At 45.2% G+C, this 121,896-nt stretch overlaps 2 protein-coding genes across 16 annotated transcripts; one reads left to right on the forward strand and one right to left on the reverse strand.

The window, feature by feature from the left end:
* Positions 1–15,404: 15,404 nt before the first annotated feature.
* On the forward strand, positions 15,405–16,786 carry LOC101526072 (olfactory receptor 5B12-like). The gene has a single exon (XM_004585510.2). The coding sequence runs from the start codon at positions 15,649–15,651 to the stop codon at positions 16,606–16,608; it is 960 nt and encodes a 319-aa protein (XP_004585567.2). The 5' UTR covers positions 15,405–15,648; the 3' UTR covers positions 16,609–16,786.
* Positions 16,787–50,585: 33,799 nt separating this feature from the next.
* Positions 50,586–119,504, reverse strand: CTNND1 (catenin delta 1). 15 transcript variants are annotated; one of them, XM_058663000.1, is made up of 20 exons: positions 119,328–119,504; positions 81,247–81,363; positions 79,161–79,449; positions 74,677–74,829; positions 73,737–74,272; positions 69,423–69,886; positions 67,968–68,151; positions 66,674–66,791; positions 65,797–65,950; positions 65,360–65,377; positions 64,876–64,944; positions 64,027–64,154; positions 63,774–63,924; positions 62,715–62,907; positions 62,255–62,369; positions 61,405–61,492; positions 53,914–53,976; positions 53,483–53,586; positions 53,012–53,098; positions 50,586–52,720 (listed from the first exon to the last, which is right to left on the reverse strand). In XM_058663000.1, exons 3-20 carry the CDS (start codon positions 79,353–79,355, stop codon positions 52,712–52,714), a joined length of 2,829 nt encoding a protein of 942 aa, XP_058518983.1. In that variant the 5' UTR covers positions 79,356–79,449; positions 81,247–81,363; positions 119,328–119,504; the 3' UTR covers positions 50,586–52,711. The 15 variants fall into 15 exon arrangements, with proteins under 15 accessions (XP_058518983.1, XP_058518980.1, XP_058518981.1 ...); XM_058662997.1 differs by having other exon boundaries at positions 50,586–52,723; XM_058662998.1 differs by lacking the exon at positions 119,328–119,504 and adding an exon at positions 94,145–94,258 and having other exon boundaries at positions 50,586–52,723.
* Between the last annotated feature and the right edge of the window lie 2,392 nt (positions 119,505–121,896).

Here is a 121,896-nt window from a genome sequence, read left to right on the forward strand (position 1 = left end):
GGTCAGGCCTGGTGGGGGTTATGAGGAGTCACCCCAACTAGGCTCTAGCTCCCACTGGTTTGCATGAGGGCCAAGTATGAAGTGGGCAGGATCAGGCTGGACTGCAACACCCACTGGTTCATGTGGAAGACAGGGCTGGAAACAGAACGGACCCAGCAATTGCAACGACCAGCATGTGCATAAGCTGACTGGGGCGACGGACTGTGCCAGACCCTGTACTGGCAAGCAAACACAAGAATCAGGTCTGGGATCACCTCAAAGTTTCTCTGGGGATCCCTCCAACTGAACTGCTGATCTCAGAACCCCAACCATGAAGAGACTATGTCGGGCCCAGCAGCCTGGCCTAGCGGCTAAAGTCCTCGCCTTGAAAGCCCCGGGATCCCATATGCACGCTGGTTCTAATCCCGGCAGCTCCACTTCCCATCCAGCTCCCTGCTTGTGGCCTGGGAAAGCAGTCAAGGACGGCCCAATGCATTGGGACACTGCACCCACGTGGGAGACCCGGAAGAGGTTCCAGGTTCCCAGCATCGGATTGGCACGTACCGGCCGTTGCGGCTCACTTGGGGAGTGAAACATCGAACGGAAGATCTTCCTCTCTGTATATCTGACTGTGTAGTAAAATAAATAAATCTTAAAAAAAAGAGAGAGAGACTATGTCAGCCAGTGGATTCTGAATAGATTTCATTGTGCTTGGAACAGCGAGATTGGCAACAATTCAGAACAGCTGAACTATCAAAACTGTTTGAGCAGGACCCTCGGAGCATACCCCACATTGGGGACCAGGGATGGGTGGGAGTCTGGGTGGGGCTTCTCCCTTTGTTTCTCCCCTTACCCCAGATACAGGGAATAAAATGATAATATTAGTGTGGAAACAATGGTCTTACCCACTTTCCCATAGCCCTTGACCCTTTGTACCCTAACCAACTATGTAAGATTATAAAAAATAAAATAAAATAAAATAAAAACAAGAAACCTGAACTGCGGCTGCCAGTGTCTGATGAGAAAATTAATCAATCTGAGGTGGGCATTTGACATAATAGTTAAGAGGCTACTTAGGACACACCCATTCCGTAACACAGTGCCTGGGTTTGTGCCCCAACTCCACCACAAGTTACAACTTCTCTACTATAATGTGTATCCTGGAGGGCAGAAGGTCCGCCACCCACCCGGGAAGCCCAGCGTGAGTCCTGGGATCCTGACTTCTGTCTGACCCAGCCCTGACTATTACTGGCACTTAGTGAGTCAACCAGCCACTAATGCCTCTCTCTGTCTCTTTCTCTCTCTCTCTCTCTCTCTCTCCCACTCTCTCTATTCCTCTATTTCTCTCTTCCTCTCTCTCTCCTACTCTCAACCCCCCTCTCTCTCCCTCCCTCTATCCCTCTCTATCTGGGTGGTGTGGGTGGGGGATAGTATCTGCCTTTTCTCCCCTCACTCTCTTTGAAATAAAAAAATGAATAGCAAAACATTATTTTTTTTAAATTATTTACTCCATTAAGTACACCAGGAATAACAACACGTTCCACTTCCACAGCACTTTGACTTCACACTGCACTTCCTCCATAATGGCTACTTCAGAATGCTGTGGCAGAAATCAAGTAAAGGAGTGGCTACAACGTTCCCCAATGTGCGCAATGTTCATTACTTTCCTAAGAGGTGACTCCTTTGGCAGAGAAGCAATTACTAGTTTTATACACTTTCATAAAACCAAAGAACATTCGTGTAGCTTCATACATTTGTGTATTCAGCAAATAAAGGTTCTGCTGAGTACCACATGCTGGACTAGGTGCGGGAGAGAGTGTGAAGCAAAGGAAAGTCCCTGTCCCCGGGAAGGGACAGCAGCCTTGGGCTAAAATCCCTGTTGAAGTGTGTGTGTCCCAAGCTGAAGTGTACCCAGGCTCTCAGTAGCCCTACCCATACCCATCAGCCTCCTGAGTGAGGGTCTCTCTTCCTGTCCGGTTTGCTTGGCACCATTGAGGCCAAGAGCCTTGGAGGGCTGTTTTAGCAGGAACTAAATGATCAAAGATAGTTGTCTGAAGTTTAATTTTAATGCTCTGTGAATACTCTTCCCTCTGAGTGGGTGAAGAGGAAGAAAGAAAGGAAAAACTAAAAATGACAAAGAAAAAAGGTAATACCATGCTTCCTAAAGAAATAAGTGAGAAGAGATAGCTGGGGGTTGGAGTGGGTGTATGCAAATGGCTGCAGATGAGCCATCCATAGCTGTCCCAACCATCACGGCCCTTTGATTTTACATGTCTGAGGCTGAGTTATTGGGAATATTCCCCTGGAATCTACTGTGCAAAACTGTTTGCCACTAATCCCACACATGTTCACTACTTGATCATGAATGAAACATTTTCCCACTCTGTGGGAAGCATAATCTTCAAGACTTCTTCCAGTTTTTAGATGCATTATTACAAAGAACTGTTCTCGTCCTCAATATTTCCAAGGAACGCCAGGATTTGAAGTCTCCTAGATAGCTCAAAGCATAGAGCAAAAATAAAAGGGAGAGCAGAGGAGAACAAATTTTGGGTAAAAATCAGTGGATTCAAGTGTTCCCCTTCTGTCACAAAAGAACAGAAGCAAATAGAAGCTATGTGTGCGTATCTGGCAGAGGGCTCCAGGGAGTAACCTGTGGTTTCCTCGCATTCATGCACATACAGAGCTGCCAGTCACCTGTGCCTTCCCACAAGACGCACCTAACAGTGTGAGGGACAGATCAGGGATAAGATATTTTAAATTCCTGAACTGAAAACTTTTCATTGAGTTTAAATTCTCCAAACTCTAGTGAAGTGCCCAATGCTCTAAGCAGAGGTTCGATGCTTATCTTGGGAGAGTTTTGAAAAAGCTGGACTACACATCAACCTTTCAGACCTTTAATATCTCTTTCAAATTCATGATTCTATATTTTAATGTATACTTATATATGATATCTACTGGAAGCACAGGTAGTTTATTCCCCTAATGGTCACCATGGCTGGAGCTAAGCTAATCCAAAGCCAGGAGCCTGGAATTTTTTCTGAGTCTCCCGAGTAGGTACAGGGTCCTAAGGCCTTACGCTGTCCTCTACTGCTTTCCCAAGCCATAAGCAGGGAACTGGATGAGAAGTGGGGCAGCCAGGACATGAAATAGCACCGATATGGGATGCTGGTGTTTGCAAGATGAAGGATTAGCCGATTGAGCCATTGCACTTGCCCCTAAATTAGCATTTAAATATAGGAAAGATAAAGGTTACCCAGAAGTAAGGACACAGTAAGATTGAGGAACAAAGGGCCCAGCACCAAGGCACAGTGTGCTAAGATTCCACCTGTGGTGTTAGCATTACATTTGGGCACCGATTCTAATCCCAGTTGCTCCTCTTCTGATCCAGATCTCTGTTTATGGACTGGGGAAGCAACAGCGGATGGCGCAAGTCCTCTTGGGCCCCTGGAAGAAGCTCCTAACTCCTAACTGCCGCTTTCAGCTCAACTCAGCTCCAGTCACTGCAGCCATTTGGAGAGCGAACCAGTAGATTGAAGAGTTCTCTTTCTGCCTCTCCTTCTCTCTGTGTAAATCTCCCTTTCAGACAAAAATAAAATTGACCTTTAAAATAAAACAGATTGAGGAGCAAGAAGGCAGGAACCAGAGCAAGACATGACATGCTCGGTCTGGCAGGGTGGCGCACATGGCCACCACATGTGGAGATGATGCTGAAGGATTTTGTATACGAGGCAGCTTTCATCCTTCTTCTAAAAACTGCAACAAGAGTGAAGAAGAGGACGCAGAGTTGAGATAAAGTCTGTAAAAAGAGGAGACATGGACCAATGGTGTGGCACAGCAGGTTAGATTGCCATGTGAAGCACTGGTATCTCCTATTAGAGTACCAGTTTGAGTACCTGCTGTACTGCTTCCACTCCTGGCTGCTACACTTCTATTCAACTCCACGCTAACATGCCTTGGAAAGCTGTGGATGATGGCTGAAGTACTTAGGCCCACGCCACCCACATGGGAGAACTGGGTAGAGTTTCTGACTCCTGACTTCAACCTGGCCTGATCAATAGCATTGCGGCCACCAGCAGATGGAAAATGTACGTGTGTGTGTGTGTCTTCCTCTCTGTCACTATGCCTCTCAAGTAAAGAAATAAATAAAAAGAGACGTATAAGCAAAATTACTTGTAACTTGAGTCTGTGCTTCTTCATCCTTTCAGCTCCCCGTAACTGGACAGCACCCCAAAACTAGACAGCACCCTGTAACTAGACAGCACCCCGTAACTGGACAGCACTTCCTCAGCTGGCTCCCCCTTAGTCCATAGAGTCTCTCTCTTTTTTTTAAGATTTTTTTTTTTTCTTGAAAAGGCAGATTTACAGAGAGAAAGAGAGACAGAGAGAAAGATACTGGTTCATTCCCCAAGTGCCCACATGGCCGGAGCTTAGCCAGGAGCTCCCTCCAGGTATCCCATGTGAGTTCAGGGTCTTGAAGATTTGGGCTGTCCTCCACTGCTTTCCCAGGCCACCAACAGGGAGCAAGAAGGTAAGTGGAGCAGGCAGGACATGAACCAGCACCCACATGGGATCCCAGTTCGTGCAAGGCAAGGATTAAGCACTAGGCCATCACGCCAGGCCTCCATGGGACCTATGATTCCAGTTCTGTCTCAGATGGCTTCGTCTTCTTCACAATGGCCATCGCTACAACCATTTATCAGTCCTCAGCAGACTGCTCAAATAGGTCAGTCTCACCATCTTGGAGATGTGGACTTTTATTAACCCAAGGAATGTCTATTCTAGGTTAGAGTCAAAAAAAGTTACTTTTTAAATCTTTGGTTCCAAACTGTTTTTAGAAATTTCTGTGAATCGGGCCCGCCGGCGTGGCCTAGCAGCTTAAGTCCTCGCCTTGAACGCCCCGGGATCCCATATGCGCGCTGGTTCTAATCCCAGCAGCTCCACTTCCCATCCAGCTCCCTGCTTGTGGTCTGGGAAAGCAGTCGAGGACAGCCCAAAGATTTGGGACCCTGCACCCACGTGGGAGACCCGGAAGAGGTTCCTGGTTCCCGGCATCAGATCGGTGCGCACCGGCCCGTTGCGGCTCACTTGGGGAGTGAAACATCGGACGGAAGATCTTCCTCTCTGTCTCTCCTCCTCTCTGTATATCTGACTTTGTAATAAAATAAATAAATTTTTTTAAAAAAAAAAAGAAAGAAAGAAAGGAATTTCTGTGAATCTAAATCACAACTCACAGTCCATGTAAGTTATTCACTGGGCATTACTACATAGCAGGCATTGTGCTAATCTGTTTACTATATACAATACATATTGTTTAGCTCTCTTAACATCCCTTCCGAGGTAGGGGTTTCTGAACCCATTTTGCAAGTGAGAAACCTGAGCTCACAGACGTTATGTAATTGATCTGACGCTGCACAACCATAAACATCAGAACCAAGATTTACAACTTTTCAAATGATTTCCAAGTCAACATTAGTGTGACTAAAAGAAAGTTAAGTGAAATGGAAGTTAAAATTTTTATTTTAATACTTATATATTTTTAAATATTCATTGAAAATACAATAGTCACAGTAAGTCCATAGATCTATAGATTTTTTTTCTTAATGTGAAAACATTGTCTCAAGTGGGTTGTGATTTTTTTTCTATTATGTGACTATTACAAGTAATGTACACATTTGGCAAAAATCGTAACTAGCTTTTGGAAGACACTCCACCAGGCTAGACTTTCCATATTATTCAGTAGTATTTCCAAGAAGCTACCAATCCTCAGTCTTACTGCTGCCAAGTAATAACTGCATGTAATTTCCCTCTGAAATGCCCTGCGGCAAAACCACATCGAATGAAAATGCTAAGGGCTTAGTTCAATTCACTCACCAAAAGTGGTTCATTCCAGACACCAGGAGGCTTCCAAGTGCTCTAGATTCGTAACTCTGCAACTCTGCAAGTCTTTGGCGGATCTTCAAGGTCACCAAACTGTGCATGCTAACTTGGTGACTTGGTGGAATCCTCTGTCCTCAACTCTTTGTAGGTTCCCATTCCTGCTTCTTTTATATCAATATTTCCAAAACTAGCATTTTGGGATTGCTGGAAACCCATGAAAGTTGTAAGAAGTTTGTTTCAGAACTAGCATTAACACTTCCAAAAGCTGATGAACGTGATATTATGATCATGCAAATGAGTCAATTAAAATACCACATGTTGTTTTTTGTGGTTGGGATATTATAAACACTATGTAGCAACCTAATTTTGTACAGCTAATGAGGGAATCTCAACTGAACTTGAGCTGTGGTTATGCAACAAGGTGGAGGAATCCACCATGGAGGGAGGGTTTGGGGAGGGGTGGGGAGAACCCAAGTACCTATGAAACTGTGTCACATAATACAATGTAATTAAAGAATTAAAAATAATAAATAATAAAAAAAGTTAAAAAAAAATGAGAACTGGAAGTGGCATTATGACATACCAGGTTAAGCCACTGCGTGACTCCAGCACACCTTAGGAGACCCAGTCCAAGTTACAGCTGTTGCGCTTTCAATTCAGTTACCTGCTAATGCGCCAGGGAAGGTAATGGAGGATTGTCCAAGTGCTCGAGCCCCTGTTATCCGTGTGGGAGACACAAATGGGATTCCAGCATCCTGGCTTTGACCTGGCACAGCCCAGATCATGTGGGGAGTGAACCAGTGGATGGAAGATCTCTCTCTGATGCTGCCTTTCACATAAATAAATCCTTTAAAATGGGAACTGCAATAAATTAGTAGCTGTGTTTTGGGGGCTGGTGGTAATATTTCAATATATGGAACTCATAGGAATGGGGGTGTGCTTTGTGGTGAAAAACAGAGAACAAGTCTTGTAATGATAGCAGGTGTGTTTACATCTTTACTAATGCCTTGCTCCAAGCAGGTAAAGCAGAAGGGCGCTGCAGACAGCACACTCTTGCAGGTGCTAAAGCGTCAGGCTTCTGGACCCCAGTGTCTGCTTGCCCTCTGGGAAGCTGTCTGCAATGGTACCTTCATGAGTGTCTTTCTTACTAAGGATAAATTGCATCTTAGTTTATTCCAGTGTACCTATCTCTGTGTCTCTCTGCAGCGTGTCCTCCTTTGCCTAGCCATGGTTCTGCTCCCTCATTGATTCTGCTCACACATGGTTCTGATGGCCATAGTGCAATTTCCCTGATTCAAATGCACTTCTTACTTTAGCTCCCACAACCAAGTAAGTTCCCCAGATTCCTTGGGAAAACCATTGTGAAGACAACCATTCCTGATCAGTAGGCTCTAGCCAGAGAGACAGACCATTATGGTACGGACGTGGAGCCATCTCTCAAACTAAAATCAAAGAGCAGTTTCCAGAGAAAGGGAATAGCCCAGGTGTCCCAACACAAATCCATGACACATTTGAACCTGCAAAACATATCAAATACTCTCAGAAACAATTACTTTATAAATCTGAAATCATAGTAATATGAAAATTGTTACAGGTGACAGGCTGGGTTCCTGTCACCCACATAGGAAACTCGGATGCAGTTCCTCACCCTGCTTCAGCCTGGCCCAACCACACGTATCGTAGACATTTGGGAAGTAAGTTCCCACATGGACTATATGGTTGACTTCCGTGTGTGTTTATCTTTCAACTGTTAGTAAAGGGGCCAGAGGAGGTGGTGTTGTGGATTAATCCTCTACTGTCATTGCTAGCATCCCATATGAGTACCAGTTGGCATCTTTGCTACTCCACTTCTGATCCAGTTCCCTGCTTATGGCCTTGGAAAGCAGCAGCGAATGGTTCAAGTCCTTGGGCCCCTGTACCCACGTGGGAAGCCTGGCAGAAGCTCCTGGTCTCCGGCTCCTGGCTTTATATCAGCATAGCTCTGGCCATTGTAGCCATTTGGAGAGTGAATCAGTATAAGGAAAATTTCTCTGCCTGTTTCTCTTCTCTCTGTAAAATCTGCCTTTCAAAAAAATAAAGAAATTAACAAATAAACAAATAAATTCTCAACTGTAAGCTAAATAAGTTATTAAGAATATAACACTCTGACTTTTATTTAAAACAGTAAGAATTAATATATTTAAAAGCACTCTGAGGTTTCTGTTCCTTATAGCTGGACAAATGGAAATAAATCCAAATAAAAAACAATTCCATTTAATTAACTATGTCTTGATAACTTAACAGGTGTTTGTCTAGTTATGATGCAAATTCCTATCTTGTACTAAAGATAGTCCCATATTGAGCCTGGAACAATAGCCTCGCAGCTAAAGTCCTTGCCTTGCACATGCCAGGATCCCATATGGGTGCCGGTTCTAATCTCAGCAGCCCCGCTTCCCATCCAGCTCCCTGCTTGTGGCCTGGGAAAGCAGTCGAAAACAGCCCACTGCCTTGGGAGCCTGCACCTGCATGGGAGACCCAGAAAAAGCTTCTAGCTCCTGGCTCCGGATCAGCACAGCTCCAGCCATTGCAGGCACTTGGAGAGTGAATCATTGGATGGAAGATCTTCTCTGTCTCTTCTCCTCCCTGTATATCTGACTTTGCAATAACAATAATAAATGAATCTTTAAAAATAAATAAATAAATAAGTTTTTGAAAAAGATAGCCTCATGTTGCCCCCATGGGAGAAAAACTGCTGGACAACCAACCTAGCAAACTTACTCTAAATTTCCTATAACTATCCCTCACCTTGGATACTTTCCTTAAATGCCAACAACTGCTGGATCTAAGCCAGGAGCCTAGAACTCAATCTACCACATGGATGACAGACTCAAGCATTTGAACCTGCTGCTTCCCAAATTGTGCATTAGCAGGAAGCTGGATTTAGAGCTGAACTGGAACTCAAACCCAAGGGCGCCAACACGGGACACAAGCATCTCACACGATATCCTACCGGCCCCTGCTCCGAACACCCACCCTAGCCAATGCTCTCCGAATCAATCTCACTGTTTTCTTATTTTACTCCCCGATAAATTGAACAAACATTTTAATACACACTTCTTTTTTATACTTGCATGAGTCAAAGTTTTCTTAAAAATCTGTTTCCACGGACTGAAAGATAAAAACCAAATTTATCAGCATGATTGTTTCATGGCAAGAAGTATGAGACGGCAGTAGAATGTATGAAAATTTCAGTGACCTAGTATGTATTGTTTCTCTTATTTGATATCTATGAAACATAAACAACAGTGTTTACATTTATTAAGTCAGAGTGGCAGACATCTGGCATCTATTATATTAATCTTTGTGGCTTACATTTGTCTTAATTTTTTCTTCTTGAAAAGTGAAACAACCAAACACAGAACCCTCTGTGTTGTGACAAGGTAGAGGTTTCCTGCATTTATTTATCCCAAATTATTGACCATTCACCATCTGAAGGGATTGTGTAAAGATTTGTAGACTAGATGTAGGAGACATGAGTAAATTTTGAGCATAAAACTAATTATCTACATGACTCCAGGCAAATCGGTTCTCTTTGAACATCAGTTTTACTTCCTGTGAGATAAACCCTGATATATTAGGACGCATGCCACTCTGCTTAGGAATTTTCTTGAGCCAATACTGAACAGAAAAACTTAAGTATAAGGAGCTGCAACAAAGATTTTATTTTTCTGTGATGCTGCAATGCTTTTTAAAATTATTATTGGAGTATTCAAATAGATTCAAAAGCAGTATGATCAATTCACTCCCAAATACCTATCACCTAACCGCACAGTTATCAACTTATAGCAATTCTTGTTGTGTCTCACCTTTCCTCTCAGATTAATCTTTTTTAAAGATATACTTATTTTTATTTTAAAGGCAAGATTTTACAGAGAGAAAGGACCTTCCATCCATTCATTCACTCCCCAAATGGCTGCAATGGACAGAGCTGATCTGATCCGAAGCCAGGAACCAGCAGCTTCTTCTGGATTTCCCATGTGGGTGCAGGGACCCAAGGATTTGGGCCATCCTTCACTGCTTTCCCAGGCCAATAGCAGAGAGCTCGATTGGAAGTGGAGCAGCTGGGACATGAACTGGCACTCCTCCGGGATGCACAGCACCACAGGATGAAGTATTAGCCTGCTGTGCCACCATACCGGCTTCCAGCTGGCTTGCTTGCTTGCTTGCTTGATTGATTGATTGATTGATTTTTGATAGGTAGCAAACAGAGACATACAGATGTGGAGACATCTCCCATCTGCTGGCTTACTCCCCCAACATCACAACAGCTGGGGCTGGCTCAGACAAATCCAGAAGCTAAAAACTCGGTATGGGGACTCCCAGGTGAGTGGCAGGGATTCAGACACTTGAACTTCTGCCTTCCAGAGGGTGCACTAGCAGAAAGCTGGAATCAAGGAAGTTAGGACTCAAGCCCAAGACTCGACATCGAACGTGGGCATCCCAAGCAGAGTCTTCACTGCTGCACGAAGCACCTGCCCTCTCAAGTCCCAACATCTTATCCTTCCCTGATGCCTTTCCTTGAGCATCCAAATGCATTTGTTTATTTATTTGTGTGCTAGTAATGTTCACGTGTCTTGTTTGCTGCCCTAAGCATGTTCCTGGTCTCCCCATCAGGCAGCCCCTTCCTGACTCAATGTCTCTGCTTCACCACTCCCCTCAGCTGAAAGCCTAGTCACTGGAATAGCTGTGCTCTCATTCACCCTTGCTCCAGGAGCCTCAGCTGAGCCTAGCAGGGGTAGACTCAGGCGAGCGGTGCCAGGTGACAAATGGGTAGGGAAGAGTCCATACCACCCCCGCCTTACCCCAGCAAAGCCCAGAGAGGCAGCAAGAAGTCAGGGAGTGACACCCAGCAATGAACAGCATACATTGTACTCCCAGTACCAAATCCCCTGCCTCTTCCTTGTGCCCACTGACATTCACTGTGCTTAGGTCTATTTCTGAAAGCATCATTTTGAATTGCTAAAACAAACAAACTACCAATTCTGCTAACAAGGCCCCCAGTGCTTCTTCAGTTGATTCCCTAGCGGCCAAAGCCAAGAACGCTTCCTGGAGGGTCAGGCCCCAGAGTCCCTGCCCTGGGATTGCTCCAGTCCCCCTCCATGCGCCACAAGGGCTGGAACATGGCCTTTGACCACAAAAATGCTGCGGAACAACGATGATGAGAAGAGGGACTTGGCCCTCGGCCTAGCTCTAGCCCACACTCGGCTCGCCTCTCACTCCGAACCCGCTTTTTGTTGCTGTTGTTGTTGTTGCTGTTTTTATCAGCCCTCAGTGTCCATCAGAGAGGCCTCAGGGGTCATTTAGTTGAATAACTAAGTAAACTGCACTCCTCCCAGGTCCCTGCAAACCCCCAAAGGGCAAACCAATTTCCTTTCATCCAGAATTTACGATCCAAAGAGGATGTGGGAAGACTCCAATCTGTTCCTTTTGACAAGAAGGGAGCCATAGCTTCAGCTCCTCAAGGAGCTGCTCACCACCCCATCGACCTCAAGGTCCTCATCCACAGAGACTCACCTCTTCCTCCCTGCAGTCTGAACCCCAGGAGAAGTCACGGAGAGAGGTGTGTTCCACGAACCTCCCCAGAGGTCTAGTCATCCAAAGCCATGGGAGATCGTGAGAGGATGGACTTGGCTTTATAAACTCCGAGCAGAACCAGAACGTGTCCACTGCTTCCGCCCATCTGAACTGTATGTATTGTCATCAGGTCTGCATGTGTGGACAACCTGGAAGCAACTCTAGTGGGGAGAACCTGAAAGACACAGGCTCGAATGAAAGGGAGCTCCCCAGCCACCCAAGATGGCCAGGCTGAGAGGACACTGAGCTCCCCTGGAGGTGAAACAGCCGAGGAGGCCCATCAGCTAAGGTTGGTGTTGTCTGTTGGAAATTCTGCTGGGTTCTCCAAGAGCTGATTCAGAAAGCCAAGGTTGCCTGTTCTCTCCTCGTTCTGTTCCTCCAAAATCCACACCCAACCCACCCACCCCCGCTCTGCCAGCCTCTGATCTGATACCATTCAGGGGTCCTTGGCAACTTCTTCCAGTCCCTCTTCACTGTGAGTTCATAAGCTGCTTTGTGGTGGGATGGAAGCTAATGTATCTCGAGTGCCTGTTATGTTTCTGGAAGTGCAGTAAGTTAGCTTTCAGTCATCACAAACACAGAACAAGTTGAGGTTCTGAGAGGTTGCGGAACTGCACCAAGCTTCCTAGCACATTCCAACCCACATTTTGCTTAGTTGATGTTTACCACCCACTTTCAGCCGTTAGACTTCCCCACATCCTCCGCCTCATTCTGAGAACTCCAGCCCTGCTCACCCCGAAGCCTGCCCACATCACTCCCAGCCTCAGCCACCCTTATGGAAGCAAGCTGGTCCTCCAACAAAATTTTGAGGTCTTAAATGGCCACAGCCACATCTTATGCTATTTTTAACAAGAGTTGCTGAAATATTTTGAGCAACAGTAATTGTTGAAATACTTTTGAACAACTGCAATTATTTCAAGAGTCTTTATTCAACTGTCTTGATTCAAACATCTTTGAACAAATATTTTTCCACAGTGGCAGTTGTTCAAATGTGTATTGGTTGCCTGATATAAAAGTTAATATAGCCTCTACTCTCAGAAAATATGATGTAATATGGAAGCCAATTGGCCCTGTGGGGGAAAGAAAGACTTGGAAATATTGATAAAGTTCTGTTAGCTTCTACATCTGCATGAATGAAAACCAACTGCAAGATTACAAAGCACACAAATAAGAATCCAGTTGAGTAAGGCAAGTCTGCCTGGAAAGGCTAAGCAAGATTTTTACAGGATTATTTGCAGAGGCTTAGAGCAGCTTTTCAATAGCCTCTGTAAGACCATTGGTCAAGGTCACCTCAATTACGGATTGCCAATAGATAAGTCTCTGAAGAAATCAAAAAGAAATCTGGAAGTTTGAGTGCGAACAGGAGAAGACTAGGATAGCACACAGTCCTGCGCCATGGGAAGATGGTGGTAAGGGGATTAACCGGAGCAAGGAACTTCATTTGCTGAAGAGTAAAATCAGGCACTCAGCCTAAATAAAAAATGTGGAGCATGGCTTTAGGTATGCATGCCTCTAAAGGATCAGGTTGCACCCTAATAGAGAAACCTGCACGTAATAATATTCATTGCAGCTCAGAGATCGTGAACACTTGGATTTGTACAGAACTAGACCCCTTAGAAAGTTAAAAAGAAAGAGTAAACAAATGGTACCGCTGGGTGGAGATATTCAAGCCCAGGGCCAAACACTGGCCTTACCAGATTAAACCTCAGGATGGGATCATGAGGTTATTTGATTCTGCCACCCCATCCGAACCCTGCCTTTTGGAGTTGTATGTTCTGACTTTCACAACAAACTCAAGATTAGCCCCATAAAGGGCATGGGTTGTCTAGAGTATTCTCCTACCATCCCATGTTCATAGCCCCAGCTCCAGAAGGTGAAGAAGCACCCAGGGAAGAAGGAGGGTCCTGGCAGTTTCAGAAACTGACTGCTTTCTTCTAAGTCCATGGTCTTCAGTGGGTTGTGTACCCTCACAGGAAGTAAAGATTCTTCAGAGGGTTCATAGCAAAGCAAGTTGAAGGGAATTGATGTCCTCAACCTTAGTGTTTATATTGACTCTTTCCTAAAATTGACATCCTGAGGACATGTCTGCTGGCAATGCGGAGCCTTTTTCTTATCTTCCCCTTCATAATTGCCCTTCTTTCACTTTTGAAAAGAAACGCATGCTTCTATGGAGGAGATGGAGGAAAACAGCAGATACCAGGCACACAAATACAGTTATGTAGGGGAATAAGTGTTCTGTAGTATAGCAGAGTGAATGTAGTTTACAGCAGTTTCTTACATATTTTGCAAAAAACTAGGAGAGACAATACAAATAATGACAAATGTATAAGGAGATAGAAATGCTAATTACCTTGATTTGGTGATTACACATTGAATACATTGTATTATCACATGTACCCTATAAATCTGTACAATTAAAAAAAAGATATATGTATTCTTCTACTCAAACCTGAGTCTTACTGGAAGGCATTACAGCAACATACAAAAACTTCCAGGCTATCATGCAACGATATAATTTGATAAATAAGTGTTGAAAAATAAGAGACTTTAATAACTGCTTCTAACATCTCTTTAAATTCAAATAAAAAAATTTTACCAAATAGGAGGATCTTTTCAAATGAACAGATGTCAAAGCGTTAAAAATAGTTTTTGATGACACACCACTGTGTGATTTTTGGCATAACTAGGAACTTGCTCAAGGAACTGAAAGATATTACCATAAAAAACTACTTGTGTCTGCATGTATTCATTTATGTTAACAGGATTTCTCAAATACTTTGTGTTATTTCATGTAAAATATATTCACCAAAGATCACTGCAATGAGTGGCCAAGGCACTTCAACTGATGCTTGTGAACTGTACAGCCTTCCTAAAACAGTCCATTATAATCAGATATAGATGATTGTCTTTTTAAGGATTTATTCTTTCACCTATTTGGAAGTTACGGCTACAGGGGAGAAAGAGAGACAGGTCCTCCACTTACTGGCTCATTCCCCAAAGGGCTACAACAGGTGTAGCTGGTCAGGTCAAAGACTGAATTTCATTCAGTCTCCCACATCAGTGCAGGAGCCCAACACCAGTTGAGCCATCCTCTGTTGCTTTATTCTGAATGTTAGCAGGGAGTTGAATTGAAAGTGGGGGAGCTAATAAGAGAAAGGGATCTGTAATACTATTTACAACAGCACAATCTACAATACCAAAGGTATGGAAACAATTCAGATGCCCGTCTGCTCCATGGACTATTACTCAGCCACTAAAAAGAATGAAATTATACATTTGCAACTATATGGTCCCAAATAGAGACCATTACGCTCAATGAAATAAATCAGTCCCAAAGGGACAAATACCATATGTTCTCTCTAATATAAGGAAACCATCATGAAAAGAAAGAAAGGAAGGAAGGAAGGAAGGAAGCTAGCTAGAACATGAGCCAGCACCCATATGAAATGCCCGCATTATAGGCAATAGCTTAACTCACTATGCCACAATGCCAGCCCCGAGATTATTCCCTTTTCTAAGCAAGTTCACATAGATTCTTCCTGTGCTCCCTGAGACATACCTGCACCAAGATTTGTCTCCAGGGCCTGGTACAATAGCCTAGTGGCTAAATCCTCGCCTTGTATACACCAGAATTTCATGTGTGTGCCAGTTCGTATCCCGGCTGCTCCATTTCCCATCCAATTCCTTCCTTGTGGCCTGAGAAAGCAGCAGAGGGTAGCTCAAAGCTTTGGGACCCTGCATGGGAAGTCCAGAAGAAGCTCTTGGCTCCTGAATTCAGACCAGCTCAGCTGTGACTGTTGTGGCTACTTGGGGAGTGAACCAGTGGATGGAATTTTTCTATCTCTCCTTCTCTCTGTAAATCTGTCTTTCCAATTAAAAAAAAAATAAAAATAAACTATATATTTTAAAAAAAGATTTGTCTCCAGACAGGAAGCTCAGGAAAGATGCATTCATGGTCAGACTACTAGATTGTGATGTCAAAGATCTTCAATACCAAACCCTGACTGGGCTGCTGAGTCAGAGGCCCACAGAGAATAGAACTGCCCAACGTAACAGTGAACAGGAAGCACATTAGAGCCCTGTCTAGGGAGCTTACGATGTTCTCTCATTGTACAGAGCACAATGATGTATAGGCTTAAGTCATGCTGATTGAGCAATCATCAACTGTCACCCCTGCAGATGACTCTAGGAAAGCTAACCCTTGCCGCCGGCAACCACACCCTAGTCACAACGTTCATCCTGCTGGGATTCTCTGATCACCCGGACATCCAGGAGCTTCTCTTTGGAATATTCCTGTTCATCTACATCCTGACACTGGTGGGCAACCTGGGCATGATCTCACTCATCTTTACAGACTCCCGGCTCCACAGCCCCATGTATTTTTTCCTCAGTATTCTCTCTTTTCTCGATATTTGCTATTCTTCTGTGGTCACACCCAAGCTCTTAGTCAACTTTCTGGCCTCTGACAAGTCCATCTCTTTCAAGGGTTGTGTGGCCCAGCTGACATTCTTTGTAGTGCATGTGACAGCTGAAAGCTTCCTGCTGGCCTCCATGGCCTATGACCGCTTTGTGGCCATCTGCCGCCCCCTCCATTACAGTTCTACCATGACCAAGAGGGTCTGTCTCCAGCTGGTGGCTGCTTGCTATGCATTTGGAGGAGCCAACTCTGCTATCCAAACTGGAAATGTCTTTGCCCTGCCTTTCTGCGGGCCCAACCAGGTGATGCACTACTTCTGTGACATCCCACCCCTTCTCCGCCTGGCCTGTACCAACACAGCCACAGCAGAGATGGTCCTCTACATGTTCTCTGCTCTCGTCACCCTTCTGCCTGCCATAGTCATCCTTATCTCCTACAGCTTTGTACTGGTGGCGATTGGGAAGATGCGCTCAGCAGCTGGGAGGAAGAAGGCCTTCTCTACATGTGCCTCCCACTTTCTGGCCATTGCCATCTTCTATGGCACTGTGGTGTTTACCTATGTCCAGCCCCATGGATCCACTGATGACAGTAATAGCCAAGTAGTGTCTGTCTTCTACACCATCATAATCCCCATGCTCAATCCCTTCATCTACAGCCTCCGCAACAAGGAGGTGAAGGCTGCCCTACAGAGAAAGCTCCAAGTCAGCATCTTTCCCTGCTGAACCTTGTAAGACTGCCGATTAAAATGAATAAGGCAGAACTGACACAGCAGCTTAGTAAGCTAATCTTTTTCCTGCAGTGCCAGCATCCCATATGAGCACTGGTTTGAATCCTGGCTACCCCACTTTCAATGCAGTTTCCTGTCTAAGGCCTAGGAAAGCAGTAGAGGATGGTTCAAATCCTTAGGCCCCTGCACCCACATGGGAGATCCAGAGCTCATTACTTCTGCTTCAGATCGGCTCAGCTCTGGCCATTGTGGCCATTCGGGGAGTTAACCAGTAGGTCAAAGATCGATCTCTGCCTGCCTTTCCTTCTCTCTCTGCACACCTGCCTCCCAGGTGAAAATAAACTTTTTTTTTTAAAGATTTATTTTACTTTTATTACAAAGTCAGATATACTGAGAGGAGGAGAGACAGAGAGGAAGTGGAGCTGCCGGGATTAGAACCAGCAGCCATATGGGATCAAGGCAAGGACCTTAGCCACTAGGCCACGCTGCCGAGCCCGAAAATAAACTTTTAAACTGAGGATGGCAAAGCTTCTTCCAAATTAAGTTGCTTTGCCCTGTGTCAGGTTTATTTGCATCAGCAGCACAAGAGGCCACTAACCTCATGCAGACAGCAGCCCAGGGGTCACTAGAGTCCTTCCATCCTGGGTTGGCACTCAGAGGCTGTCCTACAGAGTATCTATGGAGAGCTGGACAATGGTGGGAAGAACTTGAACCAGAACTGGAGCTGCAGGTGCAGTACAGCCTGGACCTGGATCTTATTCTAGGGTGTGGTTTGGACTTGGGTCTTGAGCTTGAATTGAGCGTTGGTCTTTCCCTTGAGTTGAGTCTCATTCTTGGCCTGGGCCTTTGCCTTGTCTCTGGGCAGGAATAGCTTAAGATGTTTAGCAACACAGACACACTTGCCAAGCTTCATCAGGCAAGCTGATGAACCTTGAAGCTGGCACCATTTTTGGATTGGGAGCATAAATTCCTTAAGCTTCACAGGCTTTGGTGGCCTTAGCACATGAGCTCACAGCCTTGGCTTTGTTGGCCTGTGTCTTCTTCAGGCCCTTCTTATTGTGCTTCCTGGTCCTGAGGAACTGCAGGCTCACCCCGCAAAGAGATTCTTATCTTTGTGATTGGAGTTGCTTGATGCCATTTCTGTGCCATTTGGGGGACCAGTTGTGCATAGTTTAATTCTCGGCTTGGCCATATCCACACTTAACTTGAGGGTTCCTGGGACTGGAAAAAGAGCCAAGTAACATAATGAATGGACCTAACTAGGAGTAACCTTGGTTTTGAAGGAAGGAGAAGTACGGGGAAAGAACAAATGCAGTACTTCGCATGCATTACAGTTAATAAAGCATGCTGTTATTCATTATCAGACTGAACCCCCACCATCACAGTGTGAGGCAACATCGGTACAGTGATCTCACCTTACAAAGGAGACACACAGTTCAGTAGAAGCTAATAACAAGTCGGTCTTCAACAGCAGGGCGCCCACATCCAGAGTGAGGACATTTCAATCACAGCACAGCCACAACACACTGACTTCTGTTTTGCTACTGATTTAGTGAAGTGTGAGTAGGCAGCAAGTGACTCAATTCTCTGTTCCTGCTCCAAAGAAGAAAGCCACCCAGTGTACAGACATCCTAAATTTTTTTTTTATCACAACTGCCTTTTGTAATCTGTTTCATGCAAGCCTTGGATTCAAGAAAGACTTTTGCTGAAGATCTGTTTTCCAGCAAGATGCATGTGCATGTCCCCCGACTGTCAAGGAGAGCACTGTGCACAGGGCCTGCCAGCATGACAGAGCACATGACTGTGTGCACACACACAGGTGTATGCATGTGCGATGTTCAGGCAAGACAGTGGTCTTCAAAATATTTTTAGATTTGACTTGAGTATCTTTCTTTTAACTTATCTTGAAAAGCAGAAAGACACAGACAGACGAATCAGCAGAGACCTCCATCTACAGATTCACTCTCTAAATATCCACAACAATTGGTGCTGGGTAAAACCAAAGCCAGAAGCCAGAAATTCAGCCACAATCTCTCATTTAGGTGGGTGGAAGAGATGCAGTCGTTCGAGCCATCGCTTGCTGCCTCCCAGTGTGTACCAGCAGGAACCCTGAATAGGAGCAGTTCCAGGATTTGAACTTAGGCACATCAATACATGTGTCCCAAGAAGTATTTTTTTAATTAAATTTATTAATTACATTGTGTTGTAATTACATAGAATCTGGGATTCTCCCCCCACCCTCCCCCCATGGTGGGTTCCTCCACCTTGTTGCATAACCATAGTTCAAGTCCCAAGAAGTATTATCACCATTACACCAAAGGCCCAGCCCTGACCTAAGTATTTTTAAATATGCATGCAGAATAGTAAGTGTGCATGGTCTGGAGACTCATACAAATGAAGAAACTGAACATAAAGACATAATTTATGATTAAACACTAGCTTGAAAAGCATGCTTTTAAATTAACACAAAATCAATCTGAACTGAATTGGCTTTAGCCTTATATGTTGGAGTATTTTTTAAATTTTCTAAGATATATCTTAATGACATTATTATAAATACAGAACATCTTGCTGAACAAACAGATCAGAAGCCTGGATTGTGATGCAAAAGGTAAAGCCGCTGCTTAGAAGGCCACATTCCATATTGGAGTGCCAGTTCAAGCTCTAGCTGCTCCACTTCCAATCCAACTTCTTGCTAATCATCCTATGAGGCAACAGATGATGACTCAAATGCTTGAACCTCTGGCACTTGTTTGAGATGGATTTCTGGACTTATGGCTTTGGAAATAAAACAAGCTAAGCAGGATGAACAAGTCTAGAGTTCTAACGCAAAGCATGGGATATAGGTGATAATGGTGCACTGCATTCATGATCATTTATTTGGTTATTTGAAAGGCACAGTGACAGAGAGAAAAAAAGACAAAGACAAAAAATAGATATTACATCTGCTTGCTCACTCCCCCAAAGCTCACAGTAGCCAACTCTGGGCCAGGTCAAAGCCAGGAGCTTAGAACTTCAGCTGGGTCTCCCATTTGGGTGGCAGGGACAATACTTAGACCATCACCTACTGCCTTCCATATGCTCTGGCCATTGTGGCCATTAGAGTGAGACAGCAGATAGAGGATATTTCTCTCTGTAAATCTGCTTAAAAATAAAATAAATCAGGCCCAGCGGCGTGGCCTAGTGGCTAAAATCCTCACCTTGAATGGGCTAGGATCCCATATGGGCGCCAGTTCTAATCCCGGCAGCCCTGCTTCCCATCCAGCTCCCTGCTTGTGGCCTGGGAAAGCAGTTGAGGATGGCTCAAGACCTTGAGTACAACCCAAGACCTTAGGACCCTGCACCCATGTGGGAGACCCAGATGAAGCAGAGGATGATTGTAGTCCTCAGGCCCCTAAACTCACATGGGACAACCACTCCCACTGAAGAGCATGAGTTGGGATGCAGCAGAGCAGACCAGGCAGGGCTACAACACCTGTGGGCCTCATGTGAGCTAGATCAGGGAAAAGCCAGGTTGGGCTGACTGTTCCAACTGGTGCAAGCAAAAATCAGAGTGGGTGAGGGTGGTTGAGCTTTGCCACAGCATCAGCTGGCAGAGGATGGCACTGGGAGCTAAATCTGTCAAGTTAAACTCCAGAACCACCTGGAGAGTGCATAATCTGGGAGTGAGAGTGGTTTAGGAGGAAGAGTGGGCACCTCCCTCGGGGTTACCACTCCCACTGGACAGCATGAAAACCAGGATGGGGTAGGCATGACTAGACAGAAAGGCACCTGCCAGTATGTCTGTGGGATGGATAGCAGGGCTGGTTGGGTTGAACGAGGCTTCAATGCCCATTGACATGTATGAGAGCTAAGTGGGATGTGGGACACACTGGACAAGTCTACGGTATATACTGGCAAGCATGGGAACCAGGGCAGGGTCAGGCCTGGTGGGGGTTATGAGGAGTCACCCCAGCTAGGCTGTAGCTTCCACTGGTTTGCGTGAGGGCCAAGTATGAAGTGGGCAGGATCAGGCTGGACTGCAACACCCACTGGTTCATGTGGAAGACAGGGCTGGAAACAGAACGGACCCAACAATTGCAATGACCAGTATGTGCATAAGCTGACTGGGGCAACAGACTGCTGGACCCTGTACTGGCAAGCAAACACAAGAATCAGGTCTGGGATCACCTCAGATGAAGTTTCTCTGGGATCCCTCCAACTGAACTGCTGATCTCAGAACACCAACCATGAAGAGACTATGTCAGCCAGTGGATTCTGAATAGATTTCGTCGTGCTTGGAACAGCGAGATTGGCAGCAATTCAAAACTGTTGAACTATCAAAACTGTTTGAGCAGGACCCTCGGAGCATACCCCACATCGGGGACCAGGGATGGGTGGGAGGCTGGGTGGGGCTTCTCCCTTTGTTTCTCCCCTTAACCCAGACACAGGGAATAAAATGATGATATTAGTGTGGAAACAATGGTCTTACCCACTTTCCTGTAGCTCTTGACGCTTTGTACCCTAATCAACTAAGTAAGATTATAAATTTAAAAAAAATAAGAAAATAAAAAAAAGAATATCCAGGTGAAGCAGCCATGTGACATGAATCTGCTGTGCTGTGTTAATAGACTATCAGCTGCTCTCCACCTCACCACACAGATGTCCATAAAGTTTATGAAGTTTTCATCAGAGCAATGGCAAATCACTGTCATGCTGCATTAGCCGTTGTATTTCCCGTGTCCAGAACAGTGCCTGGTGCTCAGTAGGCTCTCAGTTCTGTCCAAACACTGGTGAATGGCTATCTGCATGCTTGTTTTCTCTAACCTCCAAGGACCCACCCCAGACCTACTGAATCAGATCTGCCTTTTCACACGCTTCCCTGGTGATCTGTGTGTAGGTTTATGTGTGACACAGACTGGCCCATATGACTCATCAAGTTCTATGGTAAACAAAGTTCACAATACGTCTCTTCCCAGAACTCACCATGTGGTCTTGGAGTGGTCTTAGCAGATGGGAAAGGATGACAAAGACCAAGAAGTGAGTACACGTGTTTCAGCAATGTACGTATTCCACAGCAAAAAGGGCACTAGCTACTGAAATTTGAAATTTGTTGGAACAAAAGTTAAAGTTAGCTTAACAGGACAGGCATTTGGCACAGACAGTACTTACAATGTCAGCATCCCATATCTGAATGCCTGGTTAGACCCCTGGCTCTTTCACTTCCAAGCCAACTTCCTACTAATGCAGTAGGACATGTAAATCCTGGCTCAAGTATATGGCTCCCTGTGATCCACATGGGGACCTGTACTGAATTCTGGGTTGTTAACTTCAGCCTGGACAAGCCTGAGCTATTGCAGGGATTTAGAGGGTAAGCCAATGGATGGTTGATTCTCTCTGTCTTTCAATTAAAGTGAAAATAAATTAATAAATATATACTATTAAATTATGTTAGAGGATAGTGTTATGGCACAGCATATTAACTGCAGTACCAGTATCCTATATGGAAATGCTGGTTTAAATTCTAGCTTCTCCCCTTGGAATGCAACTCCCTGCTAGTGCCTCTGAGAAGACAGCAAAGGATGGTCCAAGTACACAAACACCCATTGTCTGAATGGAGGTCCTGGCTCCTGGTTTAGCCTGGCCCCGCCTCAACTGTTTCAGTCATGTGAAAAGTAAGCCAGTAGATGGAAAATCTCTCTCACACTCTCCCACTTTTTACCTTGCCTGGGGTGACCTCAGACTTAACTCTTCTGTATGCCTGCCAGTACAGGGTCAGGTTCGGTCTGTCACCTGTACTAGACCAATGCACATACTGCTAGATGCAACCACCTGATCACTTCCATTCCTAGTCCTCATCTCTCACACAGACTGACAGGTGCTGTGGCCTAGCCCATCCCAGTTCACTACAGGTCTGGTCTTCACCCACCAGCAGATGCCACATCCTAGCTGGGACAACCCTCAATAAATCCACCAGGCCCGGTAGTGCATGTGCCAGCATACACTGCAGCCTAGCCCAATCCATTCCACATCCCATCTGGCTCTCATGCACACCCATGGGTGTGCAGCTTAACTCAGCCCCCAAATCCAACCCACACCTATACCAACAGGTGCTGCCACCCTGACCAGCGTGGCCTGCCCCCATCCCTTATGCTCATGCTCACCAATAGGAGCTACAGCCCAGCAGGACAATACCCACAGTTCCCCTAACAGGCTAGCTCTCAGTCCTAATCTTGTGCCCAACAGGGAGCACTATAGTCCAGCCTGACGTGACTTGCATCCTATAGTCCTTGCCAGCAGACATTGCAGCACAGCCTGGCCAGCCTACACGTATTCTGGATCTGCCACGGGCCAGCATGTATGGCACCCTATCCAAGGCTGCCAACTCCCAGGCCCAGCAAACATGCTGCCTGACAGGTGCTGGAGCACTGCACAGGCCTCCTGCCTACCCCCAGGCCCAGCTCTCATGCTCACCAGTGGAAGCAGTGGCCCTGAAACAGAGTCCAAGATGACCACCCAAAGTCTCGGCACTCACCAGCAGGTGTTACCACCTGGCTCAACCTAGCCAACCCCCATTCCCAGCTCTCACCAGTGGGTAGAGCAGCCTAGCCCAGTGTGGCACACTCCCAGCCCTTATATAAACTGGGCCGTGTTGCAGTTCAACCTGGCCTGGCCTGGCCTGCACCCTGTCCTGACTTTCACTTAGGCCAGTTTATAGTGGACCAGTCCAGCTCAGCCCACCCCAAGACCCAGACCACATATATGCCAACAAGTGCTACTGCCCAGCTTGGTCTTGCCCTCTTCAGCCCCAGCTACTATGCTCTCCAGTAAGAGTTGCAGCCTAGCATGGGAGTTTCCCAAATACCCCTACAAGGTCATAGTCCCAGCCCTGGATCTTTCATGTGCTGGCAAGTGCTGTGGCCTAGTCTGACATGGCCAGCCCCCAGTCCTGGCACTCAACAGCAAACACTGTGACCTAGCCAGACTAGCCAGCACTCATTCCAGCAGGTGCCACAGCCTAGACCAGTGTGTCCCATACCTATTCTGGCTCTCACAAGCTCTAGCAGGTAACAGAGCATAGCCCAGTCTGGCCGACCCCTAGACACAGTCCAAATACATGCTGATGGGTGCTACAGCCTTGTCCAGCCTGGTTCTCCCACAGCCCTGGGTCTTACACTCACCAGTGGGAGCTGCAATGTTGCAAGGAGTCCCAAAAGTTCCCCTACCAGGTCAACTCCCAACCCTGGATATTTCACATGGTGGCAGGGGCTCCAGCCCAGCCTGGCATGGCCCACCTGCAGACTTAGTTCGCTGATGAGTCCTACAGCCTGGCCCAGTCCAGTCACCTCCCAGCCTTGGCTCCCACAAGCATCAGGTGAGTTCTGTGGTCCAGTCTGGATCAGCCCAATACCACTCCCAGCCCTTGAGCAAACCAGAAGGTGCTACAGTCCCACAGAGGCAAGCCCACAAGTCTCCTACAGAATCTGCCCCAGTTCCAATTCTCCCATGTCCTGGTGGATGCCGTGGCCCAGTCTGACATGGCCCAAACCTTACCCTGACATTCACAGTTGGATACTACAGCCTAGCCCAGCCAGACATAGCTTTTGCATGCACTGGTAGGCAGCAGGTGATTTTACTTAGCACAGCCCAGATCTCCCACATGAGGAGGTACCTTGGCCTGACCCAGACAGACCCTATGGCTTGCCCCTCTAAACCACCTGGTCTCATTTACTTTGCTACCTGAAGGTGCAGTGGCCCAGTCTGGGGAGCCCCAGAAGTCATTCCTTCCCTATCAAACACACCCTCAGCCACTCCCATTCCAATATGTCCCCAGAGCCCTTGCCTGGGCAATCTGCAGCCCTCCAACCTGGGGGCCTGGGTGGCATGTCCCAGCCCAGCATTCCTCCACCTTCCTCACTATCTACTGGGGAAAAAAATGGAATGGAATAGGCAACTATGCTGGAACACTGGTATATTAACACAAATTTGGCATTAGCCAGGCCCAGAATGCCTGCTAGCTACTGGCTTTTTTTCTCCCAGCAGTGTAACATTTGCCTAAGTACGAGGCAACCTAGACCATTGCCTATAGCTGGGTTGGGTAACGTTTCTGGAGAGGGAGCTGTGGCTAGTTAGATACATGGAGGTGTCCAGAAGGCTGTGTGCAAGCATGTAAGCTCCTGCCCCATCTGACTGGCATCTCTATCCTTTGTATCCCACACCCTGCCTGAATCCCAAATGCACAAAAGGCTGTACAGAGCTCACTCTTGCTAACACTTCCACTCACCTGCCTCCCTCTTCTCCCTGCACAGCCAGTAAAGACTTTCCATTTCTTTGAATTCCCTGACTCAAGTTTGCCCGAGGCCTCAAGAGCTCCAAAGGAGCTCTTCCTTTGCCTGAAACACCGCCCTCCTAAAGTATGCTTTAGGTTTCAACTGAAATAATACTTCCCCGGGTAGCAACTGGACGAGCTTTCTATCCCAGAGGAACCATGAGGAAGCACCTCACAGGGTCTGAAACTGCCTGAAACAAACAGACCTTTCTCGATTGTTCATAAGTAACATGCCACCCTCCTCAGGGATAAGGAAGACATGTAACATCTGAAAAGTCCCATTCGGGGTGGGCCTTTGGTGCATAGGTTAAGTCACCACTTGATATGTCTGGGTCCCAGCTACTACACATACAGTCCAGCTTGCTGCTGACGCAGACCCTGGGAGGCAGCGGGTGATAACTGTGCCTTGGTTCCAGGCACACATGTGGGAGACTTGGATGGAGATCCTGGCTCCTATCTTCAGCCTCGCCCAGCCATGGCTATTGCAGACATCTGAGGAGTGGCCTAGGAGATAGACAATCTCTCTCTCTCTGCCACTTCCTCCCTTTCAAACAAAAGGAAAATAAATAGATACATATTTTTAAAGTTCATGAAAATGTATATTATGAAGAAACTGTTCATGGATTCTGATTTTTTTTCATTCATCAAGATAAACTTATTTTTAGTTCCTTTTCTTATGAACTTCTTAAAAATGTTATTCATACAGTTATATTTTATTTGAAAGGCACGGAGATGAAGAAAATGATATCTTTCATCCACTGGTTCCCCTCCCCAAATGTTCACAATAATCAGTTCTCAACCAGGCTGAGGCCAGAAGACAGAAATTCCATCTGAGTTTACCACATGGATGGCAAGGACCAAGTTGTTTCGGCCACCAATGGTTCACTCCCCAAGTGACTGCAACGGTCCATGCTGCGCTGATCTGAAGCTGGGAACCAGGAACTTCCTCCAGGTCTCCCACACGGGTGCAGGGTCCCAAGGCTTTGGGCCATCCTCGACTGCTTTCCCAGACCACAAGCAGGGAGCTGGATGGGAAGCGGGGCTGCCGGGATTAGAACCGGCTCCCATATGGGATCCCAGCTTGTTGAAGGCGAGGACTTTAACCACTAGGCCGCCGCGCTGGGCCCAAGTAATTGGGTTTCTTGCCACCCACATGGGAGACCTGAATTGAATTCCTAGCTCCCACTTCAGACCAGCCTAGCCTCAATGTCAGTTTTGGCTATGTCTCGATACATAGATAGATAGATAGATAGATAGATAGATAGATAGATACATAGATAGATAGACAGATAGATAGATAGATAGATATAGACCCAAATAAGTAAATAAAACTTCTTAATAAATCAAAATACAGATGATTATTAACTTTTGTGTGACTGGTATCTTCATATATTACACATCAACACTTCTAAACTTCCTTTCTTTACCAAATTTTTACTGCCCTATTTCAATGGATATATAACCTATGTCTAGTCACCTTATGACACTGCTCTCTGCCAGCTAAATTTCATTTGAACAATGCTGCCATCTAAATACAGCAATGTTTGCATAATTCCCTGATAATTTTACTTCATCTTTGCGCTTATTTATAAAACTGTAATAAAAAATGGAAAAAATAAAAAGCTAATATTAATGATTGTACAATTGAGATCAAGGAATATATCATTTAGTATGCCAAAAAACAGTGAATTTGATGCTTATTGAATTTAATAAGCAAGTCTAACAAGTGTGTTCAATTATAAAGGAAAACAGCAAAACCTAAAACACATGTACAAAATGTCACATCTGCGCCACCAAAGTTTGCAACTAAACAGTCAGGTGCTGTGATGAATAAAACACATGGATTTTCAAGATTAGGTGAACACTGTTTTTATATGGTGGCTTTTCTTTCTGATTAGAAAATACTTTTACCCAGGGTCCTTCCCCTTCAAATTTGACCTCTTGGCAGCTTTGCCCTGAGGTAAGGTTGTTACAGCATAGTGCAAATACCAGAAGAGTCAATCCCTGGCCTTTGAGGTTTGAAATACGTTGTGGAAATTCAAGGCAGCGATAAAGCTTTTGTGATTAAAAAGCTTTTGAACTTCAAAAGCTAGAACCATCAATAACCCAGGACATAAACCCTTGCCTTAACCACAGGCATATAAGAATATGTGATCATTCAGAGCCAATTTTTCCAGTGTCTACCTTTCAAGACTAAATTCCCTAGGCTTAAACAGTGAAGAACGTCAGAGAAATGAGCTTCAGGTCTGGGGAATCCCTGGGGAGGAATCCTGTAACCCACCTGCTAGAGCTTCTGCCCTCTCCCAGTGTGGGAAGCCAAGGCTGTGTGGCAGCCCCAGGAAGACAGGGCCTGTGGCAGCACAGACGGGTGTGGAGGAGGGGATGAAGGTTCCCGAGGCGCCTGGGAGGAAAAGCAGAGCAGCGAAGAATCTAAGGGATTTTCACTTGAGGACTATGATGGCGATCCAGCAAGAGTAGCGCAAATGGGAACGAAGATGTTACAGCAGATGGCAGCACAGCTCATGACACAGGACCAGGCAGCGTCCCCCTCGGCACCACCTCGATTCCTTGGCATTCTGTTAGCCCTGAGAAAAGGAAGAAGAGTGTGTGTGTGTGTGTGTGTGTGTGTGTGTGTGTGTACGCATGCTGTAAAGCAAGGAGACTACTGGGCTCAGCACAGTAGCCTAGTGGCTAACTCCTCACCTTGCTTGCGCCGGGATCCCACATGGGCACCAGTTCAAGTCCTGACTGCTTCACATCCCATCCAGCTCCCACTTGTGGCCTGGGGAAGTATAGAAGACGGCCCAAACCTTGGGACCCTGCACCCACACGGGAGGCTCAGAAGAAGTTCAGGTCAGCTCCAGCCAGTGCAACCACTTGGGGAGGGAACCAGTGGATGGAAGATTTTTCTCTCTGTTTTTCCTTTTCTCTGTGTATCTGCCTTTCCAATAAAAATAAATCTTTAAAAAAAGAACAAGCAGCTTATTTTAAAAATAAAGAAGAAAAGACTGCTCAGAATCCACAGGCAAAATGTGTTTGCGTTTCACTGACAAAGAGCTAAAAAGAGAACATGTCAACGCAAAAAAAAAAAAGTCATTTCTCTTGTCCAGGTGAGTTTTATTTAAACAGGCAAGCCATTCTGAACTGGCTGAGAGTCAGAGTCAGCCAATCCTTGGAACAAGGAAGTTGGCTGTCCACCAACCTACAGTGATTTAGCTTCAGACAGACCCTTATCAAGCAAGAGAAACAATGTTTCCATGTTTCCTCTACAAATTTTCAAGAGCATAGGAGAGAAGTTTGCACAGTTACACAATTTCCTACTCTACCACTTACATAGTTACTCTTAGCAGATCTTGCTATCCAATATCAAAATTAGAATTTTCTCTACCAAACATTATTTCAAGTAAACCGAATGAGCAAGGATGTTAGGTGACATTGTTATACCAGAAAAGTATTTTATAAATATTTGCAGTATAATCTGTGTTTAAGCATTTAAAATCCCTTCAACTCTACCCAGGGAGTTGGACCCTTGGCTACCCTCACACCCACAGTGAAGAGCAACCAGAACGATTGAAATGAAGACCACGGACTGCATCCAGCACCTCACATTAAGCAGAAAGCTGGAGGTGCTGACCATGGGGTGCTTAGAAGCAGCAGGGCCTGAATCTTCATGCCCAGCGCTGGTTACAGGAGCAGCAATAAAGCAGGCACGCTGCCCAGGGCTTTTCGGAAGTACTCAGTCCTCGTGTCAACAAATGGCAGGCGCCGTGGGTGAGCAACACGTCTTACTGCACGCAAGTTGCTCTCCACGCTTCTTCCTGGGACCACAAAGACCACTAAGCCATCTTGGAAAGACCAGCCCTGTTAGCCACCAGAGCCAGCAACCCCAGCACCAAGCTGCGCAGTGAAGAAAAATGAAGAGACAGCTCAGGGGCATGTTTTGCTTGTGTTTAAATAAAACCTTGAAAATTGAGAAAAAATAAAGTTTAAAATTTTCATGGGATTCTTAATTAAAAAAAAAAAAATCGGGCCCGGCATGGTAGCCCAGCAACTAAAGTCCTCGTCTTGAACAAGCTGGGATCCCATATGGGCGCCGGTTCTAATCCCGGCGGCCCAGCTTCCCATCCAACTCCCTGCTTTTGGCCTGGGAAAGCAGTCGAGGACGGCCCAAAGCTTTGGGACCCTGCACCCGCATGGGAGACCTGGAAGAGGTTCCAGGTTCCCGGCATTGGATTGGGCGGCACCGGCCCATTGCGGCTCACTTGGGGAGTGAAACATCGGATGCAAGATCTTCCTCTCTGTCTCTCCTCCTCTCTGCATATCCGGATTTCCAATAATAATAAAAAATAATAATTAAAAAAAAAAAGCACCAGTGGTCCAAACACTACCGCGCAGAAACCAACGTCACAACCAGAAGCCCTGAGCGGTTCGCAGAAACAGAAGAACAATAAACGTCCTTCGGGACCAGGGAGGAGAGCTTTCTTTAGTCCGAGCCTGGCTCCACCTCTGGACCCCCACCCTCCCTCGCAATGACCATCGGGATCGCTCCGAAAACCCCTCATAGCAAACAAACAATCATACAAACTAAAAAAAAACTAAAATAAATAGACCAACAACAAAAAGTAGAGCTTGGAACCTGACAGGAAAGAGCTGGCATGGATTGGCTCATGCCTCGCTGGGTGGGACACAAAGATTAGTCACGCCTCACCATGGTGTTGGGGATTTCCCTGCACACCCCCCCCAAAAAAAAAATGTTCTGCACCTTAAATGCCAACAAATGTCTTGTTAGAGTTACAAGCCAGTCTAGATTATCCTAAAATCTGCCAAGATCAGCAAAATTATACTTCAACACAACAAATGGCTAAATACTAAAATGAAATAGACACGAGACAGCTGAATGGTACCTTATAGCCATTTTAAGGTATATAGCAGCGTCCTGTATATAAACTAGAATTGAAATGTCAATGAGCTAATCATAGGTTGTGGTTAAGAACTTGCTTTTTTTTTTTTTTAACATACTAGCTACTCAAAATCATGTCAATTCCATAATGTTGCAAATTGCTGCTGATGTTATATTGGGACTCTTAGTTGACTGTGATGATATTCTACCAGCTCTAACTTCGGACCAGAAATGGTCTCCCCAAGAAACTGTTCAACCCATCTGGACAATAAGTAGCTGGACTCTATGCTTGGTATACGTTTGCAAGGAAAGAATCTTGATTGAATTTGAACTGTAATACTGCATCAAGGTGGAGGAATCCACCAGGGGGGAGGGGCGTGGGGAGGGGTGGGGGTGATTCCCAGAGCCTATGAAACTGTCACATAATGCAAAATAATTAATAATAAAAAAAAAGCACCAGTGGTTACAGCTAGAGAGGCTTTTCGTTCAAGCATCAAGTCAGACAGGTAGGACGAAGCTGAGTGCATACAAGGATTTATTTTATTTATTTGAAAGGCAGAGTTAACAGAGAGAGGGAGAAAGAGAAATCTTTCACCTGCTGGTTCAGTCCGCAAATGGCCGCGATAGCCGGGGGTAGGGGTAGGACCGGATCGAAAGCAGGAGCTTCTTCCGAGTCTCCGTGTGGGTGCAGGGGTTCAAGCACTTGGGGCATCTTCTGCTGCTTTCTCAGATGTATTAGCAGGGAGCCAGATTCGAACTGGAGTATCTGGGACTCGAACCAGCATCAGTATGGGATGCTACAGTTAGAGGATTTACCTGCTACATCACAACACCAGCTCTGTGAATGGTTTATTTCTATCAGACACAGGTGCGTGCATGTGTGTGTGTTTGTGTGTGTCCATATGCTTTAAAGATACAGAAGTCAGTGAGAAATTAGCTCCCACAGAGATTAGTTGGGGAAAAATGAGTTCTCTGACACCTAAACAAATTCTAAGGCTTTGAAGGAAAGAAAACAACTGGTTTCACTGTGGAGACAGTGAAGTCTGCAGGTTAAGGTGGATGACATGACGGTGCACAGTGACAACAGCCACGGGAGCCGCTCCGGTGGAAGTGAGATGTATGAACATAAAAACTAGGATCTTCTCCTACCTCCAGCTCCATCAGTCATGGTGCACAGGGAGCCACCTCTCCGTCTACCTCCTGCATTATCAGTCAGGGTGTTCAGTGAATCACTTCTGTTTTGTTTTTTGTTGTTTTTTTTTTTTTTTAAGATTTAACTATTTTTATTGGAAAGGCAGATATACAAAGAGGAGGAGAGACAGAGAGAGGAAGAGCTTCCAGCTGATGGTTCACTCCCCAAGTGATCACAAGGGCCGGAACAGAGCCAATCTGAAACTGGGAGCCAAGAGCTTCCAGGTCTCTCACACACGGGTGCAGGGTCCCAAGGCTTTAGGCCATCCTCGACTGCTTTCCCAGATCACAAGCAGGGAGATGGATGGGAAGTGGGGCTGCTGGGATTAGAACCGGCGCCCATGTGAGACCCCAGCACATTCAAGGCTAGGACTTCAGCCACGTACACCATCAGATCGGGCCCCAGGGAACCATTTCTTAACCTACCTCCCTGTCCATCGGTCACAGTGTTCAGGAGACAACGTTTTCCCGTACCTCCCGGCACCATCAGTTGTGGGGAGCCACCGATCCCACGCGTGAGGGGCCGCAAGATGGCGGCTGGCCGAGGGCCAGGAGGCGGGATTTGGCCTGCCCAGTAGGCAGGCAGGAAGTCACAAGGATAGGCTAACGTTCCCTCGCTGCGATTGCTGGCCTATCAGATAGTGCCCCGTGGAACCACGGGAAGAAGTGATTGGTGAACAGTATATAAGCAGCCCGCTTTGGGCAATAAACTTTCCGCTGGGCTCATTCCCTTGCCTCCCTTCTTTTTTGGTTCGCCTGCCCCTTTTTGCTCGCCTTCTTTTTGGTTCGGCTTTTCGTTCGTTTGTTTGTGTGTGTGTTTGTTCGTGTGTGTGTGTGTGCCGGTCGTGGTGGTGGTTCCTGTTTTTTCCAGGCCCTTGAAATTCCTCATCATTTTAGTGTCGCTGCAGGGCGGCGACAATCAGTCACGGTGCACAGGGAACCACGGTCGAGACTCTGATTATGAGATCCGAAACTGCAGCAAGCAGTCAGGGATTCTCCTTGTTCTCTGCCAAGCGTGGTACAGGAGAGGAGGGTGTGCTGGTGGGCCAGCCTGCTCTCTGGTGAGTATTCTGAGGACACTGGCTTATGCTTGTGAGGAGTGAGCACACTTCCACACCAATTCTGTGTGCTCCCCAGGATAGTAGGAGGGTAATACAAAAGCTGTAAAGTTTTTGCTTCCCCCAAATCTTCACTGGATAAATCTTTTCAAAAACAAATATCCCAGGACCTGGCGCAATGGCTTCGTGGCTAAACCCTCCCCTTGCATGCACTGGGAACCCTAATGGGCATCGGTTTGTATCCTGGCTGCTCCACTTCCCATTCAGCTCCCTGCTTGTGGCCTGGGAAAGCAGTCGAGGACGGCCCAAAGCCTTGGGACCCTGCACCCACGTGGGAGACCCAGAAGAGGCCATTGTGATCGCTTGGGGAGTGAATCGTCAGATGGAAGATCTTCCTCTCTGTTTCTCCTCTTCTCTGTGTATCTGTCTTTCCAATAAAAATAAATAATAAATCTTTTTTTTAATCCCATATATATACGATGTTGCAATAGCCTCCCAGCTGCTTTTTGCCATTGATCCAACATTGCGTGCTGCAGCTCAGGTGACAGTCTTCCAAATGTTGAACTATTCCCTCAGTGACTGCAGAGAAATTCCTTTAGAGCTCCAGAATCCTGTTTCTAAATGAAATTTTACATAAAGCCCAATGTAATGAAAGTAGAAGCAAGGCCTATGGCATTAAAATGCAGAGGTGACCTGGAGGGGCCTCTGTTCAGCCCTTCCCCCCATTCGTGGTTGCCCAGAGCCGCTCCACAGAACCCAAGCTCTCTCTGGCCGTGTAAACCCATCTCCATGCAGGTGACTTCTGCCGCTGCCTTCCTTTCTAGCACCACTTCCTGATGCTTACTATGTGGCTGTGTGTCTCAGCCACGTGGAGCTCTGAGTACCCAAACTTTCACTAGAAATTTTATTTTATTACAGGACATTTCAAATACATAAGGAAAATCAAATACAGTGCTATCAAATAAGCCTCCATACACCCATAATCCAGTTTCAGTAATTAGCAATTCCCAGCCAAACATGTCATGTGCATCCCTATCCACTCTTCCTCTACTTTACCACACAGAAACAAATTCCTGATCCTACTATCTCACCCATTAACATTTTAGGATGTTGCTCAAATCAACAAGGAGGTAATCACAACCTGCAAGAATATCATCACACTAAAAATAGTAATGATCACTTAGTAACAACCATTTTGAGACACCCAGCACACTCATATGGGATCCTGGCACATGCAAGGAGAGGACCTAGCCACTGGGCCATTGAAAACGGGTTGTTTTGTAATTCTTCTCCCCTCCCATTTTTCTAGTGAACACCCATATGGAATAGTTTGGCATATCTCCCATCCTCTGTATTTTCAGTTTAAATATAGTTGATTATAGAAGCTTGTTCATAGGTGGCATCTGTCTCCTCTTGTGATTTTAGTAACTGTTGATAACTCAATGACTAAGGTCCATTTGTTGGTTGCTTGGTCACTGTTGATGCAGTATTTCAAGTACTCCTTCACTGGAGCCAACACAAGGGCTCAATTTGCTAATTCTCCACCTGCCAGCATCAGCATCCCATGTGGGCACCAGTTTCTGTTCCAGCTGATCCATTTCTGATCCAGCTCTCTGCTTACAGCCTGGGAAAGCAGCAGAGGATGGCCCAAAACCTTGGGACCCTATATCCACGTGCAAGTCCCAGGAGAGGCTCCTGGCTCCTGGCTTTGTATCAGCTCAGCTCTGGTTGTTGTGACAATTTGGGGAATGAAACAGCAGTTGGACGAACTCTCTGTGTGTCTGTACCTCCTTCTCTGTAACATCTGTAACATCTGCCTTTCCAGTAAAAATAAATAAATCTTAAAAAAAAATAAGTACTCCTTCATTTAGTAGGTAAACGGTTTCTATAAAAAGACACTTCCTGGAACAGCAATCTCCATTGGCACACACAAGATCTGTGGTTGGAAATAGGCCTGGTTGTGTAGCTTAAGGGACACCCTGGCTGGCACGGGGTTCCCACTAATGAGCACAAGAGCTGGTATGGGGGCATTGGACTGGGATGGACATTGTTGCAGTATCCCTTGGCATAGATATGGACTGGGTCTTGGAAACACCTGACTGAGCTATACTCCAGCACCCACTGGTACTTGTGAGAGCCAGGGTGGGTGTAGAATGGGCAGAGCTAGATCTCAGTACCCACTGAACCACAGGAGAGCTGTGTCTGGGCATGGGTCATGTGTGTCTGGGCTGCAATACGCAACAGTAAGAACAAGATTGAGTACGGGCCAGTTGAGCAAAGCTGCTGTTCCTGCCAGGACAAGAGGTAGGTAGTCACCTGGGCCAAGAACCCACTGTTGTGTGCAAGACCTACCAATGGGAGGAGACTGGATAGAGGAGCTTGGAGAACTCCTTTGTCAGGACACAGTCCCTGCAGCTGAGCACAAGAACAAAGGCAAGAATCAGCCCAGATAACACCGGGTTACAGGAGCCACTGGCATACATGCGGGTCAGGTCTGGGGTAGGCCAGGCTGGCTAGGCCATAACATCTACTGGCAGATCTGAAAACCAGGATTTGGTGCAGGAGGGGCCAGATCAGGCTACAACACCAACCAGTTCACACTGAGACTGAGACTGGGGCCTGCCTAGGCCAAATTAGGCTGTGGCATCCACCAGCAGGAGCTAGAACTAGGGGCAGGTTGGACTGAGCCATGCAGAAGTACCCATTGGTGGATACCAAGGTGAGGTGAACCATACCAGTCTTGTGGGTTCCAAGTCTGTGAGCCCTGGAGGTTGGAGGTCCAGTGGGGCCCAGATCGCCTGGCCAGTCCTCAAACCTATGTGCATGGTAGGTGCTGGGTTCATAAGGCCCTGGGGAAGGTGGCCCTATATAGCCCATCTCAACCAGCCCAGGTCCTTAGGCCCTCCTGCATGATGGGTGACAGGTCCATGATCTGCTGGGATGAGGTGTCCAGTGGGGCCTGCTTGCGTAGTGGATACCAGGTCCATGAGTCGCTGGGGGTGGCTGGGCCCTGGTCACCTGGCCTGAGTCCTTGGGTCCATCTGTGTGGATGGGTGCCGGGTCCTGTGAGCCCCAGGTGCAGGGGGGCCAGCAAGGCCCCGGTCACCTAGCCTGGGTCCTTGGGCCCATTGGCATGGTGGTTGCCAGGTCTGTGAACTTGGGGGTCCATTAGCCCAGGGTGCCAGAGGTCCCACAGAGTCTGTGTCGCCTAGCCCAGGACCTTGTGCCTGCCTGTTCACTGGGTGCCAAGTCCATGAGCCCCCAGGGTCAGGGAGGCCTAGGGGGCCCCAGTCACTTGGTCTGGTTCGCTTGGTCCTTGGACCCACCCATGAGAACTGGTCCTCCTCAGTGGAAAAGACAGAGCAGTAGATGGCTGGTCCAGATGTACGTAGAGGTATGGCAACCCATTGAGGCCTGCAGAGGACATCATTACCATAAAAATGGAAGGAGAACTTAACAAATTGGACAACTACCCCAAGCCAAAAGATGTCAGCAAGTATCTGGGAGAACGAGACTCTAAGGTCAACTGTGTCAACCAATTGACATTGCAAGGGTTTCCTCATCTATGGATCAGCGAAATCAACAACATCTCAGAACCATCACAACCACCTGGACAGAGCCCTTGGGGCATGTGCCACATCAGGTCTATGGGTTGATATAGGGTGGCTGTTCCTCTCCCCCCAAGTATTTGGGCAGGTGGGAGGCTAGGTATGGCTTCTCCCTTTATCTCCCCTCTCCCCCCAGAAACAGGAAGAATCGAAAATTCAGAAACAAAGATCACACCCACTTTTCCCTAACCCCAGATCCTTCCCACCCTGATCAACCTGTAAACATCATCTAAAATAAAGTAAATTATTAAAAAAAATAATAATAAGAGATGCTTCTTCTTGCCTATTTAGGTACCTAGGGAGTCTTATTCTTTTCACTTCCTACTTTAGCATATTAGTCCGTCTGACTTGAAAAACCTCAGCTGCTCCAACTGACATAATCCTAATTTTCCCTTCTAACTAACTTAGATATCACTTCCAAAAAAAACTTGCCCAAGCTTTCACCCCCTTTTGAAAATTAAAAAGATACCACATTCACTTCATGAATTCACTAATTTAAATCACCTCATGAATTCACTAATTTACTGTCTCCCTTCCTGGAATGGGAGCTCCTCAAAAACAGGAATAGCTTTAGGTCCTAGCATGTGTCTGAAGTAGTCATTGAACAATTACCTTCAGGATGAATGAATGAATTGCTAAGACGCTGAAGTTTCATTTAAGGAAAAGTGGTTTCATATTAGTGGCACTATGTTGAACGCAGATTGCAGAACAAGTGGCAATGAGGTAACTATCACTAAAATACCAGTTGGCAGAAGTCAAGACATGGACTAAAAGGTGGGACCAGAGTTGAGTTACCGAGTGTCCACAACCAGACTTTCACTCAGGTCCAGAGAGCACAGCATGGAACCTGACTTCTCAAACATAGAGAAGACATGATTGAAAACAGTTTGAGCCAGGCTCCTTCCTAGGAATTCCATCAGAAACAAGTTAGAAGCAGGCTGTAGCCTTCCAACAGCTGGTTAATACCCACCCCCTTTTCTCTATATACTTGTTTCCTGAAGTACCAGGGCTGTGATGGTTGGCAGATCAACCCCGATCATCAAATGAAATCTGGGTTAGAAAAGGCAGAGATGTCCTGTGGTGTGGTTCAGAGAAAAAGGAAGGACAAGGTGTACACCATCTGTCCCTGTGAGCACACAGCAGCACAAAGCTCATTCCCACCTCTTCTGGAGAGGAGGGGCAAGGAGCAGGGCACGCTGAGCCATCCAGGGATGGGTGTACACAGTGGCCACATTGTCTGCTGCCCCTCATCTCAGCACCAGGAGCTGTGGAGTGAGGCTCCCACTGGGAGGGCTCCTGAGCAAGTAGGTTATGTGGCCTTCATCACAGAAATGTAACTCAGAGGCTTGCAGAGACCAGGTGTAACTAAAACTACAGCGCAGACTAAAACTGGTTAAGTAAGCTATGATGACGAGAGGAAGACGAATCTATGTGCCAAAGCAAAAAGATGTCCCTGATCGATTTCATAGGAAAAGGTCAGTTACAGATTATGAATAGTAGGCATCAACTCAACCCATTAGAAATTAAGTCTATATTGTATAAGCACACAAAGATATCTGAAAGGATATCTACTAGTTAACAGTAGTTACCTCTGGGAAGTGACATCAATAGGCACAATTTTAATCTCTCTCTCTCACAACCATTTTAAACCAGCGTTTTTTTTTTAACTGATGATTCAGCAAGGTACGTAGGGTGTGTTCTGAGGGTGCTGATACTGTTGCTGGGGGTGGGAACACCTGGCTGCCGATGGGCTTTGCCAGCAGAGAGCACCTATGCGTCATCACCAACACCCACTGTGCCCGTGCTTGGCGTTTTATTGGATGGAAAGCTAATCTAGGAGGACCAGCTCCCAACGTTTCACTGGTGCCTCCTATTAGACTCCTAAAATCCTGAGCTGATGTGGTAATAGGACTGTTGGTATTGGGATCCACGGAGCACGGACAGGAGTAAAAGGATATGTCAGGACTGTCGATCCTTCCAGCGTTCCGAGACCCCTAACCCGAGCGGTCAGGACTCTCTGCTTTGCTTGGAGGACTCCTCTCGGGGCAAACTTGCATCGTGTGGTCTCCTTCTGCTTGCCACAGGTTGCAATGTGGTTCTGTGCTACTGGCTCACCGCACTTTGGGCAACCATCCTCTGAACAGAGAGCCACAAAGCCAGATTTGTGACTTGTTTTGTTTTTAACATTCTTTAAAATATGTATTTCTTTTTAAAATATATATATATTTTTTTTTATTGGAAAGTCAGATACACAGAGAGCAGGAGAGGCAGAGAGGAAGATCTTCCTTCTGCTGACTCACTCTCCAAGTGACTGCAACAAGACCCAAAGCCAATCTGAAGCCAGGAGCCAGGAACTTCTTCTAGGACTCCCACGCAGGTACGGGGCCCAAGGCATTGGGCCATCCTTGGCTGCCTTTCCAGGCCACAAGCAGGGAGCCAGATAGGCAGCAGGGTTGCTGGGACACAAACCAGCACCCATATGGGATCCCAGTGCATGCAAGGCGAGGACTTTAGCTGTTAGGCTACTGTACCAGGCCCTGTTTTAACATTTTTAAATACTTTTTTTTAGAAATCCATTTGAAAGACAGAATGACAGAAAAGAAATATCTTCCATCTACTGGTTTACTCCACAATGACCCCAAAAACTAGGGCTGAGCCAAGCCAAAACCAGGAGCCAAGAACTCCATCCTAGTCACCCACAATGGGTGACAAGGACCCAAGTAGTTGGGCTACCTCCCACCACCTCCCCAGGTGCATTATCAGGAAGCTAGATCAGAAGCAGAATAGCCAGGACTTGGACCAGCACTCAAAACTGGGATGCCAGCATCACAAGTGGAAATTTACCCCACTGTGCCACAACACGAGCCCCCCTCCAGATTTGCAACTTACGATAGGCTTCCAGGTTGCACAGTATGGAGTTCTGGGTGTGTAGTGGCAAGAGATGTGCTGGAGCAGAAATGAAGAAGAAAGCAAAGAGAAGGGTCAAGGAGGAAGCAAGAGGGAAGTCGAACAACTGGGATGATACAGGACAGTCACGCAGACCCAGAAGTAGGAGCTGAGCTGCTATCCCTTTTGCCCGATTGCTAAGGTGGTCTTTCAGGATGTTGAAGCTTAGTGTTATACCAGAGGGAAAGAAAGTTTAAGAGAAGATTCAATCCATGTCCCTTGGGCCTCAGATCAAGGTCCAAATATTGTAGGAAGATTGGTAAGAAAATCAGCATATCATGCAAAGGTTAAACAGCAAACATCAAAGCAACCCCTTCTGTTCTGCTGTCAGCGACTTCTCTTTAAACAGAGAAAAAATTGCAAGTTTATTTTAAAAATAAAATAAAACAAAAACTTCTAAACCAGGCCATTTAGTTTCTCAGGACCTCCTTTCCCTGTGTAAATTACTTGTGTGCCACTCGGGTTCAAATCTAAATCTTTGCACTGTCACGCTTACACAGCCTAGGCTATACACTCCTGACCGAAAGCACTATTTATAGGTTGACTATCAGTTCTGTGTCTAGAATCCAGGCCTCTCTTGAGTTCCAGGGCCACACAGCCAAAAATGTTCAATGGGTCTGTCACTCAGACACGTCAAAACACTTTACTTAGAATTAAACCCCTTTTTTCTCCACCCACTCTTCTGTCTCAGTCACTGGCTGACAGCAAATAAACCTGAAAACATCTTTATTTCTTTACCCAACCTTCACCTGACAGTCTGAAGAGTCCACCTTTTAGATTTGAGAAGCAACCTAGGTAAGCGGCTAGATCTGACCAGTTTGGCCATTGCCCGAGTGTGACCTAAGGCAAGACACTTAACTGTTTTCAGATTTCATTTCTTCAATCATAAGATGTGGTAAATGCACACAGAACTGTGGTAAATAGGAAAAAAAGCATGCACGTGAAGCCTTTAGCCCAGAGCTAGCCCACAGATATTTGCTATTATAAGTCCATGTAATTCTTCTCTATATATGATGAATATGAACATTAAACATCAGTGTTCAAAGTACACAGAATGTCTTACAAAGGCAAGCTCTATAATCAACTGTTAACTATCATTACTGGACAGGCCTGGAATTAAACTTTTCTCTCTCATTATGCCCTATGTTCTAACACCTTGCTCCCTCCCTAAAACTCTCTGTAGCTAGGGACGTAGCAAATTCATTACTTAAAGCTCTTTGCCCTCACTGTGAAACGATTTGTCCTTGAAGTTAGGGACTGAAGTGCTCAATGTCTCTCTCATCAGTGAAGGGCCTAGTGTACAGCAAAGTAAGCAGTAAAGATATTTAGCTTTTACTCACTCTTTTCTTCAGCTAAACCCCTTCATATCTTTCAATGGCTCCCCATGAATATTATTTTGCTGTCTCCCAAAGACCCATTCGCACACATCGTCCATTCATCCACTCATGCCTTGGTATCTTGTGAGGAAGACTTTTGCTATTCTGGTTCAAAGAAGTCCATGTAATATCCCAAGCACTTCCAGACTTAATGGAAACTTGTCCAAAATCACATGCCTTAGTAGCAGAGTAAGAACTCTAAATTCGGTTCCAGAGCCTAAGCTTAGACCAGAGTGGTTTTATGCACAGCATTCTGAATCGGTGAGCTCAATAATCTATGAGCTAGATTTTAGAGACACTAACTCCAAAAGAAACCTGAAGGATTAAAACGAACGGTACCTGAATAAGACATTAATAACAGAACTTGGTGCTAAATAAAAATCTAGGCCCTGCATCACTCATATAGAAGCTCACTAAGCACATCATGCAGGAGAGATGTCTGCACATGGTGTGTCTTTTTTGGTGACGTTCCTACAATCCAAACTTGGAATCATTATTCCTGAAAAATCCCTTCCCAGAGCCTAGGCAACGATTTATGACTCAGAACAGCTCTTTGGTCTCTCCTTTAGTGACTTCAGAAAGGTCCATCTCCCTCATGTCAAAGGGAAGCCTCCAGGCCTGGCACTGTGAGGCTCCTCAGACAACTGATAGTTTGTGCCAAGGGTCAACAACTTGGTCAGCGGGAAATCAAGGCTTTCTGTGCATACCTGTCTTTAAGCCAGCCTGACCAACCCACAGACCAGGCTGCCAGGTTTCATTTAGATAATTTTGCTCTTATGGAAATTATCTCAGACCTGTTCTCCCATGTCCCCACCCTTCCTCCTCACTGTTTTCTGCACATACCTTCAGCACTTGCACCCTGTGGACTGCAGCATCGTAGATTGAGGTAGGCCCTGCACACCTGATGACTTGCCTGCAAGCTGAGCTTGTTCCAGTTCTAACTCTCCTATCATCTGCCTTCCCCCCTTCTACTATGTGTAAGTCCTATGCTTTATCTATTCTACAGTGGTTGTTTTAACAAATACATATTGTTCCACAAGTCTTAATCAGTACATTCGAAAACTGGTATTTAGTTATTCCTCAACTTACAAGCTACCGTTATCCAGTATGGTAGTTCTTGTTTACATTCCAGTCCTATAAAATACATGTTCCTTCTTGAATCTGACTTTCCATCTGTGATCAATTTTCCTTAACCTCAATGACTTTTTATGGCTGGAAACCATGCTAGATTTAATAAGCCTTTTCCTAAAAGCCAGTTTCACTGAATGTAACCTTCTATGTGATTTTTTTTTTCTCTTACCAAGATGAAGATATGATTTCAATGTTTTGCTTTTCGTTGTTGATGTTAAAAGAGTCACCCACCTGGGCTGTGTTCTTACATACTCTTTACTTTCCTCCAGCTGCCCAAAGCCTTTCCTTTGGTTTTTTGCTTCTTACCTTCATGTCTGTGAGTTATTTCATCTCGGTTGGGATTGATTGGATTTCCTAAATCTGAGTTTTAGTGCCTTTCATCAAGTCTGAAACATCCCCCAATCATTATCTCTGAATATTGCCTCTTGCTATGACCTCCTGTCAAGGCTCCAAATCTTCCCACTCCATTGCCTGTACCTCATCCTCTCTCCTGTTTTACATTCTTCCTCCTCTTTCTTCAGGGAAAAGTGAGGTGGAGTAGAAACATTATCCAGGTATTTTACTGAAAATTAGTTTCTAACTCACTAACTCCCTCAGTTCATCAAATCTAGTTCATCTATCCATTGAATTTCCATTTCAAATGCGTTATTTTTCATTTCTAATTCAAAAAGTTCCCCCCACCCCCACCAAAAGCTGCAGGCCTTTTCATCTTAGTTTTTATTGATCAACTCAATCATGTGACAGTGTCAATATCTTTAGCTCGACTTCTGCACGTTTTTCCTATTTTTACCCATGCTGCTTTCTTTTTTCATTTTGTAAGTTTTGAGTGAGACTGCTCATTTTCTTTGGAACTTTACTTATGGGAATTGTTTTTGAGGCTTTCGAAAAATTGTATTTGCTTTTGGAAATCACCCTGACGCATCAACAACTGAGCATCACTTTACATTCCTCACATAGAGAGCCTAAATTTAGATTTCAACACCACAGAGGGCCACTTGCAGTTACAGTGTCTCGGGAAAGACACTGAATGGGTTCCTCCTTGCACCTAGCTCCAAGGCTCAGACAAGCTGAACCCTTCCTGGCTGCCCCTTCCATGGAATCCAATTCTTCACCTAACACTGAGGGTTATCCATATTTACACAGGATCTGCTAGAATCTTCATTTTCTGCTTCCCATGCTCTGTGCAGTCAATAAAGTAGAAGCTTCGGGTCTGTTGAGTTCGGCAACAATGCTAAGTAAAAGCCAGCTCCAGCAGTTACTTCCCAGAACTGCAGCTTTTATTTCATTCTGAGGATCTATGGATTCTTTCATGACTACTCAGCAATATGCTTAACAGCATTTTTTTTCTTAACCTATTTACCCAGCATCTCAGTTGCTGCTGGTAGAAGGACTTTTCAAAATATCTAATTCACCATACACAAATCTGAATTCATTCCAAATAGGCATACTGTACTATCTTAGCCCCAATTCCCACAAGAGTTGTACAATTAAAACCATCTTAAAGGTGAAGGGAAAAATGGATATGAGATGAAGATGAATAATGGATTAGAAATGACTCAAGCTTTATCACAGATATCATACAATCCATTTTTTTCCCCCAAAATACAAATGTTTTATGGCCTACCTCTAGTGTCCATTTGCATTAGAGATATTAAGGTAATAATTTCTTTGTGTTTTCAATGAAAGTAGATGCCTAGCCTATTCAACAACAAAGACAGAAATGAACATGAAAAGGAATGTAGCACTTTACAAGATATTTTTAAAATACAGGCAGCCAGAGAACCCTTACAATTACGGAGATAAAAGTTCTTGACTCAATCCACTGAGAAAGCTGTCTTTAATCACACAGACTCAGATTATGAGGAAGAGAGAGCATTATTTTCATTTTTCATAGCTCACTCCCTACAATTTCCTTTCCATCCATGTTCCTAGGTGGAACAACTAATGAACTAATGTTTTAAGAGATATAGTCAAATTCCAGAAGCATTACATGAGGGGAGAATCAAGATGGCTAACTAGGGTAAGGATACATTTAAACAGATGGAGAAACATTAGCCAGTTTGAAGCAGAGAGGGCACATTCTAGGAAATAGGAGAGGATAAAATGACAGTAGAGGAGCACCTGGAAACTGATAGACACAGGAAAGCAGCAGACACAACAATGTGGTGTAGCAGTGACTGATACCCCACCAACATTCAGCAAGCAACGATCTGAACTGCACAGGCAGCCAGAACTTCACCATCAACAAGGTGGGAAGGGGCATTCACCGGGAGCTCAGGAGGTGAACCCAGACAAAGAACTGCCCTTCCTGCTGGTCTGTTTGATTTGACCAGGAGCAGGGATGGAATGGCATGTCACAAACAGGCGGTATAGAAACAAGGTAGGTTTCACAGCCCAGTCCACACTCTAAAGCTGAATCAGGTGCCATTTTGTATAGAGAGGCAAAGGCTATGGACAAGAGTGCGCATGCACTAAGCTGGGAGTGAACTCATTTCTGGCTCAGTGAACTACAACGTGGCATCCTACAGGTTCCACCCAAGATAGGCCCAAGTAGTCCTCAGACCTGACAGCCAGCAGATCAAGAAATCTAGTAGTGGCTCATTAGATGCCATTTTGTACAGTGTGGAAAAACTTTAAGACTGCAGGGAAAATAATAAGCTGCACATGTACTGCACCCACACAGAAAACAATACCAACTTTGGCGTCATTCAGGTCAAAATAGGTTCTGGCAAGATCAGCACCACCAAAAATCTAGTTATATAGGCCACCTGGTGTCTCCCTAATCCCGGGAACTGCTTTAAAAAGTAGTAGGAGAAAGGTTGTGTTGACAAGGGTGCAGCCTGAGCATGGTATCACAGGAGGCAGACAATGGTGATCCAGGAGCTGGGGCTCCAGAGACCATGGATGAAATCTAACACAAGAACCCAGACCTGGAACTTGCTGGAGGGAGTAGCACAAGTGACTGTAAACAAAGAGCCATATACCAATTACAATAAGTAAAATCGAACAGTAGACCTGTGGGTAACACAGCTTAGAAATCTGCCCCAAGGAGAAGAATCTAATAAGTAGAAGTACAATGACCAAGAGCAAAAGAGGAGACAAAGACACAGTGAATATTACTGAAGGCTCCCCTGCAAAGAATCAAAAGCTTTTGCCAACCTGAGAGTTAACTGAGGAAGATATCAAGAAAATGGGGGTATACAGAATTCAGAACACTTGTCATAAAGCTTCTTATCAACAATGGAAAGCATGTAATACAGTAATTCAAGAGATTTAAGAAACTTGTCATACAGGAAATGTATCAAATTAAAGCTGATATATCAGAAATTAAGAATACAGTGGAGAGTCTCCAAAATAGAATGAAGAGGCAGAAGAAAGACTCTCAGAATTTGAAGATATTTCCTGTCACCAGGAGCAAATAAATAAAAAGCTGGAAGCAGAGCTGGGTCAAGCTAAAAAAATATTGAAGAACTGAAAGATGCTATTAAAGACACGGGGGAGGTGGCCATTATGGCCATGGCTCCGAGAACCCTCATTCCTGCATAATGCTCCTCAGCACACACTTGATCGTGTAGGCAAAGGCCGCAAACCCGACGATGACAAACAAGTTCCCCAGGGCACCTCCCGGGCGTCCTGGTGCCGGTGGGCCTGCTGCATCCCTGCCAGGTGGGGGCTGGTCACCAGAGCATGCCCGTTGAGGAATGGCACCCGGTTCTGGCTGAGGTGCAAGTTCCCATCTGGAAATACGTTCAGTAGGGGTAGGCTCTGGGTCCTGCTCAGGCAGTCCTGTGCTTTCTGCTTCATTTCCTCCACAACATCGGGGAAAAACTCACAGAAGACTTTATTTTTCAAGTAAAATGCTAAGCTCTGCACGGCCAGCTGTCTGTTCATGAGTCTGAGGTCTCCACACTGCCCAACGTGGGGCCCCTCACCATGAAGCTCGGGAGCCCGGTCAGGATGGTGGGAGTTATGGGAGTCCCAGAAGGTGCAGAAAGAGAAGCTGGGATTAAAGCTGCATTCAATGAAATAATAAGGAAAATTTCCCTAATCTGGAGAAAGAATTGGGAAACAACATCCAGGAGAGGCACACAACTCCCAACAGGGTTGATTAAAGGTGATCTTCACCATGACACATGATAATCAAGTTCTCTTCAATCGAACATAAGGAAAAGATCCTTAAATGTGCAAATAAACAAAAAAAATCAACTGACAATGCCGCTTAAACTCACAGGAGATCTCTCACAGGAAACTCTACAGGCAAGAGAATGGAGTGACATATTCCAGATTCTAAAAGAAAATTGTCAGCCCAGGATAACGTACCCAGCAAAGCTTTCCTTTGTCTTTGAAAAAGAAATAAAATTCCACAGCAAAGAAAAGTTCAAAGAATAGGCCTCTTCCAAACCTGCCCTACAAATGATACTTAGATGTTCTCGACAGAGGAATATCAACCACAAAAGGCAAATGTGAAGAACATCCCAGCAAAGTAACAGAAGACTAAATCAATGAGCAACCCATTACCAAAATGACAGGACCAAATTACCACCCATTCATATTAACCCCAAATGTAAATGGCTTAAACTCATCAATCTAATGTCAAAGATTAGTAGACTGCATTAAAAAACAAAACCCATCTATTTGTTGCCTGCAGGAGACATCTTACCAACAAAGATCAGTAGAAACTGTATCTCATGGATTTTGATTTTAGTTTCATCTCTTCAAAACATTTTCCTCATTAAATTCTTCAGTGACTCATAGATCATATAGTAGCATCATTTTCTTCAAGAAGGTTCATGATTTTCATTTCTTCAGTGACACATTAGTCATTCAGTAGCTTGTAATTTAACTTAATGCATTTTTAATTTCTTTTCTTCCTGTTGCCGAGTTTTTGTGGCTTTCCATATAAGGAGATGTACAGTAGTTGTGTAATGGAGACTATCATACCCAGTAGCATGCTATTTAACTTCACGACGTTGTAAATTTCTATTTTTCTTCCTGTTGTTGATTTTGTTTTGTGACTTTTATTTAAGGGGATGTATAGTAATTGTAATGGAGATTATCATATCCAGATGTGAAGATACAATGCAGTATGCATCTCTACTTTCAGACTAAAGATGAACTCCCAATGAAGCTGTTTACAATATGACAATAGGATGGACTCTCTGCCATTGTCCTTGCCCGCAATGATGGACATGTGATTGTGCATGAAGAACTGTACTAATGATATAGGGGAGCCCAGTGTGTGGGGGGGTGAGGTTTGGGGAGGGGGTAAGAGAAATCTCAGAGCCTATGGAACTGTATCATAAAATTATAATAATAATTAAATAAAGACAAAAAAGAGAGAATTACTGGGGGGAAAATCTTGCTTCTCACAACCTATTTTTCCTTCTGTGCCTTGTTGAGGTAGGTTCTCTCTCTGGAGAGACGTGGGATTCCCAGACATCCAGATACAGTTTTCTTGGCTTTGACTCATGGGACTACTAACTTGAAGAACTCTATGTAGCTAGAAATGATTTCAGCCCAAGTCAGTAACTCTGGGATTATCTGCGTTATAGAGAGCCCCAGCTAAACAAAACACACATATGTATATATCCATACATGTATGTATGTATGTAGTTGAAAGGTCAAATGAGAGAAGTTTTCCATCTACTGGATCACCTCAAAATAACCACAGCCAGGATAGGCCAAGAGTTGAGATATCTTGTGCTCCTTTCCCAGTCACGGTAGCAGGAAATTGGATCATAAGAGTAGCTAGCAGTATGACATGGGATGCCAACCATGTAAGCAGCAGTTTAACCTACTGCACAATGCAGGGCTCAGAGTTAAGGGCTAACTCTCCCTCTCAACAGCCTAGGCATTCATTCACAGGAAATGATTTTCAACACACACCTTTTTCTTACCACTGTCCCAATACTTCTGTCTTAAGCAATGAATGAATTCCTTTGAGGCAAGCATTTTTTGCTCTATGAATTCTCCCTTAACATAGTTGTCACAGGTCATTAGGGAAAGACGTCAGCAGCCAGAGGAATGACAGACCGGTACCAGGCAGGTGTCTGAAAACGAAAGCTACATTAACAAGGTGCACAGCTGACAAGTCTAGAGCCTCAAGCAGCACACATCTCTAAGATAATGAGTTCAAGGAAATTATCTAATTAGCCACTTGTTCTGCTCTCCTCCTCCCTCCATGCAGATGATGATCCACTGGAAGACCTCCTGGCTGGGACAGTGACTAGCTAGCAAAAAGAATGACCCACTGGTGAGTCAAGTCAACATGAAGCATGACTCCCCAAAACGAATAGAAGCTGCTGGGACATGCATTGAATTGTTCTGCCTGATGAGGAACAGTCCTTTTCTCTCGCAGGGAAAGAACTCAATTTCAAACACCTGTTAGTGTTTGTTTTTTCTCATTGTGTTTCCAACCTTTTCAAGGTTGGTCTAATCACGCTGGATACAGCAACAGTTATCACCCAGAATTTAGTGTGAGGGCAATCTTTCTATGTCTACTTCGAGTTCAGGGAACTCAGCCAGTATGCCAAGTTGCAATGAACTAACTTCATGTATCAAAATAACCTGAGTGACCTACTGAGACTTCTCAGACTATTGAATCCAATTTTAGAAATGAAAACATGCCAAAGGCAGGCGTCATGGCTTGGCACGCCTCTGCACTGGCATCCCATATGGGTGCCGTTTCAACTCCCAGCTGCTCCATTTCCAATCCAGCTCCCTGCTAACGGTCTGGGAAAGCAGCAGAGGATGGTTCAAGTCCTCGGGCCCTTGCACACATGATGGAGACCTGGAATAGGCTCCTGGCTCCCAAACAATCCAACTCTGACAATCGTAGTCATTTGGGGAATGAGCCAGCAGATGGGAGATCTGTTTCTCCCGTTTTCAAGTAAAATAAACAGATTTTTTTTTTAAAAAAAAAAAAAAGAAAAGAAATGAAAGCTCAGCACAGTGGACTAGCAGCTAAAGTCCTCACCTTGAATGCCCCAGGATCACATATGGTCACTGGTTTGTGTCCCAGTGGCACCACTTCCCAACCAGCTCCCTGCTTGTGGCCTGGGAAAGCAATCAAGGATGGCCCAAAGCCTTGGGACCCTGCACCTGCATGGGAGACCAAGAGGCTCTGGGCACTTGACTTCAGTTCAGCTCAGTTCCAGCTGCTTGGGGATTGAATCATCAGTCGGAAGTTCTTCCTGTCTTTCCTCCTCTATGTATAGCTGACTTTTCAATAAAATTAAAAATGAATCTTACCAAAAAAAGAGAGGACCTGGCACAGTGGTGTAGTGGCCAAAGCCCTTGCCTTGAACATGCCAGGATCCTGTATGGGTGCCAATTCAAATCCCGGCAGCCCTGCTTGTGGCCTAGAAAAGCAGTCGAGGATGGCCCAAAGCCTTGGGACCCTGTACCCATGTGTGGGAGACCTGGAGGAAGTTCCTGGCTCCTGGCTTCAGATCCGCTCCAGCCGTTGTGGTCACTTGGGGATTGAATCATTGCACGAAAGATCTTCCTCTCTGAATATCTGACTTTGCAATAAAGATTTTAAAAAAAATTTTTTTTAAAGATATAGGGCCCCTACAGAACTTTAGCATCTCATTTTAGATAAGGACATAAAGAGGTTTCTAAAAGATCATAATCTTATATGTATAGGATTGTGTGTGTCACAATCTCTGTGGAAGGGACCCATCTGTCTCTTTCTCTAACTTCAACCTCTACAACAATGCCTTATATAGTATATATAAGGTGCTTGGCAAATATTTATTGAATGAGAAAACAAACAGACCACTGAAGGCTTTGTATGTAGCTCAATGCCAGTAAAAAACTGATCAGGAAAATAAAGGATTATGTTGACCGGCTGCTACATTTTTCTAACTAGACATCCCAGGGCTAGTGCTGTGGCATAGCAGGCACAGCCACTACCTGTAGCACTGACTTTCCATATGGGTGCCAGTTCCAGCTGCTCCACTTCCATTCCAGCTGCCTGCTAATACGCCTGAGAAAGCAGTGATGGAATGACCCAAACACCCACATAGGAGACTCAGGGAAAGTAGCTGCCTCCTGGCTTTGGACCATTTCAGATTGGGTCATTGTAGCCATTTCGGGAGAGAACCAGCAGATGGACGAAGGCTCTGTCTCTGTAGCAATACCAAGTGTAACTACCTTTAACTGCTGTGGAAAACAAACTCTGAATGGTTTTTAGGCTTTATGGTTCATCTTTCCAGTGATACCATGATTGGTGAGCACAAATCAAGCCTTTAAAGCTACTGCTGGTGTCAGTGCTGTGGTATTGCAGGTAAAGCAGGTGTATTTCATACAGGCACTAGTTTGAGTCCCGGTTGCTCCACTTTTGATGCAGCTCCCTGCTAATGTGCCTAGGAAGCAGCAGAGGACAGCACAAATGATTGGGCCCCCATCACTCATGTGAAAGACCCAGCTGAATCTTCAGGCTCCAGCCTGACCCAGCCGCAGCCATTGTGGCCATTTGGGGGATGAACCAGTAAAGGGAAGGCTCTCCCTTTAAATCTTAAATGTTAAACAAAAGTAACAACTACAATGTTTAGATTTCATAATCTCACTTGCCCAAGAATGGTTTCATACCCAACAAAATGAGACGGGACCATATTCAGGAACAGCTATATAATTTTAATCTAAAGATTTGGGCATACAGAAAGCATTTTACATAAAATCTCTTGAGTTTTTTTTTTTTTAATTATGACAGAAGATGAGGGCCCCAGAAAAATAAGTCTCTTTCCAAAGGTCTTAATCCTCAGCTTCTGCAGTAAAGACAGTCACTGATAACCCAAGTATTATCTGCTATCACTCACATATCTGGTAGGACATCCCTTGTGAATTATCAAGCTTCTGGTAGGATATCCAACCAAATAATATGGCTTATCAAATAAATAGGTCTATTGCTTTCTAACTAAAGCACTGCATACACCCTGACAGCAACACTGTGGCCCAGGGATCAAATATTTACACACACACACACGTGTTTAAGTTCTGTATTTTGCCTATGTATTAGAATGGCAGCTGGGGTTGGTAGCTTCTAGTCATCTCATGAGTGTTTGTTCAAGAGGGTTATTTATTACAGTGGACTTCATTCAATGTCAGTTTCGTCAAATGGACCAAAAGAATTCCGGTGACTCAGGAAGTCACTGACTCTATACTTCAATCACCCAGCTTGCGTTTGCAATAAGCTCCCCAAGCTCTATTCCAGCCACATTTAATTTTCAAGAATATTCTAAAAACCAATTTTTTTCCACATATGATTTTAGGAATATTGTTTGATTAAAAAGTTGGACTGAATTCAAAATAAATCCATCCTGGTGTAACCTCTTTCTGGGTTGTTCTGGAAAGAAAAAAAAAAAAGCCACTGACATATAAGGAGGTAACCAAGATGAAAAGGAGGGAAAAGATAGCTAGAAGTGAAGAAATGACACAGACCCCCCACATACACACTTTAAAAACTTTATTTATATAAAAAAACTCATTTGTTTTTAAAAGCATTAACAAGAGAGAAAGAAAATGAGAAAAGATGGAGCAGAAGGCATGCCCCTTAGTAGTGTTCAGTGAGAAAGTGGGATTTTTGGTTCTCTGGAATTGAATGCTTAGTGTTTTTATAAATCAAAGAAGGAAAGAAGGGAAAAAAAAAAAAAGAAAGAAAGCAATTAAAGGTCCCCAAAAGCCCATGGCTGTTCTATCACCCACATCCCACCGAGAAAGAGAGCACCAGGAAAGAAGCAGAGGAGGGCAGGGGAAAACAAGAGTGGAGCAGGTGGGCTGGGCAGCTTCCCCGGGAAGGAGTGCTCTGGGGGGGCAGAGAATGTAAGGTAGATGGGAACAGGAAGAAATGGGAGGGGAGACAAATAAGGAATTTGAACATATGGGGAAAGGGTGGAGGAAGGGTGAGTTGTGCACTTTTCTCCTACCCCATAGCCTCAGTATATAAGGGGAAGAGGAAGAGAGGGATAAAGAATTCCAGTTGCATTGAACAAAGCTTTCAGATTAAGGGGAGTAGAGGGCAAATAAGGAATAAAAACAAAACAAACAAAACAAACAACAACAACAACAAAAACCCCGCATAGCAGCCGATTCCTCTAGCCCAATCTGCTAATACACAACAAAGCGGGAAGGGGGCAATCAGGAAAAGATGACTTCCCTACGACCCCTTCAGAGATGATGGGAACTTGTGGGCGACCAAAGAGTAAGTGTCACAGCACTCACTCCTCCCATTAACTTCACTATGAGATTTATCAGAATGGGATTTTACAAAATCCCAACCCTATGCTGTTGAGCAAAAGCTTGCTATGGCTAAAATCAAAAGCTATGCCAATCCCCGATTGAGAATCTGAAGTTCTCTACCTCTTCTCTTCTTCCTATTTCTGAGGGCCAATAGTGGGCAAGAAAGCAACAAAATATAATCTGCAAAATCATGAGGAATGAGACTGCGGAGCTAAAGAAAGGCACGTGGAAGGGAGGGAGGAGCTGCACCCCAGGCCAAAGGCACAGAGAAGAGGCAAAGCCAGGGGCAACCCCCACCTTGTCAGGGGAAAAGGGCAAGACTTATGTACATCAAGTCCTTTAGTTGGCCAACCAATCCAGGGAGAAGGCAGGGGACGACGGGACAAAAGAGAAGGACAAGGGGGAAAGGGACAGAGGGAAGCCAGCTCTGAAGCTTTCTGCCATGTTCTGACTAACCACTTCATGCGCACTCCCACTAGCTTCTCCTAGAGGTTCCTCTTCTTTCCAAGATAGCTTTTTGCTCCTTCACAACCAAAAGTCTTCCTTGGCGTTCTCCTCTTTTTATGGCCTCTTGCAACCGGCCAGGCCAAGTCGGCAGACATGTCACAGGTGGGAGGCGAGGGACAAGAACAGCCTCAGTGGCAGCACACCAGAACTGGCATGAGGCTTGCAGGAGAGATGGAGTCTGTAGGTCTTTGATGGTCCCTGCCTCATCAGTGAGGAGAGCAAAATTCCTTAAATCCCAGTTCTAGAAGACCTTCACTTACTCAAGGGCCCTTGCCAGGTGGTACATGCCAATGTTGCCAGCCTTCTTTGCTTCAAAAACAGCCATTAGAATAAGGGAAGAGCTTACACTTCCTCTTCTCCAAAAGGGAATAGAAAAGTCCCTTCCCCACCAAGGGGAAAAAAAAATCTTGATTAGGAATCATCAGTTTGTCAGATTGCTGGACACTGCATATAGTGCATATCAGCTCCAATTCTTCTCCATTGCTTCCAGTGAAGATTTCCACTCCCTCCCTTCACACAAGGCTAAGAGTTCAGGGAGAGTTGGCAAAAATAGCTAATCTGCAGCAGTTCCTCAAAATACGCAAATAACTGAGTCAAGCTTCTTGAAGAAACTGGAGGGAATGGGGGTGGAGGTGGGCGGGACATTTAAACTTCACTGGAAGAAGCTGGGAATTGATAGAGAGAAGGCAGCCACTTAGGGCTATAAAAGCGGGAGGCAGCCTGGCAGTTGGCACAATAGTCCAGCGAAGAAAGGAAAAATCATCAGTCCATTTCACCGCCAAAAATAAAAGTACATATATTATAAGCCTGGATGGAGCGGAGACGGTGGCACTAAATCTTCTGCTGTGGGGAAAACAAGAGAGAAAGCGGGTGTTAACACCTGAGAACAGAGAGATCCGAGAGGACGGCTAGGTAAATCTGGAGGAAAGAAATCAACACACAGTAAAGAATCAAGCCAATCAGCGGCTGCATGTCCCAACTTGTCCAGCGGCAATGATCAGACACAGGCAGAACCCCTGAGCCCAGCAAGGCTGAGAGCGCGCTCTGATGACATCAGCATGATTGGCACGACGCTGACACACTGAGGCCTCCTGCCTCAAGTCTGATCTTGGGAGTGGCTGCAGGACATACCATGGGGGGGTAAGACACTTGGTGCCCCTCATCATCCAAAACCAACATATCCAAATCTTCCTCCAGAGATTCCTGTCCCTCGTCATGCTGTGAACACATGCAGTTTGTTAGTGTAACAGTACAGAAATAGAAATGTTACATGAGTGTGTGTCAAAATCCACACACTCAACCCAAACAAGAGGACAGCAGGAGGATATAACACTCAAAGAGGTAGAGACAGGAACATAACATATGAGATCAGATCAGTGTCAGTCATACCCGGAACATTCAGACTTCCCTTCCTTCACCTTAACCACAGTAAAATAATGGCCCGAGAAATCGCAAGAAAAGTCAAAAACCCCCCTTTTTACTGAAAACATCAACCAGAAAGTATCTTTCTCTTTATACCTTTTTTCCCCCCTATTCAACAGAATATACATCTTCAAAACAGAATTCGCCTTAGATGGACAACAGTAAATACAGAGAATTTACCATCAATGGTGTTCCCTTCAATGGCTCCATATCACCCAGATCCCCGGATCGATCCAGTGTTCTGTTATGGTCCCCTCTCTCATTCAGTGTGGAATAATTGTTATCTAGTGAAAAAGTACATAGAAACACATTACCCTCTAAAATACAATATACATCCAGCAAGTCACCATGAATTATATAGTTTTGTTGGACACAAAAAGTCATTAAAGCCTGATGCTCCTTGAATCTAATAGGAAAGACAACATGCATAAAACTGAGAGTATGACACGTAATGACAAAGCTAAACTGAAGAGATCTGTTTGGAAAGAACATTGGAAATTAGCAAAGGGAGACTAAAGTAAAGTACAATCCAGTATGATAAACAGTGAGGATGCTAGAAAAACCTACAGACACGAGTAGCTCTGTGTCCTTAGCAGGCATTAATCACCTACCTAGTGATTTTGTGTTAGATCCCATATTGCTCATCTGAATCTCTTCCCGATCAGGTTTCTTATCTATAAGGAGTCAGAAAGTTATCCAGGTCAAAAACCAACCCTTTAAATTCTATGTACATCACAACAATTTCTCTCTGGTCTGTAAAAAATGGCAATGCTTTAAAACCAGCCCCCAAGGGCCCTTAAAAAGAAATCCAACATGACAGATGTTGTGGAAAAGTAGATTAACCCACTGCTCGGCCATCTGTTCCCATGTCAGAGTGCCTGGTTAGAGAATCAGTTACTCCCAGCTTCTGATCCAGCCTTCTCTGATTGTATCTGGGAGGGTTCTTGCCACCCTTGTGGAGACCTGGATGGAATTCCTGATTCCTGGCTTCAGCCTGACCTAGCCCGCGTTGCTGGCACTTTTGGAGTGAAACAGATGAAACATTCTCCCTTTCCCCCATCTCCATCCTCTCTGTGTATGTGTGTGTGTTACTCTGATTTTCAAATAAATATCAAAAACTAATAATAAAGGTGCTGGCCTTGGAACAGCAAGTTAAGCCACCCCTTATGATGACCTCACCCCACACTGCAGTACTGAGCTGAGACTCAGCAGCTCCACTTCTCTTCCTGCTTTCTGCCAATGCCCATGGAAGGCAGTGCGTGGCGGCCAAGACCCTGGGTCCCTGCCACCACACAGGAGACCAGGATCGAGTTCCTAACTCCTGGCTTCAGTGTGGCCCAACCCTGGCTCTTGCAGCCACTTGTAGATAGAAATACTCTCTTTTTTCTTCTCCTTCTATTTCTTTCTTTATTTATTTTTTAAAGATTTATTTATTTTTATTACAAAGTCAGTATACAGAGAGGAGGAGACACAGAGAGGAAGATCTTCCGTCCGATGATTCACTCCCCAAGTGAGCCGCAACGGCCGGTACGCGCCGATCCGAAGCCAGGAGCCAGGAACCTCTTCCGGGTCTCCCACACTGGTGTAGGGTCCCAAAGCTTTAGGCCATCCTCGACTGCTTTCCCAGGCCACAAGCAGGGAGCTGCAGGGAAGTGGAGCTGCCGGGATTAGAACCGGTGCCCATATGGGATACAGGCGCAAGCAAGGTGAGGACTTTAGCTGCTAGGCCACGCCGCCGGGCCCTATTTCATTTATTTATTATCATTTATATTTAATTTATTTTTATTGCAAAATCAGATACAAACAGGAGGACAGAGAGGAAGATCTTCCATGCAATGATTCACTCCCCAAGTGACCGCAATGGCCAGAGCTGAGCCGATCCAAGGCCAGGAGCCAGGAACTTCTTCCAGGTCTCCCATGTGGATACAGAATCCCAAGCCTTGGGCTGTCCTCAACTGTTGTCCCAGGCCACAAGCAGGGAGCTGGTTGGAATCAGGGTTGCTGGGATTAAAACCAGCAACCCTCGTCTATTTTATAAATAAATCTCTAAAAATAACAAAAGCAGAGCCCGGGGCCGTGGCCTAGCAGCTAAGGTCCTCGCCTTGAACGCGCCGGGATCCCATATGGGTGCCAGTTCTAATCCCGGCGGCCCTGCTTCCCATCCAGCTCCCTGCTTGTGGCCTGGGAATGCAGTTGAGGACAGCCCAAAGCCTTGGGACCCTGCACCCACATGGGAGACCTGGAGGAGCTCCTGGCTCCTGGCTTCAAGTCGGCGCAGCACCAGCCGTTGCGGTCTCTTGGGGAGTGAATCATCGAACGGAAGATATTTCTCTCTCTCCTCCTCGCTCTATATATATCTAACTTTGCAATAAAAATTAAAAAAAAAAAAAGACTCTTGATACAATAAAAACATAAAAAGCAGTCTTTAAAACATTATGAACATGTCTAAAGAGCTTTCAGCTGTGTACATTAATACTCACTGTACTGAGAAATTCAAAATACCTATTTTACTGAAAATAACAATAAATCTACTATATGTTATCATAAAAAGTGTTGCTTTTGGCCCACTGCTGTGGCCTAGTGGCTAAAGTCCTTGCCTTGAACATGCTGGTTCTAATCCCGGCAGCCCCACTTCCCATCCAGCTCCTGCTTGTGCCCTGGGAAAGCAGTCGAGGATGGCCCAAAGCTTTGGGACCCTGCACCCATGTAGGAGACCTGGAAGAAGCTCCTGGCTCCTGGCTTTGGATCGGCACAGCACCAGCTGTTGCAGTCACCTGGGATGCATTGGAGGCAATATGTTTCTCTGTCTCTCCTCCCCTCTCTATATATCTAACTTTGCAATAAAAATAAATAAATCTTGAAAAAAAAACAATGCTTTACACTTCTGCAAATCTTTTTAAAGTCTGTCTTTATAAAACAGCTAGACTCTCATTTCTTCTTGTATTCACGCTATTGTTATATATGTTTTGGTAGATATTTAACAAAAAAAGTTTAGACTCACACAGATAACAAGCTGGAAAAGGGAGGACAATTTTAAGATTCTTCTCAGTCAATTGTGAATATTCTCCTGCGATAACCTATTAATATTTAAAAAGTAGTCGTTTCAAAGCCATCACCGTGGTGTTGTAGACAACATCACTGCCTACAACGCACACATTCCCTCTGAGCATGGTTCAAGACCCTGACTGCTCCACTTACAAACCAGCTCCCTGATAAAACACCTGGGAAAGCGGTGGATGATGGCCTAAGTGCTTGGGATCCTGACTCGGGTGTGAGACTCAAGAGAGAGCTCCTGCTTAGAGCTTTAGGAGCCCCAGCCCCTTGAGAAGTAAACCTTCCCAAGATATGAAAGATTTCTGTTTTTCTCTCTCTTGTCTATAACTCTTGTCTGCAAATATTTCAACACACACACCATGGAGGCCAGCAGTGGCTTAGTTCCCTGAACTTTAGCTATGGCTCCAGCACCCCACAGAGGTGCCCGCTCAAGTCCCGGCAGCTTCACTTCTGATCCAGCATCCTTCCAGTGGCCCAGAAGGGTAATGAATGAAGGTGCTAGTCCTTGGGCCCTTTCACTCATGTAAGTGCCAACCTGGCTTCAGACAGGCCCAGTTCGAGGCCTTGTGGCCATTTAGGGAGTGACCAACAAATGAAATACCTGTCTTTGTCTCTCCTACTCTCTGTGATCCTGCCTTTCAAGTAAAAATAAATCTTTAAAAAAAAAAAAAAGCAGCGATTTCTTGTAGCAACAAATGATAAATCAAACAAATTCTTCATATTCTGTTAAATTAGAATCTACCCACCTGGTTGGCACCCTAAGTGGATTAAAACACTCATACATGATTTCAAAACATCGGACACTGGTTACTTCAAAATACTGCCTTGTAAAAATTAATGGCATACAAGGATACCACGGGGAATTGGACTATCCTTGTAGGCCAAGAACTCTGAGGTCATCCACTCCCTTTTAGAACTCCCACATGGGATGGAAGATGCCCAGATCCTTCCACGCAGGATCTAATGTCATCAGAACAATAGCTGGGAGCCCTGAGCAGTCCTCAGAAACAGAAGAACAGTAAACTTCCTTCGGGACTCAGGAGGGGAGCTTTCTCTGGTCCTTACTTAGTTCCAACTTTGGATCCCCACCCTCTCTTGCAATGACCATCAGAGTCACTCCGGAGCCCCACCCTCCCCCCCAAAAAATTAGACTGGATAGACAGAGGCCAATAAGGAAAGCTTAGAACCAGACAGGAAATGGTCAGCATGGATCCACATAAACCTTGCTAGGCAGGACACAAAGATTAGTTACTCCTCACTGGTGTACTGAAGACTTCTCTGCACACCCCTCCTAAAACTGTTCTGCACTTCTACTTTGCCTCGTTAGAGTTATAAGCCAGTTTGGACTACCCTAAAATCCGCCAAGTTCAGTAAAAAAATTATGCTTCAACACTATAAACTGCTAAATATAAAAATGAAAATAGACACAAGACAGCTGAATAGTACCCTATAGCCATTTTAAGGTGTATAGCAGCCAGTTGTGTATAAACTAAAATTGAAATGTCAATGAAGTAGTCACAGGATATGGTTAAGAACTTGCATTTTCTAACATATGGGTCACTCAATACCATGTGAATTAACTCCATAATGTTGTAAATTGTTGTTGATGTTATGTTGTGGCTTTTAATTGGACGGGATGATATTCTGTCAGTTCTGCTTTCAGAGCAGAGATGGTCTCCCCAACAAGCCGTTGAACTTATCTGGACAATAAGATGCTGGACTCTATGCATGATACATGCTCGCAATGAAAGAATCATGACTAGATTTGAACTGTAATACTGCAACAAGGTGGAGGAATCCACCATGGGGGGAGGGCATGGGGAAGGATTGGGAGAATCCCAGAGCCTGTGAAACTGTATCATAAAATGAAATGAAATTTAAAAAAAAGAGTATGACGACTGAGGAAGAAATGCTTCCAGTCCATATGCGCATGTCCTTTATTATCTGCAATTAACTTCTCTGTAAATCTAGAATAACAAAAGATTATCTTCTGAAATAGTAAAGAAAAAAGTTATGCTGATATTTTAAATATTAACATATATTATGTATCAACATACAACAAAAATAAATACATTTCTGAAAATTATGATTCCCACTTAAAAGCTGAGGCAGCAGATACTTCCAACCATTGTCCTCAACAAATGCTAACTATATTTACTTTTGAGAAAATGTCTGTCAAATATCACATCTAAGATCAGACGAGATCGGGCGCATTCAGGGTGGTATTGCCGTAGACCAAATATCACATCTGAATCACAATTGGTCTGCCAATCTTTTTTTTTTTTTTTTGAAAGATTTATTTATTTTTATTGGAAAGGCAGATATACAGAGAGGAGGAGAGACAGAGATCTTCAGTCCAATGGTTCACTCCCCAAGTGGCTGCAACGGCTGCAGCTGAGCCAATCTGAAGCCAGGAGCTCCTCCGGGTCTCCCTCACAGGTGCAGCGGCCCAAAGCTTTGGGCCATCCTTGACTGCATTCCCAGGCCACAGGCAGGGAGTTGAATGCAAAGTGGGGCGACCAGGATTAGAACTGGACCCATATGGGATTCCGGGGTGCGCAAGGCGAGGGCTTTAACCACTATGCTATCGTGCTGGGCCCCTGCCAATCTTATTTTCAAGTAAAACTGGTGTTCTTGGAGCTGGCACTGTTTTGAGCTGGAAAAGCCACCGCCTATGGTGCTGGTATTCCAAATGGGCACAAGTTCAAGACTCAGCTGCTCCACTTTCAACCCAGTTCCCTGGATGGAAATCCAGCTCTGTACCCACATAAGAGACCCAGATAAAGCTCCTGGCTCCTGGCTTCAAATCGGTCCAGCAACAGCTATTACAGGAATTTAGGGAATAGATCATCAGACAAAAGATCTGTCTCTCCCTCTCTCTGTAACTGCCCTTCAAAGAAATATATCCTGAAAAAAAAATGGTGTTACTAAAGTGCACTAAGCTACTGCTTGCAGTATCAGCATCCCATAGCAGCTTGACAGTTCAAATTCAAGGTGCTCCACTTCCAGCTCCCTGCCAAGTTGCTTGAGGATGCTGTGGAAGATGACCAAGTACCTGGGTCACTGTCACCAATGTGAGCTACTGAGAGTCCTAAGACCCTGGCTTTGGCTTTGACCAGCCCCAAGCACTGTGGCCGTCTAGGGTGTAGGCCAGTGGATGGAAGATCACTCTGTCATTCTGCCTTCCAAATAAATAACAAATCTTAAAACAAACAAACAAACAAACAAACAAAAACAGATAGGGGTTACTCCACTTATAAACTGGCTACCAACCAGTAACTGAAGGTCAGTCATACGCATGCTTTCCCTCAACGCCACCATTTCTCAGTATGCAACAGAGTGCTTGTGAGGACTGTCTGTATCATCAGTATGGAATATTAAAAAGAGATGCACAAGGGTAAAAACATGAAATCAACAGTTTCAAGTATATTCTTTAGTGAAAATGGTTTTTTGATGCTTTAAGCACCATGGCAGCGAAGATTGCAACAAATGACTGAGTTTGGTGACAGTGTCCAGATTTATGCCAAGCCACCAGCAGCCCTGCTGCTTCTGTACCATCTGCACAAACACCCACAGTGGAGACTCAGTGCAGTGGTACAGCCGGTTAATCCTCCATCCTGTAGTGCTAGCACCCCGTATGGGTGCCAGTGCATATCTCGGCTGCTCCACTTCCACCCAGCTTCTTGTTTATGGGCTAGGAAAGCAGCAGAGGATGGCTCAAAGCCTTAGGACCCTGCACCTGCTGGGGAGACCCAGAAGTTCCTGGCTCCCAGTTTTGGACTGGACCACGCAGCTCTGCCCATTGCAGCCATTTGGGGGAGTGGACCAACAGGTGAAAAAGCACTCTCTTGCCCTCTCACTTGTTCTCTAACTCTGACTTTCAAGTAAAATAAATCTTTAAAAAAAAATGGCCAGACCCGGAACGATAGCATAGCAGTTAAAGTTCTCGCCTTGAACGCGCCAGGATCCCATATGGGTGCCAGTTCTAATCCTGGAAGGCCCACTTTCCATCCAGCTCCCTGCTTGTGGCCTGGGAATGCAGTCGAGGATGGCCCAAAGCTTTGGGAACCTGCACCAGCATGGGAGACCCGGAGGAAGCTCCTGGCTTCAGATTGGCTCAGCTGCAGCCGTTGCAGCCACTTGGGGAGTGAACCATCGGACAGAACCGTCTTCCTCTCTGTATATCCACCTTTCCAATAAACATAAATACATCGGGCCCGGCAGCGTGGCCTAACGGCTAAAGTCCTCTCCTTGAATGTGCCGGGATCCCATATGGGTGCCGGTTAATCCCGAAAGCTCCACTTCCCATCCAGCTCCCTGCTTGTAGCCTAGGAAAGCAGCCGAGAATGGCCCAAAGCTTTGGGACCCTGCACCCGCGTGGGAGACCCGGAAGAGGTTCCTGGTTCCCGGCTTCGGATCGGCACAGCACCAGCCGTTGCAGTCACTTGGGGAGTGAATCATCGGACGGAAGATCTTCCTCTGTCTCTCCTCGTCTCTGTATATCTGACTTTGTAATAAAAATAAATAAATCTTTAAATAAATAAATAAATACATCTAAAATGGAGAGCATTGCTATTTATAAAAAAAATGGCCACAGTGTGTGGACCCTTGGACCACATTTCCTGGGCTCAATTGTTACTGAGGTCAAATCCAAGTGTCATTCAGGTCACAAGGGTCATAATGTACCCTTAATGAAAAAATAAAAATTTACAAAACAAAACACATTTCATTTGTTAAAGGAAAAAGTAAATGTTCTCTTGGCAAAAGTGTGAAAAAAAAAAAAATAACCCAAAACAGTGAATTTCTCTGGGTAACAGAAATGTGTCTCATGTAAAAGTGGGGAAAAATACCTTCCTGTTTCATTTTGATTTCTAATGCTGGAACTTGCCTGTTTCTGGGTTACAATCTCAGAGCAAAGTATTATTGACCTTCCTCAAAAGACCAGGGCATTCAAAAATAAATATGTACCGTTAGTAAGTAAGTTAGTAAGCCCAGGGAGAACAGCACGAGTGGTTGCAAGGATAGGGGCTGGCCCCTGGACACTGTACCTGCTTTTTGGTTGCGATCAATGAGCGGGAGAGTGCTGTCATCGTATGAATGACTGCTCTGGCTTCGGGAAGCATGATTTAGATTCACCTGGAGGCAAACACAAAATGCAATAAATCACTAAATACCGAATCCACCTGTAACTTACTCCCTAAGGGGCATAAATCTCTGGGTTCCTATTGTGAAACGTAACTCTTATTTTCTGTTAACGATCTTTCTCTATTTATCTGAAAGGCAAAGCCACAGAGGAAAAGAAGCCTGCAATAGCTGGAGCTGAGCCAGGGCAAAGTCAGGAGACCAGAACTTCATCCAGGTCTTCCAAATGGGTAAGAGAGACCCAAGGATCAAATGTACCAGACGAAAATCTGGTACAGTCTCAGCACGCTAGCTGGAAGTTGAACTGGGAGCAAAGGAACTTGGACTCAAAAACTGGCATTCTGATATGGGATGCAGGCGTCCCAATTGGCGGCCTAACTTGCTGTGCCACAATGCTCATCCTTTCAATACAACTCATGAAGAAGCCAAGTTGTAAGAGTTGAACACTCTACATAGTACAACAAATTGATACTATGGCTTCCATTCATGTTCCACAGTCATACACTAGAAGGAAACCATCTTGGAAAATGACAAACTCTCTAAGTGTAGCAGAATTGGGAACAGTCCCAAAGGCCATCAGCATTACTCATCACCATCAACATTCTGAGGACATTACAACCCAGAGAGCGGAGCTGCTTCAGAGGAAGAATAAAGATAATAATTTCTTTACTAACTTAACAAAAAAATCAAAGCTAGAATCATTACCCTAAAACCAAGAAAAACAGGGCAAAATTCTTGATCTCTCAAGGGCTATACCTGGAAGTCTGACTTCTTCCACCCTTCTTTTTCCAGTGGCTTCCGCAGTTCTTTATACCCCCAGATTGTCTGTAACACAAGTGCTGCTGCTCGAACTTCTTTTTCTGAACGATTCCTTTTGAGGAAAGTAATACCATATAGAAGTTGGTTGTAAGACTAGCAAAGAAACTTAGAATCTACACCTTCTAATTGGAATGTAGAAATATAAGTCGCAAAATGAGCCAAGTTTTTTTTTACTAAATCCTGTACTCTATTGAAAACAGCAAGACAGCATAGTCTGATATCATATCAGAGTATATCATCAATCTCTGGGTCAACATTAAGACAGAAAAAACAAGCAGCGTTATTTCAGATGTCAGTGAGAAGGAAATAACCCAAGAGAGCAAGGCAGGAAAGCCCCTCTGCAGCCACTCCCTTGCCTGCTCGGATTCCTCCAGCTGTGATTAAGTAAGGAGCTCACCCTGATTTGTTGATTAACACCAGCTTCTCGATGCCCTGTGTCTCTCGGAGCTTTTTGGCAGCCTCCAAGTTCTCGGCAATGACCTCATTGATGGTGTTCAAAACAGAGACTACAGTGTCTTCAGAGAAATTCCAGGAGGAATTCTGTTGCCCCCCAGGCAGATTCTTCACCAAGTTAGGAATAGCATGTTTACCTATGGCAGTAAGACATGAACAAAGTGACATGAACAAATAACACTATTTGATCATGACAACACTACAATCTTTCAGATACTCTTAACAAAAATAGAATTAACACTAAAATAATTCAATATAAAAGAATCATTTTGAATTAAAAAAAAAGTAGGTAATCTGGGCTGTACCTCTAACTTACTATTTAATATAAACCCACATAAAATTACTTAATTTCCATGACCCTCAGTTTGCTTATCTGACACACAAAGTTACTTCAAAGCTGTAAAGGTTTAAGTTTATTCTGTTACCAAACAAGTTTTAAATCTAAATGCAAGTTTCCCCTAATACGTATTTCCCCTAGACTATTTTTGTATTTTAAGGATTACTAATCTTTGCAGGGACCAGCATGGTGGTACAGCAAGCTAATACTCTGCCCTAAAGCACCGGCATCCCATATGGGCACTGGTTTGTGTCCTGGCTGCACCACTTGCAATCCAGCTGTGCTCATAGCCTGGGAAAGCAGCAGAGGATGGTCCAAGTCCTTCGGACTCTGCACTCATGTGGGAGACCCAGAAGAAGCTCCTGGCTCCCAAATTCAGATCAGCTCAGCTGCAGCCTTTTCCCTATATAAAATCTGTCCTTCAAATAAAAAAATCATAAAGACTCAGTAAGGGCAAAAAAGCAGCATTCTATCTTTGCAGCCATCACTTCTTATCCTTTCAAGAACTAATGAGCTGTTATACTCATTAACCCTTTAATTCACAAGCTGTGGAGGGCTAGAGTCTTTCCCTTCAGTCATTTCATTGAGAAATTAGTAAGTAAGCACCTGCTAGATTATAACTACTACACTAGACACCACAGTGCTAGCCAGCACTCAGTTCCTTACCAATCAGCTCTTTGTTACGGGCATCCACAGCCAGGTTTCTCAGTGCTCCGGAGGCAGCTTTCACTACTCGCTCATGTTCATTGGTCAGTAGGTCAGCTATGGCAGAAAGAGCCTTCTCCTGACGCAGAGCAGAGCGGATATAACGACCATACTAAAAACGCCACATGGAAAGAGGTAGAACCAATTAAAAACAGTGGCCAACTAGTTACTTAAGTTCTCCCATGTCCAAATCCATTGTCTAATAGATTCTCACCGTCCAGCGCCCAGCACACAAGTTCTGAATAGCTCCAGCTGAGGCTTCTAGAATAGCAGGAGTCTTGCTTTCCTTGAGAAGGGAGATGTATATCCGAATCACCTCTGGCTGAAATAAGAGTTCATAGCCTACACAAGGAAGGGCAAGGAGGTAGAGGACACCAGTCAACACCTACAGTCCAGCTCTGGATGCTTAGAATCTGGGATTACTATTCTGGGTTGATGTCCTTTACCATTCGTCCCCCTAAACTCTCCCATCCATTCAGGCCTGACACCATGTCTTCTTAACAATTATGAATTCATGCTAACCGGAGAACAGATAATCAAATCACCACATTCAACCCCTCCTTCTCCTTCTTCCCCGCCTCTTCTCTCCCACTGTGTACTCTGGCCCTGCTCATTCCATAGATTCTTCATCCCAAATAAATTATTTTTAACTTGGCCCATTCATTCTGCCAAGCTTGCCCATTATTAAGTAAAAGGGCCCATTATACACATACATTTAAAATTTTCATAACCATGGAAACTTTGTCAACTTCGGACCCACTGTACTAATGAATATAAAGAATTAGACAGCGAGAAAGATTTCTTATAACACCAAGGAGTAAGTCCCAAAGATGGCAGCAGCCACTGAGGGTGACCTGTAGGAACTTACCTCACCCTCAAGGAACCTGAAGCATTGCCTCAACAAGCATTCCTCTGTAATTACTGCTATCATACTAGTTTCCTAATGCTTTTATTCCCAGTCCTTAACAAACACATCGCCTGAAGTCTGCTGCGAGGCTGCTCGCACCTGTATCAGTGAATTACGCTTTTGAGAGTTCCAGAGACAAGGAAGAAGACAATTTACCTCGAGCAGGACTGGTCCTTTTAGGGAAATCCACTGTATCATTTACAGGCTCCTCAGGGGGCTTCTTTCCTGTGGAAATGAAAAGAGGAAGAGCAAGAATTGAAAGCTTAAGATAGGAACATTGCAACTGACAAATTTTTCATTCTTCAGTCAGATTCTTTGGGTCAGGGATGCTCAAAGGGGGTGGGTTCTAGCTCGTCCCAACAGGAGGCTACACAGAAACAAAGACAGAAACAGGCAGCAGCAGGTAAGCAAGAAAGACAGCCACCATTGCTGCTGTGACCCTGAACCTCGAAAATAGGGCCTGCTGCCCAGGAACGGCATGCCAAGAACCACCAGCTCAGAAGAGCTAAGGCCTTCCTCAACTGAAATTTCCCGACATGCATCCACAAGGAATGAAGGGTTAGGCAAGGAAATACTAGGGAAGCTAAAACCAAACCATGCAAATTAGAAGTAGGCAAGCGGCTTAAAAGATTCCACTCACCTCTGGAGAACCACTCATCTTCCATTGTGTCACCCAAGGTAGGAAGCAGAGAAGAGAAATCAAAGGAGAAAAATGCAGGACAAAGATGTCAATAGAGTCATGGACAAACAAGCAGGAAAGCACAGAAGAAAAGACAAACATGGGAAATACAAAGGAGGAATGGGGGAGAAGGCCCCAGATAAGTTGAGTTCTCACTGCTCAATACCCAGTCACTGATACCTAAACCACCACTACAACCACCACCACACCACCATCACTACCACCACCACCAAGTGAACAAAGCATACAACACAGGAGAAGCAGCACCACAGCAAAAAGGCACCCTTGACCAACAGACTTCCACTGTTAGGCAAGTATTTCATAGTTAAGCCTCAGAGTATTTCTTTTTTTTCCCCTGTCCCACATTGAAGAGAAAGAAACAAGAAACCACAACTTACCTTTGCCCTTCTTGGCCCCAAAGCAGCTGGCAGCATGTGGTCCAGTATTGTTGGCAACGCTGGGAGGTGCCTCCTGATAACGCTCTGCCTGTGGGATCTCCCGGTGAACTTGATAGGACAAGTTTCGAAGGAGGCAAACACAATTCTCCACAAGCTTAGGGACATAAGACAAACAGCTCAAAGAGAGAAGTGATTTGCCACCAAATACAGTTTTCTATAATTCAAGTATCAAAACAGCAATCTTCAAAAATATAGCCCAATTCATCACTCCCAGATTTCATAAAAATCCTATAGTTTGTGGCTGATGGAAGGTCCAACAGCATTTACTGCCTCCTCCCAGTATTTGGTGCACCATGTAGAAAATGTACAATACTGGAAGATCCAAGCAGATGAAAGACATTCTAAACTGTCTTGGAGCACAGTAAGTTAAGCCACTGCCAACAACACCGACATCCCATACAGGCAACACTCTGGGTCCCAGCTGTTTCACTTCTGATCTAGCTACCTGATAAGGTGCCTGAAAAAGCAGAAGATGGTCCAAGTCTTTGAGCCCCTGCCACCCACGTGGGAGATCAGGAAGAAGTTCCTGGCTCCTGGCTTCACGCTGGCCCTGACTACTGTGGCCATACGGTAAGTGAACCGATAGATGGAAGATCTCTCTCTCTCTCTGCATCTCTCCTCTCTTCCCTAATTCTGACATTCAAATAAATGAAAGAGAAGAAAGAAAAGATAAATAACGAAAGAGGAAAAAGAAAAGAAAGCATCTTCTTCTAAAATGAATGCCCACTGGAACATCACCCAAAGCCTTGGAGGACAGGCCTGCACCACATTTACTCTGAGGTTACAGTGGGTGGAACTCACTCGGCCATTAACTTACCTTGCTGTCTGAATCCTTCTGTCCAATCTCAGCCTGAACAATGAAAATAAGGGCATCAACCAAGCCATCACATTCCCGAAGCTTCCGGCGAGCTTCACTCCTCTCTGAGCTTACATTCCTAAAGGGAATCCAGGAGAATGATCAAACAACCCAATTCCCAATTGTCTCTTAGCAAGCCCTGCAACGTCTATAAACTTCCTCAAAACCTCCTCTAGTCATTGAAATAAATGGTGAGTATCTATTATAAGCAAGGTACTGCAGTTGACAGAAATTTGATTGATAGTCCCAAACCCAGAAACTCTAATAGCCCTATAGGTGGGTTAGAGGTTAATAACAGAAACAAACAACAGTAATTCAAGATGAAATAAATGCTTCTTGATTGGAAATATAAATGAGGCATGATGGGTATATTTGAAAGGAGGAAAAACTATATTACATTAATAGAACATACAAATAAATTATATAAATGCAATTTGCATGAGGGGTAAATTCCAAAGGAAAGATTATACTGCATTTATAAGATACACAAAGAAGAAATCAGGAAAACATATTAAAAAAAAAAAGGCATTTGCATTTAGCCTGCAAAACATAAGTAAGGGAAAAAAGGCACTGGCAGATGTAAGAAATACTTTCTGGGCCCAGCATGGCAGCCTAGCAGCTGAAGTTCTCGCCTTGCACACACTGGGATCCCATATGGGTGTCAGTTCTAATCCCAGCAGCCCCACTTCCCATCCAGCTCCCTGCTTGTGGTCTGGGAAAGCAGTCGAGGATGACCCAAAGCCTTGGGACCCTGCACCTGCGTGGGAGACCTGGAGGAAGTTCCTGGCTCCTGGCTTCGGATCGGCTCAGCTCCAACCATTGCAGTTACTTGGGGAGTGAATCATCAGAGAGAAGATCTTCCTCTCTGTCTCTCCTCCTCTCTGTATATCTGACTTTCCAATTAAAAAAGAAATATTTCCTTCCTTATCCATACCCCTCCCTAATACTGTACTCCTTTTGTTGCATTTATCACAGCCTGACACGAAATATAGCCAAGAACAGGGACAGACACATAGGTACTCGACACCAACACATTTTGATCAAATGAGATGAACTCCAGAAGAGGCACAAAAGAATGAGGTATAGAAAGTAGCAATCAATCAATCGATCTAAGCAGATGTGCTGAATGTGTAACAACTCAGCAGCAGCAAACAAGGACAGGATGGAGTACAGTACTTTATACAAATATGAATGGAGGTTAAACAACAGGCTAATGAGTCTTTATTTTTAAAGAAATTTAAGCCGCTACCATTACCTAAGGCAGCCAGCTGTGTTGGTGAGCACCGACTCCCACTCAATATGGCGCGGCTTACAATCTTCGTTAGGCTCTCTTTCCCAGCCAGAATGTGGGATGATTACTTCATCTGTCAAAGCGTGCAGTGCATGGTCCACAATCTCCATTTTAATTGAGTCATGGGATGAAAGATTCCACAGGGTTCCTGGTAGGAACACAAAAGCACATAAATATCACAGAAAATGCCCTGTTCCATCATTTCCCAGTCTTTCCCAAAGACCAAGTCCCCTGTAGTAACATTTGAGCTTCTGTCTGTAGTTCTACAGTTAATGTATGATCAATACAAACATACATTTCATGAAATAAAAGTTTCATGAAACAATACTATCTTATCTATCCATCCCATAGTTTCACAATCTCAGCACTAGACATTTTTGGCCAGATAATTCTTTCCTGTGGCTACCTGCTCTTTCTGCTGCTGGGTTCCTCACTAGCACCCCTGGCTTTTGCCCACTGGATGCCTGAGGTAGTCTCTACTGCTACTGTCAAGTTATGACACCCCAAAATACTGCTGACATTACGCATGTCCTGGGAAGGCAAAAATCACCATAAACTGAAAACCAATGGTCCTTACTATTTTCCTTTCCTTCTCTTGGATTGCTACTTACAATTCACAAAACCATGTTCAATTCATACTAATAAATCATAGCTCACAACATGAAAAATCACTGTTCTAATTAAGCAAGGACCAAAAGCTTAAATGTTCACATGGGCCAGGCAAGGAAGTCAATAGAAACAGATATTATTTTTATTTGAGGAACATAGAACAGAGAGCAACTATCGAATGGTTAACTCCCCAGATGCCCACAAACGGTAGAGATTGGCCAAGGACAAAGCTGAGACCCAGGAATTCAATCCAGGTGCCCCACCCAGGTGGCAGGAAGCCAGTCACCTGCGTTATCATCACTGCCTCCAAGCATCTGCATAGGCTGGGAGCTGGAGTCAAGCGCTGAGGTCAGGAACCTAACCAAGGCTTAATCACTAGCCTGCACACCTACCCTCTGCAAACTCTGTCTTAATTACCAGATCGTGGATTTTAAAAACTGACATTTAGCTTCCACACTGGGAGAACGTCCTATACAGCAGCAGTCAGTCACAGAGAACAGACCACGTTATCAATTATTGTAAAATGGAGAGCACTTGCTCCAAAATCAGCTCAGAATAAATAAATAATGCCAGGCTGGCAAACAGTCCCATTCTTCACACCACCACCTGCTCAACAGATGCCAGGAATCTGGGGCGGTAAGTGAAATCTTTGGAATACTAACATTAGCAAATTTTAAAATTCAAAAACCCTGATGCAAACACATTTGTAAATTGGATCTGATCCAGTTCACAACTTTCATTAACGTTTACCCTCTAGCTCTCAAAATCTTTATACAGTTACAGTGACCCTGAGGTAGCAATTTTCCTTACCAGTAATGACTTCAGTAAGGTCCATGTCACGAGCCTTTCGGAGCAATCGCACAAGGGCAGGGACACCATCACAGTTTTTTATGGCGATTTTGTTGTCTTGGTCACGGCCAAAAGAGATATTCTTCAGCGCGCCACAGGCTCCAAGGTGTACTTCCTTTTTCGGGTGGTCTAACAACCCCACTAGCACTGGGATGCCCTTGAGTCGCCGCACGTCGGTCTTCACCTTGTCATTGCGGTAGCATAAGTGTTGCAAGTATGCAGCTGCATTGGATTTGACAGCATCCAGGCGAAATCCTAGCATGGCGATCACCTCGGGCAACTCAGGTTGTCTCCAATTAGCAGGGGGTGGCCCTCCCTTGCGCAAGCTATCCAAGCTTGCCAAGCTTCCTCGCTCGTGCTGGGCCAAAGGAGCCCAATAGTACTGATCCGACGGCACCTCCTCACCAATCATATCTTCATAGCTCCTGCAAAGTTTTGGAAGAATCAAGAGAAAAAAAGACATACATCAAATCTAGATTCCTGAAACACTCATGAACCTTCACCTCCAAGAAAACATAAAGCTGAATTACATTGTATAAATGACATCCTGATCAACTTCCTTTAGTGGGACAAGAAAAATTAAGGTAATTTCAAAGGTACCTGTAACTGGTTTAAAGCTACCCTCTTTTGTTCTATGAAGTTTGATGGCTCAAATCCTTAAAAGGTATTTAGTAAAGCTGATTACAGAGAAAGAACCAAATCCTGATTAATTAGCATTTACTTTTCAACAGCTACTACCTTCTCTAGATAAATTAAAATAAACCTTCCTGAGTCAGCAGTTGTGGTAGTGCAGGTTGGTTGCCACCTACAGTGCCAGCATCCAATACCGGTTCTGCTTCAAGTCTCAGCTACTCCACTTCTGATCCAGCTAACAGCAGCAGGTCCAAGTGTTTGGGTCCCTGCACCCATATTAAAGACCTAGATGGCGTTCCTGACTTCCGGCTTTGGCTTGGCATGACCCAGCTCCAGCCATTTCAGCCACTGGGGAGTGAGCCAGCAGATGAAAGATCAATTAGGTCTAGCACAATGGCTTAGTGGCTTAAATCTTCGCCTTGTACGCACGCGTTGGGATCCCATATGGGTGCCAGTTCTCCGCTTCCCACCCAGCTCCCTGCTTGTGGCCTGGGAAAGCAGTAAAGGATGGGCCTTGGGACCTTCCACTCGTGTGGGAGACCTGGTAGAAAAGCCTGGCTCCTAGCTTCAGACAGGCTCAGCTCTGGCCATTGCAGCCACTGGTAAATCTGACTTTCCAATAAAAATAAATAAATCTTAAAAAAAAAAAAAGGGCCAATCTTTGAGTCTGACGATGTATAAACTTGAACATTAGTTTTCACAATTCAGCCCAATTTCTTATCTACTACTCAACAAATGTTTGCCATGACTTTCACCTTCCATTTTTCTTAAGGCAATCTTTTCAACTGTATGGAAATATTACATGTAGGATGCCTAGCCAATAAGAACAAAGACAAAGCAACTGAAGGTGAGGGATTTTTAAACCAGTCTTGCCGCTTCAGTACTACCAACCACCACTAGAGGGTGAGTCTATCACACTATTATTTATTCATAAGCACCAGGAAGAAGAAATCCATCCCATTGTCCGTGAGTTCATCTCTGCAGCACCACAGGAGGAGACGCTACTGTACGGAACTCTCCAAATAAGACAGGTGTTGGTTCCACAGAACCACTCCTAGTGCCACCAAGGCCTGTCTCGCAGGCATCAAACACTCAACAGTGACTCAAACAGGCAAAGAATTTAAAAAGTAATATTAAAATCAACAGTGTTATTCTAAAATAACATTAAAACAAAATACAGGTTTTATGGCTAAGTTTTGAAACAGGTTAGGTTTGTTTCTGCGTACAAGAAAAGGAAAAGCTTAACACAGAATCTTTATCAGTGAATCTTGTGCTTTTCTGTTTTGAGCACCTGTTCCTTTTACTATTATTTTAATATGAACATTACAAAAGCAATTACCCTTCCAGATTTGGGTCTTTCATGTCCTCCTAATGTAGACAATAGATGAGGACTTTTTTTTTCATTGTTGTATAAATAACAAAGCTGTATTCAGAAAGATCAAATGACTTGCTTTAGGGCACATAGCTAGTGGCTGAGGAACAACTAGAATCAAGATAATCACTGCCTTCTTTGAGTTTGACCTTGTATTACTCTTCTAGGGCTGGAACAGGAAGCAGCAAATGTACTTGCTGGTCAACAGGTTTAAGTCCAATGCAACAGTGGAACAGTTCCAAGAACCAGGCTCCAAACCCTCTCTATGTCAACTACCATAGAAGGGGGGGAAAAAAAGACCTAACCATGCACACTCACTTGGGTCCAATTACGCTTTACTAATGAGGAAGTCAGGAAAAGCAGACTTACACTGGAGCCAACACCCTGGGCAGACAGCTTCAGTGATGGGTGTTATTCACTACTGCTCCAGGTTGCACCAGCTGAAGTCTGGTACCCCTCCAGGAATAAAAGGTGAGTCACATGGGAGTTGGATTAGCTATCCAAGACACCTGAAAGGTGAGTGACTCAGACTTAGATAATAGGGCCTCTACCCCTGTACCCACCCCAGTTCAGTATTAGCTAATCCTACCTAGTATATGAGAAAAAAACACAAAGCCATTTACTCTAAAGGTCCTGACCCCACATACATAAAATCAGCCGAAAGTGTCAGAGTACCCTTACCACCAAGATCTTTTTCACTTTTTACTATTTTTCTGCCTTGAAAACACAGCCATCATTAATGCTAAAGCAGGGTTTATAGCTCACAAACTAAATTTATCTTTGTATGAACTCTGGAGCTAAAGAGTGGTATTATTTAAAAAAAAAAAAAGATTTATTTATTTTTATTGCAAAGTCAGATACACAGAGGAGGTCAGACAAAGATCCTCCATCCAATGATTTGCTCCCTAAGTGACCGCAATGGCTGGTACTACACCGATCCAAAGCCAGGAGCCAGGAGCTTCTCCAGGTCTCCTACGCTGGTGCAGGGTCCCAAGGCTTTGGCCCGTCTTCAACTGCCTTCCCAGGCCACAAGCAGGGAGCTGGATGGGAATTGGAGCTGCCGGGATTAGAACCAGTGACCAATGGGATCGCGGCACATTCAAAGCGAGGACTTTAAGCCGCTAGGCCACCATGCTGGGCCGGGTTTTATTACTTTTAAATAATAAAAATAATTTAATTTTTTATAGTGGCTAAATCCTCGTCCTGCATGTGCCACGATCCCATATGGGTGCCATTTAGTGTCCTGGCTGCTCCACTTCCCATCCAGCTCCCTGCTAGTAGACTGGGAAAGCAGTTGAGGACGGCCTAAAGCCTTGGGTGTCTGCACCCACTTGGGAGACTTGTAAGAAGTTCCTGGCTGCTGGCTTCGGGTCAACTCGGCTCCAGCTGTTGCAGCCACTTGGGGAGTAAACCAACAGATGGAAGATCTTTCTATCTCTCCTTTCTGCAAATCTGACTTTCCAATAAAAATAATAAATACAAAAAAAAGGAAAAATTGATAAGGAGTATTACATGAGGCCCACAAAGTCTAAAACAGGTCCTTTAATGAAAATCTGCCAATCCCCTTCCAAAGTATTCTTCTCAAGGCAACATCTATCACTCTAACATCATTCACTGCCTTTTCACACCATGAAAGAATACCCAAGAACTGCACGGTGGCCCATCCGAGTGCTGGTAATAGAACTCTCCATGAATGGCACCCATTTCACTTTATAATCGTATGTAAGAACGTTAGTGCCAAGTTCACAGGGCCCATATGAGGTCAAGGTCCATTTTAAACACTAGATTAGAACCACCAAGATAAGTGTTACATATACCTTTTTCCCTTTTAGTTCTGAAAACCCAAAACTCAACTCCAAACCAAGAGCTGAAGAAATGGCTGGAAACAAGAGAGAGTATTCCCTGGGCCCAGGCAACAGGCTCCTCTTTTGTGGTACTCTCTTACCACCACAAAGATCACATCTTAGCCAGAAAGAACAGAAACTGTGGTGTATGATCAAAGTTCATTCTTTAGGACACAGACCAGGAACCACCACAATCATTTTCTACAATCAGGAAACATGACTTTGATAATGAAAAGACAATAACAAGTCAAGGTGCAGTGAAGTCGGAAGCACAGACTTATCACCAAACAGGTGGGTGGGAGGGAATCCGGAGGAGAATCCGGACCAGACAAAAGAAGAAGCCAACAGTGTATTGGATCCACCAAAGATGGAGAAAGAAGCACCCTTTTTTTGGAAACATCTTTACCCTCCTCTAACCTTGCCTACCTGAGACGTCGGCGAGGGTCAGAGGGTGTCGCAGTCCGACGGGCAGTGCCGTAATCGGACATCAGGCCGTAATCCAGGTCTTCATAGCCCATGCTTCGCTGGTCATCCTCTAGCCCATAAGGTTCTGGATGAAAACGGTGAAGATCCACACTGCTCCCACCCACCCGAACCTGAGGCTGGGGCCCATACACATCCTGTCTACTTGGCGCCCGGTAGCCTTCCATGGTGGGCCTATACCGCTCCTCAATGCGGGTCACCCGGGACAGACTGCCATAGTTGTCACCACCACCCGGATACCCATCTTCATAGTGGCGGCTATATCCATCAGGAGGGTAATGGAAGTTCCTGGGAAGGGTAGCAGTGCCTGCTTGGCCCACATAGGGACCAGGGCCCCCATTGCCATTCTTGCGGAAGTCACGACCCAAAGTCTGGATATAGTTGTTAGACACTGATGCAGCATCCACAGGCAGCCCATCTGGCCCCACGGGGACTGGCTGTACAGTTCGTGTTGTCACCGTCTTCACGACTTTCTTGACCTTCAAAAAGAAGCAGGAAAAACTAATGAAGAAAGTGAGTAGTAAGCTTGAATTCTAGATCGCCCTAAAGAAAGACACAAATCCCATCTCTACAACACGTTACACAGAAATTTCTCAGCCTATCATCCACCTTTCTTTCTTTCTTTTCTTCCAATTTACAGAAAGTTCCCAAGCAGGAAAATGAACCTGGCAGTAACAACACCTACAAAGGACCTTGATTCATTCTCATTCTCTCCCTCTCTCTCATACATATTCCATTGGGTTCTCCCCATCTCTTTTCTGTCTGGTCAGAGGTCACCTGCTATCACTGGCTCGGTCCTTCATCCACCCTACAGATGTGCTAACCCGACCCCCAACAGAGACCACAGGAAGACATCTCCTGTCCTCCGAGACCTTATGCTTACTGTGGTCTCTGTGCGCCGAGTGGTCCCATCATCTGAGGTCTCCACAGAGACAACAGACATGGCTCCTTCAGGGTCCTCCTCAGTATAGGTCTCCACAATCTGCCCCGGCTCCTGCATCCTGGGGATTGTGCTATACAGAAGGTGACTGTGATCCTACATGGAAAAGAAAAAAATGGAAGAAGTTACTATTATTAAGCCACATGTATCAACAATCCATCCTAATAAGTAGTGGTCCTGGAGTCAGGGACTCTTCTTCTCATTTTTCCATAGCCTGCTGGGTTTGCAGAGATGCAGCTAACATCTTTCAAACTTGTACAAAAGGACAGTAGACGGGTGCACTGTTGTGGCATGCAGGTTAAGCTGCCACTGAGACATCTGCATCCCATATCACAGTGCCTAGTTCAAGCCCCTGCTACACTATGCTCCTGACCCAGCTTGCTGCTAACATGCCTGGGAGGCAACAGAGGATGATTCAAGTGCCTGGATTCTTGCCACGCACAGAGGAGATACAGCTGGAGCTACTGGCTCCTGGCTTTGGCCTGACCCAGCCCCTACTGTTGTCAGCATTTTGGGGGTGAACCAGTAAATGGAACCTTTTTCTTTTTTCTATTTTTCCCTCCTCTGTCTTTCAAATAAATAATTGATCTTATAAGAACAAACAATATATGTAATTTGCCAGTTAAAGTCATTTAAGAAACATGAAATGAGTTAACTACAGCCACGCTGAGATACCAGTGACAGAGAAAAGATTTAACTTTCCAGTTCTGGCCATCTACGTGATATGAGCTGTGTTCACTACACTTAGATCTACATCTTGTTGACCCTTTACAAGAGTAGCTCACATAAACTTTTAAGATAAATCATCAGCAAGTGTTTCATGTAGTAATGGTTAAGATATTGGCTCAACTGGCTAATCCTCGACTTGAAAGTGCTGGCAGCCCATATGGGTGCCAGTTCGTGCCCTGGCTGCTCTACTTCCCATCCAGCTCCCGGCCTGGGAAACCTGTCGAGGATGGCCCAAAGCCTTGGGACCCTGCACCCAGTTGGGGGACACAGAAGAGGTTCCTGACTCCTGGCTTCAGACTCAGCACCAGGTGTTGTAGCCATTTGGAGAGTAAACCAATGGATGGAAGATCTTTCCCTTTGTCTCCATAAATCTGCCCTTCAGAAAAAAAAGAAAACCCACAGGGGATGTGCACATTCCTTATCAGAAGGCCAGCCTGGATTCGCAGTGCAGCTGTTTCCCTTTCCCTATCTGCCTAATGCACAGCCCAGAGGCAGGAGATGCTGCAGGAGGCACTGGGTCCCTGCCACCCAAACAGGAGACACAGCTCAAGTTCCTGGCTCCTTGCCTCAGCCTAAGCAAACCCCAGTTGTTATGCACATCCGGGGAGTGAACTAGCACACAGATCTCTGTCTCTATGTTTGTCTTTGTCTTTAAAATAGGTAAAATTAAAATTTAAAAAAAGATAACCCAGAAAACCTCATTAAGAGCTTCCTTTGGGCCCGGCGGCGTGGCCTAGTGGCTAAAGTCCTCTCCTTGAACGCGCCGGGATCCCATATGGGCACCGGTTCTAATCCCGGCAGCTCCTCTTCCCATCCAGTTCCCTGCTTGTGGCCTGGGAAAACACTTGAGGACAGTCCAAACCCTTGGGACTCTGCACTCATGTGGGAGACCTGGAAGAAGTTCCTGGATCCTGGCTTCAGGATCGGCATAGCACCAGACGTTGCGCTCACTTGGGGAGTGAATCATCAGACGGAAGATATTTCTGTCTCTCCTCTCTGTATATCTAACTTTCCAATAAAAAATAAAATAAATCTTTAAAAAAAAAATACAAAGAGCTTCCTTTGACTTGTTCTACGCTAACCTCCAACTTAGGGAGGGTTTTCTGCAAGAGAACCATTTTCTCTTTTGAAAAGGAATGTCAAACCTAGAGATCAAATAGGGGAATGGAAAGGATGGTAATAAGATTCAAAGGTCATATATAGCTTACACTTCCAGTTTCTTATTTCCCTAAGTGAAATTAACTCATTAGAAGGTGCTTACAATGTACCAGGCATTTCACAAGACACCCGTGTGGCTCGTCAAGGCTAAGGAAGTTAAACCTAAAGCCAAAAGAATGACCTGGGGTCCAACTGAGTTTCAAATCTGAAAATTTCTGTTAGTCAAGGTCAGCATTGCCCACAAACTGGCCATTCTGAAATACAGCCCACAAGAAGACAATTTATTTTGTGGCCTCCTTTTGCTCCATGAAACACAAATATCTTTTTCTTTTTCCCCCAAACAGGAAAAGGGTTTTCAAGAAGATACGTGGCCTAGAATCCTTGGGATGGTACTCAGAAAGAATCACACTGCTCCCAGGTCTTAGCATTTGGCTCACAGCGGCAATCAGGCCTAGAATTCTGGTGGGCGTGTAGAAAAAAATGACTGTAAGCTCCTCGAGGGGACAGGGAAGGTTTTGGGTCAGTTTTGTTTAATGATACACCCCTAATGCCTTGAGCAGTGCTTGGCACATAACAGACACTCAACAATTAATTGCCAAATAAATAGCAGAGACTCAGGTAAGTTTCTCTGCAGGTAACCTTGTTGGAAAGCCATAAGAATATATAACAAGGGCCTGGTGGCATGGCCTAGCGACTAAAGTCCTCGCCTTGAAAGCCCCGGGATCCCATATGGGCGCCGGTTCTAATCCCGGCAGCTCCACTTCCCATCCAGCTCCCTGCTTGTGGCCTGGGAAAGCAGTCTAGGACGGCCCAAAGCTTTGGGACGCTGCACCCACATGGGAGACCTGGAAGAGGTTCCTGGTTCCCAGCATCGGATTGGCGCGCACCGGCCTGTTGCAGTCACTTGGGAAGTGCAACATCGGATGGAAGATCTTCCTCTCTGTCTCTCCTCCTCTCTGTATATCCGGCTTTCCAATAACAATAAAATCCTTAAAAAAAAAAAAAAAAAAAAAAGAATATATAACAAAAGTTGGAAAGGCTATATTGGGGGGTTTTCCAAAAGCTTTCTGTATTATTCCATGGATATTCATGCTATAATACTAGTGGAAACTCCCCCACTGCAGGCAGCTTAAACAAAAAGAAAGAAAGAAAGAAAGAAAGAAAGAAAGAAAGAAAGAAAGAGAGAGAGAGAGAGAGAGAGAGAGAGAGAGAGAGAGAGAGAGAGAGAGAGAGAGAAAGAAAGAAAGAAAGAAAGAAAGAAAGAAAGAAATGAGTCTTCCTTTCCTAGCACGAGAAAATAGGTACCCCAACACTCCCAAAACTGCATCAGCAGTGACTGGAGCCATATTCCAAAATATCAACATTGAGTTGTTCTGTCCTGAGCATCATGAATTAATTTAATGATAATATACCACACAAAAAGAGACGTGCCTTCTTAATACAGTGAGATCCAGCCACCTCAAGAGACTCTTCCCCTGCCCCTTCCATTACAGAGTGTAATGCTACAGGGAAAGGAAGTTAAACATTACTTTCAGGAAGAAGGAAGGGTGTGGTTTCATAGCTGAGCAGAAGTTAAAAATACAAGCAAGAAAGGAGAAACCATGTATTGTATGCTGGAATTCCCCACCAGCTCCAAGCCGAGTAGTCCTCCTCTCCCTTTTCAATACATAGATCTCACCCCTAACCTTACCTGCCTGCAACTCACCACAAAACATCTTAGCAAAAGTCTTCACTATCTTAATAATAATCGATAAAAAAGACTAAGGGGAAAAACCACTATTCCAGGTACCACTCAGAGGTCAGAGGGATCTCAAGACGTAACTCCTCCCACCACACACACACACACACACACACACTCTGGGACAGACTACATACACTACAGTCAGGTCAGACTAGAAAACCACAGGAAGCAACCTACTTCTCATTGCCCACACCAGCTCTCCAGGTACATCACAGAGCTGCCAACCCAGAGACCACTGGCTCCTGTGGTTCTCAGTTAAACATCAGCACGATGATCTCTCTCCAACTCTAACCAACAGAATGAACGATTCCTCCTTTCAAGACATAATTCACTGAACCACCAAAAAGAGCACACAGGACCATAACGCACAGAACACACACTTTATAGACACTGCCACACCTTCTGAGAACAGACTGTGCCCTGCAGGAAACTCAACTGGAGCTAAGAGCAGAAGCCCAGCTTCCAACTACTAAACAGGCATTTATTTTGTTGAGCTTTTGATACCAAGAAAGAAAAAAAAAATCAGAGAAAACAAGCAATCTGAGTATAGCTCCAGACTATATACACTATCTACAATTACAGTGCACAGTCTCCTGTGCAATTACAGGAATTGCATCTCAACCCAGAAAATTCACAATTAAGCACAAAAGGAACATTTCTCGTCTCTTTATTCAGTATTTATCACCCCTGGAAGGAGTAGGCAGCATGGACACTTGACAGCTCATCACTAAGAGGAACCAGAGCCTTGCTGTGACCAGGACAAACTCCTACCTGCAGATCTGATGGAGAGAGGGGTTACCTGATGCCGGCGGGTGAGAGTGCCGTTGGCCATGAGTGGGTTGGCATCTTGCGGCGAGACCCGGACGCGTTCCAGTTGCGCCGAGACGTGGCGCCGTTCTTCCTCCAGCGCCCGGGTCAGCTTCTCAAACTGGGCCTCTTGTTCCTTCACAGAGGCCAAGATGCTGGCGGTCGACTCCACCTCTGAGTCATCCATGAAGGTAAGGGGCAGAGCCACCACAGAGCAGGGTAAAAGGGAAGGTGGATCACAGAGGGAGGAGAAAAGAGGGAGAGGCCTCCCTCACTTCACACTATTGAGAAAGGGCAAGAGAAAGGAGAGAAAAGGTCACAGGTCAGAGAAGACAGATGAATGATTAAACCCAGAGCCAAAGATGCCCTCTTGCAGTTTTATTGCAATGCAGGAAGCAAGCCACCACTAAGCCTGGGAGCCCATCACCAGTAAGCACCTTTGCCTGCTAACTTCCTCCATATCCCACCAGAAGCAACTGAACAAGGGGCAACTAGACCCAAGTCTGCACTGCACTGCTGGTAGGACAGGGAGAAAGTGCCTCAGTGCTGTGGTCAGAACATGCGACTAGACTAGTTTTCCCTAAAACATTTGCTGCTGGGTGCAGCATGATGGCTCAGTGGCTAACCCCTTGCCTTGTACATGCCAGGATCCTATGAGGGCCGGTTCATGTCCCAGCTGTTTCACTTCCCATCCACCTCCCTGCTAGTGCCCTGGAAAAGCAGTGGAGGACAGTCCAAAGCCTGGGGACCCTGCACCTGCGTGAGAGACCTGGAAGAAGCCTCTGGCTCCAGATAGGCTCAGCTCCAGCCATTGCGGTCACTTGGAGAGTGAACCAGTGGATAGAAGATCTTTCTGTCTCTCCTTCATTTTGTAGATCTGACGTTCCTCAATAAACATAATTTTTTTAAATTGTTTTGTTGCTGTAATCTCAATGAAAGCCGCAAGTCCACAGTACAGAAAAGCCCTCACTGTCCTGCAAGGACAAGCCACTTCCAGAGACAATGGGGCAGGACGGATGTCACTGAATGTCTCCCAAACCTGAACACTGAAACTGCTGCACAGGTAAAATACAGTAAAATAAAATGTTACGAAAGAAATGAAGGAAGCAAAAAACTCCTCACTATCAAGGAAGGGCGTAAGATTACAGCTCCGTGCTTACTAGTTATGAAGCAGCCTTTCCACTTCCTGAAACTACCCTAAGTGCCATAATGAATGCAGAATGAACAACAGAGCCACAGAAAGCTCACTACCTGTAAAACAGCACTGTTCCTGAGGATCTTCACCTCTTTGAAAAAAGAAAGAATTACTAACCTCAAATTCTGAGGTTTTATCTTGAAGTAGCTTACATCCTACCTCCAGATATCAATACCTTTTTTTAAATATTTATTTATTATTATTGCAAAGTCAGATATACAGAGAGGAGGAGATTGAAGACTCACTCCCCAAGTGGCCACAATGGCCGGTGCTGTGCTGATCTAAGGCCGGGAGCCAGGAGCTTCCTCCAGGTCTTCCACACGTGGATGCAGGGTCCCAAGGCTTTGGGCTGTCCTTGATTGCTTTCCCAGGCCACAAGCAGCTGGATTGGAAATGGAGCTGCCGGGATTAGAACTGGCACCCATATGGGATCCTGGCACATGTAAGGCAAGGACTTTGGCTGCCAGGCCACCACGCCAAGCCCCAGATATCAATACCTTTAACTTCCCACATCTCAATCACCATGCAAACAGTCCTAAATAAACTTCATACCCCTTAACTTGTTCCAAATCAGCGTAAACATCTTGAGGGTTATTTATGATATTTACACGGCAAATGACAGGTAAATAGAAATGAAGTTTCCCATACTCTTATCAAACAAGTTGACTAGTAAATGAATAGGCATTACAGTGACACCATTGGACTTAATGAGTTTTTTCTCTTACAGTTACAGAAGATTTTATGTCAAATCCAAAAGTACACTTTCAGAAGGAAGGTTTTAGAATAAATCTTCTCTTGTGTTTTCCACCTGTTCATCAATCCTTAAGAGAAAAAAGTCAATTAAAAAGATTTTCATTCTTAATAAACACATTTCCATACACACCTGTTAAGAGGTCGTAATTGATTGATTTAACACAGAGAACTGCCCAGTCTAGATTCAAAACAATCATGGAAGAAGCATCCCAGCCACCACAGCAAGGAGGAAGCAGGAAGGAGAGAGCTGTAGAAATATTGGGGAGAAAAATGAGAATGAGAGGAAAATAAAATACACCCAATCTATAAAAACCCCAGAGGAGCAAGGGTAGGTATTAAAATGAAAGGGAAGCAGTTCAATTCACAATAGCTAAGATATGAAATCAACCCAGATGTCCATCAAATGGTGACAGATAAAGAAAATGCAGTACACACACTATGAAATATGATTCAAGATAATACGATTCAAGAAGGAAATCATGTTCCACCAAAATGGGTGCAACCAGAAACCATTATGCTGACTGAACTAAGCCAGGCTCAAAACAACAAATACCATGCTTTCTGAGAGGTGGCAAAACACATAATACAAAAAGAGAACAGGAATGACAGGGTCACTGTGGAAAGGGCTTGTTTTTAACCCATGTGGTCTACCTACATTTTGCTTGCTGAATATTATTATTATTAGTGACAAATCAAGTCCATGAATCTAGAACAGATTAAAATTATGTCTGCAAGAACTGACAGAGGGGAGGGGAGGCGGCATATCGGGGGAGCAGGGAAGCGAGGGAAGTGTGGCCATGTTGCTACTCTAACTATGGAATACACAAAGTCTATTTCCTTTGTACTAATAAAAAAATGTAAAGACCAAATCAGAATATGAATTAGAGTTACTTAGTTGACAGATGCCCTGTGGACACTGCTGTGTTCATATGCCTGGCCCCCGGATGCAGTTTTCATTAACTCTTTTTTTTTTTTTTTGAGATTTATTTTTATTGGAACGTCAGATATACAGGGAAGAGGAGAGACAGAGAGGAAGAGCTTCCATCCGCTGATTCACTCAAGTGGCCGCAACAGCCGGAGCTGAGGCGATCTGAAACCAGGAGCCTGGAGCCTCTTCCAGGTCTCCTGCACAGCAGGGTCTCAAAGCTTTGGGGCATCCTCAACTGCTTTCCCAGGCCACAAGCAGAGAGTTGGATGCGAAGCAGGCATTCTACCACACCAGGCTCTAAAACTTAAGATTCTACAGCTAAGTTGGAGGTTCTCTGACTTTTATAGAGATACAAACAAGTAACAACACCGCTTGAAGTCCATTTACCTCCTGTTCCTAGTGACCAAGTTACAGAGAGAAGGTTGCTGTCAGAATGCCCTCCCCACCCCCTTCCATCCCTGAGGCAGGAACGTCCAAGCCCAGTCCCAGCATGCCCACAAAGACATTGAGAAACCAGTGCAGTAGTCACAGTGGGGAAGACAAGTGGGGACTAGCCCAGGCTGAGCCTTCGCTTCACTTGCCTTTCCCACGCTCCCCAGAGCCTCACCAGGCACCAAAGCTTGGGCCTGTTCTGCCTTGCAGCATATACAGCACTCAGCAAGCAAAAGTACTTACAGGAAACTGATTAAACAGGTGCCCAATAAATTCCTGAACGAGTTGATTCTCTAAGTCCAAGTGTGTGGTATCCCTTCCCCTGAATGCCCCTCTCCCAGCACCAGGCTCCCGCATCATTTATCCACCAACTCTTTTCCTGCCTTACGGTGCAAATCCTATCGCTGCTTTCTCACAGTCCCATCCTACATTCCAACAGGCCACTCAGAGGTCTTTAGGAAGTATTCTTGGGGCCAGCACAGGCAGGCCAGTTCTCTGCCTGCAGTGCCAGCATCCCTTAGGCGCGCCAATTTATGTCCCAGCTGTTCAAATTTGTTTTTTGATTTGTAAAATATTTTATTTATTCTTATTGGAAATGCATATTTACAGAGAAAAGGAGATAGACAGACAGTTTTCCATGCCGCTGGTACATTCTTCCCCAAGTAGTCACAACAGCCGGAGCTAAACTGATCCAAAGCTAGGAGGCAGAGGCTTCTTCCAGATCTCCCACATGGGTGCAGGGTCCCAAGGCTCTAAGCCATCCTCTACTGCTTTCCCAGACCACACGCAGGGAACTGAATGGGAAGTGGAACAGCCAGGACACAAGCCAGTGCCCATATGGGATCCTGGAGCATATAGCCAAGGATTTAGCTACCAGGCTATTGCACCAGGCCCAAAACAAAACAAATCTTTTAAAAATAAATAATAACTCTCTTCTTAAAAAAAAAAGTATTCTTATATGTTTATAAAGGGGAGGGTGAAAAGACATTGTGTCACAGTGGCTAAGCCTTACCTCTCAAAAATGGCATCTCCTATCAGAGTGCTGGTTCTAGACTTGGCTACTTCCCATCCACCTTGCTGCCAATTTGCCCGGAAAGGTAGCAGAGGATGTGCCAAACACTTGAGTACCTGGACCTATGTAGAAGACTCTGGTGGGGTTTCAGGGTTCAGGTTTCTTTCCAGCTTTGGCAAAGCCCAGGCCTGGCAAATTTGATCACCCGGGGAGTGACCCAATGATGGAAGATCTAACGCCCTCTTCTCCTCCCCATGTGTGTATGTCACTCTCTTTCAAATACGTAATAAATGAATCTTAAAATAAGTGCCTCCTTCATCCCCATTTCCTCATTCTGCGTACTTGCTCTTCCCTGTTATGTACAATGACCTTTGAAGCCCCACACCGAGAAGATTCTGAACTCAAAATTCTGGTTCTGAACAGGGCTGGCACTGCAGCCATCACTCCAGCAGGTTCTGCCCTGTAATCTTCCTCCTCTAATAAAATCTCAGGCTATCGCTGCCATGGGCATGCATGCACTCCCCGCCTCTGCACAGAGACTGTGACTGAGCCCTCAGTGGCCACTTTCTGCACCTTTAACTTCGGTTCAACAAAGACGGTTAGGAAAAAACGGAGGGGAAAAGACCAGGGTAAAGACAGTAATTTGAGAAACAACAGCTTCCTCCATCTTCATGGTTTTAAGCTCACCACGTGGCACTACCTTGGAGCAGAAGACATACTTCAACAGAAAGCCAAGATCTGACTCTTTGGGGAGAAGAAGCTGTCGCAGTTAAATCCCTGCTGTGTTCTTTTCTGAAAGAGGCCAAAACCACGAGCCCAGTCTAATTCAGAGCTGCTATAAAGATCAGGTGAGATAATGCATGCTATACGAATGTGAGGTATTACGTTATTCCAAGAGTTAACTTCTATCTTCCAAATACATTACTTCATGGTAATGTCTCAGCCTCAAACTATCTTGTGAATTAGTACATGAAATTACCTGAATCAAGAACATATCTGGGTTCTAAGGAGTGGATGAACTGGTTTCCCCACTTCCACACTACTTTCTAGGCGGTCCCACCTAGACCAGTGTTCCTGCGACAGAGGTAGCTTTTCTAGTACATCGTAGTCACAGCACCACATCTAATACAGCAAGGTCTTCACTCCTCACTAGAGGCCTTCACAGCTTAATGAGGAAGGAAATATGAAAAGAAGTGAAAAGTACTAAATCATTTATTATTTCTGGCAGTCCTTACAACAAGCCAAGGAAGAAAGCTATGGGTAAATGAGAAAACAGACTAATAGGTGTTGAAATGCTGAAGGACTCAGTCAATACAAGTTCTACATTTAAATAGATCTATGCTTGCATTCTCTATGTAGGTCTTGTGGTCAAGTTCAAAAACAAGTGAGGTTTAAGTGTAAGAATGATCCAGCCTCCCTTCCCTGCAATCTTTTTGTTTTATTTATTTAAAAGTCAGAATTAAAGAAACAAACAGAGCTATCTTCCATGCACTGGTCAGCTCCCCAGAGAGCTGCAATGGGCAGGGCTGAACCAGGCCAAAGTCAAGAGCCAGGCACTTCATCTGGATCTCCCACTTGGGTGCAGGTACCCAAACACCTGGGCCATCTTCCTCTGCTTTTGCCAAGTCATTATCAGGGAGCTGAATCAGATACAGAGCAGCAAGAACATACGGGACAACAGGCCAAGCCACAATGCTTGTGCCTATTTCAAAGCTTTCTTCCTAAGCACTACAGAAAAGGGGAAGAAAAGTTCCCAGGGCCAGCACCGTAGCATAGTGGGTTAAGCTCCAGCCTATGGCATGGCATCTTATAGGGACACCAGCTCAACTCCCGGCTGTTCCACTTCTGATCCAACTCCCTGATAATGTGCTTGGAAAAGCAGCAGAAGATGGCTGAAGTGTCTGGGCTCCTGCACCCATGCAAGAGACCAAGGAAAAGGTCCTGGCTCCCTGCTTTGAAACAATCCAGCTCCAGGTGACGCGGCCATGTGGGGAATCAAAGAGCAGATGGAAGATTTCTCTCTCCTCCTCTTTCTGTGATCCTGCCTTTCCAATAAAAAAGCAAATCTTCAAAAAAGACAGAGACAGAGATAGAGAGAAAGAAAGAAAAGAAACGAAACGAAAAGAAAAGAAAAGAAAGAAAAGGTTTCCATTCTTCTCTATGAAAAAGAAGTATCCAATCATGTCTAAATACAAATGGGAGAATGAAAAAAATGGTAGGATAAAGAAAGTCCAAGAAAGGGAGAGAGGAAGCAGTCAGGCAAGCTATAGCAAACCAATGGTCTCAAAACTAATGAGGGAAAAATGGTTCTTCTCCATGCGTACACTTCACAAAAGCTTGTGCTATAGGCCAGAGTCTGCCAAACACGAACTGGCTTTGAAAGCTGCAGTTAGGACAGTCTTACGAATGCAGCCCAACACCTTCCCAGGTTTACCACCTAACAGTTCTCACTTAAAAGAAAATAGACAACGAAGGGATTTCTAAAGTGAGAAAGGGGGTACACAAAGTAAAACCTATCATCCCTTTAAAAACTAGATTTTGTGAGAACAGCTAATTTTACTTTTAACATGACACACATCCTATGCTACTGGATCCCACCCACACTCCAAAATTCTTTCTGCTACATCCCAGCATGAGGTTCCCTCATGCAATGACAGAGATAAAAAATTTAGGGCCTGGCACGGTAGCCTAGCAGCTAAAGTCCCCGCCTTACACATTCCAGGATCCCCTTTGGGCGTCAGTTCTCATCCCAACGGCCCTGCTTCCTATCTAGATCCCTGCTGTGGCCTGGGGAAGCAGTAAAGGATAGCCCAAAGCCTTGAGACCCTGCACCCACGTGGGAGACCCAGAAGAGGCTTCTGGCTTCTGGCTTCAGATCAGTTCAGCTCTGCCCATTGCAGCTGTTTGGGGAGTGAACCAGCAAAGAGAAGATCTACCTATCTGCCTTTCTAATAAAATTCAATAAATCTTTGAAAATAAAAAACAGCTGCTTGGAGTTTTTTTGTTTTGCTTTGTTTTTTAAATTTATATTTGAAACGTGGACTGACAGAGAGAGAAGGAAACACAAAGGTCTTCCTTCCTCTGACTCATTCTCTAAATGGCTGCAATGATCAAAGCTGAGCTGATCCAAAGCCAGGAGCAAAAGATTCTTCTGGGTCTCTTATGTGGAAGCGTGCGGGGTGCCAAGGTGTTGGGCCATCCTCTACTGCTTTCTCAGGCCAGAAGCAAAGAGCTGGATCAGAAATGGAGCAGCTGAGACACAAACCAGTGCGTAGATGGGGTGTGGGCACTGCAGGCAGAGGCTTAGCCCAAAACATCACTGCTCTGGTTACAAGACGTTATTTTTAATTTAATTCAGTTAGACACAGACACATACACACACACAGAAAGATCAGTCTTGGATCCACTGATCCACTTCCCAGATAGCCGCAATACCAAGGACTGCGCCATGCTAAAGCCAGCAGCTTAATCTGAGTATCCCAAATGGGTGGCAGGGATCCAAACCATTGGGTCACCTTCCACAGTTTTTCACAGACCAACATAAGGGAGCTGGATCAGAAGTAGAACCGCCAGCCCGGTGGCAGTAGCCTAGTGGCTAAAGTCCTCACCTTACATGCACCAGGATGCCACATGGGCACCGGTTCTAATCCCAGTGGCCCCGCTTCCCATCCAGCTCCCCGCTGTGGCCTGGGAAAGCAGTCGAGGACGACCCAAAGGCTTGGGACTCTGCACCTGCATGGGAGACCCGGAAGAAGCTCCTGGCTTTTGGCTTCCAATCAGCTAAGCTGCGGCCATTGCAGCCACTTGGGGGAGTGAATCATTGGACGGAGCATCTTTTTCTCTGTCTCTCCTCTCTGTATATCTGACTTTCAAAAGCACACACACACACACGAAGTAGAACAGCTGTGTTATGCACAGGTACCTATACTGGAAGCCAGAATCAGAAGTCTTATCCACTATGCCACAATGCCAGGTCCTCAAATTACAATTCTTTTTTTTTTTTTTTTTTTTTTTTTAAGATGTATTTTTGGACCCAGCACAATAGCTCAAAGCCAAGATCCAACAAGGACGCAAGTTCACGTCCCAGCTGCTCCACTTTCCATCCAGGTCCCAGCTTGTGACCTGGGAAAGCTGTCGAGGGGGTCCCAAACACTTGGGACCCTATACCCACGTGGGAGATCGGGAAGAGGCTCCTGGCTCCTGACATCAGATCGGCTCAGCTCCAGCCACTGTGGCCACTTGGGGAGTGAACCGGAGGACAAAAGATCTTTCTCTCTGTATATTTGCCTTTCCAATGAAAATAAATGCATCTTTTAAAATAAAGATTAGGGCCATCCTCTACTGCTTTCCCAGGTCATAAGCAGGGAGCTGGATGGGAAATGCAGTTGCTAGAACACGAAACGGTACCCATGAGATCCTGGCACTTGCAAGGTGAGGATTTAACCACTGAACCACCGTGCCAGGCCCTCTAAAACCAATTCTTAGAAGAATATATAGGCTTTATAAACATATGTAACAACCCTGGCTATTATCAGCATCTCGAGAGAAAACAAGTGGTTGGAAGTTATTTCTCTTCTACTCTTTAAACAAAATGAAAAATTAATAATTTAATGTCAAGAATTACAGGGTTAGCATTGGGACACAGCAAATTAAGCAACAGGTATATAATCTGAAAGGCCGACTTACAGAGAAAAAAGACTAGCAGAAATCTTGTATCTGCTGGTTCACTCCCCAAATGGCCACAAAGGCAGAGCTGACCTGAGGCGAAGCCAAAAGCCAGGAGCTTCTTCAGAGACATAAGCCAGTGCCCATGCAAGATACAAGTCCCAGAATATGGGTTTTGGAAATCTAGCTGGATTCAAGTCCCAACTCTATGGGCTTATCAGCTACATGATTTTGGGTAAAGCACCACTTAACACTCTAATTCCCAGCGTTCTTATCTATAAAATGGAAATATGAAAACACATAGAAGGGGAGACTGTGGCACAATAATAATTTTTTTAATTTATTCATTGTATTATGTGACACAGTTTCATAGGTACTGGGATCACAATAATAATTTAAACCACTGCTTAGGATAGTGGCAACTTACCTCAGAGTGCCTGGTTCACATCCCAGTTACTCCACACTTCTGATCTAGCATCCTACTAAAGCACCTGGGAGAAATCCCGTGAGGACCCAATTACACGGGAGATGCGGATGGGCTTCCCAGCTCCTGGCTTTGACCTAGGCAGCGAACAGCTGGGTGGAAGAGCTCTCTGTCTCTCCCTCTCAACTCCAGCTACCAAAGAAAGAAAGAAAGAAATCTTGTGTGTATATAGATACACACACACACACACACAAGGAGACTGACTATAAGGATTAAATGGGACAATCCATGTAAAGTGCTTAGGAAAATGTCTTCATGATACTCAGAAAGCTGTTAACATTACAGCAAACACGGTACTAGACGTGTGTTGTCAGTAGGACTGGCTTATAAGTAAACCATGTGTTGTTTCCATGCCCACTTTTCCCGTTTCCAGAGCCCTGTAAACCATGGCAATTTTCACACACCTGCAGGAAAAAACAAAGTAAAACCTCACTTTAGGGAACAAAAGACCTGGCGTCCAAATCTCACCTTGGTCAAAAACTAGCTAGAAGACCTTGAAGAAACTCCAATCCCTACAAACTTCAAATTACTCTTCACGGTTTAGTTTACATGAACTAATAATGTAAAATCACAGGCGGCTTTCACTATTTTCTAGGGTTCACTGATCAGAAGGTCAGCTGTGGCAAAGAGCCAACTCTTGTCCCAAGAAGTGGAATTCCAGGGCCCAGGACCTGGCACGGTAGCCTAGCGGCTAAAGTCCTCACCTTGAATGCACCAGGATCCCATATGGGCACTGGTCCTAACACCGGCTGCCCCACTTCCCATCCAGCTCCCTGCTTGTGACCTGGGAAAGCAGTCGAGGACGGCCCAAAGGCTTGGGACCCTGCACCCACGTGGGAGACCTGGAGGAGGTTCCTGGATCCTGATCCGCGCAACTCCAGCCGTAGAGGCCACTTGGGGAGTGAATCAGTGGACAGAAGATCTTCCTCTCTGACTCTCCTCCTCTCTATATTTGACTTCTCTCTGTATATTTGACTTTGCAATAAAAATAAATCTTTTTTTAAAAAAAAAGATTGTAGAACTCCAAACTTTATCAATCTAGATTTTATAAATAAATTTTATCTTCTGTAACCAGTCCCACTTATGAAATCAACATCGATGATACATATTTATGCTTTCCCTGTTTTTAGAGGTAAACAAAATTGCATTTCTACATCATTGCATTGATTTCAGGTAGATTTTTAAAAAAATTCTGATCAAATCAAAACCACAATGAAAGATCCCTTCACCCCTATTAGAATGGCTATTATCACAGAGAGTAACAAGTACTGCTGTGACCCACTGGCATATGTGTGTGCTAGGCAGGAGGGCGAGTCGAACTGAGCTAATCCACAGCATCCATGGGTATAGACAAGAGCAGGATGCAGGAGGAACTGGACCAGACTGCTGCAGTTGTGGACACAAGCAGGAACCAGGGTTGGAGGCAGGCCTGGAGGGAGCTGTTGAGGGTTGCCCCCGACTAAGCTGCAGTTCCCAGTGGTGGGCATAGGGCTGGGTTTCTAGGAGACATTGGTGTGCATGGGGAATGGGGCTGGGCAGCTGCATTCAAAGCCATGTGCATTGGCTGATGCGAGTGATGGTTTCTTGGGAGACCTTGTTTGGCAGCAAGGAGTGGACCCCTTCCTCCCCCACCCTCCTCATCCCAGATCCAGAGGAAAAAAAAAGGAAGTGTTTTTCCACCCTCCTTCCTCCATGCCTCAACCCTCCCTACCCTAATACCCTAACTGGTGGCCCACATGGACATACATCCTTCTCAACTATGTAAATATCATCAAAAATGAAATAAAACCTTTTTAAAAAAACACTGCCATGGATGTGAGAAGAGGGGATCTCTCACACACCTTTGGTAGAAATGTAAGCCAGTAAAGACACTATGGAAAACCCAAACTACAACTGCCACATGATCGAGCAACCCCACCACCAGGTACACACCCATAACTTGAGAGACATACAGCAGTGACACCTCACCACAGACAAGCCAGGGAATCAGCCAAAGTGTCCACCATTAGATGCACAGATTAAGAAAATTGGCATATAAACACAATGGAATACTATCTAGCCTAAAAAAAAAAAAGACCAAAAAAAAAAAACCACTGAAATCCTGTCATTTGCAGCAAAATGAATGGACTGGAGGATATCATGGTAAATGAAATAAGCCAAACACTGAACATCAAATACCACTGGTTCTCCCTCATAAATGGGAGCTTAAAAAAAAAAACTGCCTACTACAATATTGGAAGCTGGAAGGAGTAGGAAACACAGAGGGAGTTTAGATTTAAAAAAAAAAAAAAAAAAAGCTGTAGAGGAGGGACCAGCGCTGTGGCTTATCCTGTTACGCTGCAACATGCTGCGCAGCAGTTCCAGCCCTGATGCTCCACCTCTAATCGAAATCCCTGCTGACATGCCTGGGAAACCGTGGAAGATGCTTCAAGAGCTTGGTCCCTGCACACACGTGGGAGACCTGGAAGAAGCTCCTGGCTTCACAATGGCTCCAGTCATGCATGGTGGCCATTTGAGGAGCGAGCCAGCAAATGACGATTTCTGTCTCTCCTTCTCTCTCTGTAACTCTGCCTTTCCAATAAAAATAAATAAATCTTTTTGTTTAAAAAAAATAGGGAAAATTGGATTTAGCTTATAGATTGTGATATTAATGTTAACAATTTTTACAATTACACTATTTTGTTTTATAATTTTAAAAACTATTTTTTTTTAAATATTTACTTTTATTGGAAAGTCAGATATACTAAGAGAAGGAGAGACATAGAGGAAGATCTTTCGTCTGGTGATTCATCCCCAAGTGGCCTCAGTGGCCAAAGCTAAGCCAGTCCGAAGAAAGGAACCAGGAGCCTCTTCCGGGTTCCCAAATGGGTGGAGGGTCACCAGGCCTTGGGCCATGCTCGACTGCTTTCCCAGTATACAAACAGGGAGCTAGATGGGAAGTGAGGCCGCTGGGATTAGAACCAGCACCCATATAAGATTGCGGCGCACGCAAGGTGAGGACTTAAGCCACTAGGCTGCCACGCCGGGCCTAGAAATAAATTTTTCAAGTGTGCCAAGGAATGAGTCTTTGGCATGGTGGGCAAGCTGCCATTTGGGATGCCAACAACCCATCTCCAACCCATATATTGGTGGCTGGGTTTAAATTCCGGCTCCACAGCAAACTCCAGCTTCCTGCTAACAAGCACCCTGGCAGTCAACAACAGATGATCCACAAGTTCTTCGGTCCTATCACCTACATGGGAAAGCTGGATAAAGCTCCAGTTCTAGGCTTCTGGCTTCAGCCTGGCCCAGCCCGGGCTACTGGCAAGCATCTGAGGAATTACAAGTGAGTGGTAACTCTCTCTCTTAACAAACTAAATAGTAATTATTTTTTAAATGCTAGGAATAAGGTCACAAGACTGCACTGTGACACTGTGACACAACAGATTAAACAACCACCCGTGATGGTGGCATTCCATATGAGCAATGACGGTTAAATTCCCAACTGTTCCACTTCCCATCTAGCTCCCCACTGTTGCACCTGGGAAAGCAGTGGAAAACGGCTGAGTGCCTGGGCCCCTGTCACCCATGCAGACAACCAGGACAGAGTGCTTGGCTCCAAGCTCCTTCAGGTCCTGGTCAGGTCCTGGTTGTTGTGGCCACTTGGGAAAGAAACCAACAGATAAAAGGTATCTGCAACCCTCTAACAATGCCTTACAAAGAATTAAATAAATACATCTTTTTAAATAAAATAGTCTCATGGTGCCAGAGCAGTGGCATAATAATTTAATCCTGTGCCTGCAGTGCTAGCTTCCCACATGGATGCTGGTTCATGTCACAGCTGCTCCACTTCCCAATCCAGCTCTGTTTACAAAGTAGGAAAGCCGTGGGACCCTGCACACACATGGGAGACCCGGAAGAAGCTCCTGGCTCCTGGCTTCGGACCAGCTCAGCTCAGCCATAGCAACCCTCTGGGCTTCCAATTAGGGTGAGAGACTCTCTCCTGCCTAATCAGAGGTCCACATGGGTCTGCAACTCCTTATTTTTATAATAAATATTACAACAAAAAATAAGTTTAAAAAGTGCAATACTTATAATATTCTAGAATTTCAATACATGGCTTCAATAGAGTCTTCTAGAAACCAAAACATTTCCCTTAACTGACATTTGCCCCTTAATTCAAAACAATTATTCCACAACACACAAAGTTGTCATTCTGCTTCTAAATCAAAGGAATATGATTTTGTCAACAGTTGTTCTCGGCTGCTTATCAAGGAAGAATGATTGTACTGGAGTCCAAAGTCTACATACCTTACCTCACTCCACCCCCATCCAGGGAGCACTTGCACACTAACCTCAAGTCCCGCAGCCAATCCGCACCAAGGTCTAAAGACTGCACACGCTTCCCAGTCTCATTTCCTCTGAGCCCTGCTTCAAGTCACAAACCTACATTCTGGGAAATCTCGTGCCTTACCATCAGCAGTACCTCCGCTTCAACCCAGGTCCAGAGTCTCTGGTCAGAGCACCCAGAGGGGTCACCAGAAGAGGCCTACCTTCACAAAGACTAGTCTTCCTGTGCCCCCCAAGAATCTTTCTGTTCAACTAAGGGAGTCTGGGAAAAATCACTCTCCTGTTGGCAGTGTCAAAAGACAAGGAATTCAAGATAAACAAATATGTACAAGGTTTTCTCTTTTAGATACTCTGGTTGAAAGAAGGCTTGGTGGACAGTCTGTGGACCAGTAAGGCACCTTGATTTGTCTATGGTACTCAAAGTTATCCGTTGGGGGCCCGGCGGCGTGGCTTAGCGGCTAAAGTCCTCGCCTTGAACGCCCTGGGATCCCATATGGGCGCCGGTTCTAATCCCGGCAGCTCCACTTCCCATCCAGCTCCCTGCTTGTGGCCTGGGAAAGCAATCGAGGAGGGCCCAATGCATTGGGACCCTGCACCCACGTGGGAAAACCCGGAAGAGATTCCCAGCACCGGCCCGTTGCGGCTCACTTGGGGAGTGAATCATCGGGCGGAGGATCTTCCTCTCTGTCTCTCCTCCTCTCTGTATATCTGACTTTGTAATAAAAATAAATCTTTTTTAAAAAAAAAGTTATCCATTGGGATTTAAAATTTTCACTGTGTCTTGATAGAAAAAAGAAATCCACACCACCATAACCTCCTAAAATCAGAGACAAACCATTATTCTTCCCCTCCCCTGCACCTAAATATTCTGGAAACCCCCACACCATACATAGTAAAATGGCTAAACACTGGGTTTGGGGTGAAGCAAAGAAGGGTGTGGCTCTGAGCTCCCCAGGGGAACCGGGGCTGAAAGGGTTTGGAAAGAAACCAAACCTGCTTCTTTCCAGAGCCTGCCAGCACGCACACAGGACTGGTAAAACAAGTCCTCCGATCTCTCAGGCCAGGTTGCTGCCTCCTCCCCCTCCCCCATTACCCGTGTGCCTCTCCAGGCCTCCGCTGGGACAGATAACATTAAATTTTCTCTCAAATTTGAGAGTCCGGAGACCAGAGTTACTTACCTGGATCCTTTTGCAACTTTGCCAAAAGCAGTGCACACAGCCTTATAAGGAGAGAGCGGGCTTTAGGGAGAGGCTGATAAGTTAACAAAGATAAAAGGGAGGGGCACTAACACAGAGGGAGGTGTCAGGCTAGGGGAAGGGGAGAGGCCAAATGCCTTTCTCCTCCCTCCAAGAAGGAGAAAAAGAAAGCAAGGTCAGACACACTCAGGGAAATAAAAGTCTAACTGAAATTAAAGGGCGGTTTAATTCTCACATACTGAAAGAGAACTTAGAAAATTAACCGGAACATCTTATATTCTTCCCCACTTTAGGATACCAAAAAAAAAAAATTCCTTAACCTAATAATTTACAAGAGGTCACTCAACTTTTCAGCTCACAATCCTTTTTTTTTTCCAGAAGCCATTTACTTGAAAGGGAGAGTGACAGAGAGGGAGAGACAAGAGATTTTCCATCTGTTGGTTCACTCCTCAAATGTCAGCAACAGCACGAGCAGGGCAGGGTGAAAGCCAGGAGCCAGGAGCTGCACCGTGGCCCCCCAGGGAGCTGGCAGGATCCCCAGGCACACTGAGCCACGGCCTGCTGCCTCTCTGGGCATTAGCAGGGAGTCCGCGAAGCACAGAACAGCCAGACTGGAACGACACTCCAGGCAGACACTCCAGGCAGCGTCCGCAGTGATGCCAGCTGCTGCTCACCACAAAACCAGTGCCTTGAATTACTGCCTAAGGAGGCAGCTTTTCATTAAACCCATTCGCTGTCTGTGATGCTCTCACCACCTCTGACCATCATTTGAGAGTAACTTGGAAAACACAAAAGCATGCGACTGAGCCATTTTTACACAGTTCCACTTCTTCAAAACCTTGAAAAAGAGTAATGAAACATCCATTTCATCGGGTTTTGGGGCAGGCAATAGTGAGAGAAGGCCTGAATCTGCCAAGAAATCAATCACATTAATCACAATTACATTAATCAAATTAATTATTGATCTCCCTTAAAAGTTACCAAACAGAATCCTCCACACTCGCCAAGGATCTCCAAGGCCTCATTTTTAGAATGAATAAACTACATATCATAAGTATTCAGTATTTTTCCCAACTTCATCAACTAGAAAATGGTACAACTATATACCTTGGATTCAAAGTGCATATTCCTGGGCCCAGCACAATGGTTCATTCATTGGCTAAGTCCTCGCTTTGCAAGCACTGAGATCCCATATGGGCTCCAGTTCATTTCTCAGATGCTCCACTTCCCTTCCAGCTCCCTGCTATGGCTTGGGAAAGCAGTGGAGGATGCCCCAAAACCTTGAGAGCCTACATCCACTTGGGAGACCCAGAAGAAGCCCCTGGCTTGGGATCAGCTTAGCTCTAACCATTGCAGCCATTTGGGCAGTATACCAGTGGTTGAAGGATCTTTCTGTCACTTCTTCTCTCCATAAATCAAACCTGCCTTTCCAATAATAAATAAATCTTTAGAAACAAAACAAAAAGTATGCATTCCTGCTCTTTGACACGGGAAGGAGTATGAATGCTTCCTGTGGTTAAAAGTTATCCTAGGGCCTGGTATGATAGCATAGTGGTTAAAGTCCTCGCCTTGCACACGCCAGGATCCCATACGGGCGCTGGTTCTAATCTCGGCGGCCCTCCTCCCTATTTAGCTCCCTGCTTGTAGCCTGGGAAAGCAGTCGAGGACGGCCCAAAGCCTTGGGACCCTGCACCTGCATGGGAGACCCAGAAGAGCTCCCGACTCCTGGCTTCAGATTGGCTCAGCTCCAGCCATTGCAGCCGCTTGGGGAGTGAACCATCAGACGGTTCTTCTTCTCTATCTCTCCTCCTCTTGGTATATCTGCCTTTCCAATAAAAATAAACTAAATATTAAATAAAAAGTTATCCTAACGCCAATAGAGAAGCTCAATAAAAGTAGACTCCTTGCAGGGAAGGAAAGAGAAGGCAAGAAAAGACAGGACAGAACCAACTAGATCTTTGGGTCTTACCTTTACTCATTTCTGGGAAAGAGCACATGAAAGCGCTCTTCAATTCATCTCCCTTCCATTTAAAAACAGGGCCAATGTTGTAGCGTATAAGGTAAAGCCACTACCTGCAACGCTGGTATCCCATATGGGTGCCAATTCAAGTCCCAGCAGCTAATTGCTCCACTTCTGCTACAGCTCCCTGCTAGTAGCCAAGTGTTTGGACCTCTGCCACATTGTGTGTACAACCTACATTAACTCCTGGCCTCTGGCTCTGGCCTGGTCCAACCCTAGCCCTTGTGGCCATCTGGGGAGTGAACCAGGAGGTAGATGAGGTCTGTATCTTTCCTTCTCACTCTTTCATATAAATAAATAAATCTTTAGCAAAAAACAAAAACAAAAACTAACGTCCAGCGAGTGAAGCTCCGACACAGGTGCTTGCTCTTATGAGGATTTATTGAAGGACAAACTAATTACATAACATAACAAAACAAGAAATCCAAGTATAACACAGAAGGGCAGTAACTACAGCATATTTACAGGCTTCCTCTTCTACTACTACTACTACTACTCTACCACTACTCCTCTTTGTTCTTCTTTGTTCTCTCTCAAACTTAGGTTAAAACCCTATCAACAGCCAATTGCAACAGGGCTGCTTGGCCACGCATCAAACACACCAATCACAGCCTTGATCACGCACACACACACCAATCACAACTCTGATCACGCGCACACCATGCAGACTGCATGAGACCTTGAACCAATCCTCTACAACTTCCTAAAACTTGTTTACTGCCTTTGTGCTGTGAGAAGACAATAACAAGCGCCATCTTGGGGCATAGTCCCGCTCTCCACAAAAAACAAAAAAAAATACAGGAAGAGGGAAGATGCGAGGTACAGAAAGGTACTTAGTACCAATCAGTTAGCTAACTTTCTACCGGTCTGTTCTAGAGATGTGGACGCATGCCACATTCTCTGATCACCTCCACCCAAAGAAAGAAAATATAATCAGGGCCCGGCGCAGTGGCCTTGCAGCTAAAGTCCTTGCCTTGAGCGCGCGGGGATCCCATATGGGCACGGGTTCTAATCCCGGCAGCTCCACTTCCCATCCAGCTCCCTGCTTGTGGCCTGGGAGAGCAGTCAAGGATGGCCCAAGGCCTTGGGACCCTGTACCCGTGTGGAAGACCTGGAGGAAGTTCCAGGCTCCTGGCTTCGGATTGGCACAACACCAGCCGTTGCGCTCACTTGGGGAGTGAATCATCGGACAAAAGATCTTCCTGTCTCTCCTCCTCTCTGTATATCTGACTTTGTAATAAAAATAAACAAATCTTTAAAAACAAAGAAAGAAAATATAATCACAAACATATCTACTTTTTTTCAAAGAACTGAATTTTTATTTAAAAATAACTACATATATACATATTCATGTCATACATACATACATACATATATATATATATATGTATGTATGACATGAAAGTCAGAGGGCCTGGAGCAATGGCTCATTGACTAATCCTCCCCATTCAAGCACTGGGATCCCATATGAGCACTGGTTCATGTCTCAGCTGCTCTAGTTCCCTGCCTGTGGTCTGGGAAAGTAGTAGCAGATAGCCCAAAGCCTTGGGGCCCTGCACCCACATGGGAGACCAGGAGGAAGCTCCTGGCTTTGGATCAGCTCAGCTCTAGCCATTGCGGCTATGGGGAGTGAACCAGCAGATGGAGGATCTTTCTGTGTCTCGTGCTCTCTGTAGGTCTGCCTTTTCAACAGAAATAAATAAGTAAATCTTTAACAAAAAAAAAAAAAAAGAGAGAGAGAGAAAGAAGAGAGAGATAAGACAGATCTTCCATCTGCTGGTTCACTCCTCAAATGGCCGCAATGGCTGGAGCTGGGCCAGTCCAAAGCAAAGTGCCTGGAGCTTATTAAGGGTCTCCCAAATGAGTGCAAGAACCCAAGCACTTGGTCCATCCTCCACTGCTTTCCCACGTGTATTAGAAGGGAGCAGGATCAGGAGTGAGTAGTGGGACTCTACTGGGTCCCAGACAGCATGCCAGCAGAGCAGGCAATGTCTTTTACAGGTTATGCAATAATACCAGTCCCCTGCTCTCAATTTTAATGTGACATCTCACTAAGCCAAAAGTAAAGATCAGAGCTGGGGCGGGAAATAGAAGGAGCTAGAAGCAGGGAACAGAGGGAAGGAATTGTTTTAGTGGTATGTTAGCAATCTGCCTCCAGGGCAGCTGTCTTCCTGGGCAATCAAAGGCCAGTTTGTGTGTGTGAGCTCAGGAACTAGCCAGCTTGGCAAGAAGTTGAAAGCTCAGGCACCCAATCTAGGAAGTGAGAAGAGATGCATGTTTCACAGTCGGAATAGAGGGCAAGGATAACACAAGAGAGAAGAGAGGAGGAGGTGCTGGAGGTGCTACAGGTGCTCACTCAATCCTGGGGGAAAATTCCCAGGAAACATCCCAACGGTTTGCTAGTTACATGCAAAACCACCTATTAATACTGAAATCAAACAACAAGTCGATTTCTCCTACGCTGATCACTGTACAGCGCCAATCGTAAGAATGGGGTCTAAAATCAGGGCCCCAGCAATTACCTGCTTTTTTCTCTTTCAGATTCAACAACTTATCTGCAATATACATGTAGGGAAGATCTGTTAACATCTATCTCCTCAAACCCCTTTCGTAATTAAATCCCATAGATCCATAAATAACAACAGCAAACACAAAACTCAGTAAGCTCCCCAATACTGAGAGATCAAGGCCATTTATGTAATAACTCAAGTGCTAAGACGCAAAAGGCCACAGTCAGAATTCACACTCCCTAATCCCACAGAGCAGCTAGAGGCTCTGAGACCCATTAGACACACAAAGGCTGCTCTCTTCTCAGTGGAGCTCCGCTGTGGAGCTGCTCTCCAGGGACAAAGAGATTTCACAGGAGAACCACAAAGACCTCGCCCCTCTCCATTCCCCCACTCCCAGCTTTCTCACTTCCTGTCACAGTAGCACCAGACCACAGTCTCCCAGAAACAAACAAATACAAAGTGCTGGATTCTGGGCTGCAGGCCAACTGCATTCCAGGGCATCCTGTCTACCAATCACCAGTCAGAGCTCCCACTTTGCCCTGCTCAGTTCCTTATCATGTTCGGGAAAACAACCCTCCTCCCTGCCCAAGCCAACACTACACAGGACAAAGCTCAGACCTTTAAGAATCAGCAGAAAGATACTGCGTATGGATTTAGAGTTTGGAGGAGGTGAGGAATTTTTAGGATTCCTACTTGTCAAGTATATTCACTTTGGAGGCACTGCCCCGGGAGTATAAGGCTACTGCTGCTGTTAGGTTCAGCGCAGTGACATGTGACACATGTCCAAAAAGCCTGGAGATCTGCTCACAACCTAGATTCAGTAAATGGAATATTCCCACTTGAAAAACTACTTAAGGATTACTCTGCTCTGTCACCTTAAAACATATTTTCATTGTCTTCAACATCTTCCCAAATCTTTCCTCTATAAGCACAGAGTCTATTCCTAAGGCAGGCCCCACACAGAACAAAGGCAGCAGACTCCGCCCTACTAAGGCAGTTTATCAGGTGCTGGGAGAAAAGTCCCCTGCTAGCCTACTAGGAATTAATTGCACAGTAGCCTCAATTTTTCACACTCACAGTATTATGAATTAAGTCGAGGAATACAGATTTAGACCCCAGTTAGGACAGAAAGCCTTCCTCTCAGCACCCACCAGCACATGGGAGAGGCAGCCTTGGAGGCAGGCTAGGCCAGGCTAGACCACACCCATGGGCAAAAGCTGGGGCTGAGGGCACACCAGGCTGGATTGGGCAGCCACTCACACATGTGAGAACCAGGAGCAGCATGGTAGGGGCTATTTGGGGTCATTCTGACCAGGGTGGTATGCACAAAAACTGAGGGAGGGAAAGAGGGAGGAAGGGTGCGGGAAGAGACCAGGCAAGGGTTCTTTGGGGTCACCCCAACTAGACCACAGTATCTGATGGTACGGACGACAGCCAGGTCTGGGGGCAGGCTGGGCTGGGCTACAATTGACTAAGCTGCAGCACCCACTGGTACATTCATTGGCTGCTGGTCCCGGGGATGAGTTAAACCTAACCCTTCATCAACTGGTGCACACAAGTCAGGTCTGAGGACTTCTCAGGCAAGATTTCTGAGGCGGCTCCCCAACTAGGTCACTGCACTCGAACCCCAACCACAGGAAAAACAACAAACACAGAGCACATGTTGCAGGATGGGGCCACCCCGGCTGATGACTGCCACACAAGAACAGAATATATCCAAATGCAAACAGAAAACAAGATAGCCAGTACATCTAAATCAACAGGATTTCAAGTACCTCAATCAAAACTTGGAAAACAGGGCAGGTTGAACAATATTACTGGACAGGCTTTGCAGCAAGTATCCAGGTCTGTGGACACACTGAGGTAGACATGGTCAGCCAATAGACCTTAGAGAGAATCTCACCTCTGGTGGTGCAGCAAAGCGGACAACTTCTCAAAACAAGACCACTCAAGTAACACCCACAGAACATTCTTCCCCACATCTGGCTTTCCAAAACAACAAATGACCATCTCCATCACTGGACACTGACACAGTCTGACAGCAAGGAGCAACGCATTCCCCTCCCCTGTCACCTTGTCCCTCACTCCCACTCACACCCACAGACATACAAGAAAATACTGAAACATTGTCTCATCCACCTTCCCCCATCCCAACCCTCTCCAACCTAATGAGAGACCCACATGAGTCTGCAACTCCCTAATTCATGCAATCAATACTGAAATTTAAAAATAGGGCCCAGTGCAATGGCTCAATTGGCTAAATCCTCCCCTTGCAAGAGTAGGCATCCCATTTGGGTGCCAGTACGTGTTCCGGGTGCTCCACTTCCCATACAGCTCCCTGCTTGTGACCTGGGAAAGCAACAGAGGATGGCCCAAAGCCCTGGGACCCTGCACCTGCGTGGGAAGCAAGAAGCTCCTGGCTTTGGATTGGCTCAACTCCAGCCATTGCATCCATTTGGGCAGGGAACTAGCAATGCAATATTTTTGTCTCTCCTTCTCTTCATAAATCTGATCTACTTTTCCAATAAAGATAAATCTTTTTTTAAAATTGTTTAAATAAAGGAAAAGGATTCCTTTACAATAAGGCTCTCAGTTGACTCCAAGAATAAACAATATCTTTTCCATTACCTTGTACAACCCATTGGAAATTAGCCATAAATACCAGAAGCAAAGATATAGATAAGTGGGCCTGGCAGCATGGCCTAGCGGCTAAAGTCCTCGCTTTGAACGCGCCAGGATCCCATATGGGCACGGGTTCTAATCCCAGTGGCTCCACTTCCAGCTCCCTGCTTGTGGCCTGGGAAAGCAATCAAGGACAGCCCAAAGCCTTGGGAACCTGCACCCACGTGGGAGACCTGGAGGAAGAGGTTCCAGAATCCCAGCTTCGGATCGGCGCAGCACCGGCCGGTGCAGTCTCTTGGGGAGTGAGCCACCGGAAGCTCTTCCTCTCTGTCTCTCCTCCTCTCTATATATCTGACTTTGTAATAAAATAAATAAATCTTTAAAAAAAAAAGATACAGATAAGTGGTCAGACCCTATTTGCCAAAGATACTTTTTTTTTAAGATTGATTTTTATTTTTATTTGAAAGGCAGAGTTACAGCGAGAACAGACATGGATCTTCCATCAGCTGGTTCACTACCCAGATAACCACAACAACCAGAACTTGACCTGTCTGAAGCCAAGAGTTTCTCCCAGGTCTCCCACATTGATGCAAGGACCCCATGGAGCCATCCTTGAGCCATCCTTTGCTGCTTTCCCAGGCCATAGATAGGGAAGTGGATTGGAAATGGAACAGCCAGAACTTAAAGTGGCATGCCAGTGACACAGGTGGCAGAAAGCTCAGCCTAGTACACCATGCTGCTGGCCCCAGCTAAAGATTCTTAAAATCCGAAGATGGGGATCATGGCATAGCAAATTGAGCCTCCGCCTATGGCATCAACATCTCATACTGGCACCAGTTCAAATCCCTGCTGCTCTACTTTCAATCCAGTTCCCTGCTAATGTACCTGGGAAAGCAGCGGAGAATGGCCCAAGTCCTACATGAGAATCCAGAAGCAGCTCCAGGTTCCTGGCTTTAGACGGGCCCAGCTCAGACCTTTGTGGCCATCTGGAGGAATGAACCAGATGGAAAATTTCTCTGTCTCTCCCAATTGCCTTTCAAATAAAAATAAGTAAAATTTTTATATATAAATAAATCTTTTTAAAAATTTAAAAAATCTGAAGATGAAACACCTTTTGCCCAAAGGCTCAATTCCCGCACACAGAGCATGCCATGCCCAGCAGAGCTCTACAAAGGGACACTGCAGGCAGCTACTGATCAGCTAGCATCTCTCAGCCTTTCTCCTTTCCTTCTCCCCCCTTGTGTTGGACTTGCTTGAAGTACTCTGAACTAAATCCTGAACTAGGCAGCACATAATCATAAAGACCTAAGTCTAAAACAGCACAGCTTGCAAAGATTTAGTCTTTATTTGGGCCTTGTACAATAAGACAAAGGAGCAAGGCAGAAAAATATACAACAGCCATTCCAGAATCGGACAGCAAAGAATATTCAGCAACACTTATATTTTAGAACAGAACTTCAGAGCAGGGTCTAGCCACTGAAAATCCTATCACTGAAGGACATAAAAACAAAGTTTAAAGTCTCTTACCTAGCACCAAATCAGATCCCTTTTCTCTCACAATATTGAAAAATCAATCACAGTTGCCAGTATTCTTATCCAATTCTTTCATAAAATTGTCATCAATTAAATACCGCAGTGTGAGATGACTACACAAAAGCAGATGGGAATAGCAGTATTTGCTGGGGGTACGGGTGAGTTTTCTAAGCTAATATATCAAAAATGACAAAAAAAAAAAAAAAAAAAGAGGAGGGTTGTAAAAGACACACCCCTATCAAGGCAGCTGCTGCCGCTCCAAAGGACACTTGGGCTGCTCTGGTTCTCGGAATCAAACTGAGCAGGTTACACAGAAACACAGACACCCAGGCTGCTGAGCAAGGAAAGGAAACCGGTACAGTCGACCAATTACAATTCCATCCGAGTTCCCATTTCTAACTGTCCCATCTCTAGCTGTCTGCAGACGGATTTAGAAAACCCAAAGAGTATGTAATGAATGGGTAAGGAGGAAGTCCCTCATGGAGCGCCCAAGACTTAAGCTGAATCCCTGCTAATGGGTGGGAGAATGAATTTGTTTTGCTATCTAACTTCCCCAGTATCTATGGTCTCTCTCTCACACACACACACTCTCTCTCCAAACCAGTCCCAAAACTCAGAATCAGAGGGAGAGAAACTAGCTTGATCGGATTAGCTACATTCCACCTAGCCAACACAGCACACAGGACTAAGAGTGCTTGGGAATCCTCTCGATCCGGAGAGCTGCCTGCAGAGGCTCCCAACACATCCAGTTCCCCCACCACCCCCAACCCCCCAACATTCTGAAGGGTAATTGAGATGGCTTGATGAAGGCAACAGCTGTTTCCACCACTCTCCCTCCCTCCCCTCCTGAGACCACAGTTCAAACACTTCATACAATTGACTGGTCAGTAGGAAAGAGAAGCCCGGACTAAAATAGCAGGAAGAGTGCCAACTGGCCCCACTTAGAAGGAATGCTTTCTTGGCTCCATTTAAAAATAAGAAGCCTTTGTCATCCACTCCCCTCTCCCATAACCCTGTTGTTTCTCCTTTCTATAACCTACCTCTGGGTGTCTAATACATTTACATTTATTGCCTGCACTTCTTATTTTCAAATGTCAGGGAATGCAGAGGTGTGTATTAAGACTGAATGTTAAATAATGTCTGCGAAGTTGGAAGGCTTCCTGGACTGCAACGGCCAAATTTAATAAGGGGAAAGGGGCAAAGCACACACCGCACCTGTCTACTTATTTCAAGTAAGAAGGGAGCAAACTTTACGCAGCCACACCACACTTGCACACTGAACTAAAAACTTTCCAGGCATGGGGAGCCAGTGAGGAGAATTAACAGGACCCGCCCCTCCCCCACCTTTATTCCAAGTTGGCCAGAGTTAACCAAGGAGGATGGAGAGGAAGCCAGCAGTTCCTTTCCAGACAGGAAGTAGCATTGGCCCTTCCTGTCAAGTTTTAAACAAATTGTCCAGCTGAGTTTCAATACTAACATCCTCTCCTGATTTGCTCCACAATTTCAAAATGGAGAGGGGAAATGGAGATACAGTCTAACAGTCTCCCTCATCCTAAAATGCAAGCCCGCTTTACCATAACAAGTGTTTGTTTAACCTACCAATCAATAGAACACACAATTGCAAAGTGATACAGGATGCTTAGATGTATAACTTCACTTCAAATAACCACTTGCCATGTCTATTACCATGAACTAGTTTTCTAGACTAACTAATCACCCACCTCAAAAGTAAAACATACATTTAGTGTAAATCAAATGATCTGGTTTTATGGTCCTCAAATCTTAAGAGATAAACATCCCCTGAGGAACTTTATGAAAAAACACAATCCCCCACACTTCAATTTCTGGTGGAGAAGTCTGAAAATTCAAATTATTTATTTGAAAGGCAGAGGTTTTTGTTTTTAAGATTTATTTATTTTCAGGCCCAGAGTGGTAGCCTAGCAGTTAAAGTCCTCGCCTTGCACACACCGGGAAACCATATGGGTGCTGGTTTCTGTCCCAGCAGCCCTACTTCCTATCCAGCTCCCTGCCTGTGACTTGGGAAAGCAGTCGAGCATGGCCCAAAGCTTGGCACCCTGCACCTGCATGGGAGATTCAGAAGAGGCTCCTGGCTCCTGGCTTTGGATTGGTTCAGCTCCGGCGCTTGCAGCTGTTTGGCGAGTGAACCACTGGATGAATGATCTTCCTCTCTGTATATCTGACTTTCCAATAAAAAATAAATAATTTTTAAAAATGATTTATTTATTTTTACCTGAAAGGCAGAATTAAAGAAAAGGAGAGACGGAGAGAGAAAAAGACCTCCCACCCATTGATTCACTTCCCAGTTGACCCTAATGGCCAAAGCTGTGCTGATCTGAAACCAAGAGTTTCTTCCAGAACACCCATGCGGGTACTGGGCCTCAAGGACTGCTTCCCCAGGCCATAAGCAGGGAGTTGGATTAGGAGTTTCCAAGATTAGAACTGGTGCCCATATGGGATGCTGGCACTGTACGTTGCAGGTTAGCCTGTAAGCCACCATGCAGGCCTCCAATTCTTATATTCAAGACTCAACCTTAAGAGAAAACTGTCTCACTCACCAGCACCCCCTTCTGAGGGGCCGTACTCAAAGATATACCTGTTTATACTGCAGACCGAACAACCCAAGTAATGTCCTAAAGCTTTTTATTTATTTGAGAGGAGGAAGGGGAAGACATAGGGGGAGATCCTCCACCCACTGATTCCCTTCCCCCAAATTACTGAAAAGGCCATAGCTCATCCAGGTCCAGGTCAGAAGCCTGAAACTTCATTAAGGCTTCCCATAAGTGACAGTCCACTGCTTTCTGAGGCACAAAAGCAAGGAGCTGGATTGGAAGTGGAGCAGCCAGCATACTACCTAATGCCCCAATGTGAGACACCAGGACAGCACCACAACGTAAGCCCCTATACAAAAAATCGGGTTAGATCTTCCTACAAGAAACAAAGAGTTGAGCCAGTATTTGAAACACTGGTTCCATACTTTTCCCAAAGTAAATCTAAAATCTCAAATCTGGCATTAAAGACTCTAGATAATTCCAGCCCACTTCATACAATAAAAACTTATTTCAAGAGCAGAATTACAAAAAGAGAGACAGAGAAATCTTCTGTCAGCTGGTTCACTCCCCAAATGGACACAAAGACCAGCGTTGGCCTAGCCGAAGCAAGGAGCTTCATGGGGTTTCTCACCTTGGGGACAGGAGCCCAAGTAATTGAGCCATCTTCCACTGTCTTCCCTGGAACAGGCAGGTCATAAACTGACACCCGGCACAAGATGCCAGCATTGTAGGCTGAAGCTTAATCCACTGTGCAACAATGACAACAATATTTGAAATAGAAGAGAGCAGTGTTGTGGTACAGCACATTAAACCACAGCCGGAAACAACCAGCATCCCATATGGGCATTGGTTGATGTCCCCTCTGCTCCACTCTTGATCCAACTTCCTGCTAATGTGCTTGGGAGGAAGGCAAAGAATGGCCCAGGTGCTTGGGCCTCTGCCACCTATGTAGGAGACCAGCATGGAGTTCCTGGCTCCTGGATTCAACCTGGCCCAGACCCAACTGTTACAGCCATTTGGAGTGTGAACCAGTGGATGGAAGACCCATCAATCTCTCACTCTCTCTTCTCCCCACCATTACCATACCTTACAAACAGATAAGTCTTTTTTAAAAAGGTAAAAAAAAAAAAAAAAAAAAAAAAAAAAAACCTCTTACATTTATCCAAGCAAGTCATTTTATATCACGGTCTGAGTAAGTGCAATCAGTGAATAGCCAAGGTCAGCACTGTAATACAGCAGGTTTTGCCACTACTATGCGACAGCCACAAACATATGAACCCTATCAATATGTATTCAAAACTACATTACCAAACCATTATTTAAAGCAACTTGAAATTGATTAATCTGGGCATGGCATGATGGCTGAACTGGCTAATTTTCCCTCTTCAAGTGCCAAGATCCCATATGGGTGCCAGTTTGTGTCCTGGCTGCTCCTCTTCCCATCCAGCTCTGTTTGTGGCCTGGGAAAGCAGCAGAGAATGGCCCAAATCCTTGGGACCCTGCACCCATGTGGGAGACCCAGAACAAGCTGCTGGCTACTGGCTTCCATTCATCTTGGCTCCAGCAGTTGCGACCATTTGGGAGTGAACCAGCAGATGGAAGATCTCTGTCTCCTTCTTTCTGTAGACACACCTTTCCAATAAAAATAAATCATTAAAAAAAAGGGGAGCGGGGAGACCGGCATGGTGGCCTAGCAGCTGAAGTCCTCGCCTTGAATGCGCCAGGATCCCATATGGGCACGGGTTCTAATCCCAGCAGCTCCACTTCCAGCTCCCTGCTTGTGGCCTGGGAAAGCAGTCAAGGATGACCCAAACCCTTGGGACCCTGCACCCGTGTGGGAGACCTGGAGGAAGTTCCTGGATCCTGACTTTGGATTGCTTCAGCACCGGCCATTGTTGTCACTTGGGGAGTGAATCATCGGACAGAAGATCTTCCTCTCTGTATATCTGACTTTGCAATAAAATAAATAAATCTTTAAGAAAAAAAGGGGGTGGGGGAGCGGCCCGGCACACTAGCCTAGTAGCTAAAATCCTCGCCTTGCATACACCGGAATTCCATATCAGTGCTAGTTCATATTAAGAGTGCTCCACTTCCCATCCAGCTCCCTGCTTGTGGCCTGGGAAAAGCAGTCGAGGACGGCCCAAAACCTTGGGACCCTGCACCCGCGTGGGAGACCCAGGAGAAGCTCCTGGTTCTTGGCTTCCGATTAGCTCAGCTCCAGCCATCGCGGCCAATTGAGGAGTGAACCAGCAGACAAAAGATCTTTCTTCCTATCTCTTCTCTCTCTGTCTGACTTTCCAATAATAAGTAAATAAACAAATCTGTTTAAGGAGAGAGAGAAGGAGACACAGAAAGAGAAGGAAGGAAAGAAGGAAAGAAGGAAGGAAGGAGAGAAAGAAAGTAAGTTAGTTAATTGACAGATCTGTAATTGTTTGAAATATTTCAAATCCAAGCAGAGACAGTTACGTGACCAAAAAGGGGAAGGGAAGAAGGAAAAATGTTTTCTGATTGAGATCATCTAACAGGATGACAGCTACAGATAAGTAGAAATAGGGCGAGAAATCCCAAACAAGGAGAAGAGACAGAAACTCACTCAAAGACAAAGGAGCTAAACCAGAAACCCGGAGAGGGAAAGTAAGGGTGATTCAAGATACAGATAACCTGGTCATCAAATATCCTTTTACTTTCCTGTAGGGGGTTGCTACAAAACATCAAATCACTACACCTGTTGCTTCTCTCTTAACTCCACCAGAATCAACCAGGCAAACGTGGCAAACACTTCAGTGTGTGCTCTAACAACCTTCATGCCTAAACGTACATATAGAAAGGGAAAAGATACATAGTCACCAGGAACAATCATCACTCTCAAGACAGAAAGAGGGATAGGGCGACTCATAAAGTGGTTCCCAAAGCCATTAAATCCCAACAATAAGGGTTTTAAGGACGCTGGCGCTCTTTGGTTATAAGGAAAAGCAGTTGATAAAAAGAACAAGCATAACATTTGGTCGAGAACATAAACGATCCAACAAATGTACTCCAAAGGAAACCCTACTAGGAGTAGACTGTAACCCTGTTCATAGCAAACTAACTATAAAAGATAGGAAGATGGAGAAATACATTTCTCCAGGGAAGAAACACCTGTTTCACTTACCAAACACAGACAGGCTTATTCTATTACTGCCCTAATACTATCATTTCCTGAGATAGGTCCTTCACCTATGCAAAATCTGTTCTTAGGCAAATCTGCCGACCGTCCAGGGAGCCCCTGTGATGGGAGGAGTGAGGCTCCTGTGATGGGAGGAGTGAGGCTGTGTAAGGTGCTGCTTCAGCTTACAAGTGACACACAAAACACCGGCAGCAACTGGCGTCTGTGAGAGACCTGAAACAAGGAGGTGACTCGTCTTTCCACGGCACAGCACACAGCAGGTCTGACCTCGCTGCGCTTCCTCCACTCGCGCATCTGCCGCTGCCCTGCTCTCCGGTACACTGACACCACCCAGGCCTCTGCATTGCCACTCAGATCCACAGGACTCCTTCTCTCAGTTCCTGTGGCCTCTCTCAGGCATCCCTCACGCAGGTCTTCGTGCTATCACCACATTCTAACATGCATGCCTTCAGTTGCTTAGTCCTGTCTCTCACAACTGCTACACAAGCTGTGCGAGTTCAAGTGGTAAGTCTATTTGGCTTATTACGGTTAGATTCGCCGACCACCAGGGAAAGAATAACTCAGCCAAATATATGAAAAGAATTGAGATGGCCTTTATTTCAGGGAACCACGGTCACCGGCTTCCCTCCTCCACGCAGCAGAAAGGACAGATGTGAAGGAGTGGGCTGCAGAGGAAGAAGAGCCCGGAAGAGACAGGGAAGGGACTTATCAAATTCTCTTCGACAGGGAAGCCGAAGGGGGGGGGTCGCCTCGGCCCTTACTGGTGGGGGGATATGGGTCCGTGCCCCTCATTGGTGCAACGGTGGTCTCACTGCCTGAGGGGCCTGCCAGAATCCCGCCATCCGTTCCGGGTTTGGTTGGAGGCAAGTTCCACCCTTCTCGGCCACCGTGGCAGTCACCAATTACTACATACCAGGGCACGGCACACCACAGACTATCAAACCTCTTTTGAAGATATTTCTTCAGGAAATACAGAAAGTTAAATTTTAGAAAAATAAGTCATGCATCTTTCATTTTTCTGTCTTCAGTATTTTTCTTTAACAAGAATGTATTTGTTTATTTGAACGGCAGCGTGACAGGGGAGAGATTCTGCATGTAATGATTCACTCACCCGATGCCCATAACAGCCAGCACTGGATGAGGCTGAAACCAAAGGGGGCGAGCAACTCCACAAGTGTCAGGTGTGTGGTACCGACTCAAGAACTTGAGCCAGGCCCAGCGCAGTAGCCTAGTGGCTAAAGTCCACACCTTGCATACACCAGGATCCCATATGGGTGCCAGTTTGTCTCCCAGCTGCTCCATTTCCCTTCCAGCTCCCCCTGCTTGTGGCCTGGGAAAGCAGTTGAGGACGGCCCACAGCCTTAGGACCCTACACCTGCGTGGGAGACTCGGAAGAAGTCCCTGATTCCTAGCTCCTGATCAACTCGGCTCTGGTCGTTGCAGCCACATGGGGAGTGAACCAGCAGATGGAACATCTTTCTCTCTGCAAATCCAACTTTCCAGTAAAAAAACAAATAAATCTTGAAAAAAAAAAAAAAAAAAGAACTTGAGCCATCATCTGCTGCTTCCCAGACACACCGGCAGGGCGCTGGATTACGCCATTTTCCTGTCTAATTGTGATCTGTGCCTACAGTGAGGGTCTCCTGCAGCCTTGCGTGCCCACATGGCTGACCTCTGGCAGAGTGGACATTGAAGTGGCCAATCTATGCCCTAATTTACAAAGTAGCCGATGAAAAGCACCACAGTGAAGAGGTTACAGAACTTCCCCATTCCAACAAAGAAGGAAAGAAATCAGATTGGCACCAAGACTCTTCTATTTTAAAAGTGTACTGAAAATACAGAAGCTACTTTATTTCAATGAGATTTGCTCCACTCACAATGAAATGGAAACTGAGGTGCTTTGATAAAAGTACTGAAAAGTTGACCCAGTTTTCTGAATAATGTCTAATGTTCTCTACCATCAGAACGCATTTTGGTTTCTTCCAATGTAAGCTCCCTAAACCAAAAATCTGCATGCAACGAGGACTTTCCAATGTGATACCACATTCAAATTCAGAAAAATACGGAAAGTGCACACAAAACTGATAATACACATGAGGCAAGCAAATTTCCTTTGTTCTACTATCAACTGAATCACAATGAGTAATTCATTGGAAAATATAGATGTGACCTGAAAATGAAAGACAGAAACTAATCGGAACTTCTAGAAGCGATCTTCCTGGATTACAACTGAAATCTTTATCTAGATCTAACTGAAACAAACCAGAAGCAACATGCTAAAACACTTGTACCTACAGCACGTGAGCACCGTGCACTAAGGAAAGTTCACTCAGAAGCCTCTTAGGCAGAAAAATGCCTTGAAGACCAACAAATCTAAGGGGAAAAAATATCAGAAGCGACAAAACCGAAAGAGGCAACCAGAGATACCGAAAACAAAGCAGACAAAAAGCGAAAAATGTAGGCAGACTGGCAGAGGGAAATGTGCATTTTCTGAAACAGGGCGGGGCTGGCATTGTGGGCTAGTGTGGCATCCCATATGGACGTCTGTTCCTGTCTTGGCTGCTCTACTTCCAATCCTATTCTTGCTAACAGCCTAGGAAGAGCAGCAGCAGACGGCCAAGCGCTTGGGCCCCTCCCACAGTTGAGGGAGATCTAAATGAAGCTGCTGGCCTGGCTACTGCACTCAGCTGGAGAGTGAACCAATGCATTAAAGATATCTATCTCCCGCCCTCTTTCTGACTCCACTTTTGATCCAGCCTCCTGATGGCTAAATTACTCAGGCACCCGCCATTCACTTGGGAGTCCTGGAGTTCCTGGCTCCCACTTCAGCTAGCTCAACACTGGTCAGTGCAGCCAGGAGTACTACTCTAGGGAGTAAACCAGCAAATCAAAAATACCTCTTTCTGATTGCCTATCAAACATCTTAAAAAAAAAAATGATTCATATTTGGCCCGGCACACTAGCCTGGTGGCTAAAGTCCTAGCCTTGCAGGTGCCAGGATCCCATATTGGCTCCGGTTCTAATGCCAGCGGCCCCAATTGCCATCTAGCTCCTTGCCTGTGGCCTGGGAATGCAGTCAAGGATGACCCAAAGCTTGGGACCCTGCACCCACATGGGAGGCCCAGAAGAGGCTCCTGGCTCCTGGCTTCGAATTGGCTTAGCTCCAGCCATTGCGGCCACTTGGGGAGTGAATCATCGGACAGAAGATCTTCCTCTCCGTCTCTACTCCTCTCTGTATATCTGACTTTGCAATAAAAAATAAATTTTTTTAACCTGATCTATTAAAAAAAAGATTCGTTTCATTTTTATCTGAACAGTTGATTTACAGAGAAGGGGAGAGCCAGCAGGAGGGAGGGACGGAGAGCGCACGCCTTCCGCTGGTTGACTGTCCAAAAGCAGCAACAGCCAGAACTGTACTGTTCTGTATCCAAGAGCTTCTTGCTCTCCCATGTGGATTCTAGGACCCAAGCACTTGGGCCACCCTTAGCTCTTCTCCCATGCTCATTAACAGGGAGTTGAATTGGAAGGGGAGCAGCCAGGACTCAAACCAGTGTCCACACAGAATGCCAAAGCCTCAGGCAGAAGCTTAGCACACTGAGCCATGGTGCAAGCCCCAAACTGTACATATATTAAGTCATTTAATTTCTACTATCCCCAATCTGTAGATAAGGAGACCTAGGCACAGGTTATTAAGAATCTATTTCAGGTTCCACAGGCCAAGCATTAGGGTTCCTGTCACCATATGGGAGACTTGCACACAATCACTGGCTCCTGGTTCAGGCTGGCCCAGCCTTCACTGTGGCAACCATTTGAGGAATGAAACAACAGATGAGATATTTTTCTTTCAAATAATATATATATATACATATATATATACACACATATATGTATGTGCTTAGTTTTTTTTATTATTATTATTGGAAAGTTAGATTTACAGAGAAAGGAAGATCTTCCATCCTCTGGCTCACTCCCCAGGTGGCCACAACAGCCGGCCAGACTGAACCGACATGAAGCCAGGAGCCGGGTGCCAACATCTGAGCCGTCCTCTACTGCCCTCCCAGGCCACAAGCAGAGAGCTGAATGGGAAGGGAACAGCCAGGATTAGAACCAGCACTATATGGGATCCCAGCCACACGCAAACCGAGGTTTTTAACCCACTAGGCTATCACATCAAGCCCCTCAAATAATATAAATGAACTTTAAAAAAAAATCGCCCTTTGCTCAGCACACTAATGAAAAAACATAGAATAAGCATCTGTAGCAAAATGTTAATGATGTCTAGGCAAAGAAGGCTACACAGGGATTGCTGCACTATTCTTGCAACCTTCCCGTAAGCTTGAAATAAAGGTGTCAAAGGCCGGCACAGTGGCGTAGCATGCTAATCCTCCATCCTTGGCACAACATTGGTTTGTGTACTGGCCGCTCCACCTGTAACCTAGCTCCATGCCTGCAGCCTACCAAAGCAACCTCAGGAAAGCAGCGCAGGATGGCCCCAGGCCTTGGGCCTCAACACCCACGGGGCGGGCCTGGAAGAAGCTCTTGGTGCCCAGCTCCGGACCAACCCAGCTCTGGGCTTTGCAGCCATTTGAGAGTTAACCAGCAGATGGAAGACACCCCCTGCCACAGTAACTCTGACTTTAACGTAAAATAACTGTTTTTAAAGAAATAAAAGTCAAATTGTTTGTTACATAATGAAGCATAACTGAAAGTCATGACCAAGTTAACTATAAATGATTAGTAAAAAACGTAAAAGATTAAAAAAAAAAAACACATACACACACATAAAACCTATTTGAATCCTCATAATGCTCCCACTCTATGCCTAAATTACCCACACCACTCCAATCAAGGTTTAGGGCTCACAGGAGAGGAAGCAAGTCTAAAAACGGGAAACTAAAATAGTAAAAGTGGTCTCAGTGTTTAATATTTAAGTCAGCAATATGCAATTTTAAGTATAATTAGGGGGAAAAAAATCACTTCCAAAAAATATACTACGCAGATGAACATAAGCCAATCCGCACCCCAACTTCCCCCTTTAGCTGTACCCACAACAGTTGCTCCTGTCTCCTGACAACCTTCTTGCCAGACTGTCAATACTCCACTGGAAACTTTCAAGGCAACTGCATATTTATAGGCAGAAATATCTCTATTTCACCTCATATAGCTTTTCCAAATGGAAGAAAACATGAAAGAATATTTGCAGTCACAGAGCCCGGCACAATAGCTCAGTGCCTAAATCCGCACTTTGCCTATACCAGGATCCCACACAGGCGTTGGTTCGTATCCCGAGTATCCCGACTGCTCCACTTCCATCCAGCTCCCTGCTAGTGGCCTGGGAAAGCAGAGGGATGGCCCAGAGCCTTGGGAGCCTGCACCGCGTGCGAGTCAGAAGCTCCTGGCTCCTGATTGGCTCAGCCACTGCAGCCACTTGGGTAGTGAACAGGCAGATGAAAGATTTTTCTGTCTCGGGCCCAGCGGCGTGGCCTAGCAGCTAAAGTCCTCGCCTTGAACGCCCCGGGATCCCATATGGGCGCCGGTTCTAATCCCGGCAGCTCCACTTCCCATCCAGCTCCCTGCTTGTGGCCTGGGAAAGCAGTTGAGGATGGCCCAAAACCTTGTGACCCTGCACACACGCGGGAGACCTGGAAGAGGTTCCTGGTTCCCGGCTTCGGATCAGCGCGTACCGGCCGTTGGGTCACTTGGGGAGTGAATCATCGGGCGGAGGATCTTCCTCTCTGTCTCTCCTCCTTTCTGTATATCTGACTTTGTAATAAAAATAAATAAATCTCAAAAAAAATTTAAAAAAAAAAAAGATTTTTCTGTCTTTCCTCCCCTCTCCAAATTCGCCTTTCCAATAAAAATGAATAAATCATTTTTATTTTTTTTCAAACTTAATTAAGGTTGTTTTTTTTTTAAAGATTTTATTATTATTGGAAAGCCGATATACAGAGAGGAGGAGAGACAGAGAGGAAGATCTTCCATCCGATGATTCACTCCCCAAGTGAGCCGCAACAGGCCGGTGTGCACCGATCCGATGCTGGGAACCTGGAACCTCTTCCAGGTCTCCCACGTGGGTGCAGGGTCCCAAAGCCTTGGGCCATCCTCTCCTGCTTTCCCAGGCCACAAGCAGGGAGCTGGATGGGAAGTGGAGTTGCCGGGATTAGAACCGGCGCCCGTATGGGATCCCAGGGCTTTCAAGGCAAGGACTTTAGCCGCTAGGCCACGCTGCCGGGCCCAAATAAATCATTTTTAAAAAGTAAAAAGAATTACTTGCAATCATTCACATTCTGCTTACATACAATTAATTTCTCTGGTAAGTCTCTTACTATTATTTTATTAGCCTTTGGGTTTTTAAGGACTTACTTATATTACATTTTATTGACAAAGCAGAGTTACAGAGTGAGCTCTCCCATCGGATGGTTCACCCCCCAGATATCTACAAGGGCCAGATCTGGGCTGGTTTGAAGCCAGGAGCTTTTCCCACGTACGTACACAGGCCCAAGGACTCGGGCCATGCCAGGTTGCTATTCCAGGCCATTAGCAGGGAGCTGTATTGGAAGTAGGGCATCTGAGACTCTAACTGGTGCCCATTTGGGATGCTGACACTCTAGGTGGGGGCTTAACCTACTACACCATGACACCTGGCCCTACTATTACTATTTTAAATACCCCTGTAAACTAATTTTGGTTCTAAACTCATAAACTGCCCAGTATAAAATCTAAAGTTCCACGGTTGAAGCAAAAATTATATATATATATATATATATATATATATACATACAATGATTGCCAAACTTTTTTTAAAGCACTTATGTTCAAAACCATCATCCTAAATTCTTTGTTTTTCACCAACAAGCATAAACCCACTCATTCCAAACAGGGCTAAAAGTAACATATGCCTACTGCTGCCTTAACATGTGCTCAAGGCAAACCAGCTCCTGTCTGTTACAGAAGGGTTCATTCCAAGTGTTCAATGATGAAGCTAAAACCTGCCTAGACTGTGAAGTGAACTGACAGGACAATAACTTTTCACACTGTTTTTAGACTGTTTGCCAAGGAACAAAACAAGGCTAAAGAAAAACTAAAACTTCAGGCCCGGTACAATAGCTCAGGGACTAAATCCTCGCCTTGCACACCCAGGATCCCATATGGGCACCAGTTCATGTCCCAGCTACTCCACTTCCCATCCAGCTCCCTGCTAGTGACCTGGGAAAGCAGTAGAGAATGGCTCAAAGCCTTGGGACCCTGTACCCACAGAAGAAGCTCCTAGCTTCAGACAGGCTCAGTTCTGGCCACTGAGGCCACTTGGGGAGTGAAACAGCCAATAGAAGATCCTTCTCTCTGTCTCTCCTCTCTGTAAATCTGATCCGCCTTTCCCATTAAAAAAAAAAAAAAAAAAAAAAAGACCCTAAAAAAAAAAGCTAAAACGTCAAATCTTCTACTATTCCAGATTAAAAGCTTGAAACTACAAATAGTGGAAATTTCACAATCAGACTGTAAAATCATTAAGATGGGTTATTTTGTTTCCTATCTCAACTTCCTTCATCTGGGTTCCCCAAAGTCCCTCACTGATTCCCATCAACTGTGTTGTTTAACCAAGGCTTACACACCACTCATATGTACAGGACACTAAGAAAAATGCTAAAGGATTCCAAGACATCATCTACACTAACAGCTCACAGAAGAGAAGGAAGCACTTCCTTGCAGTGTGACACATACATTATTTGATCCACATCCTATAAGCTTTCCCTGGCAAGCTGATGATCCTAATCCCAAACAACATCACTGAGATTTCTAGTCAAGAACAAATGTCACTGACAAAGTCTGAGAATTCCAGAACATTTAAGAAATCGGGACAGGCAATCCCAGACCTAAGGACTAAAATGATGTCCATCCCAGCACATTCAGCTCCCCGCGGCTTCTCAGGACAATCCATCCTGTACACTGCATCCCAGCTCGGGTGGCGGCAGGCAGGTGGGAGTCTCCGAGGACTGAAGCTGCACTGGATGTAAGACTCCTGCCTCCAGCCAGGGCTCATTTTAGTACTGCCGGTTCCATTCTCTCCAGAAAATGGCAGTGCACTAGTGGTTCAACTCGTGGACTTTGTAGTCAGACCAGGGTTAATCCTGGCCTCAACCAAGTTACAGGCAGGGAGATTTTTCAGCTAATCTCAGCTTCTCTGAGTCCTGGATTTCTTAAAAAAAAAAAAAAAAAAAGTTATTGTGGGAAACTGAGCAAATAGTTTATATAAAATGCTTAACAGGAAAAAATCAGAGAAAGGATGGAGGACAAGGGGGTTGGGTGTTAGAGTGGGAAAATTTGGCAGTTACTACAGGGTACAAAAATAGAAAACAAATCCTATGGAACCGATCACTTTGGTACTCCAATAGGCAGTGATCTGTGCTGAATTTATCTGCATCCATCCATGCCTAGGGAGCAACTATTTCAGAAATCTATGGCTAGATTGGAATTATTTGAAGCTTTTCTTTTTTTTTAGGTTGCTAATAGTTGAGATAACATGTCTAGCTTCTCAATCCACACTGGAACCCAAAGGAAGGTACTAGAACTTCAAGCACTCCAAAGAAGCCTGAAACAGAGACCACTTCCTCACCTAACAAAGAAACCAACAGTGTACAGGAAGCCTACCAGGAAAGAAAACCCTGTACAACTCACGCTTGTCATCACTGACCTCAAATCCAAAATAAGGAGAATGTAACATGAAAGGAGAGCAGCTCCCACTCACACACACCCCTTGTTGTAATTCCTGAAAGACCCAGTGAAAGCAAAGCAAGAGGCGCATCTTCCATTTTATCACCCCAAAGACTCTGCAGCACACCCCAGTTCAAACAATGCCTTAGCTGGTGCACAGTGCTGCGCACCAGCCAGCCAGGATCCTTACCACAGCAGTACAAAGCCCAGTGGTTAAAGCCGGACCCAGATCATCACCACCCAGTCATCCAGAACCTATTTTCAAACTGCCTTTGTACTCCTCCTTCAGCTTCTCTCATCCCTCCCCCTAAAGGCTGAAGAGGGAAACCCACACGGTGGCAGCAATATGACCAATTTTCCAAAGAGCCACCAAGAAGCCTCTTCAGGCTGGAATCGGGGTGGAGAGCACATTTGGAAAGAAAAATATAAGCGTATTAAATGAGAATTACAGTCCAACGGACTGTATACACTGTCTTTTCCCTTCCTTTTCAACTGTAATTGTTATGAGACCAGACATCAAAATTTCCTGTAACCTTGCTCAGATTATATTAAAAGGAGGAACAAAGTTCTGCTTCCTCCTAAGCCACAACCCCACAAGGATGAAATCATCTTTCAAGAAATGCCCTCACTCTAGAAAAAAATTCAAGGAAGTGTTCCAGCCTGAAAGCAGTGGGAGGGAGGTGGGGGGAGGAATAGGCAGCAAATCGGAGTATTACTACTAAAGAAACATACTCGTTCAAAGCTAATGAGTTGCTTAAACATTAAGGCCCATCTTGTTACAATCAGAACAGTATCTACTGAGGTTATAATTTTCAAATCATTTGCATTTTCCAAAGGAGCAGAAAGAGGACATCCCAGTTTTTAGCTACTGATGAGCTGTCTGTGTAATTACCTAGAATCAGTACTTTTGCAAGAATGTATTTTCAAAAATCAAAACGGATCTTCAGATTAAATAAAAGATGAAAACAGCCATGGACTTCAGCTCCAATATTCCTGATTTCATGGAAAACCAACTAACAACAACAACAAAACAAAAGACAACTTTCCGGTTTAAAATTTTTCTAGATCCCTGGTGCTTTCTCAGACACATTTCAAACACTAAAGTTCGCGTTCAGTGGCTTCTCTTGGGCAAACCTTATTCAACCCCATGCCCTTTTCACAGAGCACAAAGCTGGGCAGATTTTCAGGTGTTGCCACTTCAGTGAAATAAAAAAGCCCGATTAGCATTTCCTTATGCCTCGAAGTACATAAGCCAAAAGTTATATCAGCACACAACATCTCCACACATCTTTGCCATCAAAGGTAGTTTTCAGAGAAAGAAGGGGTGGCAATTCAGTTAACAGAGATCCATTCGTTTTCTTTTCTAAGGCAAAGCAGGGTGGCTACATCTAGCAGGCGGACGAGGCTCACACCCACCGCACCTGGGAAAGTGAACGAGGGATCCACCCAGGCACCGCAGGGCTGAAACAGACCGGGGCCGGCCAGACTTTCCGGGGGAAGAAACAAGGATTGTGGAACCACAAGCGCACCCCCAACCTTCCACTGCCACTTCCACAAATCCAGTGATAAAAGGAAAAAAGTTCTGAAACATATGAAGAGCCATCTGTAAAACTAGCTTCTGACCCGGACAAATTCCTTTCCCAACCCACACACAGCATGCCAGAAAAACAACTTTTAATTTGGGCTCTGAAAACATTAAGTATGTTAGTTTAGTCCAGAAAAAAAAAATCAAAAGAACATAACTAAATGTAAATTTGCACAACTTCTCTTAACCCTCTGGTTCTATTTCAGCTCCGCGTATTAGAGACCCAGAAGTTTGCTCCTAGGTCTTGCACATTTTAACCTTAATATAATAAAATGCCAAAATACCTACCCCAAAGTCCTGAAAGTAGAAAGAAAAAAAAATGTATTATCGGCTTAAAAAGTCACCCATTAAGAAACTCCCAGTCCCCTCTGGTTACCAGTCACAAAAATCCAACTCGGCTTATCCTCGGTTGCGCGTCCTCACCCAGATTTTGTTTTAAAAGGCACACACCTCAAATGTGGACTTCTAAGAAAGCAACCCTCGGCTCCGACGATGTGCTGAGCAAGACAAATCCAGGAAGGCAGCTGATTTTCTCCACCTCTTCCTCCTCTCAGGATCTTCTCTGCTCCTCTTTCTCTCTCTCTCTCTCTCTCTCTCTCGTTCTCACTCTCTCTCTCTCTCTCTCTCTCTTTTTTTTCCCCCCAGATCCAACACCTAAAATGGAAGTTGCACCCAGCCAAAGGCAAAGGAGCCTGGGTGGTGACAAACTGATCTGGCAGCCCTACCCCCTCGCTTTCCTAAGTGATGTCAGCCCTGTGAGCTTCCAATAGGAGCCAAGCATAAATCAGGGAGATGACTGTATCCAATAGGAAACTTTATTATAGGAAATTAAAAAAAAGAGAGAGAAAGGAGGAGGAGGAGGAAAGAGACAGGGGGAAGTTTTATATATATTTATATTTAAAGCGGAGCCTATACAGCACCCTAGGAATCACAGCGGAGCTGGGCTTGGGAGGCGGGTGTGGCTAGGTAAACGCGAGGTTCTCTGGCTGGGAGAGCGGGGGGCGCCGTGGACCGGGCCAGGGGATGTTCGGCACCTTCCTTCCTTTCCCCGGGGAAAACTAGAAACGAGCTGATTTGATTTGCCTGCTGCTGTTGGGTTGGTTGCTTCCTATCCCAAAGCATTTTCCCAGAGGAAGCCGGGAAGGGAGGAGAGCGAGCCGGCGACGACCGTGCGTTCCCTGGGATGGCAGGGGTCTTCGAGGTAAACTCGCAGTTTCAGTGTTTTGGTTTAACGGCATTAAGAGCTGGTTAGAAAAAAACATAAATGCCTGGAATTGTTAATAGTTTTACTTTATCTACTCTGACCTGGAAGAAAGCAGAATCCACTAAGCTGTTAAGGAAAAATCATTGTCTTCTCATTTGATTTCAAGTCAAAATCATTGGAGATTGACAGAAATACTAAGTAAAATCGAACAAATAGTAAATTTAAACAGAATAATAGTATGAATAAAGACAAGCAAATATCAAATCAAGAAAATTTGATTTGGGGAGAACTTCAGGTTTAAGATGACTTAGTTAAAACATTTTTATTTTGGCCTAAATTAAGGAGTACAGAAAAATAACATTAAGAAATGTTTGGGGGGGGGGGGTGGCAGCACGGTAGCATAGCCAGTTAATCCTCAGCCTGTTGCACTGGCATCCAATTTGGGTGCTGGTTCATGGCCCATGTGCTCCACTATTGATCAATTTCCCTGCTAATGGCCCGGGAGGGCAGTAGAGGATGGCATACGTGCCACATGCTCCTGGCTCCTGGCATTAGACCACAGTAATTCTGGCCATTGCTACCATTAGATAACCGAACAAAGACCTGTGTATGTGTGTCGCTCCTTCTCTGTGCCTTTCAAATAAAAATAAATAAATCTTTTAAAAAGTTTTTAAAATTGGACCCAATGCGGTAGCCTAGCAGCTAAAGTCCTAGCCTTGCAAGCACCAGGATACCATATGGGCACCAGTTCTAATTCTGCAAGCCCTACTTCCCATCCAGTTCCCTGCTTGTGGCCTAGGAAAGCAACAGAGTATAGCCCAAAGCCTTGGGACCCTGCACCCGCGCGGGAGACCTGGAAGAGGCTCCAGGCTCCTGGCTTTGGATTAGCACAGTTTCAGACATTGCGGCCGCTTGGGGAGTGAATCATCGGATGGAAGATCCTCTCCTCCTACCTGGCTCTCCTCCTATCTGTAATCTCTACTCCTATCTGTATATCTGCCTTTCCAATAAAAATAAATGAATCCTGGGCTTGGTGGCGTGGCCTAGTGGCTAAGGTCCTCGCCTTGATCCCATATGGCTGCTGGTTCTAATCCCGGCAGCTCCACTTCCTCTCTATCTCTCCTCCTCTCAGTATATCTGTCTTTGTAATGAAAATAAAATAAATCTTTAAAAAAAATAGTATGAAAAAAAAATAAATGAATCCTTAAAAAAAAATTCTTACTTCCTCACAGAATGTTCCGTAATAACCAATCTGATATAATCATCAACTACCCCCGTTACTTGGTCTATAGTCGCACACACAATTGTTCTACGGAGTCCAGAATGAGTTTCTGTAAGAAGCTGGTATGATGGCATAACAGCCGTAACAGCTGCCAGAGAGGCTGGCATTCCACACCAGTGCCAGTTGGAGGCCCGACTGCTCTGCTTCCAATCTAGCTTCCTACTAATGTGGCTGGGAAAACACTGGAAGATAGCTCCCCCGCCACTCATGTGGGAGACCTGGATAAAGTTCTAGGCTCCTGACTTTGGGCTGGCCCAACTGCAGCTGTGTGGAAATGAGCAAGTGGTGGAAGATCTTTCTCTCTCTTGTATTCTGTCTTTCAAATAAACTAAGTAGTTAATTTTTTAATTTAAAAAAGTGAGCCCAGCGCAATAGCGTAGTGGTTAAAGTCCTTGCCGTGCACACACCAGGATCCCATATGGGCACCAGGATCCCATATGGGCGCCGGTTCTAATCCCGGTAGCTCCTCTTCCCATCCAGCTCCCTGCTTGTGGCCTGGGAAAGCAGTTGAGGACGGCCCAATGCATTGGGAC

This window comes from Ochotona princeps, chromosome 4 (genome assembly GCF_030435755.1).
Source record: "Ochotona princeps isolate mOchPri1 chromosome 4, mOchPri1.hap1, whole genome shotgun sequence".
In the NCBI taxonomy this organism is placed as follows: domain Eukaryota; kingdom Metazoa; phylum Chordata; class Mammalia; order Lagomorpha; family Ochotonidae; genus Ochotona; species Ochotona princeps.

Coding starts and splice junctions, on each gene's coding strand:
- LOC101526072 (XM_004585510.2), top strand. CDS start 15,649: ATGACTCTAGGAAAGCTAACCCTTGCCGCCGGCAACCACACCCTAGTC.
- CTNND1 (XM_058662999.1), bottom strand. CDS start 79,355: ATGGATGACTCAGAGGTGGAGTCGACCGCCAGCATCTTGGCCTCTGTG. Junction 74,273..74,676: donor CTCGGCGCACAGAGACCACA/GTAAGCATAAGG, acceptor TTCTTTTTGAAG/GTCAAGAAAGTCGTGAAGAC. Junction 65,951..66,673: donor AGAAGGATTCAGACAGCAAG/GTAAGTTAATGG, acceptor TATGTCCCTAAG/CTTGTGGAGAATTGTGTTTG.